The sequence below is a fragment of the Myxine glutinosa genome, chromosome 8 (assembly GCF_964187855.1).
Source record: "Myxine glutinosa chromosome 8, kmMyxGlut1.1, whole genome shotgun sequence".
Taxonomy (NCBI): Eukaryota; Metazoa; Chordata; class Myxini; order Myxiniformes; family Myxinidae; genus Myxine; species Myxine glutinosa.
The window spans coordinates 76,870,996-77,015,174 of NC_136268.1; the positions used below are offsets into that span (position 1 = coordinate 76,870,996).

The 144,179-nt window shown below is 42.0% G+C and overlaps 3 protein-coding genes across 4 annotated transcripts in view; 2 read left to right on the top strand and 1 right to left on the bottom strand.

Annotated features, from left to right (window-relative positions):
* Positions 1-11,901: 11,901 nt before the first annotated feature.
* Positions 11,902-12,935, bottom strand: LOC144893383 (uncharacterized). Its single transcript, XM_078783969.1, has 3 exons — positions 12,618-12,935; positions 12,392-12,550; positions 11,902-12,197 (listed from the first exon to the last, which is right to left on the bottom strand). The coding sequence occupies exons 1-3, from the start codon at positions 12,664-12,666 to the stop codon at positions 11,902-11,904; spliced, it is 504 nt and encodes a 167-aa protein (XP_078640095.1). The 5' UTR covers positions 12,667-12,935.
* A 1,620-nt stretch (positions 12,936-14,555) lies between these two features.
* LOC137432603 (uncharacterized) lies at positions 14,556-55,974 on the top strand. Of its 2 annotated transcripts, XM_078783400.1 has the most exons (11): positions 14,567-14,791; positions 23,231-23,501; positions 31,843-32,022; positions 35,808-36,064; positions 36,803-36,927; positions 37,039-39,279; positions 39,421-39,615; positions 43,480-43,773; positions 52,801-52,947; positions 54,375-54,554; positions 54,747-55,974. In XM_078783400.1, exons 1-11 carry the CDS (start codon positions 14,623-14,625, stop codon positions 54,924-54,926), a joined length of 4,239 nt encoding a protein of 1,412 aa, XP_078639526.1. In that variant the 5' UTR covers positions 14,567-14,622; the 3' UTR covers positions 54,927-55,974. The 2 variants fall into 2 exon arrangements, with proteins under 2 accessions (XP_078639527.1, XP_078639526.1); XM_078783401.1 differs by lacking the exon at positions 52,801-52,947 and having other exon boundaries at positions 14,556-14,791.
* Positions 55,975-117,801: 61,827 nt separating this feature from the next.
* The window catches only part of LOC137432612 (sulfhydryl oxidase 1-like), a 160,413-nt gene continuing 134,035 nt past the window's right edge, over positions 117,802-144,179 (top strand). Inside the window, exons 1-2 of the mRNA XM_078782791.1 lie at positions 117,802-118,128; positions 139,259-139,362. Coding sequence (XP_078638917.1) covers positions 117,885-118,128; positions 139,259-139,362 — 348 coding nt within the window. The 5' untranslated portion in view covers positions 117,802-117,884. The remainder of the gene's footprint in view (positions 118,129-139,258; positions 139,363-144,179) is intronic.

A 144,179-nucleotide genomic window follows, 5' to 3' on the forward strand; every position in this document is an offset into this window, starting at 1 on the left:
CCATGCCCGAAAAAGATGTCTTTTTAGGGGGCATTCGAGTTCAAGCTACATCTTCTCCGATGGATTTGTGGAATCTGACAGGGGTTTCGATATTTAGTTAGGCCAATGTCATGTGTCTAGCCCCTGGACCTCGATAAAAAAAATTAAAAAAAAATCCTTTTTTTTTTTTTTTTTTGTTCATTTCATTTTTCACCGAATTTTCGGTATTGTGTAGCTAACTAACCTCATAACTGATTATACATTATTTTCTATCTCATTTCAAGGTCAGTAACCTTCGTTTTGACATTTCCGGGCCTGTTTCGGTTGCAGTCCGTCCTTTGTCATTGAATACCGCTCGCTCGTGAACCATCATCGTCTCCTGACTTGTTATATAGCCTTACCTTACAATTTTGCACCAATAATAATGGGAAGTGCTACTATTTGCATTCTATTTGTATCTTTTTCTCCCAAGCTTTGTTTTGCAAGTTTATTTTCATCACTTATCGATTTCAAAATAATTTCTGAAACCTTTTGACTTTAGGCAGTTCTCTGCAAAAATACGGAAATTAAATGAAATGGCGTGTCACAAACAGAAGTTGTGGAAGCAAGGTGTGTGGCAAGTTAAACATTTTGCATACATATGCAATGTTGACACGCAGATCATTGGCCATCTTAGGAATGTTGTTTGCTACCAAAGAAAATTGTTTTAATTCTTCAAATCTTTTTGCAGTTGCCTCAGTTGTGGCACCTCATTCAGAGACATTTTTACATGAAGGGTGAGCACACCTTAGGTCAACATTCCTTCAGAGTTTGTCGTTGGTGGCCTGCTGTATTTATTTATTTGTTTGAGTCGAGCATTATTACCTCCACCACCGAAGGTGAACAAAGGTTGTGTTTTCACCTCTGTTTGTGTGTCTGTCATTGTTTGTTAGCATGGATATCTCCAAAAAGGTATGGATGGATTTAGACGAAACTTGGTGGACAGGTTGGGTGTGTGACAAGGACAAACTGATTAGATGTTGGTGTGGATCCGAATATGAGAATTTTCAAAGTGATTCTTCACGATTGAGAGATAGGGCTGAGGACAATATTTAGCATGATATCAAAAAGTTGTGGATGGGTTGGGTGTGTGACAACAATGCATTGATTCAATTTTGTTGAAGATCCGGATCGGGCCGATCATTGGGATGCAAAATTTAAACTGTTCGGACTGGTGGGTGTATCTGTTGAGTGCCTTTCTCAAAATTCATTGTTGTAGTTTTGTGAAGCATGTAGTCAATCACCAGTATTCCCTTGGCATTCTAAAAACATTGGGGCAATACTCCTGGTGCTCACCTGGTAGAACAAACAGTATAATGCACCGAATAAAGGTATTTTTAACCAATTTAAATGGTTGCTAGAAGACAGGGCTGCATTTAGAATCATACTAACATTATAATCATAAGACTTCAAACAACCAAACATACAGTGCATTCAGAAAGTATTCAGACCCCTTCACTTTTTTCACATTTTGTTATGTTGCAGCCTTATGCTGAAATCGTTTAAATTCATTTTTTCCCTCTTCAATCTACACTCAATACCCCATAATGACAGAGAAAACAGGATTTTAGAAAGTTTTGCAAATTTATTGAAAAGAAAAACTGAAATATCACATTGACATAAGTATTCAGACCCTTTGCCATGACACTTGAAATTTAGCTCAGGTGCCTCCCATTTCTCTTGATCATCTTTGAGATGTTTCTACAGCTTGATTGGAGTCCACCTGTGGTAAATTCAATTGATTGGACATGATTTGGAAAGGCACACACCTGTCTATATAAGGTCTCACAGCTGACGATGCATATCAGAGCAAAAACCAAGCCATGAGGTCGAAGGAACTGCCTGCAGAGCTCAGAGACAGGATTGTGTCGAGGCACAGATCTGGGGAAGCCTACAAAAAAATCTTTGCTGCATTGAAGGTTCCCAAGGGCCCAGTGGCCTCCATAATTCTTAAATGGAAGAAGTTTGGAACAACGAGGACTCTTCCTAGAGCTGGCCGCCCGGCCAAACTGAGCAATCGGGGGAGAAGGGCCTTGGCAAGAGTGGTGACCAAGTGGCTGAGCTCCAAATATCCTGTGTGGAGATGGGAGAAACTTCCAGAAGGACAACCATCACTGCAACACTCCACCAATCTGGACTTTATGGCAGAGTGGCCAGACGGAAGCCTCTCCTCAGTGAAAGACACATGAAAGCCCATATAATCTTGTTTCTCACAGTCTGAGAGTCCTTTAGGAGCTTTTTTTGCAAACTCCAAGCGGGCTTTCAAGTTTGGTCACAATCCCTTCAGCGGTTTCAGAGAAGAAGTTGCAAGTGCTGACGGACGGACTGACGACGCACCATCGCATAAGCTCACCTGAACTTCGTTCCAGGTGAGCTAAAAATCAGCCCATGGCCTTGCTGGCTGAAGGTTGGATGTGAAGTTTATTGGGTGGTTGCCTTTCTTGTGCTTTCATTACATAGATCTCCAGTTTGCTTTCGGAATCCCACTGGTGGAGCCTCATTTTGACACCAGTTACAAGATTGGTGATAGTCTTCTGGATCTATGTTGATCAGTTTGAGAAACCTGAAGCACGATGTTATAGGCATTGCTGTTGATCATGAAGGCGAAAGTTTTGTGGGACCCATCTTTCTGAGACCTTGGGCATTTGCAAATGTTGATGGATAATTATCCATTGTAATATGTATAATATTATAATATGTATAATGCTTCCTTTAGAAATTACAACTTAATTTGGATATTATGGCCACCTTAGCTGTCCAACTCGATTGGAGCAACATTTTGTGGGTTGGTTGGGTCTGCCAGCCGTCCTGACCTGGGGCCATCTTCAAGGGCCATGTGTTCATGCTTGGTCAGCTGTCCCATTGGCTAATGTGGATTTTAGTGGCGCAACTTTACTATACTGCTCCACTGTGTTCTTCGATTTATTTTGAGCTTGCACCTTATTTGTATAAAAATGTGATTTATATACAGTTGCTCAATTACAAGTTTGCAAACATCTGGATTATACTCAAACAACAAGCAATAGCAGAGAAATGAAACTAGTGCCATATTTTAAAATCTTTAATGTAGGTTTCTCATGAGCTAATACTCCACAGACCTCATGTTTTATACATGTAATGTATGAAGTATGTAATAACCTCCACACAGACCAACCCTTAATACTAATACGTCAATTTATCTTGACGCAGCAAATGTTGCACCATTATATCAAGCAAAAATTTTTTAATTTTTTTTCAGGAAAACAACCACTTCATTCATTCTGCTTGTACATATAGCTATTGCTTGCATCGAGTTTGGCCTGCAAGTCAAGTTGAAACCCAATAGAGGGCACATTTAAACTGCCATTTTGTATTCACTTTGAAGAAACATTAATTATCTGTGACCATATCATGCAAAGATGTTTCTGCCGTCTCTTGAAGGATTTATTTGTATCCATTTTGTTGGCAACATGTAAAAAGGCTCTTTTGTTGGAACTGAAAGAATCCATGTCTCGTTTAATCGGATTTCCTGATGCTAGCTGATGTGAAGAATCAAATCCAAGGAACAATTTGGAAGCTTAGTTTGCATTCCTGGCCCTTTTGAGCACTCCATTTTTATTTTTAAATGAAGCAGAACCCAAATTCAAAAAAAAATTCAAATTCAATTCAAAATTCAACATTCAAAATTCAATTTTGGAAGTTCATCCACAATGTGCAATTGTCTCGATGAAAATTTGTGCATATTGTTTGCTTTACGAAAGTTTACAAACAAAACATTTTGCCTTTCCATACAATTGTTCCTCATTAGAAGCAGCTTGTGTATTGGTCACATTAAAGCGCGGCGTTACGCGCGCTGCTTGCGAGCAAGGTAGGTAGCGGACAAGCGGTAACTTATAAGCGTCTTTATTTCAGGAGCTCACTGTAACACTGGCGCGCTCCGGGCTGCGCGCCCGGTGTATCATGAGGCCACGCCTACCCCTCGGGCGTGGCCACCGCCCACTTGGTGCGCGGAATGATGTCACCACGCCAGTGGGCTTTTGTGTCCGCCACAACATCACTGTCTTGGGTGAATGTCTGCTTTTGGTTTTTAGCGATTCTTTATTCGAATATATTTATCCAAATACTTTATAGAGATTATATAATGTCTGTTTGACATCTTACAATGGACAGGTACATGTACACACACCACACCTACCTGTTGGGATATTTGTAATGAGTGGAGGACAGTTGTTAAATTAGCATCTTCGACGAAATGTCCTTTTGATATAAAGAAGTGTGTGAAAGCAGATTCATCATCATAATCAGTGTACCATACTTTTATGGAGTATCAGTGCTGCTGTTCAAAGCAGTCTCTTGGCAAGGGATGTGCTACATAGTTTGCCATTGTCTTCCCAGGAATGCAGATTAGTGTTGCTTCAAAACACTTCCTGAAAATACAGGTTGTTGTTCATAAAGATGGTGGATTGATATCTATTACAGTGGTGAGAAAAAGTTTGTGAAGCCTTTAGAGTTTTCTGTATTTCTGCATAAATTTGACCTAAAGTATGATTAGATCTTCATCTAACTCATAATAATAGATAAGGAAAAATGAAATGAATGAATGATCGTTTTGAGGCCATTTTCCCCGCTAGAGCGGGGGTTAGCCTCACGGGCCCCATGACAATCATGGTTCCCTGTTTGAGGCAATGTTTTTATGGCCGGATGCCCTTCATGACGCCAACCCTTAGTCGCCTCTTACGATGCGCAGGGATACGGTGTACCTATTCTAAACCGGGGTACACACCGGGATCATTCATCCCAGCAAGCTGGTACTCAATTTGCCGACCTCGGAAGGATGACAGGCTGAGTCAACCCCCCTGGCGTTAATTCAGCGATCGACCGGGATTCGAACCCAGGATCCTAGGATCCCAAGCAGGCACCCTAACCGCTGAGCCAACACCAGGCTAATAATAATAATAATAGTAATAATAATACGAATTATCTTATCTAATAATAATACTTATCTAATAATAATAGATAAGGAGAACCTGATTAAACAAATAGCACACAAAAAATTTACTTCATCTGTTATTTATCAAGCAAGATGATCCAACATTCAATTTATTTGTCAGAAAAAGGGTTTTCTTGCATGAACTGCTCGCTTTCAGGTTCTGCCACAATATCTCAATTGGGTTAAGGTCTGGACTTTGACTTGGCCATTCCAGAAATACAAAATCTCTTCTTCTTCAGCCATTCTGTTGTAGATTTACTTGCGTGTTAAGGATTGTTGTCTTTCTGCATGAACCACCTTCTGTTACGCTTCAGCTTACTGACAGATACCCTGACATTCTCTTGTGGAATTTGTTGATATAATCCAGAATTCATGGTTCCGTCAATGATGGCAAGTCGTTGGAATGTCTTGATGCAGCAAAGCAGCCCCAAACCATGATACTCCCACCACCATGCTTCACGGTTGGGATGAGGTTCCTATGTTGGAATGCAGGGTTTGGATTTTGCCAAACATAACGTTTCTCATTTAAGCCAAAAGGTTCCATTTTAGAGTCATCTGTCCACAGAACATTCTTCCAAAAGCCTTCTGAATCATCCAGGTGGTTTTTGGTAAACTTGAGGTGGGCGGCAATATTCTTCTTGAATCTCTTTTGATCGGGGCATGACACGCTCCCACATTATGTGATTGTCATCCCAGTGATCGAAACACCTGACTCTAATTACCCACTTAATTGAGCTGATTAACCTAGATGTTCACATACTTTTTCTGATAAATAAATTGAATGTTGGATCTTTTTGCTCAATAAATAAATGAAAAGGTATATTTTTGTGTGCTGTTTGTTTAATCAGGTTATTTTTTATCTATTGTTAGGACTTAAATGAAGATCTGATCACATTGATCTGATCTGCAGAAATACAGAAAGTGCTACAGGGTTCACAAACTTTTTCTCACCAATGTATACATTGTGAACTGTGGTGTCTGTCCATTGGTTCATCTTCTTCTTCTCCTCCTCCAACATTGTTATGTGACCTTTATTTTATGTGACGTTGACCGTTAGCCTTTTGACCTTTTTACCAAAGTATTAATTTGTCTTCATATTATCATAACTAGCAACGGTACCCGCCCCATGGGCGGGGCTTCAATTGGGAAGCCCAAATGAAAAGGCAAAATATCAGAAATTGAAGGCTTTTTTTTATTTTAAACGATTCATATAAACATCCGTTGAATCATATCACATGCAAATCATCAAAATCTAAACGGTAAATGGCGCCCATTTTGAAAAAAGATTGAATTCTGCAAAACGGAAGCGGCCGCTGCACGTCTTTCTCAGTCGCACGTTTATGTGTGAAGTGTGCGCGCCGAATCTGTAACACGGAAGCGGCCGCTACACCTGTTTCTCAGTCGCTTTGCACACGCTGCCATGTTAATTCGGAGCCACACGTTTATATAGGAAGAGTTCGTCAGGAGTCGATCTACTCTCTCCTGGTACGTAGAATAAACAGTATTTGTAGAATTTAAACAAAAGCCACATCACTGTTCATATCGGTAAATATTATTCCATTGTGTTTGGAAAAACTGGAAAATTGGAAAACTTTGAAAAATTGGAAAAACAATATAGCCTATTTTACTCCCAGGGGTCCCAGGAATACCCACCCAAAATATCGTTGCGATGGGTTGAGCCGTTTTTGCAGTACCTTCGAACAGACGGACGGACATTTGGTGAATTATAGTAGGATAAAGCTTTGTTGAAAATTTGATGACAAAACTCAATTGGTTAATTGAAAGTTCAGGTCAATTGGATGAAAATTTATGATTTTAGTGATGCTGACTTTTGACCTTTCAACAAAATTAGTAATGTGCCTTCTCCGTATTTTCATAATAAAGGTTTGGGGAAAATTTGATGACAAAAGCTCAAATGGTAAAAAAAAAAGTCTCCTGTTGTGCATGGGACGGGCTAATAAACCATTTCATCAAACTAACTAGAAATGATGTGAACTGATTAGATTTCGGCATCAAAAGTCAGAGATCATGTGAGGTAAAAAGATTATTCTTGTGATCAGCTGAAGGGATTTGAATCAAAGTTGGTACAAGTATGTATAATGACAATAATATGGGCATGTCATCAATATGCGTCACAACGTCGAAGAGTGCTGTTCTAGTTGTTTTTTTTGTTTTTTGAGAAAGTGACTCAAAAAGAACATACTCTACTTGCAAAAATTGTTGCTTGTATCAACATTTGAATAATCGTGGCCAGAAAATCATTTATCTGCTGGGCTAGGAGGAAACATTGAAACCTTCAAGTAAGTGGGTCAATGGGGGCTACAAATAGTTTGTGGGTAAAAATAGGCGACGATATGAGACAGAGTTGCTCTGCCAGCTTTGAAGTTTTGGAGGAAAGAGCGGGATAGAACAACGTCGGGAAGGTTGTTCCACAAATGGGAGAAGCAAAGAATAAGAGTTGAGGTATGCAGTCAACCTGGATTTTGAAAGTGTGACCTGGAGGAGGTTACTGAAAAACCCTGTGCATGCTGGACTCACTTTCGTTTGAGGGTGTTGAGAAGACGGGAGGAGCTAGACTGGAAAAGAGGTCATATAAAACGGACACCCATCCCTAAAATTGGCTTTTCGGCTAAAACATGAAAACTGTGCTAAATCTAACAGTTTAAGAGGGACTATAACATCGCACAGAGATGAGCATGTGACCCCAAAATGTATATTCAGTGCGTGTAGCGAGTTAGTATAGAAAACTAACATGAACTTCAAGTTAGTATAGAAAGAAAAAATACGTGGAATTATTTTTTTCTTCCAGTGCTGCATTGATTTTTGATTTTTTTTTTTTTTTTTTTTTTTGTTCTCATCCAAAATGTTCTGGAAGCCAGTACCGACCAACTATAACCTGAAATTCCTGCCAAAGCCAGAAACCTGTATTGATTCGAAAGTTGTGTTTCTGGTGCTGAATTTGCATTGTCATCGTGAGGTTTTTGGCTCTCAAGGTTAACTGTGTATATCCAAATAATGCGCAAATAAATCGCAAGGCCAAAGGAGCATCCCAGTCATACCAATAAATGACTTGGCACTCCACTGCGGCCAACCTTCATAGACGAGTATGCGTATTTAGGTTGTGGAGAACGATTTGTAAAATGAATACAGGACAGGGCAGATCGTATGCAGAACAATATTTTTTTACGAGAAAAGTCGAATCGACACTTTTTATAGTGGTTTTAATCTTGGGATTCTTACACCAGTCCCACTTATTTGATGGGAATGCCAACCGGGCTGTTCCAGACTATGTAATCGAATGCCAATTTGAAATTGTCATTTCATCATTACCTGATGTATGTAGTTTGTCTGAAGTTGTGAAACCTTTCTCACGCATGATGTACTAATACCCTTCATGGATACACGTCTATACCACCATGTTCCATGCACTCACTGCAGGTGTTATCGCTGTGTATGTTTGTAATCCCCTTCGTGATTTCATTCTTCTTCCCACTTTTCTCTCCCCTACAAGAGTGAGGTCCGTGGATGAGCAAGGGTAGATTGACAGTTTGGGAGCTGGGCAACAATTGGGTACAACCGGCAAGGGAATAACGAACAGTAATGAAAGAGATAAAGGGGAGGAAAGATTTAAATGAGCAAGTAAAAGGGTTCCATTAGGAACGATCATGGATCAGGATGGGGGGATGTCGATGATGCGAGGTGAAGGTGCACTGCCTGCTTGAAGCCCTCAATGGAAGAGTGGTATAAAAATGGCACTGATCCTCAGCTTGTTTCTCTTTTATGGTGATTTTAACTCTCATCATAATGAATGGCTGGGTATGTGTCCTGTGATATCCAAGTATGGCATAGCAGCATAACCTACGAGGCTGCTGTTCTCACCCAGTCAGCCAGATTTCTAACTTGGATCTCACCAACAGGTTCACTATCCTTGATTGATAAAGCAATGTCAAACTTTATTGCCATACATCTTGTACCTAATCTGCTCCTTTCAGCTCATCAGATTATATAATGCGAAACTCTACATTTCATTGGCCATCCTCCATGAGTTGCTTAATTGGCCGAGCCATATTTACCTTAGCTACAAAAACAAACGATTCAAGAAGCTGCATTTTCTCCAAAACAAAACGACGATATGAGATACTCGTTTCATTTTCTCACCCCCCCAAAAAAAACTTCCACTTGTTTCATTTTGTTCAAAACAAAACTTCACAAGTTTCATTTTGTTCAAAACAAAACTTCTCACTGGTTTCATTTTCTCCAAAACAAAACTTGTCACTTGTTAAATTTTCTCCGAAACAAAACTTCTCACTTGTTTCATTTTCTCCAAAACAAAACTTCTCACTTGCTTCATTTTCTCCAAAACAAAACTTCTCACTTGCTTCATTTTCTCCAAAACAAAACTTCTCACTTGTTTCATTTTCTCCAAAACAAAACTTCTCACTTGCTTCATTTTCTCCAAAACAAAACTTCTCACTTGCTTCATTTTCTCCAAAACAAAACTTCTCACTTGCTTCATTTTCTCCAAAACAAAACTTCTCACTTGCTTCATTTTCTCCAAAACAAAACTTCTCACTTGTTTCCTTTTCTCCAAAACAAAACCTCTCACTTGTTTCATTCTGGTTCATAACAAAACTTCTCACTTGTTTCATTTTCTCCAAAACAAAACGTCTCACTTGTTTATTTTGTTCAAAACAAAACTTCTCACTTGCTTCATTTTCTTCAAAAGACTTCTCACTTTATTTCATTTCCTCCAAAACAAAACTTCTCACTTGCCTCATTTTGTTCAAAACAAAACTTCTCACTTTTTCATTTTGTTCAAAACAAAACTTCTCACTTGTTTCATTTCCTCCAAAACAAAACTTCGCACTTGTTTTATTTTGTTCAAAAGAAAACTTCTCACTTGTTTCATTTTCTCCAAAACAAAACGTCTCACTTGCTTCATTTTCTTCAAAACAAAACCTCTCACTTGTTTCATTTTGGTTCAAAATGAAACTTCTCACTTGCTTCATTTTCTCCAAAACAAAACTTCTCACTTGTTTCATTTTCTCCAAAACAAAACTTCTCACTTGCTTCATTTTCTCCAAAACAAAACTTCTCACTTGTTTCATTTTCTCCAAAACAAAACTTCTCACTTGCTTCATTTTCTCCAAAACAAAACTTCTCACTTGTTTCATTTTCTCCAAAACAAAACTTCTCACTTGCTTCATTTCCTCCAAAACAAAACTTCTCACTTGCTTCATTTTCTCCAAAACAAAACGTCTCACTTGCTTCATTTTCTTCAAAACAAAACCTCTCACTTGTTTCATTTTGGTTCAAAATGAAACTTCTCACTTGCTTCATTTTCTCCAAAACAAAACTTCTCACTTGTTTCATTTTCTCCAAAACAAAACTTCTCACTTGCTTCATTTTCTCCAAAACAAAACCTCTCACTTGTTTCATTTTGGTTCAAAATGAAACTTCTCACTTGCTTCATTTTCTCCAAAACAAAACTTCTCACTTGTTTCATTTCCTCCAAAACAAAACTTCTCACTTGCTTCATTTTCTCCAAAACAAAACTTCTCACTTGCTTCATTTTCTCCAAAACAAAACGTCTCACTTGCTTCATTTTCTTCAAAACAAAACCTCTCACTTTTTCATTTTGGTTCAAAATGAAACTTCTCACTTGCTTCATTTTCTCCAAAACAAAACTTCTCACTTGTTTCATTTTCTCCAAAACAAAACTTCTCACTTGTTTCATTTTCTCCAAAACAAAACTTCTCACTTGCTTCATTTTCTCCAAAACAAAACTTCTCACTTGCTTCATTTTCTCCAAAACAAAACTTCTCACTTGCTTCATTTTCTCCAAAACAAAACTTCTCACTTGTTTCATTCTGGTTCAAAACAAAACTTCTCACTTGTTTCATTTTGTTCAAAACAAAACCTCTCACTTGTTTCATTTTCTCCAAAACAAAACGTCTCACTTGCTTCATTTTCTTCAAAACAAAACCTCTCACTTTTTCATTTTCTCCAAAACAAAACCTCTCACTTGTTTCATTCTGGTTCAAAACAAAACTTCTCACTTGTTTCATTTTGGTTCAAAATGAAACTTCTCACTTGTTTCCTTTTCTCCAAAACAAAACTTCTCACTTGTTTCATTTTCTCCAAAACAAAACTTCTCATTTGTTTCGTTTTCTCCAAAACAAAACCTCTCACTTTTTCATTTTCTCCAAAACAAAACCTCTCACTTGTCTCATTTTGGTTCAAAATGAAACTTCTCACTTGTTTCCTTTTCTCCAAAACAAAACTTCTCACTTGTTTCGTTTTCTCCAAAACAAAACCTCTCACTTTTTCATTTTCTCCAAAACAAAACCTCTCACTTGTTTCATTCTGGTTCAAAACAAAACTTCTCACTTGTTTCATTTTGTTCAAAATGAAACTTCTCACTTGTTTCATTTTCTCCAAAACAAAACTTCTCACTTGTTTCATTTTCTCAAAACAAAACCTCTCACTTTTTCATTTTGTTCAAAACAAAACTTCTCACATGTTTCATTTTCTCCAAAACAAAACGTCTCACTTTCTTCATTTTCTTCAAAAAACTTCACTTGTTTCATTTTCTCCAAAACAAAACTTCTCACTTGGTTCATTTTCTCCAAAACAAAACTTCTCACTTGTTTCGTTTTCTCCAAAACAAAACCTCTCACTTTTTCATTTTGTTCAAAACAAAACTTATCACATGTTTCATTTTCTCCAAAACAAATTCACGAGCCTCGATGTTGTATACAAAAAAAAACAAAAAAAAACTTCTCACTTGCTTCATTTTCTTCAAAAAACTTCTCACTTTATTTCATTTTCTCCAAAACAAAACGTCTCACTTGTTTATTTTGTTCAAAACAAAACTTCTCACTTGCTTCATTTTCTTCAAAAAACTTCTCACTTTATTTCATTTCCTCCAAAACAAAACTTCTCACTTGCCTCATTTTGTTCAAAACAAAACTTCTCACTTTTTCATTTTGTTCAAAACAAAACTTCTCACTTGTTTCATTTCCTCCAAAACAAAACTTTGCACTTGTTTTATTTTGTTCAAAAGAAAACTTCTCACTTGTTTCATTTTCTCCAAAACAAAACGTCTCACTTGCTTCATTTTCTTCAAAACAAAACCTCTCACTTGTTTCATTTTGGTTCAAAATGAAACTTCTCACTTGTTTCCTTTTCTCCAAAACAAAACCTCTTACTTTTTTATTTTGTTCAAAACAAAACTTCTCTCATGTTTCATTTTCTCCAAAACAAAATGTCGCACTTGCTTCATTTTCTTCAAAAAACTTCTCACTTGTTTCATTTTCTCCAAAACAAAACTTCTCATTTGTTTCGTTTTCTCCAAAACAAAACCTCTCACTTTTTCATTTTGTTCAAAACAAAACTTCTCACATGTTTCATTTTCTCCAAAACAAAACCTCTCACTTGTTTCATTCTGGTTCAAAACAAAACTTCTCACTTGTTTCATTTTGTTCAAAATGAAACTTCTCACTTGTTTCATTTTCTCCAAAACAAAACTTCTCACTTGTTTCATTTTCTCCAAAACAAAACCTCTCACTTGTTTCATTTTGGTTCAAAACAAAACTTCTCACTTGTTTCATTTTGTTCAAAATGAAACTTCTCACTTGTTTCATTTTCTCCAAAACAAAACTTCTCACTTGTTTCATTTTCTCAAAACAAAACCTCTCACTTTTTCATTTTGTTCAAAACAAAACTTCTCACATGTTTCATTTTCTCCAAAACAAAATGTCTCGCTTTCTTCATTTTCTTCAAAAAACTTCACTTGTTTCATTTTCTCGAAAACAAAACTTCTCACTTGGTTCATTCTCTCCAAAACAAAACTTCTCACTTGTTTCTTTTTCTCCAAAACAAAACCTCACTTTTTCATTTTGTTCAAAACAAAACTTCTCACATGTTTCATTTTCTCCAAAACAAAACTTCTCACTTGCTTCATTTTCTCCAAAACAAAACTTCTTACTTGTTTCATTTCATCCAAAACAAAACTTCTCACTTGCTTCATTTTCTCCAAAACAAAACTTCTCACTTGCTTCGTTTTCTCCAAAACAAAACTTCTCACTTGCTTCATTTTCTCCAAAACAAAACTTCTCACTTGTTTCATTCTGTTAAAAACAAAACTTCTCACTTGTTTCATTTTCTCCAAAACAAAACTTCTCACTTGCTTCATTTTCTCCAAAACAAAACTTCTCATTTGCTTCATTTTCTCCAAAACAAAACTTCTCACTTGTTTCATTCTGTTAAAAACAAAACTTCTCACTTGCTTCATTTTGTTAAAAACAAAACTCACAAAACTTCCCATTGTGTTGAATTACAATATGTTCTAAAGGGTTTCGTTAGTTTCTAGGCTCTGCCTATTTCATATTTAATATCTCATGCCAAAAGGAATGGACATGGGTGCGATTTTATATAATTATGTATTCTTATTATTTTTATAATGGTTTGCCTGCCTGGCAGTCGAGCAAAATTTAAAATCATTCCAAACAGGACCCTTTTTTTTCTTTTTTTTTTCTTTTTTGTATACAGAATTGAAGCTTGTGAAAGAGCTAACATTTATCACACAAAAAATACCAATCGAACAGACACATAAAGTATATAATAAGGGGAGCGGTAGACAAGATGGGGAGAGAAGGGGAAGCACACAATCACAACATTTGAGAGCAGGGACATCGGGAGATCTGTGGGGGGAGGGGAGGCGTGGGAAGGGGAGGGGGGGTTGGGAGAAGTATAAAACACAAGGACACTGCAAGGACTTCCAGGAAAGAAGTTGGTATTTCAAAAAAGTGCATCTGGGGTGAAATTAGCGGAGGTAGAAAAGATCAAGGTTTTGGATGGGGGAAGATAAGAGATGGTGGTGAACAGCTGTTTTAAAGACCTGGAGGGAGGAGTGGGATTGAAGAGAGTGTGGGAGTTTGTTCCAGAGCCGGGAGAAAAGAGGAATGAAAGAGTGAAGGTGAGCAGAGAGTCTTGATTTTGGCAGTTTAACCATAAGAGGTTAGGCAGATCTTGTGCGACCTGTAGGAATATTTGGGGGACAGAGCCCAGAGAGAGCTGGGGGAGCAAGGCCGGAGAGGAGTCGGTAGAAGACAGAAAGACCACCAACCTGCCTGCGGTGAGCAAATGAAAGGCCCTCGGAGTTAGCTTCATCGTGGGAGATTCCAATGATTCTGAAAGCTTTGGTTTCAACAGCGTGAAGACGAGCTAGGTGAGAGGCAGGAGCACCAACCCAGAGGGGAGAGCAGTATTCCATTGAGCTGCAGATGAAAGCCTTGTATGTGGTGAAGGTGAAACTTGCTGTTTTTAAGGACGTTATAAAGGGCACAAACAGGCATGAAAAACGAAAGCAATGTGATAGGTAGGGTAGAGTAAAAGACGGTGCATCTTTGACCGTAAACTTCTGAAAAAAAAACAAAGAAAAAGTTTCTTTTCTGAAGTCTTTAAAACCTTTATTTTATTTCAATTGAATTGTATACTTAAACACTGTAGAACACAAATCGCATTACTTAACCAAAATTATGGTGCACGTTTTTTGCAAAGTCAATGCTGTTCGTTTCCAAGTATAAAGTGCATGAAGTTTTGAGATTCTCTTTTTGTCTTTGTATGGCAGTATGGACTCGTATCTGGCACAGTCTTGCTCTTTCAAGCCTCAGCATAGAGTTTTTCAAGAGCAAGTCTTCAAGGCTTCTTCAGATTGCGCTTCATCTTCTCCCACAACCTCATCCCTGTCTTCTATTTCGCCGCCGCTGCTGTTGCAAGGACAACCTGACCACTTTGGAGGTAAAGTTGAGTGACCCATTGTATACTGTTGCATAGATGAGCAGATAAGATTATGGGGTGAAGAGGTCAAAAAGGTCAGAGGTCCCGTTAGTTTAAAAATGTTACCGTGCTAACCTGTGAACCAGTGCTGGTATTTTGACTAATCTTTGTGTGAGTATAGGATGCAAAGATAACTGATTAGATGTTGGCATCAAAGGTCAGAGGTCATGTCATGGAAAAATGTGATACTTGAGAACAGCTGAATGGATTTAAATCAAGCTTGGTACAAGTCTTATTACCCTGAGCTCGCGAAGCGAAAAGCGGGGTTAAGCATTCATGTGTGCCGTGTGCCGTACGTGTCTGCATTGAAAAAAAACATTTTCTCGGCAACCGGTGGTCCGATTGACACGAAATTTTACCAGAGGAGCGCCTCCCTCTGTAGAATTTTTTTATTCTTAATTATGACGTCATCGGTCACGTGATACGGACGCCATCTTGGAAAAACGTTACACCTCTATATCTCCCAAACCACTCAATGGAAAAAATTGAAACATGGCTCATTGTAAAGAACTCCATATGGGTAATAGGTATTGTTAACAATGACGTCATTGGTGCCATAATTATGACGTCATAATTCGACATGGACAACGCTTAGTCTGATCAGTTTGAAATTTATTGAGCATTATCTGTGCAACAATTATATTAAACAATATAAACTTATGATGTCATCGCTCACGTGGTCTGGCAACCATATTGGATCAAAAAAAATGTAACGTTCAAAAACAGAAGACTTGGCTCACACCAAGTTGACTGTGCAGGGTAAGTATTGTATGGATACCATCTAGTTATAATGGAGCAAACACATGTGGGTATGTATGAGTGGCCACAAAGTCCCAATGCACGTAGTTGTAATTTTGTTAGAATTTATCTGTATGCTCCCCTCCATTCTTCGCACAAATTTGAATTTTTCTCCATGTTCTTCTGGACGTCTTTCAAGCTTGGGGTTGTGGGATTCATAAAAGCAGCCCCTGACAGCTGTTTTGAGGTCTTCAACTGTTGTTAGGCGGAGAAGAGAAATCTCCTCTTTCACAATGCCCCAAAGCGAGTTGTCACATGTTAAGTCCAGACTTTGAGGAGGCCACACTATCTCAGATCTACGTCCAATCCATCGTCCACTGAATTTGTCGTCGAGACATTCTCTAACTGCGAGAGCATAATGTGCTGGTGCACCGTCTTGCAGGATAGCTGTTGCCTTGAGACCTCTCACACAGTTGTGGAACAAACCACGTCTGAAGCATGTTCAAATAAGCAGTGTGATTGACACTTGTATCGAAAAAATATGGCCCCATCAAGTGATCTTCTGAAATTGTTGCCCACATCATGACATGAGGAGGATGCTGTTCAATTTCCTCATAAATTAATGAGGATTTTCTTTGTACCAAAAATATACATTCCTGGATCGATTGCTGAGGTAAATAACACTCATCCTAAGAAAAATACGCTTCGTCTTGATTTAATGGTGGGAAATCGCTGCAGAAGAGCCTTGCTCTAAATAGAGTCAAATCAAGGACACTCCCTGTTGAAAAAGTGTTCTTCTCCCATGCCCGCATCATGTCGCGCGTAGGAGCTGGCTTATCGAAGAGTCTGCGAAAATCTCGTCCATATATCTTTAAAACTTGCTCCTTCTCACACATGGTCGTGAACCAAAACACAAGTAATCTCTCTTCTATCGTGTACTTACTGGTGTCCATCATGCTGAAGCCGTACTTGGAAAACAAATATGTAACAGAGGACACACTATTATGCATAGGAACTTAGTGGCCACTCTATGTATATTTGTGACCAAAACATCTTCTTCAAATTTTTTTTAACCATGTTTTATATATATATATATATATATATATATATATATATTGTTGTGGATATGAGGATTGTGTTTTTTTATTGTTTTTTTTTTATTATTATTGCTTTATTCTGGACCCTCCTGCCTCCAGTCTGTTGTATAAAGGTCAAAGGGCGTTCCCGTAGTTAATTCCATAAAGCATACACGAAGGACACCATATATCCCTGTTCAGTAGTTATATCCTTATTATGTGTATTAGGCTAAGGATTTGTCTTCCATTAATTTAAATACTCCATTGCACCAAGTGAAATAAGAGTAGATCCCCTTTCATTCACATTCCCCTTCCAACAATTGCCAACTGTTCCCTCCGCGACTCCATTCGCCACGAGGTCGGCTTGGAGAAGAAGGGGGAGGAGCTGCCGACTCCTGGGCGTGCCCGCCCATCGTCATCAAGGGCGGAGCCAGACGGCCGTGCCGACCAATCAGGGCCGAGGCGAGCTGACCGATGGGCGTGTCCTGGACACCAGCGGCTTGATCGCTTGAGGCGCTATATAGAGCGCGCGCGAAAGCCTGGAAGTTGTTGTTGGACTAAGAGTTGGACTGAGTGGGATTAAGAGTTGGACCAAGCAAGAGAGGAAGTTGTTGGACTGGGTTGGACTAAGAAAGAGAGAGGAGAGAAGGGGCGAAGCGAAGCAAAGAGAGAAAGAGTACTGGAGTTTGTGAGAGGGAGAGAGAACCCGTCACGCCAGACCCCCCACCAGCAGCGTTGGCTCCACCAAGCAGCTCCGACCCGTTACCCCGCGCACACGACAGGATCGGTGGCATCGGCGGCCGTCGAGGTCTAGCCCGACGTCCCGTGCGGGATGAAGCTCCAGCCAGCTCCGTGCCTTCCTCCCCCTCCAGCCACCCACCTCCTGTCATTCCTGCCTGCAATTTCCCCATTCGTGTACGTGAGTTTGTTCTGTGTGTCTTGTCCCAGGGTATTAATTAAGCCTGTTTAGATAAGCTAGCGATTTTCACTTTCTCTGATTTCTTCTGTAAATTTTTTTGTTATCCTTCCTTCTCCTTGGTTTCTTTGATTGTGTAAATAGTAGGAATAAATTTAGTAGCATTTCAAACCTTTTTGTCTCTTTCTTCTTCTTCTTCTTCTTCTTCACAGCCGTGTCGCCTTTGTCTTTTCCCTATTGAATATCTGTGGCGCGATTTTGGCCAACGTTCAGGAATCGGGTTAGTCGGGGTAACTGTTCGGGCACGGCAGCCATCCGCACGGCAAACAACATCCTAGCCGCGTCCGTAACTAACTATATATATATATATATATATATATATATATATATATATATATATATATATATATATATATATATATACTAGCGGGGTCACCCGTGGGAATCCCACGGGCATGGATGTGTGTGACATTTCGACATATTGAGTTATATGCTGCACATTCATTTTTACAAAATGGTTACTGGCAAGTCATCAGATCCAGAAATGGTGTGAATTTAGTTATTTCACATAATATGTGACCCCTCACTCCTCTCCACCTGACACTCTCCTGTCTCCACCTGACACTCTCCTGTCTCCACCTGACACTCTCCTCTCTCCACCTAGCACTCCTCTCCTCTCCAAACCCTCACATCCCTCTCCTTTCCAATCCCTCACCTCTCCAATCCCTCACACTCCTCTCCTCTCCAATCCTTCACACGCCTCTCCAATCGCGCCTCACACTCCTCTCCAATCGCGCCTCACACTCCTCTCCAATCGCGCCTCACACACCTCTCCAATCATGCCTCACACTCCTCTCCAATCGTGCCTCACACTCCCCTCCAATCACTCCTCTCCAATCGTGCCTCACACTCCTCTCCAATCACGCCTCACACTCCTCTCCAATCGTGCCTCACACTCCTCTCCAATCGCACCTCACACTCCTCTCCAATCGCGCCTCACTCGCCTCTCCAATCGGCTTTCCCCGTCTCGTTTCTCTCCTTTTTCTCCCGTCTCGTTCTTTTTCTTGCTCCAAATCGGCCCGTCGGAATCGGAAATCGGCCCGTCTCGCCCGTCGGCCCGTCGGAATCGGAAATCGGCCCGTCTTGCTTTTGTGCTTGTGCGTAAATAAATTGTGTTCATGACACCATTTCTGGTGTTGGGCTAGCGGCTAGGGTGCCGGCTTAGGATCCTGGGTTCGAATCTCGGTCGATCGCCGAATTAATGCCAGGGGGGTTGACTCAGCCTGTCATCCTTCCGAGGTCGGCTAATTGAGTACCAGTTCACTGGTAATTCCCTGTTTGTCGTTGAAGGCGGCAAAAAGGGTTGGCGTCAGGAAGGGCATCCGGCCGTAAAACATTGCTTCAAAAAGGGGACAAAAAAACAACAACTACCACGGTCCCCGAAAAGGCCAACCCCCGCTTTGCGGGGAAAAATGGCCTCTAAACGGTGGTTTTTACACCATTTCTGGATCTGATGACTTGCCAGTAACCATTTTGTAAAAATGAATGTGCAGCATCTAACTCAATATGTCGAAATGTCACACACATCCATGCCCGTGGGATTCCCACGGGTGACCCCGCAAGTTTGCATTGACGTTCGTCGATGGACTCGTTCGCCCGTCTCATTCGTTTTCTTGCTGCATCCTGTTCAAGTCTGCGTTCTTCATCGATCGTCTCATTCATTTTGGAAATAGAAGTTTCCACGCAGCGCATGAATTGTCACGATCCTCAAGAGGAATTTGTCTCGTAATCATCAAATGATAAATGGCAAGTAAATTATATTGTGGAAAATTAAAGATTTCAAATAAACCTATTTAAAGTGTATTCGCACATAACTAATTTTAAAAAACGAAGAAATATCTCTCGGTAATTTCCTGAAACATATTTTACTTCCGGCTAATAATGTTGAATTAAATAAAAACGAAGAAATATATGTCGGCATCATTGTTGACGTTTTTGTGACGACTGTCATCAAACGAAAAAGTAATATATCTTAACGGAAAAGCAAAAGCGAATTTTTAATATATATCGACACGTTGCTGTCGGTGTCATGTTGGGCGGTGTATGATACACCATGACGCGATTTTTAAAAATATATCTCTGCATTTTCCCGCGTGTGTGGAATGTTCTCAATTATTGCTGACACCGAGTCCAAAACCATCGATAAAAATGAAATCATATGGTGAGTTAGATTGGAGATAAAGGCGTGAGAGAGACTCAATGGCCTTGAAGTTGAAGTTACAGGCGTTTGAGAATTCATTTCGTTCTATAAACGGCAACTTTCATTGGATTTCCTTCCCGTTTTTTTTCAACCGAGTCGAAAACTATGTTAGCGACTGTGAAAAATGAAATGATATATCGAATTTTTAATATGTATCGACACGTTGCCGTCGGTGTCATGTTAGGCGGTGTATGATACACCATGACGCGATTTTAAAAAATATATCTGCATTTTCCCGCGTGTGTGGAATGTTCTCAATTATTGCTGACACCGACTCTAAAACCATCGATAAAAATGAAATCATATGGTGAGTTAGATTGGAGATAAAGGCGTGAGAGAGACTCAATGGCCTTGAAGTTACAGGCATTTGAGAATTCATTTCGTTCTATAAACGGCAACTTTCATCGGATTTTCTTCTCGTTTTTTTTCAACCGAGTCTAAAACTATGTTAGCGACTGTGAAAAATGAAATGATATATCGAATTTAAAATAGATATCGACACATTGCCATCGGTGTCATGTTGGGCGGTGTATGATACACCATGACGCGATTTTAAAAAATATATCTCTGCATTTTCCCGCGTGTGTGGAATGTTTGTGGAAAATTAAAGATTTCAAATAAACCTATTTAAAGTGTATGCGCACATAACTAATAAAAAAAACGAAGAAATATCTCTCGGTAATTTCCTGAAACATATTTTACTTCCGGCTAATATGTTGAATGAAATAAAAACGAAGAAATATATGTCGGCATCATTGTTGACGTTTTTGTGACGACTATCATCAAACGAAATAGTAATATATCATAACGGAAAAGCAAAAGCGAATTTTTAATATATATCGACACATTGCCGGCGGTGTCATGTTGGGCGGTGTATGATACACCATGACGCGATTTTAAAAAATATATCTCTGCATTTTCCCGCGTGTGTGGATTGTTCTCAATTATTGCTGACACCGAGTCTAAAAGTAAAACCATCGATAAAAATGAAATCATATGGTGAGTTAGATTGGAGATAAAGGCGTGAGAGAGACTCAATGGCCTTGAAGTTACAGGCCTTTGAGAATTCATTTCGTTCTATAAACGGCAACTTTCATCGGATTTTCTTCCCGTTTTTTTTCAACCGAGTCTAAAACTGTGTTAGCGACTGTGAAAAATGAAATGATTTATCGAATTTGATTTGAAATAAAACTGGGGGAGAGCAAGACACCACGGGCCTACAAAACAGGACTCAAAGCTATGCGAGTTAATAAAATGGTGGATATTTGTTTATAGCCACTCCCAGAATGGGTGGAGCTATGGGTGGAGCTACTCTGCAAACCGAGTAAGCCACACCCCGGACAGACACCCAACAGATAGACAGACAGACAGACAGAATCATCTACGGCTATTATAATATAGATATATATATTCGGGCCCAAGGAATTATATATATATTATATTATATATGTATTCATAATTATATATGTATTCGGGAATATATATATATATATTCGGGTTAGATATTCATATATATATATATATATATATATATATATATATATATATATATATATATATATATATATATATATATATATACATACATACATACATACATACATACATACATACATACATACATACATACATACATACATACACACACACATACAGGGTGAATCAAAAGTAGCGCCAGCGCCCGATTTCTGTTTTTTCGGCTGTCAGATTCCCTCTGGGATGTCATGTTGTTAATAATTGTCTTGCAGATTATTAATTTTCTTAATTTATTTGTTTTTGTTTTTATTTTGCAGGTTATTGCTGAGAGTTTGGAAAGTTACTGAATTTGCACCAAATTGAACCATGAATTACCTTTCAATGAATCAACGCATTGCGGCCGTGAAACATTACTGCAAATGTAATGAACAACCAACGATGGCGGCACGCCGTTTGGCACAGGAATTCGATATTAACCCACCCCAAGGAAGAAACATACGATTGATTGTCGAGAAATTTGAAGCAACAGGGTCGGTAGCCACTGCAAAGAAGTCCGGTCGTCCGAAAATGGCAACGAATGTAGCTAAGGCTGAAGAAGCCATCAGTAGACTGGAACAAAGTCCGCAAAAGTCAACTTGCCGTTTATCTGCAGAGTTGGAAGTGAGCCAATCAAGTGTTATCCGTATCCTTCACCAGAAAAACTGGAAACCTTACATTCCACGCTTACTGTATGCCCTTCATGGTGGAGATGACGACCGCCGTCTTCAATTTTGCGAAGAGTTCTTAGCTAAACTTGACGAAGAGGACACAATGCTAGACAACATCTGGTGGTCAGATGAGGCATGTTTTAAGCTTAACGGCACAATTAACAGACACAATTGTGTGTACTGGGCTGCGGAGAACCCAAGAGTGACAGTTGAGAAGGAGGTAAATTTACCTGGCGTGACAGTTTGGGCAGCCATATCTCCATTAGGGATAATTGGACCCTTTTTCTTTGAGGGATCTGTCACTGCAGAAATTTAACTGGATATGCTGCAAACCTTCTTTTGGCCCAGGGTACAAGATCAGGACTGTTATTTCCAGCAAGATGGAGCTCCACCTCATTATGGACGTCATGTTCGTCAGTGGCTTGATGAAAACTTTCCCGGAAAGTGGATCGGCCGCCGCGGTCCGATCGAGTGGCCGGCACGCTCCCCAGACCTTACACCTCCAGATTTCTTTCTTTGGGGGCTCATGAAAGACCTTGTTTATCGTGAAAAGCCTCGTACCATTCAGAATTGAAGGCTCAAATCACTGCAAAGTTTGAGGAAATTGATATCGAACTCTACAAGCATGTGTGCCACTCTGTGCCTGCTCGGCTGCAATTGTGCATCGATCACGAGGGAGGGCACTTTGAAAATTGCAAGTAAAACAGCTTGGTACACTTCCGTAATAATTTCCCCCCGAATAAATGGTTAGATAAACATGTCATTCATTTATTTCTACCTTCTTGTACACTGTAATACAAATGGCAAACAAACAATCAACTGACAGAAATATATATATATATATATATATATATATATATATATATATATATATATATATATATATATACACACACATAGCTGGCGCTACTTTTGACTCGCCCTGTAGATGTTGAAACCTAAGTGGACAGGAATTGCCCCTTTGAAGTTCCTGTCCACTTGGTCTTCGATTAGTTTATCATTTTTGGAACACTGATATTCGTTTTTTTTTTCTTTGCTCATTCATCATGTACAAGTAAAAGGTAAGAAGTTGTTATAATAGCTTTGAACGCCTCTCGTATCTGTATGTAACCTTGGGCTCTTGCACTTTATGCACAACAGGCAATGACTTCATTTTGATATAAAAATAGTGTTTGTTAAATAATGAACATTTATTTTGCCAAGCAACAATATCTTTTTGACTTGCAGGTGGTGAGAATCCATGTTTGCAAGAGCATAAAGTGGTGGGCGATGGTGGAAAAGCTGAGCCACCAGAGTCACAAGCACGTAGTCGCCGGCATAGATCGGGGAAGCATATCTCACGCAAGAGCAAGCGATGTTCTACCTGCATGGCAACAGGTTGTGTCTTGGGTGCTGTGAGTGTAAACCCAGCCTGCGTTTCTCTCGATCAAGATTCCAGGCAGTCACATTATGCTGAGTGTGTACATCATCGTGGGAGAGAGTGCTTACGGGAAGACAGGTGAGAACTTGTGAAATAAGGTGGGAGCAGGGAGGACAAGGGAAACATGTTTGTCTTTTCTAGAACAACAATAACTTGTGATTATGCAGTCATCTGATTTGTGATTGGTGTATTCTGTTTGTGCCTCCACAGTTGAAGGTTAGTCATTATGTTTTTGGATTGTCTGTCCTCCATAGTTTTTTTTTTTTTTTTTTTTTTTAAAGCTCATCTGGACTTCAGTCCAGTAAGCTTATGCGACCGAGCAGTGTCCGTAGGTCAGTCAGTGGATGAGTGAATGAGTCCATAAACACTTGTCATTATCGCTTGAACCAAACACTATTTTGATGAAATTTGGCCACAAGCCTCATATCTGATGCCTAACGAAGGTGTATTGACCAGATCAAAATCTGCGCTTATTAACAGGTTCAAATAAGGTCTACAACACTAAAAAGAAATCATGCCCTAACCTACAGTGGCCGCTAAAACGATTACCTGCAAACATGTATTGCTGTGTTCAGTATCGAGAGAGCTTTCATTCAACCAATCATGTGACCAGATTCTGCACATTAACAAAATTTCGATATTTTATGACGTCATGACTGTTGCTCCTGATCCAGGTGAGCTTCTTGCAGGTCCTTATATTCTCTCCAATCTCCAATCCAGGTGAGATCCAGAATTTTTAACCGTCCTATTTTATGTTACCATGATACCATGTGAACCACTGAAGGGATTTCAACCAAACGTAGCACAAGCCAAGTGTGAACTGTAATACAAAGACTAACTGAATCCATTTTTTGGTTCAAAAGGGCAAAGTTCACGTGCTCCTCAATTGAAAATTATTTTTGTTACCCCAATAACTTGTGAACCACTTAAGTGATTTCAACCACACTTGGCACAAGTGTGGATTGTAATACAAAGATGAACTGATTCAATTTTGGACTATCAGGTGAAAGGTGAAAGGTCACAAAGACTTTGAAAATAATTTTGTGGACTATCATTTGAGTTAGAAGCATCTGATATTGTTTCTCCTACTTATCTCATTATATCTCTCACGCTGCCTCTCTCTCTCATATGACCTTCGATTTTTCATGATTTTTTTGTATTAATCGTCGAGGCTCATGGAAGAGCTATTGCAGTATGGCATGGAACAAAATGGAAAGGGGAGAGAACACCAACAGCAGAGTAGAAGTCAGAGTGAGATCAAGAGAAGAGGGAGAAGGACACATGGGGGTGAACAGGCTTCAACACAGCAAGAAGAGGCAGGGAAAATCAGGGATGAAAAGGAACAATCCAACCGGCAATTAACAAATGAAGGGAGTTTAGGGACAGTGGGGAAAATCAAAATAACCTTGAAAAGGGGAGTGCTTGGGAATGGGGTAATTTGGGGTATGAGTGAGGAACTAACTAACCCCAACAACCCTGGGCCTGGGTGGACCCCTCGCAATTTTTGACAATTTTTTTGCAACCACTGGGGAGTTCAAATTTTCCTCTCATGACCGACTTTTCTCTAGGGTCTTGCACACATTTTGATACCAAAATTGGACTTACCGTTCAGGCGTCACATGGCAATTTGTCCTAAAAAAGCATGTCCACAAAACTGCAATTTTTGCACATGTTAATGTACAACAAACACATGTGAATAAGGGTTACATGCATTAGAACACCGATGGTGTAAATTTATTTGCCTGTAATTTCTTCAAAAGTGCTTTAACATGTTGTCTAAGACCAACTAAATAATTATAGAACTATATAATTGAGCAATCATTCAACAAATTAACATCTCGTCGTTCATTAATTTTACCATCCATGCATGTGCAAATTTTCAAGTTCATCAGACCATTGACTGCCGACATCAGTCAGGGAAAGCTCAAAATCACCTAGTTCAGTTAAGGTTAAAGCAAGGGTCGTGAATATGCGACAAAGGGAATGAATACATGGAGAACGGGTATGGGAAACAGTTGGGAAAAAAATTAATCCGACGCTGTGACGCAGGGTCGCAATTAATAGAATGAACATGAAAACATACCCAGGCGTTACCACTCATGACGAAAAACAATGCACACAAACAGAGAACACAAAATCGACGGCAGCACAGATGAAGCCAGAATGATTACCTAACTTTTTGGAAGGACCAAGAGGACCATCCTTGATCCCACGCGAGTTGCTCTTTCACTTGTAGAATCAAGAGAAGCAACCTGGAAAATGGAAGCATGTGACCTTAAATTTTTCATGTGACATTTAATTGAGATCAAATATAAGTGGGATGACGTCCAACATGGGTGGAAGCATATCCATCGATTCTAGTTTCTGCTCTGATGAGCCTTGCAAGCCAATTCAGCTGGAAACCTATTGTTCTTGCTGAGGTCATTATTAGGGATCCAATCCTTACAGGATGGACACCCATTGATTTTCTTCTGTTTATTATTATTACGAGGGCGTGCCCGTACTATATATATATCTAAAATTATATCCCCCCCCTCTATTTACATGAAATGGTTTGGTCCAAAGCGAACGGCTTGCGAGTACGGTGACAATCCCCCCCCCCCCCTCTATTTACATGAAATGGTTTGGTCCAAAGCGAACGGCTTGCGAGTACGGTGACAATCCCCCCCCCCTCTATTTACATGAAATGGTTTGGTCCAAAGCGAACGGCTTGCGGAGTTTGGTAAAGAAATCGCCATAGCGTGCACAAACGCGCAGGAAAGCGAAGGAATCGCAAATTAGTTTTAATTAGTTTTAAAACATAGTTTAACGCCAACATAGCGGCAACACAGATTGCAACGTGAAATAAATGAATACGCTCTCAAATGTGCCGTCCGAGGCAGAGTCTGTTCGGCACGTTCGGCACACGTGATAGCTCGCTGCTCTCTGATTGGTTGAATCGTTTTTTGGACATAGCTCGGTAACTACTTGTCCGATTAATATGAAACCTTGAAAAGGCACATCCTCGGGTCCCCAGCAATATACCTGGCAAGTTTCAAGTATATCGGACCCGTGGTTGTCGAGAAACAGCGGTCACAGATATACAGACATACATACATACATACATACATACACACAGAGATTACTGGAATTATAGATAGATTCTACTGCAAGTTTTGGGGTTTTTTTTCCGCCTTCCAAATTCATTTTCTCGGCAACTGTTGGTCTGATGGACACAAAATATTCGCCATAGTATCCACCTTCTCATGTAGATTTTTTTTTTAGTGATAACTGTGACATCATAGGTCACGTGGTATGGCACCATCTTGGGGGGGGGGGGGGGGGGGAACGAAAAACTGTGCACCTCTATATCTCCGAGTCTGCTCCATGGAAAAAATTGAAACGTGGCTCATTGTTCAGTACTACCCATAGGAAATAACATATATTAATGATGTCATCATTGCCCTCATGATGTCATAATTCGACAAATATAAGACTTGATCTGATCAAAATGAAAACTCTTTCGCGCATGATATATGCAAAAAATGGATGGGAGAATTAAATTGATGTCATTGGTCACGTGATTTGGCAGCCATGTTGGATTGAACATAAACAACTTTAAAAATCTTCTCCTCCAGAACGGCTGACCAGATCGATGCGAAACTTCATGCACATGATCTACTAGCCTTGGGGAATATAGGGTGTTGTATGAATAAATCACAGGTCACATGGTCTGGCAGCCATGTTGGATCAAACAAAAAAAAAAAATTCTTAAACAGCTGCACCTATCGAAGTGAATCTTTTCAAATATCACCTAACACCAACAAAACAACAACAGGCATTTTAAGGCCATTTTTCCTGCGAGTGCGGCGGTAGCCTTGCTTGGGGTATGTTAGCCAAGGGGGTTAGCCATGACAATCTTCTCCATTTTGCCCTATTTTCTACATCCCCCCCTTGTTAACCTCCTTGCCCACATTTCTTCTTCCGCCACCTTTAGCCAAGTTGTTATCGGTCTTCCCCGTCCTCTACTTCCTTCTACATTCATTTCCATCACTTCTCACCCAGTCACTTTCATCCTTCCTCAACACGTGACCAAATCATCTTAACCTGTTTCTCTTCACAGCATCCATCCCAGGCTCTATTCCCATCATCTTCCACAATTCATCATTTGTCTTCCTCTCTCTCAACGATACTCCGCACATCGACCGACCCATTTGCATTTCCACCCTTTGTTGCTGCTCTATGTTCATTACCCATGTCTCGCTCCCATAAATCATAACACTTCTCACACATGCAGCATACACCTTTCCCTTCAGCTTCAACGACACTCCCCTCCTCGTCAGCACGCCACTCAGTTCCCGAAACTTCTTCCATGCATATCTCGCTCTCGCAACCGTCGCAGAGTCTGATCCACCTTCCCCATTCAGCATGTCTCCTCGGTAGCAAAATGTTTTCACACCTTCCAGCTTCACACAGTCTCCGAGATCCAACTCAACATTTCCTCCATCTGCAGCTCCCTCTGTGCACACCCTACATTTGAATGTAGCTGCCACACTGGTTAATGACCCTCTCAGACCACTACATTTTTGATGAACCCACTCAGCGCACATTGTACATTGAATGGAGTTCACTCCGCCACCCTTCCTACACACAGCACAGGGCCACTTCCCAGTTCTTTCCACCTCACCACATGCTTTACCACTTGCCATCACCTTCGTCTTTCCGATATTCACCTTCAGACCTTTTGTCTCCATACATTCCTTCCACTTGTTCATCTTTTCCTTCAGTCCATCCATACTCTCCGCAATCAACACCAGATCATGTGCATACAACAACTGCCACGGTGGACCGTCCTTTACGTTCCGAGCCAGCACCTCCATCACAGCTACAAATAGTCGTGGAATTGGTACCGACCCTTGATGCACTCCCACCTTCACCTCAAACTCATCACTGTTCCCGTCCTTCGTCCTTACAGCTGTTCGTACTCTCTTGAACATTGCCATCACTACTCTGATCAAGCATTCCTCCACTCCTAACTTCCTCAATGCCCATGTCAAATTCCCTCAATTCCTCAAATATCACCTAACACCATTGCTGCATTTTGCAAAAATTATGTCATCGGTCACATGTTTTGGCAGCCATCTTGTATCGAAAAACTAACCTTATCCAATCAACACTAAACTTCACACATCTCATCCGGAATCTTGGCGTCATCTTTGACCAAACCCTCTCCTTCGACAAATACACTAAACAGATCACAAAGGCAGCCTTCTTTCACCTGAAAAACATCGCCCGTCTCCGCTCATCCCTCTCCTCCACGGCTGCAGAAACCCTCATCCACGCCTTCATCACCTCCCGTCTGGACTACTGCAATAGCCTTCTCTATGGTTCACCCTCAACAATCACCAATAAACTCCAATACATTCAGAACTCCGCTGCCCGTCTACTCACCCATTCCCGGACCCGTGACCACATCGCCCCCGTCCTTTACAAGCTTCACTGGCTCCCCATCTCCCAGAGAATCCAGTACAAAATCCTCCTCTTGACCTACATAGCCCTCCATAACCTGGCCCCATCCTACCTGGCTGACCTCCTCTCCAGACACACTCCCACCCGCAACCTCCGCTCTGCTGGTACCAACCTCCTGACCCCCCCCCCCCCCCCCCCATCCGGACCAAATTCAGATCCTGGCCTTCTCCATCGCTGCTCCCACCCTCTGGAACTCACTACCTCACACCATCAGAGACTCCTCCTCACTCACCACATTCAAAACATCACTAAAGACCCACCTGTTCAGCACTGCATTCAACATTCAACCCACAGCATTTATCCCCTGACTATCACTTCTCCTTCTCCCTCCTTTTGCTTTAAATATTTCCCTATTGATTCTTGTCTTTTTGCAATTGTTGTTTTCATGTTTTGTTATGCATTATGTTTTGCACTCTGTCAAAGCGCCTTTGGGCTTCATGAAAAGCGCTATACAAAATAAATGAATTATTATTATTATTATTATCTTATATCCTACCAAAATAGAGCCAGTGTAAATTTATGATGTCATAGGTAATGTGGTTGGGTAGCCATATTGGATCAAAGTAAAATAAATAACTATTTCTCTGAAACAGCTGAAGCTATTGAAGTCAAACTTTACAAGTACGATCGAGTCATCAAGGGGAATGCATGTTTAAAATTTCAACGTGATCGGTCACACAATTTGGCAGCTAGAATGTTTTAATTATTTGAAGATAAAACCTTACAATTTAATCTTCTCCAAGATCGATATGAAACTTCACGCACATGATCAACAAGTGTTTTGGCATATATATTTGACTAGCAGAAGTGCCCGGCATTGCCGGGCGGGGGAGGGGGAGGGGAGGGGAACGGGGGGGGGGGGGAAGAGAGGGGGGGGGGAGGGGAGAAGAGGGGAGGGGGAAGGGGAGAGGGTAGGGTGGAGGGGGGAGGGTAGGGGGAGGGGGAGGCGTTGGGGGGAAATGGAGGGGTAGTGGGGAAAGGGAGGGGGAGGGGGAAGGTGAGAGGGTAGACGGGAGGGGGGAAGGGTATGGGGAGGGGGAGAAGGGGAGGGGAGGTATATAGATGGTTACTGGCAATTGATCACATCCACAAATGATGTAATCCACACAATTTATGTACTTTACATAACGTTAATAGGAATACATGGCCGTGTAGATGGGAAATAGTTTGTTTGAAATAAATCACAAATATCAGATGAAAGTTTTTAAAATTTAGAACTATTCTCACTCAGAGTTCAACATCACCGCAATATTACGCGGTTGCTTCAACGTTTTCTGTGAATTATATGTCATCATTGAGATTTTTTTGGATTTTTTTTTTTGAAATGAGATTTTTATATTAAAAAAAAAGCATCAGAACAGCTGTGAAAAAGCATCAAAACAGCAGTGAAAAAGCATCAAAACAGCAATGTAAAAGCATCAAAACAGCAGTAAAAAGCATCAAAACAGCATTCAATATATTTTCACTTTTACGTTTTGGCTAACTCGCTCGCGAACCTGACGAAGATCCTGAGCGAGGATCGCTACGCTACGCTACGTTATGCTAACGCTACGTTAGCTATGCTATGTTCGCTACGTTATGGCTAAAAATATGGATCTAAAGATGAAAGAAAAAAAAAACCTATGTGGTGTGAATGGCAATGTTCCTCGCTGAAATGTGAAAAAACGCAATCGCTTTTCGCTCTGAATTACGTGCGAACGCATAACTGTGAGATTATGGCGGCGAGGATGGAACATCACGTGATCGCTCTGAGCGAATCAGCGCGCTGCTCTGCCACGGGCTCAGATTCCGTGTATAATATTCCTCGCTCCGTTACGCTATGTTCGCTACGTTATGGCTAAAAATATGGATTTAAAAGAAAAAAAAAAAAAAACCTTTAGAGGCCATTTTTCCCCGCAAAGCGGGGGTTGGCCTTTTTCGGGCACCGTGGTTGTTGTTGTTTTTGTTGGTCCCCTTTTTGAAGCGATGTTTTACGGCCGGATGCCCTTCCTGCCGCCAACCCTTTTTGTCGCCTTTTACGACAAACAGGGAATTACCAGTGAACTGGTACTCAAATAGCCGACCTCGGAAGGATGGCTGGCTGAGTCAACCCCCCTGGCATTAATTCAGCGATCGACCGGGATTCGAACCCAGGATCCTAGGATCCTAAGCTGGCACCCTAGCCGCTAGCCCAACACCAGGCTAAAAATATGGATCTAAAGATGAAAGAAAAAAAAACCTATGTGGTGTGAATGGCAATGTTCCTCGCTGAAATGTGAAAAAACGCAATCGCTTTTCGCTCTGAATTGCGTGCGAACGCGTAACTGTGAGATTATGGCGGCAAGGATGGAACATCACGTGATCGATCTGAGCGAATCAGCACGCTGCTCTGCCACCGGCTCAGATTCCGTGTATAATATTCCTCGCTGAAATGCGCTGAGGTAAATATGAATAAAAAAATGGATCTCGTCAAATATTTTTAGGTAGGCCATGTCCTTCCCAGGCTCAATGGCCATGTCTATGCCAAATATCAAGCACGTGAGCCTCTCCGTTTAGGAGTCTATCGGTAACATTACACACACACAAACTGTGTTTTATATATATAGATAATTGAAACTTCATGAGTCGTCTGGTCTGGGGGCCATTTTAAAATTTATTTTGAATCTGACGATTAAAAAAAAAAATTATATTAATTGAATTTTTAAAATCCAATTCTTTATTCGGTTTTTAAAAGAGGACTTCATGAGTCACATGTCTAATCAAAGTGGGACTATATCAAAGCAGGATGTCTTTGTACCCGGACATCTCTGCCAGCAGTTATAAAGTGGCAGTTCTTGTTATTATTATTACTGTTATTATTATTCTTGTTTTGAAATCTGTTTTTTGCCCAGTTATGTATTCCAATTACAGAGATCATTTGCTACTTGCTCAGTTCCTCCAGGCTATTGCACAAGAGCCCTCTGTCTACGGATGGTGATGGTGGGGAACGCCTGTTGGAAGTACCTTTGGAAGAAAGAACGGCATCTTCTGATACATCTGTCGGAAGTGATGTGGATGGAGTTGCCTTACTTCTGGAGAGAATCCGGGCTCTACAGTACAATCTTGAAGAAAGGTGATTTTAATTTTCAAATTTTGTGTATTATTATTTGTATTATTATTAATTCCTTACCCGGAAGGTGGGAAGCGTGGAGATTTGCGATGGCACGCCATCGACTTCGTTATTATTACCCTCTGCCATCAAAGGTGGATGAGGGTTGTTTTCACCCCCGTCTGTCCGTTTGTTTGTTTGTCTGTCTGTGAACAAGATATCTCAAAAAGTTGTGGATGGATTCAGATGAAATTTGGCAGAGATGTAGCGTATGTGACACGGACGAAATGATTAGATTTTGATGAAGATCCGGCTAGTAGAATTTTTAAAGTGATTCTTCACCTTTGAGTAATGGGGCCAAAAACAATATATAGCATGATATTTCAAAAGTTGTGGAACTATGTGGATAAAAAAAACTTGTTGGATGAGTTGGTTCGGCCACAAGCCGATTAGATTTTGGTTCAGGTCCAAATCCAGATCCGGCCCATCAGTGGGATACAAAATGATACAAAACTGTTCAGTTGGCGGAGGTATACACTCTACCGAGTGCCGTTCTAGTTAATTCTATATTATCCTTCCACCGTTTTTGGACGTTTATTTTCTTTTAAATCTATTTTTTCTGAAACCAATTGTCCAATTGACACAAATTTTTCACCAAGGAGTAACTACTGATGTCGATTTTTTATATTTTTTTAACACAATTATGATGTTATATGTTACTAGCAGAAGTACCCGGCATTGCCAGGCGGGGGAAGGGAGGGGAGGGGGAAGGGAGGGGAGGGGGAAGGGGGGGGGAGGGGAATGGGGGGGGAGGGGAGAAGAGGGGGGGAGGGGAGAAGAGGGGGGGGAGGGGGGAGAAGAGGGGAGGGATGGGAGGGGGGAGGGGCAAGGGGGGAGGGCAAGGGGAGGGGCAAGGGGCAAGGGGGGAGGGGAAGGGGAGGGGGAGGGGGAGGGGAAGGGGAGGGGGAGGGGGGAGTGGAGGGGGAGGTGGGAGGGGAGGGGGGAGGTGGGAGGGGTGGGGGAGGAGGGGGGAGGGGGGAGTCAAGTCGGGAGTCATTGTCATCAATTGAATGTTGCATTTATTTTTTATTCCCTGTCAAGTGGCATTGGTCCCGCATTCCGAACCCGGAAGTCGGAAGTCATTGTCGTCAAAGTCGAAAAATTAACGTTACGAAATACGCTGATGACGTCATAATTTTAAAACCCGAAGGTTTTTTAAACATTTAAGGTGTGCTGTAGTTTCTCTGGGACGTAGTGATTCCGAATATGAAGTTGAAAAATTAACGTTCCGAAATACGCTGATGACGTCATAATTTTAAAACGCGGTTTTTTTAATTTTAAGGTGTGCTGTAGTTGCTCTGAGACGTACTGATTCCCGCATTCCGAACCTGGAAGTCGGAAGTCATTGTCGTCAAAGTTGAAAAATTAACGTTACGAAATACGCTGATGACGTCATCATTTTAAAACGCGACGTTTTTTTTAATTTTAAGGTGTGCTGTAGTTGCTCTGAGACGGACTGATTCCGAATATGCCTTTGGTTTTATTCTGCGATGAGTAGTTCTCGAGTTATAAGAGGACAAACAAACAAACAAACATACTTTACTGCTTTATATATATAGATGTGGCATACCAGCCATGCGAGAAACAAGGAAAAGCCTTAAACCTTATTATTTTCCAAAACTGCTCCATGGAAAATAATTGAAACTTGGCACATGTCCGCGATGAAGCTAACTCCGAGGGCCTTTCACTCGCTCACCGCAGGCAGGTTGGTGGTCTTTCTGTCTTCTACCGACTCCTCTCCGGCCTGGCTCCCCCAGCTCTGTCTGTGCTCTGTCCTCCAAATATTTCTGCAGGTCGCACAAGATCTGCCAGCAACCCTCTTATGGTGAAACTGCCAAAATCAAGACTCTGCTCACCTTCACTCTTTCATTCCTCTTTTCTCCCACCTCTGGAACAAACTCCCTCACTCTCCTCAATCCCACACCTCCCTCCAGGTCTTTAAAACAGCTGTTCACCACCATCTCTTATCTTCCCCCATCCAAAACCTTGATCTTTTCTACCCCCGTTAATTCACCCTAGATCCACTTTTTTGAAATGCCGACTTCTTTCCTGGACGTCCGAGCAGTGTCCATGTGTTTTATACCTCTCCCATCCCCTCCTCCCTTCCCATGCCCCCCCATCCCTCCCACAGATCTGATACTGCTGTTCTCTGCTGTTGTACTTGTGTGCTTTCCTCTCTCTCCCCATCTTGTCTCTCGCTCCCTTTAGCATATATTTTATGTGTCGGTTTGTTTTTTGTGTGATTAATGTTAGCTCTTACACGAGCCTCGATCTTGTTAAAAAAAAAAGAAAAAAAAAAAGTTCTCCCTGTGGGAGACGCTGACGATGTCATGGGTGACTTCGTTTTGATGCCATAATTGGATACATTGAACACTTTATCCGATCAGTATGAAGATTATTGAGGGTTATCTACAGATAAATTGTATCGGAGCATTAAATTGATGACGTCATCGGTCACGTGGTTTGGTCACTAAATTGAATTGAAAATTAAAACCTTTAAAATTCTCTTCTCCAGAACGGCTTACTATATCATGTCAAACTTCACACACATGATCAGCGTGTGTGTATTCTTTTTATAATTTCAACGTTGTGGATCACATCGTCTGGCAGCCATTTTTTAAATGATTTGAATCTGGGGTTTATTTTTTCTTATTTGAAAAATTTTAGTACAATTCTGAATTCAGTTTGATAAAGATGACCTCATGGGTCACACATCTGATCAAAGTGGGGCTGTATCAAAGCGGGACGGCTTGGAATCCGGCCATAACTGCCCGCAGTTATAAAGTGGAATGTGTAGTTATTATTAGCTCACCTGGAACGAAGTTCAGGGGAGCTTATGCGATGGCGTGTCGTCCGTCAGTTCATCCGTCCGTCCATCCGTAAACACTTGCAACTTCTTCTCCGAAACCGCTGATGGGATTGTGACCAAATTTGGCATATTTTCTTTCTTCACTGAAATTACACACACAATTTCGATGAAACTTGACCACAGTCTTCACCACCTGTGATGTACCAAAGTTTGTTCACGGCATTAAAAAAAAATCAGGCCCTGAAGGGGTCTACGAGGGGAGGAGGGTGTTGCCCCCCAAAATAGGTATTTGCTTTCTTGTAAGGAACTGCACATACAATTCCGATGAAACTTGACCACAACGTTCTGTTCATCAGCAGTGATGCCCCAACGTTTGTTGGCGCCATTTAAAAAAATTGGGGTCAAAGGGGGTCTACGGGGGTAGGGAATGTTTTCCCTCCTCCTCCCCCCGCCCCCCCCCCCCCCACCCCTCACCAAAGTAGGTATTTGCCCTTTTCTCTGAAACTACATACACTATTTCAGTGAAACTTCACCACAACCTCAATCACCTGTGATGTACCAATGTTTGTTCAAGAAATTAGAAAAAGTGGGGTCTGAGGATGAAATGGGGCGAGGGGGGGGGGTGGGAGGGTTGCAGGTTGCCCCACCCCCCCCACTCCCCCAAAATAGATTTGTTTTTGTTTTTTGGGTTTGTTTGTTTAAAGTCTTATGATTTTTTGTTACTATGATTCTACATGCTGCCCTGTCTTCTAGCAACCATTGAAATTGGTTTAAAATACCTTTAGTCGGTGCAGTATACTGTTTATTCTGCCAGGTGAGTGCCGGGGGTATTGCCCCTATGTTTATTATTATTTTTCATTTTCTGTACTTCTTTGTTAAACCTAAGTCTATTTTTCATTTGAGGTAATTTAACCTTCATATTACTGACTTTACTTTGCAGTTACTTGCAACAGCGAGAGCAGCAGCTGAAACGCCGACGGCACCGCGTCGAACAATTACTTGTGTGGCGGGAGTGCCTTGACAAAGAGGAAGAGCAGATATTAAAGCTGGAGGATCGGGCTTTGGCAGCATGGAGGGTTGAGTGTCCCTCTTCATCTTCTCGGAAGATTCACCTTCCTGACCAATATTCGATACCACAACCTGGTGTTGCTTTGCCATCAACAGGTGGTGCTTCATCTATATTACAGGACTCTAATGGTAAATGGCAATTCCCTCCCCCATATACTCTCCACCCCTCTCCTCCCTTCCTTGCCACTTCACATTCGGGCCTCATGATTTTGATGGTTGATGCTTCAACTAAACCTGAGCAAGCAACTGCTATTTAATTTTGGTTGTTTGGTACAGGTCTAATGTGACATACTGTGTTAAGTATAGCTCAAATTCTAGTTACTACACTTTATAAAACGTTAAATGCTGTGTCCTTTGACAACCGAGCCCCGCACATGTTTTGTGGTTTCTGTTCTTGCCATCCTGCTTTAGGTACCATTTTAGTCTGAATAATTGCATACAGTGCAGCTAAGCTACAAGTGTGGATTATAAAGCAAGCAGAAGTTTCAAACTGTTATTTTAAATAATGTTTATACTCATTTGAACACTCGTTGCTATCGCTGTTATAATAGTCATGCTCCATTGTCAGATTTTTTTTTTTGTAACATTTCCTGTGGCATGACATGTGCTAGTTCCACAAGTTGGTGTTTTGGATATATTGACACCACATTTGTTATCAAGTTAATTTGAGGTATAGGTCTTTTTCGTGCAGTTGTTTTTTAATTGAAGTTTTAAAATCAGACTTCTGGCTTTTAACCTCTTGCGTTGTTTTTCATAATTTTGAAGTTTCCATACACTTCTGTACTAAAGCTTTGATCTTTCAGGAATAATACGAAATCATCAGGGTTTTCTAAAAGTGCTCGATACTTCAATAATGTGTCTATGCAGGACCGGCTGGTGTGGCTGATCGGATAGTGGCGCTGAGGTCGGAGCTTAAACATAGGCTTCATACTGTGGAACAACTGTGTGATGACCAACAGCGCAGAAGCCATGAGCGACAGGGTGTTCTAGAGGTGTGATTGTAATTTGCCTGTTACCATTGCACCTTTATATAACTGACTTTAAGCACAGTGCTCTTTTTAAGAGGGAAACACTCTTTGTAAAACTCTATTGTCTTTTTCCAGGAACATGATACCTTGGACTTCAAGCCAAAAGCAGATGTTGCTGGTACCAATGCATTCCACAGTGAGGTTTTGCCATTGGAGGAAAGGGCAGCACCAAGCAAAAGTGAAGAGTCTGCACTGAAGGTTCCACCTCAATATACAGCAAATGGACCTCATTTTAAAGAGCAACAGCAGAATCCAGAACAGCATACAGTTTCTGTTACACAAATGACCAAACAAAGAAAAGCTTCCACAGACCCTTCATCTACAAGTATTGAAAGTGATGAAGCAGAGAAAGAGCCAAGAGGAATTCTCCCTCCGTTGCCAGGCAATGGACCTTTGGAGGCATTGCTGTCTGATAAACCAATGGGAGTTGTGGACACTACAAAAATTGGGTCAGATGCTAATCACACTGTAGTCTCTTCATTATCAGAAATTTTTGATATTGCACATTTGGCACAAGACACAGAAAATGATCCTAACGACACAAATACCAAGCTCTGTGGAAATAGGGAAGTTGAGATTTCGGGACAAGTCATTGAACCTTTCTCAGATTGTGATACGGTTGTGAAAAGCATCACTGTAGAAAATAGACTTGACGATGCAAATGGTGATGCATCTTCTTTCATGAGCAATGGTGTGTCCTCTTTTGTCACAGCGACTCATAGTAGTGAGTTGATTGTCACTGGTCATCAGGATATTGATATACCTGTTAACCTTTTGAACGGGAATTCTGTCTTGCCATCATGTGATTTTGAGTTAGATACATCTACTCCAAAGGAACATCATGGTTTTACAAGGAACTTGCAGGACAATTCTGCCTTTGCTTCAGCCCTTTCCTTCCTGCCTGAAAATGCTGGTAAGGACGCATCTATTATGACCTTTGATAAGACTGTCTGTTCGGAGAAGCCCTTGGATGAAGTATCATATCCATGTTCAATTACACCTCCAAACCAAAATTGCAGCTTACTGTTAAATGTGGACACTCAAACCAGGAAACAATCAAATGAAGTCCTGTTGGATAATAATGAGTTGTGCAAAACCAATGCATCTCAAGATGTTCTGCAAAACTATTCATCCAGAAGTGTACAACCTGAAGAAAAGGTGTCCAATGATGCTTCTGAGCAGGGTTTTACTGCTCTGAAAGCACCAGCATCATTGCCGATTGTTGGGGGAGACCATTTTTCACAAGAGCTTGCCATTGACCCATCATCATTGCCACATGATTGTGGTTTGAGGAAATCTGAAGTTGCAAACAGGTCATCCAATGACATTCAGCCTCTAACATCTGGGAATGTTGATTGTCAAATAGAAAGTGAAAACTATAACAATTCCTCTGCAAACCACATAATGCAAATTAACAATCAAATTAAACCAGACCCAACAGCTGAAGTTGGTATAGAAGAGAATGTTGCAGTTGCCATTGGTTCGCCTTCATTGTGTATCAAGGACACTTCCAAGTTGGCTTTTGAGGAGCACATTGAAAAGCTTGTCAGTTCTCTAATTAATGAAGCTGCAAAGGAGGTTTCAGGAATTTGCAATGGGCATGCGGTTCTTCATAGTTGCTCTTCTACTGTGTGCAATTTGGACAAAAAATCTGAACTAGTTAATGTACCCGCAGAAATTACAATTCCTCAAGCGATGTCCACAGATGTGAAAAAGGAAGGTGTTCCATCAGCATTGGTGACTGAAGAAAGTTCTGAACAAGCAAATACTAATGATGGAGAGTCTGAGGGTGCCTTTGCAAATGCTGCAACTTGCCTTGAGACCTCTTCCTCAAAAGACATCCCTCATTGTTTGAATATATATGATCAAAATGCACAGTACACCACCCTCAATGGAACATTTGTAGCTCTGGCTGACCAATCGAAGCCTTACACCCCACTTTTAGATATGCTAACCCGCCAGAAGGGCCAGTTGAAAGAGCAGATGGACCGTAGTGATGCTTTGACAAAGGCCGAAACTGCTGAGAAGACAGAGAAAAAGGATTATCTTGCTTGCACTATTACTAATGGCCTCGTGTCCAATTTTCTGTCCGAGGCTTTGGAGCAATTCTGTGAATTGCAGAAATGTGCTGAAAAGAAATGTGAAAGCGTGGTGCTTCCTGGTGAAGTTGTAGAATCTGAGCATGTGCTTGTTAACTGTACAACAACTGATGAAGAGCATTTCATAAAGAGTCCAACTCAAGAAGATGATATGCACACACCTGAGAATGAGGTTGACCCAGATATGTGTACTTCACCTCTTGCTTCCCCAAGGCCGGTAAGTCATTGTTGATCTTCAACTACTTTCATATATCCATCCTTTTCTATAATGTATTCATTGTTCAGGTCAGTTTGTGTCAAATGCTCCTTTATCTTATCGTTTCCATCTCTGTTACTGTTCTTTCATTCTGGCATATAGGAAAGTCCTGCTTCTCACCAACCAGAGCAGGTATCGAATGGTTCATGTAATCAGGAGGAGCCAACAAGCCCGTTGGGTTATTTGAGCCTACGTCATACCCCATTCGATGCTGGACACCTGCTGGACGATCAGGACTGGTTTGATGAGGATTTCGGCTTGAGTAGCAAGCTCCGTGCACGCCAGCAACAACAGCAGGTATAAAGGCGTTGTAAACTTGCCAATCAAATAATTTATTTTATTTGATGGTAATGCCCATTTCAAAACCCACAATAATAATAATAATAATATAATCTTCTTCTATCTTCTATATATATATATAAATTATAAAAGAAAGTTTTTGTTTGTCTGCATGCGCTAATGTCCTGAACGGTGAAAGATAAGAGGAAACCTCTGAAACAAAAAATGTCGGGACGGGCCCCGGGAAGGTTATAGGCTAGGTCGCCTCGGCCGGTTGAGGCCGCCTCGGCCTTGCTGGGCTGGGCCCATTTCGCAATTAAAAGCTGAGCTGAATTATGGTAGTCGATCTTCTACGGCCGCGAGTAAAAGCTGAATTATAGTAGTAAATGAACGAAATGCGGCCGCGGCCGGATAGTCAAACTCCGCTGCTTCGCAATGCTGCGTTTTATTCCTTTTTTAGTACAGAAGGTTAAATTCATTCAAAAAGAACCCGGGCAACGCCGGGGTGCATTCAGCTAGTACAATATATTTTCCTTACAAGGAACTTCAATACACTAGGAGGCCATTAGGCCCATCAATGCCTGTGCAGTGATTGTCAACATAAGGTTTTGCCCATGCTCTTTCCTCATTTAAAATTTTGAGCGTCAAGCAAGGAAGCACCACATACCATTTCAAAAAGTATTTGGTATGACTCTGCCGGGGTTCGAATCGCTGACCTCTCAGACTCGGTGTGGATGCTCTAACAATCACCACCGAGACTTTCATGTGTCTGCCTTCTTAAATGTTCTACTTTATTAAATAATTTTTGATCATATCAAATGATTAAACCCTAAACCAATCAGGATCTGTACTCCCAAAAACTGTAACATGAACAGCATGTGTGTTTTAAAATGTTCCATGTGCATTTTCATGTGCAATTGGAATTTCATTCCATCACCAACCTTGTGATATAGCATTTGTGGCCTGTTTGTGTCAAACTCAGCTATAGAAAGGAGAATGGTTATTTAATTGTACCAGAATTTTGTTTCATAAATGAGTATAGATTGTACTTTATGGAAATAAGCTTGTACCAAAGCACTTGAAAAGGGTTCGGCATTGTAACATGCCATTTTGAACTCGCATGTCTAAACATGTGTGATTACCCAAACAATGGAGTGCCTTAATTTATTTCCCTCCTGGAGTTCTCAATAAATCAAACTGGTTGATGTGGGAAAGATGGGTGGAACAGACACGCACACAACAGGCTTAAGAAATACACTACATGACCAAAAGTATGTGGACACCCGAGCATCGAACATCTCATTCCAAAATCATGGGCATTAATATGGAGTTGGTCCCCCCCCCCCTTTGCTGCTATAACAGCCTCCACTGTTCTGGGAAGGCCTTCCACTAGATGCTGGAACATTGCTGTGGGGATTTGCTTCCATTCAGCTACAAGAGCATTAGTGAGGTCGGGCACTGATGTTGGGCAATTAGGCCTGGCTCGCAGTCGGCGTTCCAATTCATCCCAAAGGTGTTCGATGGGGTTGAGGTCAGGCTCTGTGCAAACCAGTCAAGTTCTTCCACACAGATCTCGAAAAACCATTTCTGTATGGACTTCGCTCTGTGCACGGGGGCATTGTCATGCTGAAACAGGAAAGGGCCTTCCCCAAACTGTTGCCACGAAGTTGGAAGCACACAATCTTCTATAATGTCATTGTATGCTGTAGCGTTAAGATTTCCCTTCACTGGAACTAAGGGGCCTAGCCCGAACCATGAAAAACAGCACCAGACCATTATTCCTCCTCCACCAAACTTTACAGTTGGCACTATGCATTCAGGCAGGAAGCGTTTTTCTGGCAACAGCCAAACCCAGATTCGTCCGTTGGACTGCCAAATGGTGAAGTGTGATTCATCACTCCAGAGAACGTGTTTCCACTGCTCCAGAGTCCAATGGCGGCGAGTTTTACACCACTCCAGCCAACGCCTCGCATTGCGCATGGTGATCTTAGGCGTGTTTGCGGCTGCTTGGCCATGGAAACCCATTTCATGAAGGTCCCAACGAACAGTTGTGCTGATGTTGCTTCCAGCGGCAGTTTGGAACTCGGTAGTGAGTGTTGCAACCAAGGACAGGCGATTTTTACACACTACGCACTACGTGCTTCAGCACTCAGCGGTCTTCAACACTTATGTGAGCTTGTGTGGCCTACCACTTCGCGGCTGAGCTGTTGTTGCTCTTAGACGTTTCCACTTCACAATAACAGCACTTACAGTTGACCTGTGCAGCTCCAGCAGGGCAGAAATTTAACGAACTGACTTATTGGAAAGGTGGCATCCTATGGCTGTGCCAAGTTGAAAGTCACTGAGCTCTTCAGTACGGCTCATTCTACTGACAATGTTTGTCTATGGAGATTGCATGGCTGTGTGCTTGATTTATTTATATATATATATATATATATATATATATATATGTATGTCAGCAATGGGTGTGGCTGAAATAGCCGAAGCCACTAATTTGAAGGGGTGGCCACATACTTTTGGTCATGTCGTTCATATAGTTTATTCAACATGGAATCCCAGACAAAGACTGACACAATTAATGAGCACAATTACTTGATAATGAAACTCATCCCCCTCCAAGGGCCTACAATCACCCAACTGTCAAGCACGACAAAGGGAATACGGCAAGTGGGATGCACCGACTGATCGATACCCCATGAGGCCTGCAAACAATGAACAAGAGTGGAGCAGGGCATGTGGCAGGGTGGACAGCTCAAGGACCTAGCAAAGGCAGAGATTATCCTGACAGGGCTCCAGAGAGGAGAGAGAGTTCTGAGGCAAGCCTCCAACCTGCAGGTTCATGCTGCTCACCGTATTGATATCCTCACCCTCCACTGCCCTCCACCTTTCTTCCAAAGGTGGATAGTCTGTTGACCTATGCCCCACCAGCTAATGTGTGCCCACAACACATGACAGCAGCACCAAGCTTGCAATCGATGCATGGGACTCACAGCCAATTATGCTCCTGCACAGCAAAAGTCCCCACCCTTCTTCTCTGACCACATGGCAAAGTCTCCATCCTTCCCCAGAAGCACCAAAATTGCATCCAACGCCATCCTCACTTACCTGGCCTCACCTGGTTCTAAACATGGGGGAGGGGCATAAAAATACAATGCCTCAGCCTCTCTCACCATAATTTTGGACCACACTGTCACCCCGATCAATGCAGCAATTGACATCTTATTTCTCTCCACTTGTACTTACTACATAAAAAAATCCTAAAATTGATGCTTTTACACAGGATGGTTAGGGCCTTAAACCAGCAACTGTCCCATACCCCTATAAACATTGCAGTATTTGACATACTAAATTATGTTCAGTGTGCCTTATGTTAAAATGCAGATATTTATTGTGACATTTGCACTTCGACACTGCATCCAAAAATGACAGACCTTGACCCAAGATATGGCCAAACCATCAAGAAAAACAAGTGGTTGCCTCTTATCAAACAAAATATACCGTTTGGAGCAAAGGCTCGTGAATATAGGTGAATAGTGCAACTGAGACGCCATTAAAGATTATCGGAATAGTTTTTAACAGTGAGTGTATTTGAGTGAATGAGAGGAGGAGTAACTACACTGATCCCAAAGATCTACAAAGGAACTACAGAGTTGAGTGAAGCCTAGCTAAACTCAAGCCGAGTAGGTAGGGCCTAACGCCGTTTGCGCGAGTGTTAATATTATTGAGACTTTACTGCTCAAATTTACAAACAAATTTACAAATTTCAAATCACTAATAATGATTATTTTGAGGAAGCATTTAAAAACATTTTCTAAATTAAAGGTTGATTCATAGTGATAATGTTGCTAATGTCATTGCATATCTTATCCCCATTCCATACAGTCTATGAAGATACAGTCAATGCCAGATGAGATGTTGAAGGAAACTGGCTCAGGTTCTATTGACCTTTCAATATATTCGGAGTCCAACGCTGATTTCGAGTCTGAGGAGCAGCAGTTCTTTGTTCCACACTCAGCAGTTGAAGTGCAGGCACTTGTCCACGCAGCTCTTCGGGAACTGCACAAGTTAGAGGAGCTTGGAGAGAGTGCAGGTGGAGTGGTGGCACCACGCAGCTTCCTTGGGCTGGACTGCCGGGGTCATGATGTCGAAAGTGTCAGCCGTAGAGTCTATAAGCAGGTGGGGAATTTGCTTGCACTTGTATTACATCTTCTTTCTCCAAGAGATTACGTGTATACCATAAGTGTCCATTGTGCCTTCATACTGTGTTGAGGTTGGTGCTGTATTATATTGTTACGGATGCGGCTAGGATGTTGTTTGCCGAGCGGATGGCCGCCGCGCCCGAACAGTTACCCCGACTAACCCGATTCCTGAACGTTGGCCAAAATCGCGCCACAGATATTCAATAGGGAAAAGACAAAGGCGACACCGAAGTGAAGAAGAAGAAGGAGACAAACAGGTTTGAAATACGATTATTATTTATTACTATTTACAGGATTGAAAGAAACCAAGGAAGAAGGAAAGATAAGAAAATAAAGCAGAAAGAGGGACGGACCAGAAAGACACAGTGAAAATACTAGCTTAACTAAACAGGCTTAACTTATTACCCAGGACAGAACAAACAAAACAAACTCACGTACGCAAAAGGATCGAAGGGCAGGAATCGTTTGGAGGGATGAGCAGGTGGAATCACAGGGCACAGCGAGCAGGTCCACTCCGGGCGGGAAGCGAGGAGCCGGCAGCTCCTTGTATTCGGCTTTACACCGCACACCGGCAGGGTCACTCGCTGCCCCGTCAGGGCTTCACGCGGCTGGTTGAAACGGGGCTGGTTGAAGCGGCTCTTTGTCAAAGGCTTTTCGTATCTCTCACGCAACAACCACCCAAAGGCTTTCCGTATCTCTCACGCAACTCCGGTGCAACTCTCAACTCTCTCCCGGTGGACTGCCAACCCTCTTACGCACCTGGACTCATCTGCCGTATCTCTGGTGTATCTTCCTTTTGCGATCGTCGCACCCTTCTCTCATACCTTCAGCGCGGGTGTGACACGCCCTCGTCGGTTTCAGTACCGCCCTCCACCCCGTGCTCTGTTTCGTGACCTTGTATGGCAATCCCACGGGCTTGTCTCCTTATTTGGGCATGGCGCCGACGGCACGCCCCTCGTGGCGAGCCACGGGCTTGTTTCCTTATTTGGGCATGGGGCTGAACAGCCCCGCCCTTCGTGGCGCGCCCTGGGCTTGCCTCTCCCTGGCGACCCCGCCCCTCCTGTTCAAACAGAGCACGGAGCACATATTCACTATAGCAGCGAAATGAGAGGGCGCGCACTCCACACTTGTGAACTGCTTTACCCAGAGATGGAGAGTTTGGCTGGGAAATGGAATTATTGAAGGGGAGCTATTCTTAATTGATTCGGTGCAATGGAGTATTAATTAATGGAAGACAAAGCCTTAGCCTAATACACAGAATAAGGAAATAAACTACCAACAAGGAGGAAATCTATGATTGGCTAACGTGATTGTTGATGACCTAATTACGGGACGCCCTTTTGACCTTTATACACAACGGGAGGAAGGAGGGCGATATTTTACAATGTACTATACAATAAAAAAACACAATAAAAAAAACACCATTCTCATATCCACAACAATATACTTATGACACAGTTATGGTACCCTCCCACTTGCTTACATTAGTCCTTGAGCCAGACCAAAAGTAATGCTCCGGCGGGGGGAGTAATTCTCATTATGATTTTCCATTAGACCAATGTCTCAAGTGTCAGAAAAGGTGTGATGGACGCCATCTTTGAAACCACCCAGCTCGAAAATGCCCATTTGGTGGGGTACATTGTTGCACGTGTATCTGGACTTCTATACTAGCTATCGATGTGCGGTTGACGACTAAATATACGTCCGATGTGTACCGTCTAAATAAAAAATAATATGAAGCATTTTGTTTTAGATTAATTATTATAAAAATCAATTATCGAAAAAAAATCATATATTTTTCAATATTTTATTATTAGACTTGTACTTTTTTTAGTGAAACAACACTGGTATGATTTTCCAAATTATGCATTGTGCTACACCGTTTATCTGTCTATAAAAATAACTCAAAAACTAAAACATATCATCCACCACGAGTTTACAACAAATAAATGTAAAGAGGCATAAAATGACTTAGGCCGCCGCTGGCATTATCTATTCTGACGATAACGCAAGTTAGGAATGTCGTACGGAGAGGATTTTAACACCATACGATATCTAATAAGCAGGCGGAAATTGTTACATAGGAAATCTGCACTTTGGTGGCCATCTTGGATTTCAAAATGGCCGCCAATTATATTAATTATTCATTACTAGAGTTTGGAAAGACGTATGGAGCTGATTTTAACACCATACGATGTATATTCCTAATAAGCAAGCGGAGGTATCATTGAACATGTCATGTTTTAGTCAAATAACACCGGTATGATCTTCCAAATTATACATTTTGCTAAACCGTTTATCTGTCTATAAAGATTTTCAGGCAATTTGGCCTGCATTATAATAGAGAACAACATATGCTATACAATATACAGTGCACACAAAGTTAATCATCAGAGTCGCCATCAGAGTCATTGGCATCCTGAGCCACGATAGCATCATCCTGCACCATGTTGGAGCATCCCTGCAGCTTACACACAACAGTGCACTTCAACCCATTCAGTATGCAGGAGCAATCTGACGGTCGACACGTCCTTCTGCATGTGCATGAGATGAGATTCAAGACGACATCTGGAGCTGGTAGACCCGCCATCCATCGGATTGTGAGCGAACCGCCATCATCGAGTTCCCAACCATGTCCTGCTGATGGTGTTGGGACGTCTGGTAGGTTTTCAAGGCTGCGTCGCCAGATAGCCGCCTGATAGTTGGCCCTAAGCGTATGCTGCATCAAGGAGTCTTCACAAGGCGGCAATTGTCCAGATTCGATCTGGCCCTTCTTTGCACAGAACATGTGATAACGGAGCGAATTAACACCGACGATCTTCGTGTTCTTGGCGTACAGCTGACACGTGAAGGCCTGAATGCTATTGAAGACGTCTGTTGGTACATTCCACGAAGATCCCAGATCTGTGAATGCTTGAAGATACAGCTCATTCGCTTGCACAAGCTTCAAAGCCTTTATCTTTCCTTGGCTAGCCAGAGCACTCACAGTGTCACACCCGCTCCATGCATGAAGCCCTGGCAATGCACTGCAAACTCCAGACCCCAATACCGCAGCCAACTTTCCAACGTCGATCATTCTGACTCGAACCTTTGTTCCTCGTCTGATGAAGAGCTGACTATCGATGGTTCTGCTGAGATGAAGACTGATGATCAGAACGTCGGTGTCATCTGCCACTAAGATGATCGTCTTGTAGTGGGTAGCGGCGTGCTTTGCGTGGAGAAACATATGCGTGTCTGCTTCCTCGTGGCTACATTCGAGTGCTTGCACCAACTTCCACCTATCGCGGGTCAGTACCAGACATTTTTCACCACAGGTGACATACAGTGTTCTGTTGCCTAGCTTTTCGCGATTTGTTTCATGTTTCCACGACTCCGCCAGAAACACAACCAGTTTCTCCTTTGTCTGGCTGCAAGCAAGGAGACGCCGCCAGTTCATGATTTTGTGTGCGGGTCTGATCTCGCTGAAACTGATGCCTTCATTTGAACCGCGGTTCACACGCTCAGCTGCTTTGATGGATTCTTCTGTGTATGTGTCAAAGACAACATCGATGCGCTCACTGCCTTGACCAGCGTGAAGCGCTGCAGCAAGGATGCGGTCAGATAGTTCTTCGAACGTGTCGTTCTCGCCATGCATCTTTTGTATGAGAGCCATCGCATCAATTATTGTTGCACTTCGCTTGTCAACGTTCTCGGCTGGTTCCACAAGACCTTCCATGTGTTTCGCAAGTGCAGCTTTGTTCGTTTTTTTCATTTACCCATCAACGTTTGCCAAAGACCATGGTAACGGCCCTAGTGGGTGACAAAGGACAAGTTGCATGTCGAGGTTCCTTGTCTTGGCGATGAGTATCATGGTGGCAAACAGTTGTCTGTCAGCTCTCAGGACGATCTCCTTGTTTGTGCCCTTCACAACTTTCTGCTTGATCTTACCAAAGGTCTTCAAGTTTAGCTTGTTCAATGTGTCATGAAAGCCTGTTCCCTCTTCAAGACGTTTCTGGAAGCTTTGATACGCCGCTTCCCCTTTTTGCAGGGTGTTGAGTAGGTCATTAGAAACGTCCTCCCTCGCAGCCGCTCCGGTAGATATACTGAGAAGACATGACGGATCATCGGCGAATGGATTGGTCCAGTCATTTTCCAGTAGATCACAGATAGCTGTGACGCCAGACTCATCACGTTTGATGCGAGAAGTAGACAAGTCAGGGTGCTTGGCGTGAGATGTGTCGCTGCCATTCACAAGGATAGTTTCTCGTAGTTGCCTCAGTGCAGTAGCCCGATTTTCTGCAGTTAGATAGTATCGTGACACAGCCCCTTGTCGAAGACTAAAACCTCGTGTTCCTCCAGCTGTTTGCGTATCTTTGTTTACTGTTTCTTCTGTTGTCTGATCAACAGCGATTCTGGCAAATGGATTCCCTGGTCTAAGCTGTACGGAGAAGTAGCCTTGATTGAAATGCCTGTACAACTCGGGGCATGTTTCGTGGAGTTGCGTCATCTGTGCATAGTACACTGGTAGATATCTAGCATAGTTCACCTTGTTCATTGCGAAACACCAAGGGATCACTCTTCTGACACAAGCCAAGTGAAGCATCCAGTCGCCTTCTCTATCCGCACGAATCAACCCCAGCAGGGTCTCTACCATATCAATATACATCATCCAGAAGCGAGCCAGGTCTCCATGTTTGGTTCGCAGAAAATGTAGGTATTTCGCGAACATGTCAAAGCTCTGTACACATGAATCATCATCGAGAGCAGCAGCGAGAGTCTCGTGGCAAACATCCTCCTTGATGCTGCGAATTTTGAGGTCAGTGCTTCGAATCTGGGGTTCCTTGTCAGGATGATTGCTTTCTATCCACACCTGGAAGCCCTTCCAAATGATGCGCATTAGTGCCTCGTACATCAACTTGTGGAGTCGCACAGCACGGTTGTATTGCTTGCCTTCCAGAACCCTGTTGATGGAACCTTCAGCGATTACTCCTGACTCAACAGCTACATCCCGAAGGCCTGCATCTCCAAACATTTTCCCAATGCTCGACATGAAGTTACAGATGGTATGGAAGTTCCCCATCATGAGCACGATTCTTCCATATCGATCGACATCTTTCCATGCTATTTCGGTCGCCTTAGCAAATAGTGCCTGGTCTAGCACCACCGGTATACGCTCAAGCTGAAGTGATGACACGATGTTCAGAGCTTCTCTGAGGATTTCTTGCACTGTTGCCATATCTGTGGCAGGCGCGTTTATAGTCGGCAGGTAGCCAACTACATCTTCCGTCACCTGAACACGATCTCTAGTCATGATGTTGAAACCAGTCCACGAACTGATTGTCTGGTCGCATGGTTCCAGCGAACCCATGGTTCCCCCCCCCCCCACCCCCCCCCCCCCCCCCCCAGAAATTAATCAGGTCACCGCAACAAATCTCAGACTGAGATATAGAATATAGAATATAGATATAGAATAGACTGACGTCACTTTCGGCACTGGGTTCTGTGGGTTGATTATCGGCGGGAAATTCCAACTGACATAGTTTCGGTTTGTGGAAAGTGCATGCCTTTTCATATATTTTTTGTGTACACTCGTGGTGGATGATATGTTTTAGTTTTTGAGTTATTTTTATAGACATAAACGGTGTAGCACAATGCATAATTTGGAAAATCATACCAGTGTTGTTTCACTAAAAAAAGTACGTCTAATAATAAAATATTGAAAAATATATGATTTTTTTTCGATAATTGATTTTTATAATAATTAATCTAAAACAAAATGCTTCATATTATTTTTTATTTAGACGGTACACATCGGACGTATATTTAGTCGTCAACCGCACATCGATAGCTAGTATAGAAGTCTAGATACACGTGCAACAATGTACCCCACCAAATGGGCATTTTCGAGCTGGGTGGTTTCAAAGATGGCGTCCATCCGGGCACTAAGCTACCGTTCTCAGATGTCCATCACACCTTTTCTGACACTTGAGACATTGGTCTAATGGAAAATCATAATGAGAATTACTCCCCCCCCCCCCCCCCCCACCTCCTCCCCCGGAGCATTCACTTCAAAAAATGGCCGGTTGGCTCAAGGACTACATGTTATATATTGGGCACATACGATGATGGTATAAAAAACATTGTTTTTCTTATTGTTTCATTCCTTGTGTGATCACTGATCAGTAACAGGACTGTTGTGTGTGTATAATATGCAGTATAACTGATGTTTTATCTGTCATTTCATGTTGTGTATCGTGTGTGGGGAAAATAAATAGTTTTGAGTTTATTGGAAAATTTGGAGATGATAGATTTATTTTCTTCTTTTTTCTACATAAAGTCTAGGCTCGTGGAAGAGCAATGAATTAAATCACCAGGACATTAATTGAGGTATGCTATTTTTCATGTCGAGTCTCGGGCTATGATGGCGGTATAACCACCTTTTAGAGGTGGTTATACCGCCATCATAGCCCGAGGAGACTCGACATGAAAAATAGCATACCTCAATTCATGTCCTGGTGATTTAATTCATTGCTTTTCCACGAGCCTAGACTTTATGTAGAAAAAAAACAAACAAAAAAAACGGGGGGTATAGGTATAGACGGGTGGTATTGACGGGGGGTCGCCACTCCTCTCCGTCTCTCTGCTGGCGGTTGGGGAATTCACCCTCTTCCGCCCGTGCTGTTGGAGTCGACTGGACTCTCATCCACCAGATGTGCAGAGCCATCTGCCATTTAAACCACATGGCTGCGGACCGTTACCCTGGTAAGGGGGGCTGACAGGTACTACACCTTGCCCACAGGTGACCTGAGATTATGCAATGCAGGTGCATCCATCTCCCTGAGGTATCAGAACACACCCGCATACCCAATACCCTTTTCCTCGCTTCCATCATCGGACATGAAAAACAAAAGAAACTTTCACCCCCGGTAGATCCCCTTCGGCCCCGATATTTTTAATGCCGTGAACAAACTTGAGTCACAACATATCAAGTATCATTTGTGCCAAGTTTGGTCACAATCCCATCAGCGGTTTCGGATAGGAAGTTGCAAGTGTTAACGGACTGACGGACTGACAACGCGCCATCACATAAGCTCCTGGGAACTACGTTCCAGGTGAACTAAAAACGTATCAAAGTTAGTTTCATTCGTTGATTACTTTGCGGGCGTTTGGTTTTCAGGCAGGACATAATTTACATGAGAGAAGTTGGAAAAGAGTACATGAGCAATACCTATAAATGACGAGCGTTTTTCTCACCCAACATTGACAATTTACCCATTTGGGGATAACATTCCAGGGTAATTACAAACGATCCCACATTCTATCGAGACCGAGTTTCATCGCACCAGGGGCTTTCCGGGATGAAGATCACGTACCTGGGTACAGCAATGCCGGGAACGCGAGCAGCAGGCAAGGCCTGAGCCGCTCCATGTTTGATGGACGACGTAACAATCCGGAGACCCTGGAAGTTGTAATGCTAACCACTGATGGAAGCGAGGAAAAGCTGACATTTCAGACATTAACACCCAACAAATCGGCCTCCTCTTTTTTCTTTTTCTTTTTTTTCTTTTTTTTTTGTATACAAGATCGAGGCTCGTGAAAGAGCTAACATTAATCACACAAAAAGTCAAACCGACACAAAATAAGGGGAGCGGTAGACAAGATGGGGAGAGAGGGGGAAGGACACAAACACAACATTTGAGAGCAGGGACATCGAGAGAAATGTGGGAAGGGGAGGGCTTGGGGGGAGGTGGGAGAGGTATAAAACATATGGACACTGCAAGGACTTCCAGGAAAGAAGTTTGAATTTTGAAAAAGTGTATCTGGGGTGAATTAGCAGGGGTAGAAAAGATCATGCTTTTGGATGGGGGAAGATAAGAGATGGTGGTGAACAGCTGTTTTAAAGACCTGGAGGGAGGAGTGGGATTGATGTGAGTGGGGGAGTTTGGTCCAGAGGCGGGGGAAAAAGGGGAATGAAAGAGTGAAGGTGAGCAGAGGGCCTAGATTTTGGCAGTTTAACCATAAGAGGGTTGCTGGCAGATCTTGTGCGACCTGTAGGAATATTTGGGGGACAGAGCACAGAGAGAGCTGGGGGAGCAAGGCCGGAGATGAGTCGGTAGAAGACAGAAAGACCACAACCTGCCTGCGGTGAGTGAGTGAAAGGTCCTCGGAGTTAGCTTCATCGCAGGAGATTCCAATGATTCTGAAAGCTTTGGCTTCAACAGCTTGAAGCCGAGCTCGGTGTGAGGCAGGAGCACCGGTCCAGAGGGGGGAACAGTCAGTATTCCATTGAGCTGCGGATGAAAGCCTTGTATGTGGTGAGGAGCTCAGGTGTGCCAAGGAAGGACTTCGCACGACGGAGGATGCCCACTTGAGGCAGGGTCAAAAGGACAAATACCAAAAATTGCAATTATGGATTCGTTTTTAATGAAACTTTGCACATGCAATCAACATTGGGGGACGCATGAAATATGTAGCCCGACAATCTTTTTCGACCTACAATTTAGTCGGAAGAAAATGGGTTCAAATCCAAAAGAATCGTAGGACTACAAAATTGTAGAGCTACAAAAATAGGGCTACAAGGTCATGGTGGATAGCAATAAGCTTATTCCACTGAGATTTGCATTAAAGGCAACAAAATTGTAGAGCTTCAAAAATAGGGCTACAAGGTCATGGTGGATAGCAATAAGCTTATTCTACTGAGATTTGCATTAAAGGCCTTGTAGGCTGTGATAATTTAAGCAAGTCTCTTCTTGACATTTACACTTTATTGACACGTGTACATTTATTTACTTTGTGGTGATTACTAAAATAAAGGCTTCATGATGTTCTTCTTCTTCTTCTTATTCTTATTATTATTTGGTCATTTTGGATGTTGGTAATTTTGCCGAAAAAATACCCATGTCCTAAATATTTTTAACTCATAAATTTAAATTGTTATTTAAATCCTGACCCTGACAAATTTTTCATGCATTATTTATTTACCTCATCACTTATCTTTTATCATCTTTTCTTCTTCCTTTGTCAGGCTGTATTTGATCTCACAAAGGAGGTCTACATGGAGGTGTTTGTTGAAGACCCTAATATTGATAATCCTCCATGGATAAAACCTCAGTGCGGATCTTCAATATATCTGAAACGCCTTGAATGCTCAGCAACGAGCCAAGCTGTGGATGTGAGACTGCGTGTTTGTGGGGGAGGGGGGCATCACATTGTTGTTTTGAGTTTCATTTAAGGGATTTTATACTGAACACACAAGTACACAAAAAGGAACACATACAAAGTTTGGAGAAGCCATAGTCAGATGAAAAGGAAAAGAAGTAATTATTTTTTGCATGAATAAGACCAGTTACAAAGACCAGCAAAGAAACCATTCTTCCCAAGGGGTTAATTCCCCCAGAATTATTGACTGGAAGATTCCCTCCCGAGTTACGGACAGAACGGTTCTTCCGGGGACCCAGCATGTTCCCTCCTGAGTTGCGGTCAAAACAATTCCTTCTCTAATTACGGATGGGACGATCCCCCCTAGAGTTATGGATAGGGCAATTTCCTCTCCCCCACCCCCCTTCTGAGTTATGGATGGGAAGATTCCCCCCCCCCCCCTCCCCTCTTCACCCAGTTAGACGGGACGATTCCTCCCCCCCCCCCCCTTCCATGGCTAGCGTAACATACTTTTGTTAATATACTTTTTACATACGTAACATATTTTTAACATACATCCCACCGGGACTGCCACTGTACCATACACATTTACATTGAGTGAACTGAATCCCCTTCACCCCCATCCTTCACCCTTGGAATTATGATTTTTTCCTTATAACCTGTGCATTTTCCACCCTTTCTACCCCCCAGCCACTCACCCCCTTCGAATACAACCAGCAGTTTTCCTCCCAACAGTTCAGGAGTCGTAGGAGTGAAGGAAACAAAAACAGACATTTTCTCAAATTAGATATACAGCCTATGTATGTATGTAATATGTATGTATGTATGTATGTATGTATATATGTATGTATATATATATATATATATATGTATGTATATATATATATGTATATGTATATATATATATATATATATATATATATATATATATATATATATATATATATATATATATATATATATATATACATACATACACATATCTGTGAGCAGCAGTATACCTTACTTTCTGTGAGCACCAATATCCCAATCGGTATTTTCATAACCAGCATTCCGCAACGCAAACTATACCGATTTTTTTTTTTTTGTTTTTTTAAATGTTTGAAACATTTTAAATGCACAAAGTATTTCCATTGGATGAAAGAACAAAAAAATTGAAATACATCGGTTAAGTAGAAATACACCATTTTTTGTTTTTTTCACGTCACGGAAAAGTTTTGCAGATAAGTTAAAGGTATATATGAAGGTCACATGCATACAAGAAAAAGGAGATCGCACCATTAGGGCGGGCAGATCCTTCACAAAGTTTAATGCCTTGCAAGGCGGGCAATGTTCGTTCAAAAAATCCAATCATTACCTTCCGTTATTTGTTATTCTTTACCATTCTGGCATAGCGACAGTACAGAAACTGATCCCTTTCTAATCCCCACCTGCTGGCAGATGTTGATCCTGGATGAAGTCCTGCAAGCTTTGGGTTTGCAAGGTGGGAATGCTGATGTCGATTGTAAAGGGGCAGATGGAGAATGTGATGAGGGTGCAAACTGTATCTCAGGAGCTTCAAACTTGCCTCGAGCAGTCAAATGGGGCAAGAAATTGCGCGATCAAGTCGATATAATATTGGTAAGCTCTCAGTAGGTGATGAATACAACTCTTGTACACTGACGTTGTAATTTTTGGAGATTATTTCAAAAAAAAAAGAATCTCAATTGGATGAATTTATTATGCCTCGTCTTTCATGCTTAATATTGACAATGTTGGGAAATCCACAGTAAAACAACTTGGTAAATATATCTCTCTGTGCTGCTTGCACAGGCACGTGACCTGCATTCAGAGGAGCCGGAATGGGTGACTTATGACATTGATGAAGTTGAAGTGAAGATGCAAACAGCAGATGCCATCTTTGAAGCCCTTTTGGATGACACAGCTGTGCTGCTGAACAGTCTTCCGTGCAGGAGTGCTCAGCCTGGCCGCCTGCCCACCAGCTGCATCTGATGGCCTTCTTTCACTCCCCTCTCCTCTTCTTCTACTTCGAGACAGTGTCCTAACATTTGGCACGCTGTCTTGAACTGTTCTTGTATTTCCAAGTGAAGAATCTTGCTCTGCTTGGACATACGTCCTTCCTGGGCATGTATCGTAGGTGTGGACTTGGATTATATTTCCTTCGTTTTTGGAGGATGAACTTTGAGGGTAAAAAAAAAAAAAGTAGCAGGGATATTTTAACATGCCTGTTAATGCATTTATCCTTTCAAAACGAAGCAACTAACTTATATGCATTGGTTCGTTTTGGCATTTTGTCATGAAGGCGTTTGTTTTACACATTTTAATCTAATAATGCCACTATTTTTGCATGACTGTTAATTTTCTGCTGCTGATGTTGCACCATACCTCATTTGCACTGTAATAGGACAGGATGACAACATGTCACAACTCTTCTATCATGTTTCCTTGAATAGATTATCAGGAATCAGCACGTTTCATTTTGCAATCATGATGAGATGCTAATGTATGCGATGAATAGTGCAGAATTGGGGCATTTTGTGACTTGCTGTGTATTTGCACATTTTGTTCATTATCGTTTTTTTTTTTTGTTTTTTTTTTTGGAACTTCGTGGTCAGGAGTGTCCATGGGTAAAGCGACGACGAGCAGACGGTGTTGCATCCTGCTGCTAATGCACCAATCACAAGTCAAATTTGAAAAGCCTGTTGGAAGCTCTAATAAGAGGAAAACAAAAAGACTATCTATTCTGCTTTTCTACCCACTCAGCACGCAGACTGCAGTCACAGCTCTTTTAACTCGTTACTTTGGCATCGTGATTGGCAGAAGAAGTAGGTTGGGATCTTAAAACGGGTTCGTAAATGTTGCACATTGTCTCATGCTTGATTGTCATCCGAAGATATTGCCTTAAAGAGAAAGAAAGAATGGGATCTCAACTGCTTTTGTCAACTATTTTGTGGCATCAAGTGTGTATGTACTTCACATACTAGTTTGCCTGTCGAAAAGCTGGTGGCTTGGACGATACATAAATTGACTGTGAAATATATTGATACTGTACAGATGTTTATTGATTTGTGTCGAGAATTGTATGTATGTATATGTACGTGTGTGTGTGTGTGTGTGTGTGTGTGTGTGTGTGTGTGTGTGTGTGTGTGTGTGTGTGTGTGTGTGTGTGTGTGTGTGTGTGTGTGTGTGTGTGTGTGTGTGTGTGTGTGTGTGTGTGTGTGTGTGTGTATATGTGTGTATGTATGTATGTATGTATGTATGTATGTATGTATGTATATATATATATATATATATATATATATATATATGTATATATATATATGTATACTGCATATGTATACTGCATATATGTATACTGTATATGTATACTGTATATGTATACTGTATATGTATACTGTATGTATGTATGTATATATATATATATATATATATATATATATATATATATATATATATATATATATACATACATACATATACATATATATACATATATATACATATATATACATATATATACATATATATATATATATATATATATATATATATATATATGCAGGATTGAAGCACAATGTAAATTTAGGATCAGTTATGCTCCAGATATTTTTTCAAACAAACCTTAATCATATGTAAACGAAAGATTATTGTAAATATAATAATTTATCAACAATCAAGTTTAGTCGTTTGGCGATGTCTCTGCCCCCTTATGCCTTGTTAGCAAACATGCGGTGCAAGATTCCGTTGTTCGCTTCCAAAATTATTATTATTATTTTGTAATCGTGTACAATCCAAGTTCAGCTAACATATTATGGTTCGTATTAATGCTTATTTAAGAGTAATTGAGTTTGTTTTTTTTATTATTGTAATAGTGACCTTACCTACCTATGCAATGGGTTGGTTCTGCATATGCAGTTAATCGGAACCAAAATATGGGATGAAAATTTGAATAGTGTTCAGAATAAAAAAAAAATTTATTTAACTGTGTTTGTTCATTGGTATTGCAAATGGGGGTTTTCTTGTTCATCTATAGATTGCCTATAGAAAGTCTATAGTCTATACCCCCTTTCAAAATTTTCACCTTTTGTTGCCTCATAGCCTGGAATTAAATTACATTAAATCAGGCTTTTTCCACCTTTATTTGCACATCGTAAACCGCAACTTCCAAGTGAAAAATAAATTCTACAAATTTCAGAAAATTAATTAACAATCAATGATTGTTAAGTCTCTCCGTTCTCCCATTAATTCCAGCTCCTTGAGTTTAAGTTCCTCTGATACTCCATGTCACGTTCCTTTAACTCCCTTTCGGCTCTCCTTTCCTCTGCTCTTTCCTCTGCTCTCTTTAGTGGTTTAAACCGCGCAGAACAGCACAAGATGGCGCGCAGTCACGCCTTTAGCCAGCCGGTCCGTGCGAGGCAGCCAAATCCCTTCTCCTTCGAGCGTCCCGTGCTCCCAATATTCCGATGTCTCTTTCAGGCACAAACAGCACCAAGTGCAGCCGAAATGCTGTTGAATGCAGTCACGAAGCCAGCACCAAAGAGAGTATATAAAATGTGACCGCTCGTGATGAAGGCCAGACCAAGAGAGTGTGACTGTGTGTCCGCTCGCAATAAAACCCAGCGCAAGAGAGAGAATGCACGACTGTTCACGACGAACCCCAGGACAGAGAGAGGAAAATGTAACCACCTGCCACGAACACTTGAACAGAGAGAGCAAATATGCGACTGCCTGCCACAAACCCAGCATAAGAGAGAGAATGGCGGCGCTTCGCCTTTTTGTTCCTGGTGCTGGAATGTTCGACGATGACATCACACTATCACCAATCGTGCCGTGCCATCGCATCGCTCCTCCGTTCTTTAACCAATCGGTCTTCGGGGCGTGGCCTCACGGTTACTATTGGTGCCCATCGAGAAGATTTGAGCTGGGTGGTGTCGGTGGTAGTGTCCGGATCCAGTCAGCGATCGTGTTATTTAATTTCGGCGCTGATCGCATGGTTGGTGGTGTAAGTGTTATAAGAACAAAAGGAAAAAACTACAGAGGTGACTACACACAGTAACTCTACCCTAATACCCTAACTAATTAGCAAAGCTCCACCCCTCGCCATGGAGACACATAATGCTTACGCAGACATCGAGTCCTGACTTGATTCCAGGAAGGTTTCCCTTCGCGACATTCGGAGCACACTACCCTATACAATCCTATCTGGACTAAGGTATTTCATTATGTACCCCCACGAATGTAATAGTTTATACACACACACACACACACATATATATATATATATATCTGAGAAATAGTAGAAACACCACAGTATGAGCAGGACGTCTCATTTGCATTAAATAAATAATCGGGAGATTAAATCGGACGTGGACGTAGCTGCAGGACGGTCGATCTTTAATTTTCGACCAACAAAGGTCTGCTTCTTAGTCTACATAAACAACAGGCATGTACATCAGTCAAGCATGCATAGTATATGTGTGTAAGATGTGTGATATGTGTAGAAAATGCATACAAAAGGAAGAGCCACGCTAACGCTCACTCACCGTCCCCAAGTTCAGCGGAAGTGAAGCGCAGCTTAGTTACCGTTCGCGTTGCAGTTGGTGCACGTGCATATACAAATATAGAGATACATACATACATAAACACACAAGCATATATTCATATACCATTTATATTCATATAATATATTTATTTATTTATATATATATATAAATGACATATAAAGGTAGAATGAGTGAATGAATGGAATGAATGAATGGGTTACGGTTAATGATTTGATTGCGTTGATGTAGGAACATTCTTTAATCATCAAAATTTATGCCATGAGGGGTTTTTGTGCGAAGTTTATGTATCCAAAAGGACTCACGTTTCAGAATCGTGGTGTGTGATCGATTTGTAATTTATTCAATGGCTGAGATTTGAATGTCATTTATTGAGTGATCGGGTTGATTAAAGTGTATCGTGTAAGGTAGAGATTTGCCCTGACTGGTGTGGAAGTTATTGATTTCTGACCGGGTGTTATTAACTCGTGTGTAGAGTGTATTCTCAGTTTTTCCAACATATTGTTTGGTGTACTTTTGGCAAGTGATTAGATATATGACCCATGTAGATTTGCAGTTCATATAGGAGGTGATGGGGAATTTTTGTCCAGTGCTAGAACTACAAAATTTGTTTCCTTCTAGTAAATGCTTGTGAATAATACATTTGTTTGCTGTGCATTTATAGAAGCCAGGGATCCTAGTTTCGTTGTTGTGGGGCTGTGGGTGCTTTGCTTTTACCAAGAGGTCCCTGAGTGTCCGACCACGTCGAAATGATGTTAGTGGAGGTTGAGGAAATGTGGTGCCGAGTGTTTCTGATTGATGGAGGAGAGGAAGAGCCTTATTCAGAATACTTGGCAATTGGGATGAGGTAGGAGAGTAGGTGGTTACCAGTGGGACACGGTTAGTTGCAGGTTTGGGTTTGAAAATCAGAAGGTCTGCTCTCGGTATGTGTTTTGCTCTGTTTATTGCTTCTTTCACAGAGTGAGGGTCATGGTTTCTTGCAATGAAGTGTTTCTAATTGGCAGAGAGAAGTTTCTTCTGCCATTTTTGTTAAGCAAATGCGTCTTACTCTGAGTGCTTGACCGTATGGTATGCTATACAGTATGACCCTCACTCTGTGAAAGAAGCAATAAACCGAGCAAAACGCATACCGAGAGCAGACCTTCTGACTTACAAACCCAAACCTACAACTAAGCGTGTCCCACTGGTAACCACCTACTTTCCTACCTCATCCCAATTGCCAAGTATTCTGAATAAGGCCCTTCCTCTCCTCCATCAATCAGAAACACTCGGCACCACATTTCCTCAACCTCCACTAACATCATTTCGACGTGGTCGGACACTCAGGGACTTCTTGTAAAAGCAAAGCATCTGCAGCCCCACAACAAGAAACTAGATCCCTGGCTTCTATAAATGCACAGCAAACAAATGTATTATTCACAAGCATTTACTAGAACGAAACAAATTTTGTAGTTCTAGCACTGGACAAAATTCCCCATCACCTCCAATATGAACTGCAAATCTACATGGGTCATATATCTAATCACTTGCCAAAAGTGCACCAAACAATATGTTGGAAAAACTGAGAATCCACTATACACACGATTTAATAACACCCGGTCAGAAATCAATAGCTTCCACACCAGTCAGGGCAAATCTCTACCTTACACGATACACTTTAATCAACCGGATCACTCTATAAATGACATTCAAAACTCTACCATTGAATCAATTACAAATCGATCACACACCACGATTCTGAAACGTGAGTCCTTTTGGATACATACACTTCGGACAAAAATCCCTGATGGCATAAATTTTGATGATTAAAGAATGTTCCTACATCAACCCAATCAAATCATTAACCGTAACCCATTCATTCATTCATTCATTCCATTCATTCATTCATTCTACCTTTATATGTCATTTATATATATATATATATATAAATATATAAATATATTATATGAATATAAATGGTATATGAATATATGCTTGTGTGTTTATGTATGTATGTATCTCTATATTTGTATATGCACGTGCACCAACTGCAACGCGAACGGTAACTGTAAGCTGCGCTTCAGTTCCGCTGAACTTGGGGGCGGTGAGTGAGCTTTTGCGTGGCTCTTCCTTTTGTATGCATTTTCTACACATATCACACATCTTACACACATATCACAACATACTTGTCTGATATACATGCCTGTTGTTTCTGTAGACTAAGAAGAATCCTTTGTTGGTCGAAAGTTTGTCGAGAATTAAAGATCGACCGTCCTGCAGCTACGTCCGCGGCTGATTTAATCTCCCGATTTTATTTATATATATATATATATATATATATATATATATATATATATATATATATATATATATATATATATATATACTGTATATATATATATATATATATATATATCTCTATATATATATTGTTACGGATCTCGGTTTCGGCACTCCCCTTACCGAGGGGGGTTTAATCCCCTCGTCTTTTAAGCTGGCCGTCCGAGTCCTGGAACTATCTCGATCCTTTGCGGGATGAGATTTGCCAGCGTGATTGGTCAAGGATTTCCCAAATACCTTCACCAATCTCTCCGCAAAGCAGGGAAATGAGTCCCTGCTCGAACCGCGGATGTGATGATAATTGCCGAGCGGTTTAGCAATCCACGTTCCGAGCCGTTAGGAAATAGACTAACCCGATTATAGCGGTTGGCCAAATCGCGCCACAGGTACTCAATCGGAGACGAGACAAAAGCAATCGGGGGAAGAAGAAACCAAGGTAAAGGAATAACAGGTATTTATTAATTACACGAAACGAAGAGGAAACGAAAGGCAAAGAATATACAGAAGAAGAAGAAGAAGCAGGACCCAGGGCAGCCTGAACACAGTCTTATATTATCAACGCCCCAAACAAAACAAACAGACACACAAATAGGGAATGGCTGGAAGGAGGAGAAGGTCCAGGCAGACGGCAGGGCAGGAAGGTCCGGGCAAATGCACAGCGCCGAGGTTGGCTCCGGTCCACGCTCCGGGCTTGAGGCGAAACCCGGCGGCAGCTGCACGTATATTTTCACGCGGGCTGACAATGTGAATATATCGCGTAATGTCAGCGGACCCACTCTTCTGCCTCACGATCCTTCGCACTCATCTCTCGAAGCAGTCCCTCGCAGCCGCTTTTATTGCGTGTTGTATCAAGCCGCCGGCTCCAATGACACGCCTACCGGTCGGCTCACCTCCGCCCTGGTTGGCCGGCAAGGGCTCGCTGGCTCCACCTCTGATGGTGAGTTGACGTGCCACACCTTGGTCTTGCGTCCCGCCCCCCCTTTTTCCTCTGCTTGAGACCGCATGTTCAATGGCGGCTTGGGGCCAACAACCGAATCAAGACAAGGGGGGGGGGGGGGCGAACGCTGCCCTACTGCTCTCTCTGCACTTTGAAGAGCGGGAGAGATGATTGGGGAAATTGAAGGGGCCGATCTTATTTGATTAATGCAATGCAGATTCAACTATTGGGAACAGATCCTTAACTGAAACACATAATAATGAAATAACTACAGAGAGGTCCTATGGTGCTCTACGTGTTGTACATGGACTAACTAGGGTGCGATCTTTAATAAAGCCAAATAATGGGGATATTTACAGGGGATCATTTATAAGGGAAATTTACTAAAATTTACACAGTGAAGGTTCTAAAAACCGTAACACAGCACCCGTCTCTCCTCCAGGGCCGTCCCGGCCCGAAATAACTTTACTTAATGTGACACTCAGGTGTAGTACCCCTCTACTATTAACATTACCCTTGAGTGCGACAGTTTTAAAACAACTAAGTATGTCCCCCTGCTACGTTGCATCCTACCTTACAGACTCACGCCCACCCACAGGATAACCGAATTGTGGAATGGTCTTCAAACTATACATTTAGCCGGTGGGGAGCATCATTTACAAGACACTATTTGGTATTTACAATGCGAACCCAGGACCTGTCATTTTGGGAGACAAAAAGATCCTTTGAAAGAGGAAGGAGCATGCACTGCACTGCACTGCACCGACACACCATACTCACATGCCCGGGGATGCACAATTGATATTGCAGTGCACCCCCGAGCACGAGAGCATTACAATTCACCAAAGCACCAAAGCACCAATAAATACACAAAGCACCATCCAGTGCTCATTTTCATGTCATCACCAAAAAAAAAAAACTGATGACCTTTGTCTTGTCAGCTCTTGCTCTGCTGGCCCGATTTTTCTTGATGTTGTCTCTTCTTTGCTTGCTGCCTATTTGTAAAATTTAAAAAAGGCACACAACGTGTCCATTTTTTTAATTTATGGATAACAGGGGCCAACTAAGGGTGGTCCACCTGTATGGCATAGGGGCCACCTCACCGTGGTCCGCAAGCAAGCTTTCTCTGGCCATCCTCGCCGGTCCCAGCAGAGGGGTCGTCAGGCCCCAACACGTGGGGTCCATCAGTGTGGTGCTTGGCCACAGAACCGTGGTCCATATGGTGGTGCTAGGCCGCAAGTCATGCGTTCCATAAGGTGGTGTACCGGTCCAGGCAGGCTGTGCAGCGGCGGTTCGGGCACACAACTGCGGCTACCTGCGCACTCCCCCCGGACCCAAAACAACAAGCCGTGAGTGCGGAAGGAAGGACACAGCAAGCATCGGGGCAAGGTCCCAAGGGTACACATCAAAACAAGGTAATGCAAGGTGAGGTGCGCATGGGAGCGAGCGGAGAAAGTTCGTCCCTACTGCATGTCATCCCCTCTGTCACCTACCCTACCCTTTCCCTTACCCCGTTTTTACAAAATTCTACACATTTACAAATTCGTCACTACGTCTTGTCTTCCCCATATCTCCCCTAATTCCAAATTCATGAACAATCCCAATTTCTCATTAATCCCTCTATTCCGAATTTACCATCAATCCCTCATAAGGAGGAAGAGATGGAACAATGAGCACAATGTCACCCCCACGTCATGATGCGTAACAATATATGCGTAACCTCTCACTCTGATGAGAGTGATGATGAGTGATGAGTGAGAGGGATGCGTAACAAAACCGTAACTATATATATATATATATACATATATATATATACAGTGGGACCTCTAAATCCGAATTTAATTCGTTCCAGCGGAAGTTCGGATTGGGAAAAGTTCGGAATTAGAAACTATTTTCCTCATAAGAAATAATGGAAAGTGAATTAATCCGTTCCTGGACCCCAAAAACCCATTATCAAGACACTGTTAACTGCAAATACACATGATTCAAGGTAAAATAAGATGAGTAAATGCCCTAAATATCAAATAATAATAATAATAAAAACAAGAAATAAATGTACTAACATGAAAATAACTGCATTTACCTTAGTGGAGAGTTCTGATGGTGCATGTGGAAGCTGGAGAGGAGGAAGGAGGGAGAGGGTTTTATTGCTTGGAAGGTGAGGCACCTTCCAAGCTAACATCAGATGACTGTGCTTCTGGTGTTTGCTCTCTTTGTCTCTTAACACCACGTGTAGAGGGTTGGGGCTCACTAGGCTTGCTTTCTTTAGAGAACCACCTCTCCAAAGTTGCCTGGTGTTGGCGACTTTTCTTAATTTTTCTGAAGTGGTCAATCACATTGTCACTGAACAAGTTAATGCTCCTGTTAACCACTGCTTTATTAGGGTGCCACTTTTCAACAATGGCCTGTGTTTTAGACCAATGGAAGCACAGTTCTTTAATTTCAGCACTGGAAATGTTACCACGAGCTCCCTCTTCCTCCTCTGAAGAAATTTCCACTGCCACTTCTTCTTGCTGCATCTTGTGGAGGTGCTGAAGTTATTCTGTGGTGAGTTCCTTGTTGTGATCCTCCACTAACTCCTCCACATCCTCTTCACTCACCTCCAAGCCCATGGACTGACCCAATGCTACAATAGCAGGCACAATAGGTTCTTCAAAGCCTTCAAAATCTCTCCCTGCAACACAATCAGGCCAGAGTTTCTTCCAGGCAGAGTTCATTGTCCTCAGAGACACTTCCCTCCATGCTTTGTCAATGATTCTTAGGCAATGGAGGATATTATAATGATCCTTCCAAAAGTCTCTGAGGGTCAGTTCAGTCTCGTTTGTCACCTCAAAGCATCTCTGGAACATAGCCTTGGTGTACAACTTCTTGAAATTTGAGATGACTTGCTGGTCCATGGGCTGGATGAGTGGAGTGGTATTGGGGGGCAAGAACTTCACCTTGATGAAGCTGTATTCTTCCTCCAAATCTTCTTCCAAGCCTGGAGGATGAGCAGGAGCATTGTCCATCACAAGAAGAGCCTTCAGGGGTAGATTCTTCTCCTCAAGATAAGCCTTCACAGAAGGGGCAAACTCCTCATGAATCCACTCAGTGAAGAACTACCTGGTAGCCCATGCTTTCACGTTTGCCCTCCACATAACATTAAGCTTGCTCTTAATCACATTGTTCTTTTTGAACACACGTGGATTCTCTGAGTGGTACACAAGCAAAGGCTTTATCTTGCAGTCTCCACTAGCATTAGCACACAACAAGAGAGTAAGCCTATCTTTCATTGGCTTATGGCCTGGTACAGACTTCTCTTCCTACGTTATGTAGGTCCTCCTTGGCATCTTTTTCCAGAAGAGGCCTGTCTCATCACAATTGAACACCTGTTGTGCCACATACCCCTCAGTGTTCACAAACGCACTAAATTTATTCACAAAGTCTGCTGCTCCATCCTTATTCGAACTAGCAGCCTCTCCATGCATAACAACACTGTGGATCCCACTTCTTCTCTTAAACTTTTCAAACCACCCCCTACTAGCCTTAAACTCATCACCATCAGCACTACTTCCAGGCAAGTCTTTTATAAGGTCACCGTGCAGGAGCTTCGCTTTCTCACAGATAATGCCCTCAGAGATGGCAGCACCAACCAACTGTTTCTCATTTATCCAAACTGAGAGGAGTTTTTCCATCTCCTCCATAAACTTCGATCTCCTAGGGGTCAGAGTCGTAACACCTTTTGCCACATCAGCTGCTTTAATCACTTCCTTATTTTTCAAAATCGTACACACGGTCGATTTCGGCATCTCGAACATAGCAGCGAGATCCATCACACGCATACCGCCCTCATGCTTAGCGATAAGTTGTTTCTTCACCTCAATTGTCGCTCTCACCGCCTTCCTCTTATTCTTATTGCCTTCACTGCTCTTCTTAGGTGCCATGGTGAATGGGTAAGGGTTATCTTCAAAGAAAAAAAAGCACAAATCAAGGTGAAAACACGAGGTAAACTAGCGACGAACACACGAGAGATGCTGCCAGAACTAGTACAACCGACGAACTGAAGGAACAAAGCGACTTCCGGGTTGTGCATGCGGGAGCAGGCGTGGGTAATGCTGCGCGAAGATGCGCGGGAAATATGAACGACGCTAACGCTATGTTGGCGGTTCGGTTATAGAAATACATTCGGAATTAGGGACAAAATTTTCTCGAATTTACGGTTCGGAATTAGAGTAGTTCGAGATGAGGGGCGTTCGGAATTAGGGGTCACTACTGTATATACATATATACATATTGTTACAGACGCGGCTTAGATGTTATTTACCGAGCGGTTTGGTATGACCACGTCTGCACAAGTTACCCGATTATACCCGAACGTTGACTAATCGCGCTGCGCTAGATCAATGAAGGAAAAGACACACGGCTGGGATTAAAATGACACGACACCAGGGATACGGTTCTCAAGACCTCCGGAGGAGATTATATTCGTTCGGAAGGTTAGATTACAACTACAAGAGGGACATCATAGAAAGACAGGCACTTAGACACACTTATATTAACCCCAACAGACGACAGATAAACGGGACAAAAGGCTGACTCACACGGGGATTGATGGCAAGGAAAGCGGGTATTCGATGGCCAGCACAAGGTGCACCTTGTGCTCAGGGACAGGATAGCGCGGCCCAAAAGATGCAGGAGGTCTCTCAGCGCTCGGAGGTGGCTCTCTTGTCTTCTCAAGGCTCAAGCTCGGGGCGCATCTGACCTCACATCCGGTAAGTCGCTGCGTATATCCGGCGGGGAGTGACACGCCCTCGGCTCGTTAGCCCCGCCCCAGATGGAATCGGCTCGTTGCTTCTCATTGGGTGCATGCGGGGGGGTTACCGGCTCCGCCCTTGACGAGGGGCTGACAGGGAGCCCCTTCGTGGTAACCCCGTGGAGCGCATGGTCATGGCGGCTAACCAAGCTGGTGGGAGGACGCACACTCCCCCCGCGCGCCGTGGTTGTAGTTGTTGTTGTAGCTGTAGTTGTTGTTGTTGTTGTTTGGGGAAGAAGATGGAAGGAGGTATGGGAAGGTCCTAAACTCACTACTGGTGCCATATAATCACATTCTGGTGCAACGAAGAGTCAGAATTAATGGAAAGGAGTCCTTAACTGACATAGACTAAGAATAACTAGCAAGATGTCCAAAAGTTGTCTACGTGAGATGCGGTGGACCTGGGCACGACATTTAATGGGGGAAAAAGGGGAAGGTCGGTTCTACAGAGTGTTGTTTACAGACAATGGGACTAGGGAATGGGGGATTGGGGATAGTTGGGGAGTATTGGGGAAATAGGGGAATATTTACAAGCGGATATGGAGGCCAAATTCCATATTCGCAACATTGCACCCTTCTCTACCCTCGGGGCGTCCCGACCCGATAAATTTTTACCTACTTTAGTGTGGCACGCAATGTAGTTCCCTCTACTATTAACTCTACCCTGAGTGCGACAGTTTTACAGATATTCACAAATGAGTAAATATGTCCCCCTGCGACGTTGCACCCTTCTCCTCACAGAAACACACCCACAGGATAACCGAATCCGGAAAGAATCCTCAAACTAAACATACAGCCGGTAGGGAGCATTATTTACACAAGACTACGCTGATATTTACACTACGATCCAGGACCTGTTTTTGGAGGAACACATGCAGATGTTATGCATAGAGAGAGCACGCATGCCAGCATCGATACACCAACCCACGAGTGCTCTGTGGCCTACGGCCTTTAATAATGTGCAGAGCACCCCTTCCAAGCATCAAGCACCACCCCATCACACAGTGAGCACCATCCGGTGCACCAATAAAGTGTTTATGAATCACCGGTGGTGTCACAGCCGGCCGATGTTCTGCCGCTGGTCTTGCCTTCGTGTGGTGCACTTGGCCTTCTTACTTCTTTCAAAAAAATAAAGAAAGGCGCCAACCGCGTCCATTTCTCTATTGTGGCCGTCAGGGGGCCAACTGTTAGTGGTTCACCTTGTATGGCATCGGTGCCACGTTGACCCATAGGTCCATCCACGGGTGGTGCTTGGCCGCAAAAGAACTGCGGTCCATTGTGGGTGGCCACAAACATTGCGGTCCATATGGTGTATCGATCCAAGCAGCAAGCAGCGAAAGTGCAGGCCCACAACTGCGGAGCCAGCACCCCTCTCTCCTCTCTCTCTCTGCCCCAAAGCCAGATCCTCGGAGGTGGGAGACAAAAGAAGCAGACAAGTGAGTAAGGTGGTAAGGGCGCAAAAGTGCACGCAATACAAGATGATGCACACTGGGGGCACATGTGAACCAGGTGAGACAGGTACGTTCCTATCGTACGCCCCCCCCCCCCCCCACCAGGTAACCTACATGGCCCCTCCCTTACCCCTTACTGTATCCACAAAACACAACACTACCCATAAACATCTACTTTACAAATCAACAAACATCCCTACTGTCTTCCCCGTTCCTCCCATAAACCAAATTCGTCTTCTCTCCCTCCTAACCAATCAAATTTGCCATTTTCAACTCTCATCAAAATTTGCCATCTCCAACTCAACATCATAATTTGCTATCACCAATTCATCATCAGTCCCTCCTAGGGAGGGAGAGATGGAATCACCCCAATGTCTCATCCACGTCGTGATGCGTCTCACAAATCCACAGCAATCTCATTTCCTGCAACAAAACAAAGAAAACACAGGTGTGGAGTCATCATCATCACCACAGGCAAGTGGCTGCGCATGGTGCGACAGGTTCATCAATCCTAACTATTTCCTAAGTGACTTTACAACTTTACACTACCCGGGGTCTTTCTCCGGCCAAACCATTGGCCCTCTTACACTATGGGTTCTACAAACCAATTCCCATTGGCCAAACTGTGGTGCTTTTCAATTTGGGGTCTCACTCCCCCGATTCATCTCCCGGTGCCCTCGCACAATTTCTGGGCCGCGACGTGTACCTCTCCCAGCGGGTCTACCCACCTGCACACCTCCACCACTGCAGTTGCCTCCGAGCTTACCTGCTCCTTACCCTAACCTAACTACCTGGGGAAGGCCCTCTGGCGCTCTCCCCACTCGGTGCCCTCTCTGGCACTGGGCTACCCGGGTCCGTCCTCCGGATCCTCGGGCCCCATCCACAACTCTACCGGCTCCCAGAGCCCACCCGCGGCCTCACCTGGCCGACATCCTCACAGTGGTGGAGTGCCCAACCAACTACACACACTAACAGGCTACACGCCCAGCCATTTCCACAACACTAATGCACCCATCCACAACACCATTCTGCAACCGCACCACAAATGCCAATATCCAACCACAATTTACCTATACCCTCTACCTAACACTTACACTACCCGCCCCGGGTACTCGTGAAAGGGGTCCACTCTTCCCCCATCCACACCTTCGCACCATGCACACCACTCCGTACCACTTACTCCAACTCTCTCCACACACCTGTACCTGCACACCTGTGTTTTCACACCTGGTGCCACCTGCACCCTTCTCTCCCCAAGCGCATTCGCGCTGATCCACAACACTCACTACTCACACACTGCTCCACACACCTGTCCAGTTGCACACCTGTGCAATCACACCTGTTCAATTCTCACACACACGGCATCATCTCAGCTAACTACTCCCTTCTGAAACTTGCGCTTCCCAGTCGTCCCTTTAAACTATTGCGCTCCCACGTCATTATCATCCACTAATCTACCTGCGTCCCCACTACAGGTATCAGTCACTAACTAAACTTAACGTTACCTAATGTCATCTTCTAGGGCCCTATCAATATAACCTAACCCACCCGGGCTAGTTTTCACTGCCATACACCCCATAAACTATTGCTCCTTTGCCCCACATGGGAAGGGTGGCAGGGATGCCCCCCTTACCCACCGGGCCCATCGCTCACTACCAATTTTGCACATCAAATTTCAATAAATCAAAAATTTTGCCAATCACTGCCCATCATCTGCCAATCACTACTGCCAATCCCTTGCCAATCATCACATTTTGTTTTTCTCTAATTTTGGGGCCAAAACACTATCCTCATAACCCGTCTACTTACTAATGCCTCTCGGTGCGCCAATTCCTGTCCAAAGCCCGGCTTCGTAAAGCCGAGCAATGAATGCTGGTTGTTTTGTGCCGGCGGCTGGATGCGTCCGGCATTCGGGGCAGGGACGGGGGCTTACCCGGGCCGAGATCCCACGCACCACCTCGGCGTGGAGCCATCCAATGTCCCGATCTCGACCTGCCGGCACGTCTCCACAAAACGTGGTCGCCATGACGACCCTTCCTATCCAGCTGCCCGCTCCACCTAGTGGAGCACGGACGTGGCCGTTCAAAGCGAGGCCCAGCATGCACCGAGGGCCCGCTTCGGCTAAAAGTCGCTCTAACCTCTAACCCGTGTAACGTCGATGCTTCACCTGCATGCTTACACCCCGCAGCCCGTTCCTTGCTCACACATCCACCCGTCTCCATGCTCCTCGTACCTTTCCTTACACACCTCGGTACTCTCATTCCACTCACAGCCTTGGTCACACACCTGACCACCGAACACCTTGGCACACATTCGTCACCCGCACACCTCACCAACACACCTCTTCGCGCCCCCTCCTCGGTCACCTCCTCTGTGACAATCACAGGTGTGCTCTCATTCGCACACCCAACCACTTGCCTCACCACCAACTCCAGCGTGCATTCCCACTCACGCTCTACCATTCCAGGTGTGCATCCTTCCATCCCAGGTGTACATCCTCGCTCACCTGTCACAACCAACTCACGCTCCTTGTCACTCGTACTACTCTCACCTCCACTCTTGACAGCGCACTCACCCTTACTCTTGACAGCGCACTCTTTCCTCAGGCACCTGTCCGTTACACACCTTTCTCGTGCACACTCTTGCGCACACTCTCCCGTCACACCCTCTGTAACACTCACCACAGGCATGCATTCTTCCTTGCCTTTGACAGCGCACTCTCTCCCCATGCACCTGTCCGTCACACACCTTTCTCGCGCACACTCTTGCGCACACTCTCCCGTCACACCCTCTGTAACACTTACCACACCGCGCTTCCATGTGCTCCCTCGCACACGCGCTACGACCGACTCACTTTCGCCAGCACCCTCGCTACTCCTTGGCACGCACTTTTTCCTCACACACCCCAGAGTCGGACTTTCTCGCACACCTCCTTTTTCGCACACCAGACCTGTCGCACACTTCACCAATGGCCTCTCACGAACACCCGGGTCCATCTCGACCCCCAAGCTTATTAAATCCCCTGGCGCATCATACGCACGACCATATTGGTCACCACTTACACCGGGTCCTCTTCCTCTTCGCTTCTCCTCCATCACCTGCGAATCCCTCATCCGGTTAATGAGCACATCATCACGATCCAAACACAGACTTTGGACCAATTCTTTTACTTCCTCCTTTATCTCTTTCTTATCCTCTCTCCGTCGCTTCTTAATTTCGCTCACCCCTTCTTCCACTTCTTCTAATTTCTGCTTCACCTCCTTCATCTCTTCGTGCGCCCCTTTAAGTTCTTCCTCTAACTCCACTTTATTTTTTTCTATGTGCTCCCGCACCTCCCGCTCTTTAACCTCCATCGCCTCTACCACCTTGTCCATTTTCCTCGTCAGGTCCTCATGTACCGTCTGACACTCTTTTTTAATTACCCCTACGTCCTTTTTCATCTCCTTCTGTGTCGATTTTAAACCCTCTATTACCGCTGTGTTCTTCTTTACCTGGTCGCCCAACTCCTTTTGTCCCACTGTCAGTTGTTCTACTCCCAGCGTCAACTCCTCTATACCACCTTGCAATTTTACAGTCCCCTTTCTCACCTCCTTCTCCATGCGCTCCTTACAGTGCCTCACCTCCTCGCGCACTCCTCCGACCTCCTCACTCACTCCTCTTCTGATCTCCTCTCCCATCACTTGCATCTCCTGCCCAGATGCCACCCTCATCTGCTCCATTTCCTCCCTGTGAGCATCCAGTTTGGTTTCTACCCCCATTCTAACCCCCTCTATCTGCTGCCCCATTTGGTTAACTTCCCTTTCCGCTTGGTCCCTCATGTCCCTCAATTTGCCTTCCATACTGTTTTCTAACCCCTCTAACCCATTTTTCACTCCCTCTATCTGATTCTCCTGGGCAGCCATTCTATTTTCTACCCCCTCTAACCCCTTTTGCATCCCTTCCATTTGATTCTCTTGAGCGGCCATTCTGTTTTCTACCCCCATTAACCCCTCCTGTATTTCCCCTAATCTATTGTCTAATTTCCCAAATTTCTCGTCTAATCCCTTAAAATTATTGTCTAATCCCCTAAAATTATTGTCTAATCCCTTAAAATTATTGTCTAATCCCTCACCAGTACCCCTCGCTTCGTCCCTCATTACCCCCATTTCGTTTCCCATTACCCCCATTTGGTTATTCATTACCCCCATTTTTGCTTCTAGCCTCTCCATAAGGGCCCCCATTTGCAACATAAAAAGGTTCGGATCCACCAGGGGCGCTGCCACGGTCGCGGGCGCGGTGACCAGCGAGGCGCCATTTTGCGCTCCCGCAATGTCGGGCACAACGACGCTATTTTGTGCGTCTGCTACCCTCGCTGCTTCGCTCTCCTCGCGTCCCTCAATTTGGTCCTGGACCGACCCTGCCTCACTCTCCCCTACCGGACCCCAACTGTCTTGGTCTGCCATAGCGCGACTTTCAAAATTCGGGTTTTTATTTTTGTAAAACAAATTCAAATTTCGCCGTTATAATTTCGCGCGGGAAACGCGCTCCGAATTGATTCTACTACAAATTTGGGCCTAATAAATTTAGTCCCGGGTTCGAATTCCACTCCTCGACACCAATTGTTACAGACGCGGCTTAGATGTTATTTACCGAGCGGTTTGGTATGACCACGTCTGCACAAGTTACCCGATTATACCCGAACGTTGACTAATCGCGCTGCGCTAGATCAATGAAGGAAAAGACACACGGCTGGGATTAAAATGACACGACACCAGGGATACGGTTCTCAAGACCTCCGGAGGAGATTATATTCGTTCGGAAGGTTAGATTACAACTACAAGAGGGACATCATAGAAAGACAGGCACTTAGACACACTTATATTAACCCCAACAGACGACAGATAAACGGGACAAAAGGCTGACTCACACGGGGATTGATGGCAAGGAAAGCGGGTATTCGATGGCCAGCACAAGGTGCACCTTGTGCTCAGGGACAGGATAGCGCGGCCCAAAAGATGCAGGAGGTCTCTCAGCGCTCGGAGGTGGCTCTCTTGTCTTCTCAAGGCTCAAGCTCGGGGCGCATCTGACCTCACATCCGGTAAGTCGCTGCGTATATCCGGTGGGGAGTGACACGCCCTCGGCTCGTTAGCTCCGCCCCAGATGGAATCGGCTCGTTGCTTCTCATTGGGTGCATGCGGGGGGGTTACCGGCTCCGCCCTTGATGAGGGGCTGACAGGGAGCCCCTTCGTGGTAACCCCGTGGAGCGCATGGTCATGGCGGCTAACCGAGCTGGTGGGAGGACGCACACTCCCCCCGCGCGCCGTGGTTGTAGTTGTTGTTGTAGCTGTAGTTGTTGTTGTTGTTGTTGTTTGGGGAAGAAGATGGAAGGAGGTATGGGAAGGTCCTAAACTCACTACTGGTGCCATATAATCACATTCTGGTGCAACGAAGAGTCAGAATTAATGGAAAGGAGTCCTTAACTGACATAGACTAAGAATAACTAGCAAGATGTCCGAAAGTTGTCTACGTGAGATGCGGTGGACCTGGGCACGACATTTAATGGGGGAAAAAGGGGAAGGTCGGTTCTACAGAGTGTTGTTTACAGACAATGGGACTAGGGAATGGGGGATTGGGGATAGTTGGGGAGTATTGGGGAAATAGGGGAATATTTACAAGCGGATATGGAGGCCAAATTCCATATTCGCAACAATATATATATATATATATATATATATATACATATATATATATATATATACATATATATATATATATATACATACACAGACTTGGCATTTAATACGGAATATTTTTTTTGTGGGGGTGAACTTACTTTTCAAGATGTCTTAGAACCAAAAGTTCATTGGAATTATGTTGAAATTATTCTAGATTTTGTTAATGTGACCTTGAAAAGAAACAAAAACCACATTTGACATTTCGAAACAAATAAATTGATCCTTGAAAGTGATGTAAACTGATATCGAACTCAATTCATGGACAGTACTGTGTTAAACTTCTGTACGTTTTCCAGAAGTAACTCTTTATTTTGCACATTAGCCAATTTTTTTTTTAACAAAAACAAAAGTGAAATTACGACTGGGATTACGGACAGTAAAATTACAGTTCAATACTTCGTGTAACCCCCATGAGCATTCAGGGGAGCACGTACACATTGAGGCATGCTGTTCACGAGATTTGCCAAGGTTTGGACAGGAATCGCTTGCCATGCAGTGATAATAGCCTGCTGCAATTCACGCACAGAGGTCGGCTGCTGGTCCAAGTGGTCGATTTGACGCGTTAATTCTGCCCACAAGTTCTCTATCGGATTCATATCTGGGGACATGGCAGGCCACTCCATATGCTCTACACCACGGTCAGCAAGAAAGTGTTGGATCATGCGAGCACGATGAGGCCGTGCATTGTCATCTTGGAAGACAAAGTTTCCTCGAAAGGCTGCACGAGAAAATGGAAGCAATGTTTCTTCCAGAATGGCCCTGTACTTGAACTGGTTCAGGTTTCCATTCAGAACAACCAGGTCAGTTTTGCCCCCTGCATGAAAAGCAGCCCAAACGGTCACCCCACCAACTCCAGCTTGGACTCTTGGCACTATACAATCATTGTTGTAGGCTTCATGCACTTGTCTGCACACTCGGACGCGGCCATCTTGACGATAGACCAGAAATCTAGACTCGTCACTGAAGATCACGTAATTCCAGTGTCCTGGCTGCCATTGACGGTGCTCTCTGGCCCACTGCAATCGGCGCGGGCGGTGTTGTCTGGTCAGGCGTGGTTTTCTCAGGGGACGCCTGGCACGATAGCCTGCTTGAAACAGTCGTTGGTTGACTAGCCTTCTGGATACAGGCACATTTGTCAGTTGCTGCCACTCAGCCCTAAGCCGATTAGCTGACTTGGTACGGCCATTGCGGACTAACCGGTGCAGCTGGCGATCATCCCTCCTTGTGGTTCTGCGGGGACGTCCTGTCCTCGATATTGGAGTAGGGACACCCCTCTGAGCATTTCATTTCAGGATATTTGACACCTGACCTTGAGTGATGCCATACTGCCGAGCAATAGCACGCTGTTTCATGCCGTAATTTCGTAAAGCCACCACTCCATTACAAACAGCATTGTCGAGTTGACGGAACATCTGCAGAGGAAGCGGCAATAACTTTTGGAGACGTGCAGCAGTTGTTTTCCACTAATACAGAACGCAACAACCCTTGTATACCCGACTGTGAAGCCAATCATCAAATGCACCTGTCCGTACACTTTGCCACGCCACCTGTGATATAATCCTGTTGTTGACTTCTTGCTGCGACAATCAGTGACATGGTTCTTTTAACAAATAAATCACCAAAGTGTAAAAGAAACTCACCAGATTGATATACTGAGTTAAGAAAGTAAACCCAAGTCAAGAAAAAAAAAATTCCATATTAAATGCCAAGTCTGTGTGTGTGTGTGTATATATATATATATATGTATATATATATATATATATATATATATATATATATATATATATATGTATATATATATATATATATATATATATATATGTATATATATATATATATATATATATATATATGTATATATATATATATATATATATATATATATGTATATATATATATATATATATATATATATATATATATATATATGTGTATATATATATATATATATATATATATATATATATATATATCTATCTATCTATCTATATGTATACAGTGAACCCTCGTTTATCGCGGGGGTTACGTTCCAGAACCCCCCGCGATAAACGAAAATCCGCGAAGTAGCGACCATATTTTTTTATTTTTTTTAATATATATTTTAAAGCATTATGAACTCCCCACACTCTTATTAACCTTTCCCATACTCTTATAAACACTTCCTATACTCTTAAACACTTTTTACGCTCTTAAACATACGTAATTTTAACAACATATAAAATTCTAATGGGTACTCACCATTGAAGATACTGTAGCTACCCATGGGTTCCCCAAGCAAGACCAGCATCAGAATCTCCTTGCTCCAGCCGGTGACGTCACCGGCGGGGATCCCCGGCGCGAGAGTGGCTGGTCACGTGACCACCGAAGCCGCCACGCTTGAGAGGCGTGGCTTTCGGTTTCTGGTTGTGCTTTATAATGCAGCCCGATAAATGGGCTTTTCAGTGTTCCCGAGTTGGTTTGCCAGAAGCGTGCCGTGTACGATCTCACGTGGGTAACTCGCACAAGTGGAAGCTGCCGCATCTGCGTTTTCCATACGCACGACTCTTTGTCTCTTTGTCTACTCTTCTACTGTACACTATGTACAGTATTTTATTTCTTGTAATATGTTTTAATCACTGTATTTTTCTTATTTTTTTACGTTTTTTAATTTTTTAGGCTAGAAAATGCTTATTTTACCACAAAAATATTTAAAATAATAGTATATAAAAATACATTTATACCGCAAAATCCCGCGATATAGCGAAAAATCCGCGATATAATTTTACATATACTAGCGAGAAAAAACCGCAATGTACCGAATCCGCGAAAAGTGAACCGCGATATAGCGAGGGACGACTGTGTATATATATATATATATATATATATATATATATATATATATATATATATATATATATATATATATATATATATATACATATATATATATATATATATATATATATATATATATATATATATGTACATATATATATATATATATATATATATATATATATACATATATATATATATATATATATATATATATATATATATATGTACATATATATATATATATATATATATATATATATATATATATATATATATATATATATATATATATATATATATATATATATATATATATATATATATATATATATATATATATATATATATATATATATAACTGTAAGAAATAGTAGAAACTCCAAAGTACGAGCAGGGCGTCTCATTTGTTTTGAATATATAATCGTTAGATTAAATAAGACGCGGACGTAGCTTCAGGACGTCGATCTTTAATTGTCGACCAAGCTTTCGACCAACAAAGGTCTTCTTCTGAGTCAGCCCCAAGTTCAACGGAAGTGCTTCCGTTGAACTTGGGGCTGACTCAGAAGAAGACCTTTGTTGGTCGAAAGCTTGGTCGACAATTAAAGATCGACGTCCTGAAGCTACGTCCGCGTCTTATTTAATCTAACGATTATATATATATATATATATATATATATATATATATATATATATATATATATATATATATATATATATATAATAAACAGGAAAGTAAATTCCTGTGTGGGGCTAGTGTGAAAAAATTCTGACTCGAACCCACGAACCTCATCACTTACGCGGTGACAGCCCACTGAGCTATTGAGTCTCCGGGATATCCTCAGAGATTTCTCACACAAACACTGCGAGCTTTATAATGGCCGATGTTTTACGTGCCTGCTAGGCAGACCCTGGATGTGAGTGTATGCAAGTGTGTGAAAGTGCATCGAAGATGAACTCATCTAACAATCTCATCTATATAGGGGTAATTTGTTGGTGAAACACCAGTGCAGTCATCTTTGGAGCTTTCCAATCACCCCTTTTAGGATTAGCACTCCTGAAATAATGAAGATGACTTGAGGAAAAAATCTTCACCTTGTTGCAGAATCTCTCCGTCTGGGACAATAATCTGAAACTATACTCTGAGGTTTCTGGACTTAAGACCAGACTTTAGTGGTTTAAACCAGTTTTATGAGTGCTCAGCCATCCCTCTTCCCTCAGAGCATATTTCTGGTGTGGGCAGTAATTCCATTTGTGTGAAGGCCTTTGAGCTTCTGCATAGCCAAATGACATAGCTCACTATAAGGGCCGTTTTGAATGCTGTGCCCATTGTTACGGATTCGTAACTTCCGTTGTTGTGGTTTTCACCCACTTGAGATATTTCTGATATTATGTATTATTATTATTCTCCAAAGGTTTATTATTCATGAACAGTTATCTAAAGTTAAAAAGGCTAACTTGGAATGATACCGGAAGACGACGGGGAGAAGAGGAAGAGGCGTGGCGAGCAAAATCGGAGAAGACGCGTGACGTCGAGGCTCCGTAACGAGCGTGGTCTACCAAAAGTCGCGAGGGAATTTTGAGTTCCTTGAAAGGACATCCGGCAATAGGAATTATCGCTGGAATTGAGAAATCCGTAGTCAGGTATGGGCGCTGAGATTTCGACGAATCCTCGCCTAGTCGCATCGACTCAAGTAAGAGCCGTCGGCCATTTTTAGCCTCGCGCTTCGGACACCTACAAACGTTTTCCTTCGCGTCAGCTTTACCCCAACATCCTACCATCTGTCGGGGATGTGTGTGTGCGACCGCTTCGTCTCCAATTACGTTGCGGTTTGCTGATTGAGCGGTGAAGGTGCTCCTCTGGAGGGCGCCTTTTACAGTTTCGGCGGGGCGATTGCCATTGCCATCTGTACGCGATTCGGGTCTCGACTGGAGAGCGAGATTCGGGCTTCGACTGGATATCGTTCTAGCGACCGCTGGAGCGAATCACCTTCGCCTTGGAAAAGGTTATTGAGACATTGAGGAGTGTCCTGTTCACTCGCTGGTAGCGCAGAGAGTTATCTGACTTTAGTGATGGTACCATCCTAAGCGATAAGGTATATAGAGTGCACTCTTAATTGCCATTTGTTGTACCGTTATTCTTGTGTGTGATTTTTAATACAATATCTGTTCATTTATAATCATTGGTGCGGTTTCACTATTGATTTCTAACACAGAATAACATATTTTTCTGCCGGGGCTCCTCTCGGGGTTTGGAGGTTTAGCGAGACCAGGAGATCGTAGAGGAACCCGTAACAGAAATTGGGGGCTCGTCCAATTGACTCATGGGCTCGAAATTGGGTCTTCGTCCGGGATTTAATTCCCTAAAAACATCCATTTGGGATTGACCCAGATTGAAATTGGGGGTTTGTACTGTGGAAAAATTGGGGACTCGGCCTTGCTGATTAAATTCCCTTTAAAGATTAAAATTAATTAAAGATTAAATCTCGGACGGTGGATTAAATTCCTTAAATTTCGTCTGGGAAAGAATTCCCTAGCATTCCTAATTTTTCAAATTTTGGGAATATTTTCCAACATTCTCAAATTTTTAAAAAAACAAACCAATTTTTTTTTTTTTTTCTTGTGTGAAGGTTAACAGGTGCTAACGGATAGTCACCATGGAGTTTGACGCAGAGACGTTTGCAGCGACCCCCAGTGAGGCACAGTTCCGAGCGTTACTAAAATCGGAACTCTTGATATTGGCCAGACATTTTAGCTTGGAGGTCCGAGCGAATATGAGGAAAGCGGAGATGCAGAGATTGGTGATAGAATCTGGTGGGACGAGGAACATGGGAAGAGGGAGCCTTGGATTGGTTACCCGAGGAACAAGAAAATGTGGAGCTCGGAAACTGGGGATGCAATTACAGAGCCAGGAAAGGTTGGAAGAAAGAAAAGCAGAGGAAAGGAGAGTTGAACGAGAACTCCAGGAAAGGTTAGAAGAGAAAAAGCAGAGGAAAGGAGAGTTGCAAGAGAACTTGAATAAAGAAGAGCAGCACAGGAACGAGAACTCCAGGAAAGGTTAGAAGAGAAAAAATCAGAGGAAAGGAGAGCTGCAAGAGAACTCGAGGAAAGAAAAGCAGAGGAAAGGAGAGTTGCAAGAGAACTCGAAGAAAGAAGAGCAGCACAGGAACGAGAACTCCAGGAAAGGTTAGAAGAGAAAAAAGCAGAGGAGAGAAAAGCCAAAAGGGAGTTGAGGGAATGTGAAATGGCGCTTCAGCAGGAAATTAAACTCAAGGAGCTGGATTTAATGAAAGAACGGGGAGAGGTACCATCCATGCCGACTGGTTCCCCACCTAGTCAGAACACCTGGGATGTTGGTAGACATGTTAGGCTGGTTCCACTCTTCAATGAAAAGGAGGTAGCCAATTTTTTTCCACAATTTGAGAAAGTGGCTAAAATGGCCTGAGGAGTCCTGGACCATGTTAGTGCAAAGTGTTCTGGTGGGTAAAGCTCAAGATATTTATTCGGCTTTACCGATTGACCAATGTGTAGATTATGAGATAGTGAAGAAAACCATTCTCAAAGCCTATGAATTGTTCCCTGAAGGTTACCGGCAAAAATTCCGGAATGCTAGGCAGAGGGAGAGTGAGACCCATGTGGAGTTTGCCAAAATGAAAGAAACCATGTTTGATCGGTGGTGTGATTCAAAAGGAGTTGGGAAAGACTTCGAACTATTCCGACAATTGATCCTGGTGGAGGAATTCCAACAGTGTGTCCACGAGGACATTAAAGTACATTTGGAGGAAAGGAAAGTACCAAAGTTGTATGAGGCAGCAACCATGGCAGATGACTATGCCTTAACACACAGGGTGGGGTTCCACAAACCTAACTTCTCGCCGAGACTTAAACAGGGGAGCTATGGTACATCCGGCGCGGAGAACGAAAATTCATGGGGGCGGCCTCGAGATGACTATGAGGACCACTCTGATACTACGACTTCTAGAAATCAGAAGACAGCAGTTCCAAGGCAGACTTATCCTCCGGGGGGCTCGAGACAAACCCCGAGTTTCTCCTCCGGGCCTACTTGCACTTTTTGCAATAAACCTGGACACTTGATGTCCCGATGTTATGCTATGGGAAGGCAAAATCAGGAGCGGAGTCAGACTAGTACAACTCCGAATGCAATGGCAAATGTGAGAAATCGCCCTCAACAGGGTTACCAACCATTTATTTGAGAGGGGTTTTTGTCATTGGATGGAGACTCGGCTAAGCAGAAACCGGTTAGGGTATTGAGGGACACAGGAGCACATCAGTCTTTGATGCTTGAAGGCATTTTGCCATTGTCAGAGAAGACGGCAACTGGGGCTAGTGTTCGCTTACAGGGGGTTGGTGGCTGTGTTAAAGCTCCACTTCATGTCATCCATTTAGAATCTGATTTGTTGTCAGGACCGGTCACCGTAGGTTTACAAGCCACTCTTCCTGTAGAGGGAGTATCTTTTGTTATCGGGAATGATTTGGCCGGTGGTCAAGTTTCTGGTAACCCGATGGTTGTTAAAAAGCCCAGTAGGGAAAATAACCCCACACCAGTTAGGGATGGAGGCAATATTGGCAAGCTCTTTGTAGGTGCACTGAACTTCAAAACAAAGGAAGATGTGCTGGAGTCTGCCTTCAGCAAATATGGACCGCTTTTGGAAGTGCTGCTGATAAAAGACAGGGAGACACAAAAGTCAAGAGGGTTTGGCTTTGTCACGTTTGAAAACTCAAAGGATGCCAGAGATGCAGAAAAGGATCTGAATAGCAAGGAGTTGGAGGCTCGGACCATAACAGTAGGGAAGGCATTTCATAGGTGTCGAGGGGGCTACAGAGGAGGACAATGGAGTAGTAGTTTTGGTGGTGGCCACAATCGATATTATTATGGAGGCTCCCAGAGTTACGGCAGCTCCCGAAGAAAGGATTATCAGAGTAGTGGCCGAGAAGGAGACCGCTAATCATGTGATTACAGTGACAAGCGGTACCACCGTGATTATTATGAAAGTTCGGAAGAGTTGAAGCACTGAATACTGCGGAGCAGCCGATCCAAGATTCCTACACGGATTAACCGTGAACGCCACGTTCCTAAAGGCGTCCATGTAGTGAACTTTCCTACACGGATTAACAGTGAACTCCACGTTCCTAAAGGCGTCCATGTCGTGAACTTTCCTACATGGATTAACCGTGAACTCCACGTTCCTAAAGGCATCCATGTAGTGAATACTTCCAGGCCTCACCACCCAACCACCATGGAACCTGGCTCTCAGCTCGGCCTCCCGGAAAAAGTGCTGTAGATTTGCTTGACTTTGGATTTTGATCACCACCCCTTAACCTTCATTAAAAAAAAAAGAAAAACAAGTTCACATACATTCAAAGTACACCACCCCCATGCCAAATAATTAAATATCCTACAGCGCGGCATTGCCGGGGCGCCTCAGGCGCCCGGCAATACCGCAGTGCAGCTCATAGAGGCTACATTGGGAGGGAGAGGTGTACACTAATTGATTGATTAATTGTATAATTAAAATCAATAAAAGATTATCACAAAATATTTTCTTAATCAATTGGCTAATACCATAACAAAACCACTAGTGCTTCATCCGAAGATGTATCTTTTAGAAATTTAATCAAATAAGTCATTAATAAAAAATTAAATAATTAATTGATTAATCAATAAGTAATTCATCGATTAATCGATAAATAATGAATCGATTAAATGATTAATCAATAAATCAAAAATATCCTTGATAGCCACATCACTTGGTCACTGTCATGTCCAAATATTAGCTTCCCAGCTCAAAAGGTGCCTGAGATATTGGCCAAATGAGAAAGAAAAGAAATAAATGATTAATAATGAAAATAAATAAATAATAATAATTAAAAAATTAAATTATCAATCAATTCGGTCACAAAACACATAAACCACCACCATTTCATCAGAATCTGTAACTGGGAAAAAAAAATTTTTTTTAGTAATTAATGAAATAATTAAATGATTAATTGATTAATTGATTAATCAATAAATCAAAAATATCCTTGATAGCCACATCACTTGGTCACTCATGTCCAAAGATTAGCTTCTGAGCTCAAAAGGTGCCTGAGATATTGGCCAAATGAGAAAGAAGATAAATAAATGATTAATAATGAAAATAAATAAATAATCATAAAAAAATTAAATTATTAATCAATTCGGTCAGAGAACACATAAACCACCACCATTTCATCAGAATCTGTAACTTTAAAAAAAAAAAAAAATTGTCATTAATTAAATAATTAATTGATTAATTGATTAATTAAATCAAAAATAGCCTTTGCAGCCAAATCACCTGGTCATTGGCATGTCCAAATATCAGCTTCCTAACTCAAAAGGTGCCTGAGTTAATGGTCAGAAGAGAAAGGAAATATGATTAATTAAATAAGTACTTAATTAATCGCTAATAATTAAATAACTCCTCAATTAATTGATTAATCAATAAACAAAAAATACCGTTTTTGACAAAGGACTTGCTCACTATTGTGCCAAAATTTCAGCTTCCTAGCTCAAAGGATGGCTGAGATATCGCCCGGACAAACAAACAAGAAAGCAAGAAAACGAACAAACAACGAGAGTGAAAACTGAGTACTCCCTTTCAGCGTGCGTCACTGCCGAGCTCCGTTCGGTGCCCGGCAATGACGTTTCGCAATGCCTGGAGATGGCATAGGAAAGGTGTGGTGTACAATAAAAATCAGAGGTTGATGAGATGGAGTTTGGCTTTGCAGGGGTTCAACTTGGAAATTGAACATGTAAAGGGCAGGGACAATGTCGTTGCTGATGCTTTGTCCAGAGTGAATTAACTTTGGAAATCTCTGTGGGTTGTGTAAAATTTTGTTGCTTTATTTTTGAGATATTGATAATTGTTGCTCATGGGAATTGGTGATTTGGGTTGTGAGTTTATTTTCATTTGTTTAAAGAGTTTGCATGCAAAGAAAGTTTTCGCTGTGTTCAAACTTTTTCTTGAGGGGGGGAAGTGTTACGGATTGGTAACTTCCGTTGTTGTGGTTTTCACCCACTTGACATATTTCTGATATTATGTACTAGTATTATTCTCAAAAGGTTTATTATTCATGAACAGTTATCTAAAGTTAAAATGGCTAACTTGGAATGATACCGGAAACCGAACCGGAAGACGACAGGGAGAAGAGGAAGAGGCGTGGCGAGCAAAGTCGGAGAAGATGCGTGATGTCGAGGCTCCGTAGCGAGCGTGGTCTACCGAAAGTCGCGAGGGAATTTTGAGTTCCTTGAAAGGATATCCGGCGATAGGAATTATCGCTGGAATTGAGAAATCTGCGGTCAGGTTTGGGCGCTGAGATTTCGATGAATCCTCGCCTAGTCGCATCGACTCAAGTAAGAGCCGTCGGCCATTTTGAACCTCGTGCTTCGGACACCTACAAAGGTTTTGCTTCGCGTCAGCTTTACCCCAACATCCTACCTTCTGTCGGGGATGTGTGTGTGCGACCGCTTCATCTCCAATTACGTTGCGGTTTGCTGATTGAGCGGTGAAAGTGCTCCTCTGGAGGGTACCTTTGTACAGTTTCGGCGGGGCGATTGCCATTGCCATCTGTACGCGATTCGGGTCTCGACTGGAGAGCGAGATTCGGGCTTTGACTGGATATCGTTCTAGCGACTGCTGGAGCGAATCACCTTCGCCTTGGAAAAGGTTATTAGTATGGCGGCCATTTGGGGAAAAGGCCTCTAGATTTTGAGCTGGCTGCACCCACCTTGTGTAAACTGACAACCCCAATAATTTCATTAAGTGGACCCATTTGGACCATATTAGGAGGGTTGTCAAGTTCTCGCTGTGTGCGGGGGTTTACGAGAATGCGATTAATGTCTGCTGGTGTCAGGGTCCAAACGCGTTTTCTTGAATTCTTAAAATCACACATAACTCTGCCAATAATGGACATAGAGGGTCGTGTGAGGTGTCAAAATGATCAGAGTACTTCCATACAATATGTAAGCTACAACCCAGCTGTCAGTGACATCTGCGGTTACCTCTGGGTCAAGAAATCTGTAAAAATGGTGAAATTTATATTTTGTTTTAGATTTTGATACATCATAAATGTCTTCATAACTCAGAGAATAAGGAAGGTATTGGTTTAATGTGTACTTTAAAAGTTTCCCAGTACACTGTGCAAAATAATGATACCACACAAATATATCTGATATTAATATTTCTGAGTTGTTGTCTGATATTAACAGCCACACGTTGTGATTACATTTGATGAGGCTTTGTATTGCAAAGCCAAGGAACTCATTTGGCATAATCCTGACGATTTCCGGAACGTCATTGTCAGACTGGGTGGTTTTCACATTGGCTTGAACTTCTTGAAGACCCTTGGACATCACTTCAAAGACTCGGGTCTGGCGGAAGTGATGTACGAGTCAAGAGTGTACACTGACGCAACTGCCTACAAAATCATGGATGGCAAGAGCTGGAACAGGGCTGTGAGGGCTCACAAGTTGATGACAGAAGCAATCTGGAGACTCTTGTGGACGCAGTATGAAGTATGGCGTACTGACACTGGCAAGGGTGATGACCATGTACAACACGAAGCATTAATAGAGCTGAAATACGTGCTCGAAAGTGACAAGGAATCAGAGCTGACATCTTGTCTGGAGAAATCCACAAAAGTAATGCAACAATCACTACACGAATTTGACCAATTCATTGAAGAAAACTCAAGCAATCCAACGTTCATGCTATGGAAGCAATATCTTGATTTCGTAAGCACACTGTTATGCTTTATTAGAGCTGAGATGGATGGGAACTGGGAGCTCCACCTGGAAATGTTCAAAGAAATGCTCCCACTGATGGCTGTGTACGACCATGTAAACTACACCAGGTGGTGAGTCGTCTATCTTGCAGACATGCAACAACTGAATGAGACTGCTCCAGAAGTACAGGCTGAGTTCACATCAGCAAACTTTGTTGTCAAACACAGGTCAGAGAATTTCAACCAGGTTTCGACAGATCAGGCACTGGAGTTTGTAAACAAAATGTGCAAAGTATCAGGAGGTCTCATTGGCATAACTCGCTCAGTCAGCAATGAATCGCTGGTTGCTTACCTGCAGTGAGAGAGCACGACTGGCTGATGATGCACGTACACTGGCTCGGATGAAATCTGCTGTTTCCACTGCACACAAAGGTGGTTCATCCTCCAGGCTCAAACGAGATGAGAATGATGTCCAAAAACTTGTCACCCAGCTTGAAAGTTTCAACCCTTTTGGACGTCAAGAGAACGAGTTGATTTGTATAGCAACAAATGATGTTGCTCCAAACAACGTGAAGGAAGACCTGATTACAGCAAAAGATCGTGGTAAAAGGTTGTTGGAAGAGTTCATCACTTCACGGCTAGGGCCATCACCAATAAAGGGTTTCTTTGATCCAATAAGGAAGAATAATTCCAAGACATTTCATGATATGTCTACGGAGTCATCCAAACTGAAGGCAGACAGAAAAATATACCATAGACTTCTATCAGCAGCAAGCTCTGGTCGGGGCATAAAATTTGCCAACATACTACGGCATGAGCTCTACCCTGTCCCGCCCTCGTTGGCAACCCTTGATGGTCAACTCCATCGAACAGATAAATCCAGTCTTGCACACATCTTAGCATGCGGTGCGGTGACATAAGCATGCGGTGACTGAATGTCCAATCTCAGAAGAAGTAAGCTGTACTCTGATTGACGCAATGGCCGTGGTGCAAGCCATACAGAAAACTAAAGAATGCCAGACATTTGGAGATTACGCTGACCATTTCACATCCACAATTTTTGCTAACTTTGTGAATGGGTGCAACAGAGTTGACGTCATATTTGACACCTACAAGGGAAACTCCATCAAGACATCAACGCGGGAGAAACGTATCGGTAAAACTCGTCAAGTGAGGCGTATTGTCGACAGTCGAAGTGTGCCACTGCCTACCTCATGGAAATCGTTTCTTGCCCTTGAGAGCAACAAGACCAACCTTATTAGCTTCCTTGCTAAAGAGATGTTGCTGAAAGCTGCGACACTTGCAGATGGTCAATAACTTATTGTTGCTGGAGGAACAGCATCTGGTGAAGGTGCTGTCACCTCTTCTAAAGGAAACCTTAGGCATCTTTACTCAAGCCCAGAAGAAGCTGACACCAGACTCATTCTGCATGCCTTGGACGCCGTGCAGCAAAGTTATGCAAAGATTGTGATCTGTAGTCGAGACACGGATGTCTTGGTCCTCGCTCTGCATCATGACCTTGGCCCTAATGTTTGGATCAACTGTGGCACAGGAAAGAAACCAAGATTCCTTCCAGTTAACCTCATTCGGCAAGGTCTTAGCTCTGAAGTAATAGATGGGTTGCCTCTATACCATGCCTTAACGGGATGTGACACTACCAGTCAATTTGCTGGACTGGGGAAGAAGTCAACATGGCGAGTAATGCCACAGCATGCATCCCTCTTGTCATATGCTCTCTCTGGACATGTAGGAGCTACGCTCACACCAACGAACATGGCCCGAGTGGAAATGTTTGTAATGAGGCTGTATTCGCCATCATGTGACAAACATCAGTCAATTGACAGTCTACGATGTAAACTCTTTCACCATAAGGATGACCCGAGTAAACTACCACCAACAAAAGATGCCCTGACATTTAACATCATGCGAGCTACCTATCAAGCCCTGATCTGGACACATGCAGGACAGGCATATGCTGACCTTCCTCCACCAGAGGAATGTGGATGGCACATCGATGGCGCGAAGTTAGTACCAAAGCTAATGAGCCTCGTACCTGTACCAGATGCCTGCCGCGAGTTAATAAGCTGTGGATGCCAGAGAAGTTGTGCATCATCAAGATGCTCGTGTAAAAGCATGTCCGTCCTATGCATTGGTGCATGTAAATGCGGACCAAGATGCACAAACCCGGCAAACTCTCTGGCTGGTGATGAGACATCTGATTCAGAAGCAGATGATTAGACTAACTGATGGACTTTCAGATGCATTGTAATTATGGTGGACATTTAAGTGAATTGTGAACATGATAGACATTAAAATGGATAGTTACCAAGATGGACATTCAAGTGAACTTTTATTTTGCTGGACATCTTAGTTAAATCATGAACATGATGGGCATTCAACTGAATAGAAAATATGATGGACATTCAAGTGAATTCTGATTTTGTTGGACAAACATTTAGTATTATGAAACACGTGTATCTCCAAATTAAACATTTATGGTGTATTTTTGTGTTTGTGTGTATTATTCCACAGTTGCCCAAAATAATCTAAGGCATCTAAAATTAAGGTCTCTTTAGTCTTGATAATGTGCAATGCAGTCGCAAAAATCATGATATTTATCTCTATGTTATACCTGAAGTAATTGCCAATATCACATCGACTTTATCAAAAAGTATGCATACCATGAAGAAAATAAGGGTGTACACTTAGGTTTTGCAGTATTAAACTCAGAAATATTAATATCAGATATATTTGTGTGGTATCATTATTTTGCACAGTGTACTGGGAAACTTTTAAAGTACACATTAAACCAATACCTTCCTTATTCTCTGAGTTATGAAGACATTTATGATGTATCAAAATCTAAAACAAAATATAAATTTCACCATTTTTACAGATTTCTTGACCCAGAGGTAACCGCAGATGTCAGTGACAGCTGGGTTGTAGCTTACATATTGTATGGAAGTACTCTGATCGTTTTGACACCTCACACGACCCTCTATGTCCATTATTGGCAGAGTTATGTGTGATTTTAAGAATTCAAGAAAACGCGTTTGGACCCTGACACCAGCAGACATTAATCGCATTCTCGTAAACCCCCGCACACCGCGATAACTTGCAAACCCTCCTTATATGGTCAAAATGGGTCTACTTAATGAAATTATTGGGGATGTCGGTTTACACAAGGTGTGTGCAACGAAGTTTTAAAATATGGCCTATGGCCGCCATACTATATAGAGACATTGAGGAGTGTCCTGTTCACTCGCTGGGAGCGCAGTGAGTTATCTGCCTTTGGTGATGGTACCATCCTAAGCGATAAGGTATATAGAGTGCACTCTTAATTGCCATTTGTTGTACCGTTATTCTTGTGTGTGATTTTTAATACAATATCTGTTCATTTATAATCATTGGTGTGGTTTCACTATTTATTTTTAACACAGAATAACATATTTTTCTGCCGGGGCTCCTCTCGGGGTTCGGAGGTTTACCGAGACCAAGAGATCGTAGAGGAACCCGTAACACCATAATAATCTTCCTCTTTCCTTTTGGGATGCCTAAAAGGGCAAGCATTTGCTGAAAGATGTATTGTAAAATCCTCTACTACCTATTTATATTGGAAAGTAGTTCACAGATCACAATCAGCTACAAGGTCTTCGTATTTGCCTTTCTTTCTGACATATGCATTGGAAAGTTTATCTTCCATCGGAACTGTCAATTCAATAATGATGACATTCTTGGTTACTGCCGAATAGATGGTGATATCAGGCCGTTTGGCAGTTTCCATAATTTGTGGAGGGAACACTATTGGTTTATGTTCTTCATCCATCAGAAATATCCAATCATTAGCGTTCTGTAGGATGTCCTGTGTTTCTACATGTGGAAGTTGCTCGGCTGGGTTCCTGTGGGATGTACCATCAGCTGTACGGAATGCAATGGTGGGAATGGAGTTTGGCTTTGATACAACACTGATCTTATTTGCTTCTATGGTATAAGGAGCCAGGCCTGATGCAATCGCTCTGAGGGTTTGGTCACGGCGCCAGTTGTATCTTCCATTTTGAATGCGACACTCGAGGGCCACCTATTTTGAATGAGCATTTGGCATATATATAGAGCTCAGAGGGTGAAGTACCAACCGAGAATGAAGGTGTGGAGGTTGAAAGAGGTGACAGTGAGGGAGGCATTAAAAGAGAGGCTGAGTATGGTAGAGGATGATGTGGTTGAGCTTTAAAGTGCTTGGACGTCAATGAAAGATAGTCTGTTGGGAGCCGTTGGTGAGGTATGTGGATGGACTCACGGACCACCGAGGCACTCAGAAACATGGTGGTGGGATGATGAAGTTGGAAACAGGATTGAAGAGAAGAGGAAGAAGTTCAAGGAGCGGCAGAAGGCGAAGGGTACGGGGGCAGAAGATGCAAAGCATGAAAGTTATCAGGCAGCCAAGAAGGCTGCAAAGAAAGAGGTAGCAAAGGCGCAGGTGGCATATAGGAAAATGTTCGGAGAACGCTTGGATTCGGAAGAGGGTCAGAGCGATATTCAGGATTGCAAAGCAGATGGCGAAAGAGAGGTGTGATGTGATGGGGGTGAGTTGCTTGAAGGATGGAGTGGGACAAATCGTTGTGGACCCAGATGGAATTAAAGGAAGATGGAAGAGATATATGGAAATACTGTTGAATGCAGAGAATGAATGGGATGGCAACGTAGAGAGTAACCCAGTTTTAGGACCGGCAGAGAAGATAACTGAGAAGGAAGTTGAGGAAGGTAGAAAAGCGGGAGGGCCGACGGGAGTTGTGGGAGATATGTTGAAGGCAGCAGGAAGTTGGGGTGTGAAGACAATGACAGAGATCTGTAATCTGGTGATGAAAGAAGGCCGCATTCCAGTGGATTGGGAACTGAGTACCCTCATCCCTCTATACAAGGGGAAAGGTGACACTCTGGACTGTGGCTCGTATAGAGCGATAAAGTTATTAGAGCATGGAATGAAGTTTTGGAAAAGGGTGTTGGAGAAGAAGATAAAGAAGAAAGTGAAGATCGATGAAATTCAGTTTGGATTTATGCCAGGAATAGGAACGACAGACCTGCTTTTTACTGTGAGGCAGTTGCAGGAGAAGTACATTCACGTGAAAAAGTAAGTACACCCCATGTAAAGGTTTGACTTTTTCAACATATTTCAACATACAGCTATTTGATCTTCATTTCAACAATATTGATAGATAAAGGTGATATAATATAACAAATATCATGAAACATTTACATTTTGTAGTCCATTGTATAATTTAAATAAACATAAATGCAAATTTCACGTGTGGAAAAAGTAAGAACCAGTGACAAGTGTTATCGAGCAACTGACTCCGCTTACCTGGAAACGGAAACAGGTTTACATAATACGTGATGTGTAATACCAAAGGGTTTTGCAGTGTCCAACAGGAGAGATTGCATTTCTTGATCGGCTTGGAATGTGTGGGACAGAAAGAAGGAGGATGTGTGACAGAGTGGCCCAGGTTGCCTTGAAACGCTCCAAGCTTATGGAGGCAAGTCGTACGGTGTAGGTTGAGGTTGTGGGTGGTGGTTCATTGCCCCCCCCCACCCCCCTAGTCGCACCGCAGAGCGAAAGGGGGACTGGTTTTCCCCTCCGTCCGTGTGTGCGTACGTGCGTGCATATGTACGTGCGTGCGTGCATAAGCAAAGGACCGAATTCTAATTTGGTGTGTGGGTGCAACCCACGTCAAAATCCAAGATGGCCACCGCCATGTATGTCTAACGCCATGTATGTCTTAACCTTTTGAGCGGAATATCTTGAAAAATAAGCGAAGTACCAACTTCTAATCTGGTGTGTGGGTGTATCTCGGCATAAGGAAGAACGCTATTGAAAATTGGGTCGCCACATCAAAATCCAAGATGGCCACCGCCATGTATGTCTGAACCTTGTGAGCGGAATATCTTGAAAAATAAGCGAAGTACCAACTTCTAATCTGGTGTGTGGGTGTATCTCGGCATAAGGAAGAACGCTATTAAATTGGGTCGCCACGTCAAAATCCAAGATGGCCGCCTTGCGTCTTCCACTTTGTCAACTCGCATCACTTCACCGACGGGGGACCTAGGTGTAACGCTTGTTTTTTTTCCCTTGGCCTTGATTGGACAGAATTACCATTTGTCAGCTTCTCCATACACACCATCATCAACGCCTGGTGCACTTCCTTTCTTCATCCTCTTTAACGCCATCTGCATTTCCTCTTCCGTGATCTCCAACAACTCCACTTTCCCCTCCCCATAACTCGATAGCGCGAACTCGCCGTTACTTCCTCCTTTGTTCAACAGCTCTTTGAAATATCCTTCCCAGTCCTTCAATACTGTGCCCCCCCCCACCCCCTCTCTGCCACTGGCCTCCTGCCTCCATCATTAATCACTGCCCCCTCCCCTCTCCCCCCTTCCATGTCCTTGCAATCCTCATCCCTGTCATGTGCCAACTTATAGATCTTCCTCTCAACATCCTCTTCCAACTTGCTGTACACCTCCTCTTCTTACCCCCCCCCCCCCTCTCACGCCCCCCATTGATACCACATTCAAACTACTGAGCCGAACCACGCTTCTGAACTGCTGCCCGCCTGGCAAAGCTTGTACCATTTTGATTTAATTTGAGACGCTCAAGTTATCAATCAGCAGTGCTGCCCAGGCTAACGTGCTGGACCTACTATCCCAGCCTCTCATCATAATGCTGTATGTGCATGCACACACACGGCACTTTTTCCACTTGCTCCCCTCTCCCCCTGTTAGAGGGGTCAATATATGGTTGAACCCCCCAAAAATTGATACAAAACGTTTTTCAATGGATTCTGGTACCATTGGGCATGCTAAATAACATACTAAACATCTAGTAACATCTGACTTCCGGAAAGGGGTCATTTTCAAGATGGCGTCCAAGATGGCCACCGGGAGCTTAAAATGGCCATATCTCAATTATTATTCAACCTAGAAAGGTGGTTTTGGTGTCTAACCCTGGGTTGTAGGGCCCAAGGAATCCAATTGAATCAATAAAATTACCATCAGTTAATTATTTATTGACAAGTCCAAGATGGCATCCCAAGGTGACATCCTGATCCACTAAAATGGCTCTGTCGAATAGTAGTCAACCTAGAGAGATATTTTCAGTGTGTATACCTAGGTTTAAGGCACCCAGGAAATCATCAAAATTACTTAAATAAGCACAAAGTAATCAGGTAATCCAGTAAGCCAGGTTTACCAGCCCATTAGGCATTTGTTGTCTTATACAGTTAGTCGCTATTCATCGTCATCCTCCGACTCACCAGCTAATGAACCAAGTGTGTGTTTCAGATTGGAGATAAGAGTGTAATGTGTCTACACCACTGCCACCTGTGACTCCAGTCCACAGTATTCAGTGATCATTACAGACAAAGGTTTGTACAAAGCTTGAGAGGTTATGGCAAGGGACAGACTATTTTATATTGGGGAGGGGGGGGGGGGGGGGACTGAAAATCTGACAAACAATTTATTTTCATCTCAAAAGGAATAAGTATATTATTTGGTACATGTATGCATAAACAAAATCCATATTTTTTAGACATTTCCAAAAGAAATGTACACTTGTAATGCTCCAGACAGTCTCTTGAAGGTCATTCATTGTAACTGCTCCACTGCCTGCAAGACACTCCGCTGCTCTTGTAGACGATATGGACTACCATGTACTACTGCCTGTGGACCGTGCCAACTTGAAGAATGTGACAATCCACATAACAAGTTTCTTCCAGAGGAGTCGGAGGATGATGATGAATAGCGACTAACTGTATAAGACAACAAATGCCTAATGGGCTGGTAAACCTGGCTTACTGGATTACCTGATTACTTTGTGCTTATTTAAGTAATTTTGATGATTTCCTGGGTGCCTTAAACCTAGGTATACACACTGAAAATATCTCTCTAGGTTGACTACTATTCGACAGAGCCATTTTAGTGGATCAGGATGTCACTTTGGGATGCCATCTTGGACTTGTCAATAAATAATTAACTGATGGTAATTTTATTGATTCAATTGTATTCCTTTGGCCCTAAAACCTAGGGTTAGACACCAAAACCACCTTTCTAGGTTGAATAATAATTGAGACATGGCCATTTTAAGCTCCCGGCGGCCATCTTGGACGCCATCTTGAAAATGACCCCTTTCCGGAAGGTCAGATGTTACTAGATTTTTAGTATGTTATTTAGCATGCCCAATGGTACCGGAATCCATTGAAAAACCTTTTGTATCAATTTTTTGGGGGTTACGTGTTTTTTTTTTGTATATTGACCCTACTATGTCCACCTCCTACCTCCACACTCAACTCCTTTCCCCCAGCCTCGAGGCAGTCATCCCTCCTTCCACCTCACTCACTCCGTCTTATCTTCCTCCTGCCACACATACCATGATTTCTTTTAATTGGATGTTTAAAATAATGCACCAGAAAGGAACACCGGAGCGTGATGTCACGTTGACATGACACCACGGCCTGGTTTTACACTCTCGTATAATATGGCTGGGCCGGCATCGCTTTGTGAAGATGGTATTGCTTCGTACCAGACCGTAACTTTTCTGCCATGGATTGTAAGGAATGACAAAATGCGTTCAAATTGAAAAAAGGGCCCAGAACAGTTTGCTGATGCTTTCATTGAAGTTCACAGGGGGTCATACCAGTTATTCAAAAGAGCATTCTAAATTCACCTTTCTATATACCATATGTATGCATTACTGTTCAAGCAAATCGTGCAGTTCCTCCATATGTAAATCGATGTGATCATGTGACCCCTTTATATGTCATCTATTTATTATGCGTGCACATGGTATGGAGGAGTGGGAAGGGAGTAAATGGGAATGCCAACATTGAGCAAAGGGACAGAAGGGAAAAGGAAAGGCATGTTGGTATCTCTTTATTGTGTTCATTATAGGTAGGAAATACATTGCAGAAAAGGGCACCTTAGTAGTGTATATATGTTGCTTCTGGGACACTCTCATTTTCCCATTGACTTACATGTTAATTTTTCCCCTCCCTCATTGCCCCTAAACACCTCTATTTCTCTCACCCTGTTCTTTACGAACCTTCTAACCTTTTGACATGTTATCCTTATTCATTAGACCACTTAAACAATGGTCCTTCTGTGTGAACCTGTGATCCTTCTGACCTTATGGACCTTTTAACCTTTTACTCTTAATATCATCTGGTGAATCATCTTTGACCCACTCAAACAACGACCCTACAAATATTTGTTTATGTGTGGGAAATAATTTAATTCTCCTACAACTCTCCTCACCGTCTAATACATTAACAAAAAATATGTTTGAGTTTGGATCTTCATCAAGATATTTTAACTGAGCTAAGATAAAATGGTAAACCTCCCTCAATGTTCTTGTTTGAGCGCCTCCAGTGCCACATACCATTTTTAAATTAAAGTATATATTTTCCTGACAACCATCAAAGTTTTCCGTCCACTCAAAAATATTTCCATCTTTTTTACCCAATTCACCGGTATTTAAATTAATTCTCTTATTTGTTTTGTAAATTGTTTTACCAGTTGTCTTTTCAATTATACCTATTTGATATTTTTCACATTCGTTATGTTTACCATTTATATACCAAGGTTGATTACACCTCCACTCTTTAGTCTGGTTGGTACTTGGTTCTATCATTTATATAATAGTAAAAAAGGCGGCGGTAGCCCGTTAAAATCCCCAACCCCCCCTTTTTAACTTATCACTTATATATATCTTATCACTTATATATATCTTATCACTTATGTATATCTTATCACTCATATATATCTTATCGCTTATATATATCTTATCACTTATATACTTATATAACCATAAGGGAGACTATCAATTCCATTTTCTAAAATAAACCTCATCATCAAAAGCCCCCAATGCTTTCTTATTTATCTCTTCTGAATATAATTGATGTTTATAACTTCTTATTCCATTAATCTTTCGAAACTCTTCTTTCTTTGTTGTTAAACAGTTATAATAATCATTAAAGTTTATTGTTTCTTTAATGACATTTTTCTTTATGCCTTTTAACTTCTTATCAGTCTTTTCAACGTTATTCACAATGTATTTATAAGCATAAGCCTTAGACCTCAATCCCACAAATTCACTCATTACATTTCCTCCTAATTCATCCTTAAACTTTCCAATCACCTTTTTATTTTTAGAAGAGAACAACTCACTCTCTGGACTGTAATTACTAGTGTCATAGATATTAATGTCCTTTTTCATGTCTGAATAAACATCATCAGTATTAATTTGCAAAATAAAACTATCTGTATCCATATAAAGTAGATTAACATCATTTTGATATTTCTTCCTCAAGTTATTATAAAAGTAATCATACATTAATGACTTTGATAAATCAAGAATTGATGTTCCAATATAAATAGGTTTGTTCATTTCAATACTCTCTTTAATCAAATGGATCGCACAAAAGTTCTCAGTAAAGACCTCAGCTCTAGTAAAACTCGGTCTATTAATTAATTTTGATGCTTGTTTCCAAGATGTTGATAGTCTGATATTTTGTCTTTTTCTCACATTTTCCATGGTCTTACCAAAGACCGCATTATTCATCAATTTATAAAAGTCTTTCTCAAAATCTGTTTTTGACTCTGTTCTTCTTTGTGTATTAAAATCAATGTACCCCTTCAACCAATGACTTTGATTGAACTTTAGAACCCTATGGATCTTCTCTACTCTTAGACCTTTTGATAAATATTGTCGCAAATTTCTTTGGTGTAGAACATAATTTTTCTTGTTATATAATGTAGTAAGTAATTTTTCTGTTGATTCACCTATATTAAATGATTGTTGATAATCACTTAACCACTCCTTCTTTGGACTTTCCTTTTCACAAGCAAATGGGAGATCTTTGTGTAGGTTATGAAGTTCCTCTGGATATTTCAAATCGACCTCAAAATAATAACCAACCTTTGAATCATCCAATTCTTTTTGTGTAGAGATACATACATCTTGTAAAACCTTTTTGTAATCTTTTTCCTTTACCCATCTAAGTTTTCCATAAGGAAGAGCCTGAGACATTGCCCAGCCATACAGGTTGTTCGCATCATAATACATCAAGTAGGAGCTCTCTACCGATGGATCATAATTTGGAATGTACTTGTTATTTGCTTTAGCATATCTCTTTGAACAGACTTGTGAAATTCCTCCTCTCTTTGCCTTTTCAATCATCAAAAGCATATCAACATCGGTTATCAAATCCAAAGCTTGTTTTGTCATTTTTAACATCGCGCTCCAAGCCAATCCAGGAGCAGTGTAATAGTGAGCAGGATCCAATCCATATCCAGAATGACAGATTGTTCTGAAAGCCTCAAACACATCAGCCAACAAAAGCACATCAGTTTTGAGGTACAAATCGTGATACTCACCAAGATTCTTAATGTTATATTTTTTCCAAACATTTTGTGCGTGTACATAATCTTTATCAGATATATGACTATTATTTAATTTGTTATAGAAATTTTCTATTAAAGGAAGTTGTGTTTCATTGAATCTCTCAAATGAGTCCATATAGTCATAGGGGTAAATTCCCTTTTGTGTTAGAAAATCTTTATCTAAAAAATACTCTGAAAGACATGGAAACTCTTTTAGATTTTGAACCAAGTTAGCCAATGGACTTGCCATGAATTTAAATGTATCAAGAAATCTGATATGAGTAATAGGAGATGTGTGAATTGTTTTTGTGAATGAAATGTATTTCTGATCCGTGTTTTGAATTGCTGAGATACTTCCAGAAGTCTTTGAGAGTTCCTTGATAAATAGATGTGTATCATAATGAGCGTTGTTATGAAGAAAGACAGGAATGAAAGAGGGGAGTTGATAATTAATATTACAACTTTGATGAGCCGGACCTCTATATTTACCAGTGAGATGACAATGGTCTCTAACCTTTAGACCTTTACCAATTTTCTCCTCACAAATATGACAGACATTGTTTTTTATAAATTCCCTTTTTTCTTTACTTGTTAAGGACATTGGTTTATCGGTTTCTCTCATTATCTTGGTTAATCGAACACAGTCTTTTTCTAGTCGTTTCACAAACTCCTCTGGGGTATTTGAGCCTCTATACATCTCTAACTTGTTATATTTATCACCAACGGATGATTTGATATAATAACAAAAACCACAAGGAGTATGTTTTTGATATTTATTTGTGTATGATTCTTTTGGATCTGGAGAAGCAGTATCAATTTTTTCTAAAATACTTTCAAAATCAGCATATATAACAAATGGATGTTTTATTGTTTTGTTTATTGTTTATTGTTATTGAAGAAAAGGAAACATTCTTTTCATCTTTGAATGTGATCTTTGAGCCTTTTTTAGGCATGTTGATTACCGTTGATTTATGTTCACCACAATAATTTGAATGTTTATCTAATCTTTCTTGTGTATGGAAGAAGTTAAGACAATGCATACAAATATATATTTTATTTGTTCTTTTACATACTTGTGGTTTTATTAATTTTGTAATATCTTTGATGTATGTATAATGTGAATTTTCATCTGAATTAAAATATAGAAGATTAATATGAGTTTGTTTACAATTGTCAGAAAGCTTTAAAACCTGAATGTTGTTTGTTTCTGTTAGACCATAAACATTAACTGATAAATTATTCATCTTTTCAAATTTAGGAATATCATTTAAAGTCATCGGAAACTTTAGATCTTTCGTATTTAATGTATTCTCATATTTTTTATAATGAGATACTCTTTCATCATGAAAATGTGGAGGATGTAAGTGTGCTAAAATAGACCAGAGAAAACATTTATTGTCTTTATTTTTGATATTGATAACTGCTTTTCTATGTTTGATAACACTGGGTAAATCAATGTAAGAAGAAGCTTTTAGAGGATCTGATTTAAGAATATGAATGTCTATGTAAATAATTTTTCCTATATTGAATCCACTTCCTACGATTGAATTATCCACATCTTGCTCTTGTTTAATAAGTTCATCATAGACTCCTGATGTTTTAAAATCTTGATATGAAGATATAAAGTGTGGCTCAGGTCTCATGTATGGTGTATCTATAACTCCTTTATCCTTTGTCATTTCTAATTTTACCCCCATATAAAATTTAAGTGGTTTCATTTCTTTTAGTGTTTTTTCAATCAATGTTTGAACAGCAGGTTTGACTATTTCTACAGCATCAACTATAGACTTTGGTTCGGGAGGTTTGAAGTTAAAGATTCGAATCCTGATACGTCTTTTGAAAGCACCATCAGTATTATTAATAGTAAACAATTTTGACAAGTGTTTGTTAGTTTTAAGATGGGCTTTAAACCCCTTCTTGAGGATGGTTGTTTTACAGACCTTACAATGTTTTGTTTTAGGTGGAAGAGGGGAAAGTTTGTTAAGAATGTTGTATGTATGTTTTGCGGTGAGAATATGTTGTTTATAATATTTTACTTCCTTCTCGCAAGTATCACAATAAACCATATTTATAGCGTGAGAAAACGTGGTGTTTTATATATACACAAAGAATTAAGTTAAGCACCCCTACACAACGAATTAAGGTAAGCACCCCCTAATATATATTCTTTGTGTATATGTATACATTGGCATATATTCTAAGGTATGTGAGATCAAATAATGATTGGTATGACATTAGCAATTATCCATTGATGAAATTGAGTGATCAAAGCGAAAAAAAGTGATTGGTGGAGTCAGTGATCCGATCACGTGGGTCCTACACACGTTATTGACGCAAAGATCGCTAGAGGTCTTCTCAGAACAATGACTGTACGTTAGAAAACATAAACGTCATCCACACTGTCCATGATGGACCTATAGCTCCATACTTAAATTGAGGTGAGAATATGCCTAAAATTCCCAAAAAATTGCACCTTAAATTATTCAGAATAAAATATTGAAAACGGCATGATTGTTATGTTTTTATGTGACCATAATATCACTTCTCCAGAAAATATAGCAATATCATGGGTATATTACACCGTTTTGACGACAACAAACTTGTAATGTGCGAGGTTGTAAAAAAACGGGGGGGGGTGCTTAACTTAATTCTTTGTGTATATATCACTGTGCTTAAAATAAAACACTTTTGAGCTTTACAGCTCCATTTTATATATATCGCTGTGCTTAAACTAAAACACTTTTTCACTCAGAATCATCTAAGTCATAACTATCACATGAATACTCAGAATCATACTCAGAGTCATCAATAAAGCTACTCTCATAACTATCATTTGAGCACAAACTATTAGTATCATAACTATCATCTGTGTTCAATGAAATACTATCATCACTATCGTCCGAGTTCAATGAAATAGTAAAATCTTCACTGCTGTAATGACTCATATTTAATTAGCAGAAAAAACCTTTCCATCTATACCAATATACTTTCTTTCATTAACGGATTCAATCTCTACATTTTTAATATCAAAGGTTATCTTTAAATAATCTCTAACTATCATAGAACGAAATGACATTTCACCAGAAATATTAACATCATTCATTTTACTTAGATCTACACCCTTTGGATTATTAAAGTAAATACAAATTTCTCCACGAGTATTGTTGATGGTCTTATCATTCTTTTTCAAAGTATCGTGGTCAATCACTTTTTCAAGCTTTGAATAAATTGCCAGGAGTAGAGGAGAAACTTTTGTTAGATTTACTTTAATGGATGTCTTTCCAGGTATAGTTAGAGCTCTTCCTTTAAATGAAATAGAGGGGCTCATGTTATTTTCCATAACTGGTTTCACCCAAAAATTTCCATATTTATCTTTGTTCAATTTAACATCTTTGACATATTTTTCTATATCTTCCACCGAAGTAGAGATTGATTGAAATTTGTCTTTTGTGCTTTGAAACATTGTATTTATTAATGAATAAACTTGCGTTTAGTTTAAGTAAAAATTTACTATATAAATATGATACGTTCTGAAGGATATTTAGAATTTCCAGACTCTCCATATGATAAATTAGAGAATTGTCTGGCTTGTGATAGAATAGGGCTTAATAATGAGGGTTCATATAAACAATGTATTTTCTGTGATTTAATTTTAATTAATGATAATAAAAAATATAAAAAAACATATAACTCTTTTAAATTAGAACCAAAAATGAATTACTTTACAAGATTAATAAGAGAGATGAATGTTAAGTATTATGGTGATAATACACCATTTCTTACAAGGAAAGAGACTCTTTGTATTGAGGAAATGTATAAGGGTTTAATGATATTTATTATTCAAAATAATTTTAATGGAAATGTTAATACAAGATACTACATAAATAAAATAATGAATTATTTTGAAATTAAACCCGAACTCAGGATAAAATATAGAGTTTCTAAAATATCTCAAAAAAAGTTGGATGACTTGTTTTCCAAATATATAAATGAATGATTTTTTACCCGTTTGGGAAAATAAGATAAAATTTAATAACCATAAAAACATTCCAAATTCATTGAGATGTCTAATAGTTGGTTCAAGCGGATGTGGAAAAACCTGTTTGCTTTTAAAGATGCTCCTTACCCCCAACTTTTTAGATTATGATAATTTAATAATTTTTACGAAGTCAAGTTTTCAACCCGAGTATCAACTACTCTCACAGGGTTTTAATGCAGGTCTTAAAAAGGAAGACATTATCGGTTTATTTAAACTTCAAAACAAACTAAATGATTATAACATTGAGGATATAATACAACTATTTTGTGATACACAGAAACCTAAACCAAAACCCATAACTTGTATTCTCAGTGATAATACGGATGATATACCTTCACCTCAAGATTTAGATAAATCAAAAAAGAACCTCGTCATCTTTGATGATTGTGTTAATGAGAGAAACCAAACAGTAATGGATAGCTACTATACAAGAGGGAGACATTCTTCTTGTAATTGTATTTATCTTAGTCAGTCATATTTTCAACTCCCTCGACACTCAATAAGAAACAATGCTAATACTTTTATTTTATTTAAGTTAAATTCAATAGATGTAAATAATTTTTGGAGAGATAATTGCTCTACGTTATGTAGTAAAAAAGAATTTGAAAATTATATGAAACACACGATTGGAAAATATAAATATATTGTTGTGAAACAAGATGAGATATTAAAGGATGTATTTTTATTTTAAACATAATTACATATATAAATGACAACAATTATTATTAACCTTGTGGGTAAATCTGCTTCTGGAAAGAACTTTCATAAATCTAAACTCTTGAATAGTAAAAATGAAAAGATTGTAAGTTTTTTTTTAAAACACCCTATGATTCGTTTTGTGAGTACTACAACCAGAGCAAAGCGACCAGGAGAAGTAGAAGGGAAAGATTATTACTACATTTCAATGGAGGAACATATGCGATTGAGGAACGAAGGTCAAATATTTGAGGAGGTCTCTCTTGGTTCTACAAAATATTCACATTGTAAGAGTGAGTTAAATAAAGTAAAATCTAATGGTCTTGGGATTTTAGAAACTAATCCTGAAGGAATGAGACAAATTATTAAACAATTGTGTGGTGATGGAGTTAAGATTTTATCATTCGGTTTTGATATCGATGAGGAGACTCAACGCAAACGTATGAAAAGCAGAGATACAAGTATTAGTGAAGAAGAAATAACAACTCGTATTAATACCAATAAAGAATTTGATGAAATATTTAAAGAAAAAGATTTATTTCAACACATTTACTATAATGATGAAGAAAAGGAAAATTTTCCCATTGACCTTTACAATTCATTAAATGATATTTTTCAATAAATAAATACAGAAAATGAATACCGAAGAAAGAGAAAGAAAGTTTAAGGAACATCAACAATTAGTTTCAAAAGTTGTTAAACAACAGGAAGAGATAAAGAAGAAACGGAGACAGAAACTAACTGGTGAAGAAGCCTTTGAAAGAAAACAAGAGAAATTCTTTAAACCACTTTTGAAAACTCAACACTCACCTACAGTTCCCACGGTAGAATTTACTCCGAAAAAACTTCAAATGCTCAAAGATTTTAGTCAGATAACAAAACAAGAACTTGGTGAATTAGAATATGATGACGAGGGATTATTTCGGAAACTTGAGGAGGTAAATCAACCCCCTAATTATGTTGTGGAAGCTCTTCAAAACAATGAATATTCGGCGGGTTCAAAAACCAGAGCAGGTCTCATTCCAACAGAAGAACCAGCAGTGTTTCATCTTGTGGAAGAAAAGGTATTGATATTTAATGATGAATTGATGTTCTTGAGTTCTACTCAACCAAATGTTAAATTAACTCCAAGATTAATGTTTCTTCTAACAAACCCCGGATTCAGCGGTTCAAAATATTTTGAGGAACCACTTGATATGGAAAGAGAGGAAGATAGGGTATATATTGAGTTGTTAAATGCACTTGATTATGGAGTTTCTGTTGCTGGTAAAAGTAAGAAGAATGAGAAGGAGAAACATATGATTGATGCTTTAAGTAAACTTGGTTCAGGTGTTAGTTTTCTTCCAAATGACCCATCACAATTAGTTAATAGGCTATTATTGTTGTTAGGTAGTAAGAAGGCTGGAAACAACAATTGTTTTAATGAATCCTCAGCCATTTTAGATCAGTTGATGAACATGAAAATAATTAATAAATGTCAATACAAAGATATTTTATTAGATATTAAATAAGATGAGAAGCACAATTCTTAGTTTTAATTTCACAACGAGCGATTACACAGCTTCATTCCCTTACCCACTACAACTTGACCCCCTTACCTCATATGAGGCATCTTTGTTGTCAATGGAAACTTACAATACCCTTTTTAATATCACAGAGAAAAACAACAAGTTTAGTTATAATCCAGGAAGTGGATATAAAACTATAACCGTTTCACCTGGAGCTTACGAGATTTCTCAAATATCTTCAGAAGTCTCTCGCCTTATGAAAGAAAAAGGTGATGAACCAAAAAATATTGTAATAGATATTCAAAAACACACTTCAAAATCAACTATTAAACTTAAAAATAACTAGAACTGCCACTTTAAAACTGCTGGCAGTGATGACCGGTTTACTCGCACCCACTTTTGATGCAACCCCACTGTTGATACAACCCCACTTTTGATACAACCCCACTTGTGATACAACCCCACTTTCATTGGACATGCTTTGACACAACCCCCTTGGATACAACCCCGACACACACACACACACACACACACACACACACACACACACACACATCCCCCCTACCCCCTCCCACACACACACCCACACCCCTCCCCCCACATGCACACCCTTCCAAACACACACACACACCCACACACACACCCACACACACACATCCCTCCCCCCCCCCCACACACACACACACATCCCTCCCCCCCCCCCACACACACACACACACATCCCTCCCCCCACACACACACACACACATCCCCCCTACACACACACACACACACACACACACACACACACACACACGCACACACACATACACACATCCCCCCTAACCCCACCCACACCCCAACCCCCAAACACACACACACACACACAACCAACCCCCCCCCCCACCTACACACAAACACACACATACATCCCTCCACCCCCCCACACACACACATCCCCCCTACACACACACACGCTTATTTTTCAAGATAAGCAGGTTGCAAGCTCAGACATATATATGGTGGCGGCCATCTTGGATTTTGACGTGGCGACCTAATTTTCGATAGCGTTCTTCCTTGTGCCTAGATACACCCACACACCAAATTAGAAGTTGCTACTTCGCTTATTTTTCAAGATATGCAGGTTGCAAGGTTCAGACATACATGGTGGTGGCCATCTTGGATTTTGCCGTGGCGACCCAATTTTCAATAGCTGGCGCATGCGCAGATGGGTTGCACTGCGATGCCACTGAAAAGCGACTGAGAAAACCGCGCATGCGCAGATCGCGGACATGATTCATTTCGATTTATATCTTTATTTAATTTCCGAAAAGACGTCTGAATTCGAAAATCGCGTGATGACGTCACGACGTAAATGCATTTCTTCATATAACTTCAGATCGGCTGGATGGATTGTGACGAAATAAACGGCATCGTGTAGGGCATTTATTTGCGCAAATATCAAGACCAATTACGACCATGACAGCCATTTCCTTCTCGCACAGCACCTTACGTAATATGTGGATGGATGTTTGTTCTTCTTCATGTTCATAATATCTCTTCTTCTTCACGCAAGAACAACTTCTAGCTTCCAGACCGTACATCCAATCATCTTGAAATTTTGCACACTTGTTACTCTTCATGACTTCTACTACAGTATGAAGTTTCACGTCGATCAATAAAGCGATTCAAGAGATATCCATTTTGTTTAAAAAAATCGTTTAATTAACGATATCTGCCAAACCACGTGACCTATCGCAAATTCTAAAATGATATTTTAGTAGACTGACATGCTGAACAGACCTGTGAAGTTTCTCCTCGATTGGATCAAAAATGAGGGAGGAGCTACGTTTTAAAGGTTCATGCTTTAAACCGTCATAACTCTGCAACCATGTGTCGGATGACGTCGCCCTCGCTGACTTTTTTGTTCGTCATGGGCATGCGATTCTGCGTGCAAAGATTGGCCTCGATCTGTTCAGCCGTTGCAGAGAAAAAGGGGTTTTCGTGTTTTCACGAAAAACAAGATGGCGGCCGAACCACGTGACCTGCGACGTCATAATTACCATTAAAATATTCTACAGACCGAGTCCCTCCTATGGTGAAAATTTTATCTCAATCGGCCCTATTATTGCAGAGAAAATGTTTTTTAAAGGAAATTAAAACTGAAAATGGCAATTGCACTGATGTCGGATGATGTCGTGGCCTGGGAGGACAAAATGGTGTGTTTCTTCTTCTTTCAACAATAAAGACTTTAGCTTGCGACCGTACATCCAATCATCTTGAAATTTTGTACACTTGTTCCACCTGATGAGAGCTACATTGCATTAAAAATTCAAGTCGATCCATGCAGCGGTTCAAGAGTTACAAGCTTTTTAAAATTTAACTTCCATTATTTATTGCGGCCAAACCATGTGACTTAAAAAAACGTCTCAAGTAACGATTAAACATCCCCCCATGAGGAACATTTGTGTAAAGTTTCCACTCGATACATCCACAAATTATGGAGGTGATTCCATTTCTAGTTTGAGATTTGAAAACGTCATAACTCTGAAACCACGTGTCGGATGACGTCGTGCTCGCTGACTTTTTTGTTTGTCAAGGGTATCCGAATACGCATGCCAAGTTTGGGCTCGATCCGTTCAGCCGTTGCGGAGAAAAATGGTTTTATGTGTTTTTTCATGGAAAACAAGATGGCGGCCGAACCATGTGACGTATGACTTCGAAAATTTTCGCATTCTGAGTTTTTTTACACTAAGCATCTTGGGGAAAAATCTCTTTTTCGGGGGAGAAAAACTGTGTTTGACGAATTCTAACCTCTTAACGTTAGCATTTTTGATATACTCAATACACATGTTTTTTGTTCCCATTGCAGAGTTCTTTAGAATGAGCCATTCCTCAAATTTTTCCATTGAGCCGTTTCGGAGATACAGAGGGGCAAAGTTGAAGGTGTTTTACAAGATGGCGCCCATACCACGTGTCCTATGACGTCATCATTAGCATTCAAAAATTCTACGAGCCTAGCCGATCATTTGATGGAAATTTTCTGTCAATCCGACCAGCGGTTGCTGAGAAACTTAATTATGAAGTTTTCGGAGGTGCAAAATAGGGTGGAAGAATAATAAGAAAAACTCTAGCAGTAATATAATAGGTTACTCTCCATTTCATGGAGAGTAAACCTAATTATAAAGTTGATTTCACGATTGAAAATTCGTTTAGAGAGCTATTGGGTTTCTCTTCAAAAAAGATTGAAAATAACGGGACGTTTTACAGTGATAATGTTATCCAAATATCCTCCGGTATAAATTCAGTATTAATTCATTGTGATTTGATTGATGGTGCTTATAACGATGGAATAGGAACAAATACAATATTTTCATTCAGTGCATACTCAACCCCGATTGGTTATAAATTTAATATGGAACCAAAAAATCTTGTCTATTTACCTGTGTCAGGAAAAACCATATACAGAGTAAATTTTAGGATAACCGACCAAGATAATCGTATGATATCCTTTAATGATGAAATTATATCCATCAGAATTCACCTACGTGAAGTTTTTCAATAAATAAATAATGGTTATTGTGAGAAAACATGAGTTGGGAAAATATAAAATAATTACAGGGGAGGGCATGTACCTTTCACCATACTATACAAGGTATGTGGGTAAAGGATACTATAAACCTAAGAGACAACGAGGTGTAGGTCATCAATTTCGAAATAAAGGAGATGGGATAATTGATACTCTAATGGGTATTGGTTCAACCATCCTTAAACATAAAGACCGAATTGGTTCAACTGCTTCTGCCGTGGGCAGTGCGGGTTTCTGCATGGGCTTCTGCGGGTGCTATAAAGAGTATAAAAGATGCTCAAAAGGAGTCTCATAAATTACAAGCAATCAAAGAAATAAAAAAAGGTAAAACTCAACTATCTTCACAAGAACGACAAAAAATCATTAAAATACTTGGGTCAGGGTTTCAACGATTTTAATACTATATAAATACAAGTTTGGAAGCGATTGATAGTATCTATGATTTGGATGATACAATTATCATTTCAAACTCCACTAAAAAGGAAGACTATTTTAAGGTCAATGCTATAACAGGAACAGACTGGAATTCAAACGGAACAAAAAGTTTTGAAATAAATAATCAACAAACTTACTTGAATATAGCTGATAGTTTCTTGCTGTGTAAATTTAAATTCACTAAGGCTGCGAATAATACTAATGCTACACTCGTAAATGATTTCTTCTGGAAAATGTTTGACAGTGTCCGCCTGTATATTGGAACACAAGAGGTTGAAGCGGTTGATTATGTCTCTGCTACATCTGAAATGATGAAATTTACACTATATTCGTTTAGTGATAGAATGGGTAAGGGAGCTGTTGAAGGTTTTATTCCTGATATGTCAACGGGTACAAACGCAGACCCTGGTTATAGTCAAAGGAAGTCAATGTATAATGATGACGCAAAAGCTGAGAATAGTTTTACCGTAGCAGTACCTCTGAAAGGTATATTTGGATTTTGTGATTATGATAAAGTTTTGTATGGGCTTAAAATTAGATTTCAACTACAAAGGAATGATAATGTAAATAGATTGCTTTTTGGGGTTGAAAATGCTTTTGGAGAAAATAATAAATTTGTTATTAATGATTTGTGTTGGTATATCAGTGAATATACTCCTAATCTTAAAACGGAAGAGATGTTAAATAGAAGACTTACCTCAAAGAAACCGCTAAATGTATCATACCTTAAAAGAAGATGTCAACACGTTAAACTGGAACACACTACCTACACTTGGAATTTGGGTGTTCTTCAAGGAAAGCCACGATACCTCTGGCTCATTTTTTAAAAACCAGATGGAGAGGACGGTACTAATAAGAATAATGCCCTGAGTGATAATGCTAAGGTGAAACAACTTCGGGTTTCTCTTGATGGCACATTTTATCCGCGAGATAGATTGGAAATTGATTGGGAAAAAAATGATTATGCGGAAGCCTACAAGTCCTACCAAAAGGTGTGTGAAAGTAATGGTAATAATGATCCTATTTTGGATATGGTTGCGTTTCAAAAACTTTATACAATCTACGCAATTGACCTGAGTTCTCAAAAGGAAACTATAAAGTCTAATCGAGTGGATACTTCTCTATACATTGAAAGAGGGGAGAGTGAAGAGGTTAATGCATATTGTTTGCTTTTGGAGGAAACAGAATTACAGATTAATACAGATAATGGTGTTATGATTAATATCACATAGGTTTTTTCTCATAAATAAATGGTTGGGGTATATGTTAATCAAATCAATCTTAATAAATTAACATCTTGTATTCAAAATCAAAAGCCTTGTATTATTAATGTTAATACAATTCAAAGAAAAGGAGCTGTAAGAATTGATGTTTTACTCACACACACACAAGTAAAAACACTAAATGATGTTGGATCACTTAAAATTAAAATGACGAAACCTATGTTAAAGAAATATTCAATAGACGAGTCAAGAGGAGGATTTCTCCTGTTTCTAATTCCTTTATTTGCTGGTTTAAGTGCGGCGGGAGCATTGACTGGTGGTATTTCAGCAGCGGTAAAAACTGCTAACGAAAGGAAGGCACAACTAAAAGCTCAAAAAGAATTGGAAAGACATAACAAGGAGTTGGAGAAACAAATTAGTGGAAGTGGTGTAATTGTAGATTTTGCTCAAAAACTTGAAAGTCTACCTGATAAAGCTAGATTGTTGGTTGGAGATATGCTTTCCTCTATCGCTCAAGCGGGTGTTAAACTAACTAAACGGGGTAATGGATTGTATCTTTCTCATAAATAAATGGATAAATGGTTTAAACAATTTGGAAAGAATACAACGTCAAATATAGAACTAGCTAAGTATTGTAAAACACTAAAAATTGATAATGTGGTTATTTGTATGAGAGATGAATTAATACATATAAATAAGAATACAAAGAATATTATTATGAATTTAGACACACAGAATGGTTCTCATTGGGTTTGTATTCATAATAGTCAGGATAAATATTATTTTGATAGTTATGGTATGCCACCACCTGTTGAAGTAATACAATTCTTACAGAATGGTGTTTATCAAACATTTCAAGTTCAAGAAATTAATTCTAAATGTTGTGGTCAATTATGTTTATATGTATTATTTCAACTCAACAATAATGAAAATTTTTATGATATCATTTTTAATCTAATATAAATGACTTATGTTGGAAAAGATGGTTCTATCTTTGGAAAATCCTCTCAGGATATTGATTTATCAAATTATTATACAAAGGCACAGGCTGAACGACAAAAATATAGTGTAAGTAAAAATATTAATATGAAGAATACTTATAAATTAATCAATTATCCAAACCCTACAGATGCGAATGACTTAATTAGATTAAGTGATTTATCACAATATATATTTTTAAAGAAAACAGCACGTTTTGTTAAACAAGTAAAATTTACAACCACAACACCTGGTTATACTGACCATACACCTTTCCTCATTGAATTTAACTACCTGCTTACAATTGAATTTTATAAAGAAGGACATATAGTTAATATGCGAATTAATAAATGGGGGTATGATATGCCTGATTTAGGGTATAATTGGTCTTTTTCAATAAACATAGAAGACCTACATGATTTTAATCAGTCTCGTAAAGAAGAATATTATCCACTTGGTGAGGATAAGGATTTATGTGGAAGTACAATTAATAAACAACAAATACATGGTTTTAAGAAAAGAAAAATATATGATAGTATAGCGATGGTTAGCATGACAAAGAAGGAAGGTCATGAGATAAGGATAGAAAGCCAAGGAATACAAACCAATTTGGTAGTGGGAAGATGGGGTGGTATTACCTGTCATAATATTAATCTCACATATATTTCTGATACATAAATGGCAGGAAGAAGACTACAAGAGAATTATAATTTTTGTATTCAAGGATACCTACAAGAAAAGGGTGCTCGGTATTACATACCTTATGATTTGGAGCATATACATGGGAATTTTGTCATTAAAAACTGGCCTTATACTGATATTGTTAAACCCACAAATAGAGACTTGTTTAAAATATTAAATAAAAATGAACTTCTCAAAGTTATGAAATATAAAACTCTTTTAGAAATTGTCAACAAATCTTATTGGTATCCTATTATGAAAAAAATAATTATAGATACAAGAATATCTCAAAATCCAGATGAGTATATGTATAATATTCTTTGGGGTTCAAACTCAAGGGTAGCAAGGGATGAGGAAGGAGTTGAAGAAGAGAAGGAGAAAAGAGAGAGAAGGAGGAGAGGGAACAAAGAGAGAGGGAGGAGAGGGAGATGGAAATCAGAGCGATTCAAAAAAGAGTGGATGTATTACAGCAAGAAGATCAATCTCAACTCACCGAAGAGGAAAATAAAGAAAGAATGAATGCTGTGAAAATATTGATATCAAAAATTGCTAAGATAAATGAGGAAGGAGTTAAAGAAGAGAAGGAGGAAAGAGAGAAAAAGGAGAAGGAGGAAAGGGAGAAAAAGGAGGAGGAGAGGGAGAAAAAGGAGAAGGAGGAGAGGGAGGAAAGGGAGCAAAGAGAGAGGGAGGAAAAATATAAAAAGATGGAAATCAGTGAGATTCGTAAAAGATTGAGTGTATTACAGCAAATAAATCAATCTCAATGCACCGAAGAGGAAATTAAAAAATTAACAACTCTTATGAAGATAATGGTTTCAAAAATAACAACGTCAATGTCTTCAATTTCAGGGAGGAGATTTAAACGAGAAAGTGGTGAAGAAGAAGAAGAAGAAGGAAAAGATTATGTGATTGATGATGTTGGTGTCATTGACTTTAGTTAGTTTTTATTTGTAAATAAATGGAGGAGAGAGTGAAGGCATTCCTTAGGATTCTTTATGTTTTAAAAATAAAGATTGAAATGTATATGTTGAAAACCAAAAAGGTTTTGATACTCTGTCGGAATTTTCTGATAAATAAATATGAGTTATTGTCTCAAATGTAAAAAGAAAACTAAATCTAAAAATATCTCTTATGTTAAAGCTAAAAATAATAGAGTTTATCAAAAAGGAATATGTCAAGTATGTGGCTCTAAAAAGTGCCAATTCATCTCTCCTAAAAGAGGAGGAGACATACAAAAGTTTCTGTCAGGAAGTAAATTTACAACAACTGGAATTCCAGGGGAATTACTCCTTCCAGGGTATTCTTTCTGTGGTCCAGGAACAAACCTGGATAAAAGATTAGATGAGGCTGACAATCCTAAACCTTGGTCTAAACCTACAAATAGGGTTGACGAAGTGTGTATGAAGCATGATATTGCTTATGGGAAAACCACTATGTTGACTGAAAAACATAAAGCCGACAGCGAAATGTTGTATAATTTGTCTTTGATACAAAATCCAACGTTGAGAGAGAAAGTTGATAGGTTTATTGTGAGAAATTTGATAAATGCTAAATTGAAACTTGGGCTTGGTTATTCCTCAAAAAACTATTAGGCTCTAATGATGTCATCAAGACTGAGGAGCTTTTGGCTGAAGAATTACACAAACCTATAATCACAAAGTTTAAAAGAAGGAAGGTTTATTCTAAATACACCGACCACATATGGTCCGCTGATTTAATTGAATTGAATAATGACAGGGGATACAGGTATGCTTTAACCGTTATTGATTTGAGGAGTAGATTTGCCTGGGTTGTCCCTTTAAAAAATAAAAGGGGTGATACTTTAATGTTAGCCTTTAAGCTAATATTTGATCGGGATAAAAGGAAACCAAAGAAGTTATGGACTGATGAGGGAACAGGGTTCTACAACAAAATATTCATGAAATTTCTTAAGGGGAAGGGTATTAAATTATACAGCACCTTTAATGAAGGAAAGGCAGTTGTTATTGAGCGTTTTAATCGTACATTAAAAGAGAAATTATATAAAAAATTCACACAACTCGGTTCTCAAAAATGGGTGTATTTAATTCAGAATATTGTAGATAATTACAATAATACAGTTCATTCATCAACAAAATCAAAACCATTGGAAACATTTACAAAATTAGAATATGAAAAGGAGATTAATTTGAGAAAGCCCAAGTTTAAAGTTGGTGATATTGTAAGAATATACAAATGGAAAAGTCATTTTGAGAAAGGTTATACACAAAAATGGACTCGTGAATTATTTAAAATCATTGATGTAATGGATACAGTCCCTTGGACCTACAAATTATATGATTTAAATGGAGAAGAAATCTTGGGTTCATTTTACTCGCAAGAATTACAAAAAACACAAGTAAGCAGATAATACCCTTGAAAATAATAAATAAATAAATAAAATGTAATGGGGATACGTTTTTAAATCTGTGAACCCCAAACACAGAATCCCACAACTTTTTAGTTGGGGCTTAACTTTTGTGTGTGTATAATGGGGATACGTTTTTAAATCTGTGAACCCCAAACACAGAATCCCACAACTTTTTAGTTGGGGCTTAACTTTTGTGTGTGTATCATGGGGATACGTTTTTAAATCTGTGAACCCCAAACACAGAATCCCTCAACTTTTCAGTTGGGGCTTAACTTTTGTGTGTGTATAATGGGGATACGTTTTTAAATCTGTGAACCCCAAACAAAGAATCCCACAACTTTTCAGTTGGGGCTTAACTTTTGTGTGTGTATAATGGGGATACGTTTTTAAATCTGTGAACCCCAAACACAGAATCCCTCAACTTTCCAGTTGGGGCTTAACTTTTGTGTATGTGTGAGTGAGTCATAATAATATACAAACCCTAACCCAACCCCATCCCTAACCCAACCCCATCCCTAACCCAAACCCATCCCTAACCCAACCCCATCCCAAACCCAACCCCATCCCTAACCCAACCCCATCCCTAACCCAACCCATCCCTAACCCAACCCCATCCCTAACCCAACCCCATCCCTAACCCAACCCCATCCCTAACCCAACCCCATCCCTAACCCAACCCCATCCCTAACCCAACCCCAACCCATCCCTAACCCTCACATTCAAAATCCCAACCCTAACCCAATCCCATCCCTAACCCAACCCCAACCCTAACCCTCACATTCAAAATCCCAACCCTAACCCAATCCCATCCCTAACCCAACCCCAACCCTAACCCTCACATTCAAAATCCCAACCCTAACCCAACCCCATCCCTAACCCAACCCCATCCCTAACCCTCACATTCAAAATCCCACCCAAACCCTAACATAATCTTTCTTTTCTTCTTTTTTTAAATACGTATTTTTTTTTCCTCTTCCTCCAATTCTGTCTTTCAAGGCTTTCAAGTTTGAAGAAGTAGAAATGGGAAGAAAGAATTTTCCAGCATTTTCTTCCTCGAACTTTATTGATATTGCTTAAATCAAGCGTCATTAAATAAAGAACATTGTTCATTGCTTTAGAATCCAAAGAGTCTCCAAGAGGAACCCCACAGGTAGAGTCTCCAAAATAAAACCAACTTTCCAAGTTCCCAAGGTATAACCACATTCCTGTTGAGCCTCCAAGATAGGTATCACATTCCGAGTCATCAAAACAAAACCCCCATTCCGAGTCTCCAAAAATATAACCATCTTTCCAAGTCCCCAAGGTAGAACCACAATTTTCAGAAATATTGGGGGTTTCCGTGATAAGTCTCACATAGTATAACTGCGGACCATCAGGGAAAACTTCCCTTTCCCAATTTTTTAGGGTTTCTATGATGTGTCTCACATAGTATAACTGCGGACCATCAGGGAGAACTCTCCTTGCCCAATTTTTTAGGGTTTCTATGATGTGTCTCACAAAGTATAACTGCGGACCATCAGGGAGAACTCTCCTTGCCCAATTTTTTAGGGTTTCTATGATGTGTCTCACATAGTATAACTGCGGACCATCAGGGAGAACTCCCCTTTCCCAATTTTCAGAAATTTGTGGGTCTCCAATGTATGACTTGTATTCTGGCTCATCAAGGTAGAACTTGTTCAGTGGGTTTTGTTTTGATAACTCACAAGTATCATCATGGTAAAACTCTTTTTCAGGATTTTGTGGAGCTCCAAGGTATAACTCTTTGGCTGGGTCATCAAGGTAGAACTCGTTCTGGGGGTCTTGGTTGTTCAAAATGTCTTCAAACAAAAAAATAACTTCATCCCAAGTTGTGTTAAAAGCAGAATTTTCATTTCGTATCTCAGATACAATTTCCTGTGAAAGAAAATAACAATGTATTAATTTAATACAATATTTTTATTTGTATAAATCAAGCTCTATGAATATTAAAATAAACTTTGTTAACTCTTACACGAGTCTCATCTAAAAAAAAAAAAATTAAAATAAATAATTAAATTAATAATTAATTAAATAAATAAATAAATAAATAAATAAACAAACTTTTTTTTTTCTTTTTTTTTTTTTTATACAAGATCGAGGCTCGTGAAAGAGCGAACATTAATCACACAGAAAGACAAACCGACACATAAAACATATAACATCGGGAGCGGTAGACAAGATGGGGAGAGAGGGGGAAGGACACAAACACAACATTTGAGAGCAGGGACCGAGAGACATGGAGACATGGAGACATCGAGAGATCTGAGAGAGGGCGAGGGCTTTGGGGTGGGGGGCATGGGAAGGGGGCGGTGGGAGAGGTATAAAACATATGGACACTGCCAGGACTTCCAGGAAAGAAGTTGGAATTTCAAACAAGGTGGATCTGGGGTGAATTAGCGGGGGTAGAAAAGATCAAGGTTTTGGATGGGGGAAGATAAGAGATGGTGGTGAACAGCTGTTTTAAAGACCTGGAGGGAGGAGTGGGATTGAAGGGAGTGAGGGAGTTTGTTCCAGAGGCGGGAGAAAAGAGGAATGAAAGAGTGAAGGTGAGTAGAGAGCCGAGATTTCGGCAGTTTAACCATCAGAGGGTTGCTGGCAGATCTTGTGCGACCTGTAGGAATATTTGGGGGACAGAGCACAGAGAGAGCTGGGGGTGCAAGGCCGGAGAGGCCATTGATAAGAGGTTCGAGTCCAGTTCATCAATCTGAAGGTTGAGTTCTACACAGGTAGTAGGACTCCAAGGAATAGCAAAGTTATCCCATTCCATTTCGGCATAGTAGTCCATTCTCAAGTGAAGCAGAAAGCGTGTTTGAAAAAGCCTGTGTGGTCGGTGCCTTTTATAAGAAGGGCTGGGTGTGTGTCATTTCCTGTGGAAATTCCCTGGGCGTGTCTTAACTGGAAATGATGTGATGGAAATTCCCTGAAAATGATGTAATGTATTACCTGGAAATGATACAATGCTAAAGAGTTTATAAAGTGGGTGGGGCTTAGCAAAAGTGGGCGGGGCTTAGCAAAAAGTGGGTGGGGCTTAGCAAAAAGTGGGCGGGCTTATCAAAAAGTGGGCGGGGCTTAACAAAAGGGGCGGGGCTTACCAAAAAGTGGACGGAGCTTAACAAAAGGTGGACAGAGCCTACCAAAAAGTGTGTGGCACTGGAGGCGCTCAAACAGGAACATTGAGGGAGGTTTATCATTTTATTTTAGCTCAGTTAAAATATCTTAATAAAGAACCAAACTCAAACATATTTTTTGTTAATATATTAGATGGTGAGGAGAGTTGTAGGAGAATTAAATTATTTCCCACACATAAACAAATATTTGTAGGGTCGTTGTTTGAGTGGGTCAAAGATGATTCACCAGATGATATTAAGAGTAAAATGTTAAAAGGTCCATAAGGTCAGAAGGATCACAGGTTCACACAGAAGGACCATTGTTTAAGTGGTCTAATGAATAAGGATAACATGTCAAAAGGTTAGAAGGTTCGTAAAGAACAGGGTGAGAGAAATAGAGGTGTTTAGGGGCAATGAGGGAGGGGAAAAATTAACATGTAAGTCAATGGGAAAATGAGAGTGTCCCAGAAGCAACATATATACACTACTCACCTTACCACAAAACTTTCAACATAGGGGCACCTTACCCATGGAGAATGAAATGTAACAAAGTTTCCTGATGATTGAATGAAAAATGCGACGGCGTTCCGAAAAGTCTGTTTTCTGTAGGCATGGGTTGCATGGTGTTTAATGTATCGGGAATAAACGGCCTCGACCTCGCTTTGCTTGGCGTTGGCAAAACGAATGCATACAGTGCCTTCAAAAAGTATTCACACCCTTGACTTTTTCACATTTTGTTGTTACAGCCTGAATTTATAATGGTTTGCATTGAGATGTTTTTTTGTCACTGATCTACAAATAATACCCAATAATGTCAACGTGGAATTTTTTTTTATAGAATTTTTTTACAAATTACTTATTAATTAAAAATGAAATACAGAAATATCTAATTTAAATAAGTATTCAACCCCCTGAGTCAATACTTTAGAGAAGTGCCTTCAGCAGAGATTGCAGCTTCGAGTCTTCTTGGGTATGTTTATATCAGCTTTGCACATCTGGATTAGGGGAGTTTCTCCCATTTTCTCCTCAAGGATTTGCCTTTATTTGGCTTCATTCAATGTTCCCCTTTATTCTTGCAAGTCTCCCAGTCCCTGTTGCTGAAAAGCATCCCATTTGCATGATGCTGCCACCACCATGCTTCACGGTAAGGATGATGTTCGATGGGTGATCTGTGCTCGGTTTCTGCCAGACATAGCGCTTTGCGTTCAGGCCAAAGAGTTCAATTTTCGTCTCATCAGACCACATACTATTTTGCTTCATGCTCTCAGGGTCTTTCACGTGCTTTTTGCAAACTCCAAGCATGCTGTCATGTGCCTTTTTCTCAGGAGAGGCTTTCGTCTGGTCACTCTCTCATAAAGCCAAGATTTGTGAAGTGCAGCAGAGACTGTTGTCCTTCCGGCAGGTTCTTCCATGTTGGCCAAGGAACTCTGTAGTTTTGTCAGAGTGGTCATTGGGTTATTGGTCACCTCCATGACCTAGATCCTTCTTGCCCGGTTGCTCAGTTTGGTCGGATGGTTAGCCCTAGGAAGAGTCTGGGTAGTTCCATATTCTTTACATTTCCTAATGATTGAGGTCATTGGGCTCTTGGAAACTTTCAACACCCCAGAAATTGTTTTATACCCTTCCACAGATCTATGCCTCCTCACACTTCTATCTCGGAGTTCTACGGACAGTACCTTCAACTTCATGGTGGACCTCTGCTCTGACGAGCACTGTCAACAGTGGGACCTTTTTTTTCTTCTTTTTTTCTTTTCTTTTTTTTTTAGAAAAATGCACTTTGACATTGTGTGGTATTTTGTGTAGATCAATGACAAAAAAAATATCAATTGAATCCATTTTAATTCAGGCTGTAACACAACAAAATGTGAAAAAGTCAAGGCGTGTAAATACTTTCTTAAGGTACCTTATTTCGCTCCTCTCCAATCTTCCCGTTTTTATAACTTCGGTGAGCTATTTATGTTTCGTTGTGTACTTTATACAGGATGGGGTGAGTGTGGTGAGGAATCAGGCTGATGCATGCATGGTATGCACAGGAATGAGGGTGTATTGGGGGAGGTCAAAAGTTCTGCCATATTTTCATACTTGATAAATGGGTGGCACCTTTTACGATTTGTCTCTAGAAAATTGCAGAGCATTCTCGAACATTTACAATAGGTACAAGAAGCGAATGCACTGCAGAATATGTTCAAACGTGATATCTAACAAGTATAACATGCTATAATTTATATGGCATGAATGCAACTTCATAACTTTTTTTTTTAAAGTCGTGACTGTTGAAGTTTGTTATATTGTGTACACGTGCTGTGGTTTGTACAATAATACACTTGTGCGTTGGTTTCCTTTACAAGTGACGTGCAAAATGTCTCCATCCAGTGATTGTGTGTCACAAGCGGTCACGAAGGGGGCGCGATGGTCCAAGCGCCAAAGCCCGGGCAGCGTGCACTGTACACGGTGTTGCGTGCAACGCTCAGCACAGTGGGCTGCCAGCTCGTCCATTCTCCAACTTACCTCCGTCTTCTCGTGGTTGCTCCGCATGGCACCATTTCCCATATTCCCAAATGCATATGTACCTGCCTTGCTGACCTTGCTTGTAATGCCGACCGTGGGTTCCACAGCAGCACCAACTTGGGGCGAGGATCCAGGAGTAAGGACTGCTCGGGCTGCGCTACTGAATGCATCCAGTGCGTGGCTACTACTTCTGCGAGCTCCGGAGAATGAATGCCCGCAATGTGCAGCCGTCGCAGCAACTTGGCGGGCCCTCGCTCTCGACATTTCAGGTCTACAAACTTCTTTTTTTGCTTTGCTCTTTTTCACCAAGTTTTCTTCATTGCAAAATTAACTTTTTTTCTTTTCGTTTCTTTTTGTATACAAGATCGAGGCTCGTGTTAGAGCTAACATTAATGACAAAAAAAAAAAACTGACACATAAAACACAAGATAAAGGGAGCGGGAGACAAGATGGGGAGAGAGGGGGAAGCACACAAGTACAATATTTGAGAGCAGGGACATCAGGAGATCTGTGGGAGGGAGAGGGCTTGGGGGGGGGGGGGGGAGCGATTGTAAACAAAACCTAATCTGTTCTTTCTTTAAAGGCTTCAACCCCAGTTTGTGTGGCTTGGTGGCCACCACTTGATCTCTGTGCTTGCGTGGTTTTAATTCACCTTCTTGCTATGGACCCAGCACGTTCTATATTCCACACATTGCTAAAAAATCTGCACATCAATTTTCTCCCAGATGCGCATTATTGCCCAAATTTGTTCGTACATAAATCGAAGGGCTCCGTAAACTCTGGTTCATGTTCATATAACATCACACCTGGATTACTGAAACTAGCTGATATAGGATGGTGCACAGGTAATGCAAATTTACTTTTGAGCTGTCCAGTCTGTTTCCGGACCAGACTCTCAACTCAGATTGGTACGTTGCCGGCAGGGCGCTGCATCACATGGTATGCTACGCAGTGGATGGATTTTGAACCTGCTGTCCCATACGTTAGCACAGGTTTAGTGATGTTAAAGATCCCACGGTGTCTTTTGCGGAAAGTACGCAAGTTACCACTGGCACCCTCAACATATTGTTACGGTTTTCCGCCGCCCTTCCCAACCTTACCAAGGGGGGATAAAGCCCCATGTTCTTTCTGGGCCGGCGTAACCGAGACTTGAAACACCCCTTCCGGGCAAATGCAAGGCAGGGTTTCGGGACCAAGTCTCGCACGTACCTAAATACCTGCGCCGCCACGAAAGCGAGGAAACAAGCCTCGCACGAGCCTTGTGTAATTTGAGTACACCAAGTGGATTGCGTACCACGTGGTCCGTGCAGTTTTCTAGTGTTGGAACCCGATTCGAGCGGTTCTATTCGTACCACGCTTAGTCAATGATGGAAAACATGAGACGGTCGAATAAAGGAATAACAGGATTTAATTATTATTTACACAAGTATGTACAACTTGGTAGAAAGCAGACACAGAGCAGAACGTAATCAGTGTTATACTTAAGCCCAGATGCGGGCCCGATCACACACACAGGGGAATTGCAGGTAGGCTGGTGTCCACGCGCTGCCTTGGTCGTCCAGGAACGGCGGCCCGGCGTGCTCTCCACTGTCCCAGCACGTCCCGCGAAGATGGCAAGCAGGTGGTGGAAAGGATCCTCGCAGCGCGTCTCTTGAACAAAAGGCAGCAGATGAGGCAGGAGAGAAATGTACGCGTCTCTCGGCGGCTTTCCACAGCGCATCGAGTTACCAGCGCGCTATGACTCACGTAACCCAATGCAATAGAGGCTCAGCCTCAAGCTCAACCGAGCGTCACTTTATACGAGCGCTTATACTTGGTTCATGCGTGTCTTTCTCCGATCTGGTAACTCTCATCAATAGGTGCCTCTCCAATAGCTCATAACTCACTGAACCCACCGCACTCAACTCGCTGAACTGCCTCGCTGTCCGAACTCAACTAACTCGTGGGGGCTTTGCGCAACGGGTTATATGGACACGCCCTGAGCCCTCTCGAACGTTCCAACCACGCCTGTGACGCATTGCCGCAGCCACTCCCTTTGAGCCCTGATTGGCGGCTTGCGCTTACCGTCGGCTTCTTCGCCGTCCTCATTCGGTCCCAACCCGACCTGCTAGGCCTGCCTCGTGTTAATTCGCGCCAAAAAGCCAAAGGCAGCATAAAGAGGTGTAAGAGGCATAAGGCAATGGAGACAATGAAAGGACCTACTCTCCTTATTCTACTCAACGCAAGACTAACACAGGAAAAGGACTACGCTCACAAATACTAAGAAATAACTGCACTATCGCGAGGCTACATGTTGTTGTGTGACTAAACTATGAGGGGGAAATTTAACCTTTATTGTACAAAACTCAAAACCGCAACAATATTCTTCCTTCCTTTTCCTATGCAAATGAGCTCCATTGGAACATCGGGTGTAGCCAGTCAGTTCATGAAGGACTTGGGCCAAAAACTTTCACTGGCCGACCCCACAGGAAGACAGGATTCATTGTGGCCATTAAGGAAGTAGTTCACCGAGTCTGGCTATTCTATCAAGCCCTTTCAATTTACTCACAATGTGGATGCAGGGCTTGTAGTTCAAGCTCATAAATTTTATCAGTGAGATATTTGGGTAACAGGTAGATGCAACAAACAAAGGAATTGACATCTGTTCACCACCATCGCAGATCATCCCTCATCCTAAACCATGATCTTTTCTACACCCATTAAACCAACCAACCCCTCACCCAACAAATTTTACTTTTGTATCCATCTTTTCCTCTCCCTGTGTTCTCCCTTACACCTCCAACATCACCCGTGCATCCCTTGTTGTTTGTCTGCGTTTATTTTTCTTCCTCGGTTCTGCTGTTGGTATCTCCACCTTATCTTTGTGTAGTTCCTTTTGTTCTGTTGCATCCTGATCCGATCTGTGTTCCAGCTTTTTCACGAGCCTTGGCTCTGTATACAAAAAATAAAAATTGCGCACTTTACATTCCACAAATTCCAGGGGAGACATGATGCTGGTGCTCCACCACATAAGGGAGAGCAGTACTACATTCACTATTGACAGAGGTCTTTGTCAGCCCCCATAAAGTCAGAAGAGTTTATTCTTTTAAAAGGATATACTGTATTTGCTGGTTTTAAAGAAAAAATAATCTCGTGTTGAGTGGGAATATTTCATACATAAACCTACAGTATTCTTACATTGGAATCAACCGAGACTTTTGTCAAACGTTTGAGTCGCAAGGTTTCGCAAGGTTTCGAGACTTTTATCAAAGAGAAAATGACTGGTCTTTTTCAACACAATTGAAGACGAGTCGGACTCGATTTCGACATTGCTGCACTAGTCACTGAAGTTGCACAAACTTTGACATGTATTTATCCATGTACATTTAAGAAAGAGTATGGCATCATCTATCTATAATTCCATTAATCTCTGTGTGTATGTGTGTATGTGTGTTTGTATGTGTGTTTGTATGTGTGTATGTGTGTATGTTTGTCTGTGACCGCTGTTTCTCGACAACTACCGGTCCGATATACTTGAAACTTGCCAGGTATATTGCTGGGGACCCGAGGATGTGCCTTTTCAAGGTTTGAAATTAATCGGACAAGTAGTTACCGAGCTATGGCGATTTCTTTACCAAACACTGCAAGCCGTTCGCTTTGGACCAAACCATTGCATGTAAATAGAGGGGGGGGTTCTGTGGTCGTTGCGAATGGACCAAACCATTCATGTAAATAGAGGGGGGGGGGGGGGTTCTGTGGTCGTTACTGCCACGTGGTTTCAAAGTTTTTTTTTGTTGTTGTTGTTTGCACGCATGTTTTTTTGCACCCACGTACGGGCACGCCCTAGGATGTTTACACACACACACCCCTACACAAATTTTTTTTTTTTTTTTTTTTTGGCAAGGAACGGGCACCCACGTACGGGCACGTCCTAGCTTATATATAGTACGGGCATGCCCTAGTTATTACCAATGCCTGCTTCATGTACACATTTTATAATCACGATTATTTCCCGGCTATTTGGCTTTTATGACCGCCTCCAGAAACAAACTTGGTTAACAACTTCACAATGTTGTTGTATTTAGAAGTCATATCCTTCATACATTATTTTCATCACTTATGTGCACTATCTCATTTTGCGTAATTACCCTGCGCTCGCGAAGTGAAAATCAGGGTTAGGCATTCGGTTCAGTCCTTAGTGTGGCATGCGCATGTGCGTGTCTGCATTTTTATAATTAATTTTCTCGGTAACTGTTGGTCCGATTGACACGAAACTTTACCACAGGAGCGCCTCCACCTGTATAATTTTGTTTGTTTGTAATTATGACGTCGTAGGTCACGTGGTGCGGACGCCATCTTGGAAAAACGTTACACCTATATCTCTGAAACCACTCAATGGAAAAAACAGAAACATGGCTCATTGTCACGTACTCCCCATGGGGAATAAGATGTGTTCATGACGATTTCATCGGTGCCTTCATCATGATGTCGTAATTTGACAAGTACAACGCTTGATCCAATCAGCATGAAAAAAAATTCTCTGCAACTGTTAGTCCGATGGACAGAACATTTTCACCATAGGAAGCACGTCTTCCTGTAGAATTTTTACGGCATAACCCATAGGGCAAAGCTGTCTAGAACAGTGTTTGTCCATCTGTATGTATGTATATATGCATGTATGTCCCCTCAAACATGTACCAATCAGAGCTGAGGATCTGGTCACATGACAGGGTGAAGTGATTACGTCTGATGTCATTACGGCATACAATGGCTGACTCCACACTCCGCCATTTTGATTCCTATGCCATTCAGACCGGACATATTGTCGAACCTGTCATACATTACAATCGCCATTCTCGACCTTAACGTTTTTCATTCAGTGTGTAACACAAACAAACCGATTGTTAAAATGATCATCAAATATCAAAAGAATAGACGTCACGGATCTTCCAATGACACAGCACGTATGGGCCTTGGGCTTCATGCCTTCATGCCTCACCTTCAGACCGCTTCGGACAAATTAGCCCAGGTTTATTAATACAGTAGTATTGTTTTTGTAATAAAATTAGCGTTAATACTAATAATATAGTAAATATAATTGTAACACTGCAATCCCTTTGTCGTTATTGCAGAGTTTCTGGATTGAAGCGGTGTATGGTTCATGAATCAATGATGAGCGGTATACAGTACTAATTACCGCAGAAGTAAGGAATTAGCCTCGGATTTTTGATAGTAATATGATTTTCGTAATAATGATAACGTAATGTTAATATTATAGTAAATCTAATCATAACACCAATCCCTTCGTAGTGAGTGTAAAGTTAATAAGGGTTAAAATACATTATCTTCTATATATTAAAGTAGTGGCAGTTTTGTGTCCGTCCGTCACACTACGTCATTACGTCGATGATGTCATTACAGCTGACTCCACTGACCGACATTTTAATTTATATACCGTGAAGGCCGAACATGTCGTCGAAGCGGTCGAACCTGTCATGTGTTCACACACGGACAGCTGTACATAGCAGTGAGTAGAGTACTACAGCTACGCCGCTGTTAGACTTTCGGTCTTGTTTTAATGATAATTATGACATCATAGGGCATGTCGTACAGGTGCCATCTTGGAAAAATCGTAAAACGTTGCACCTTTATATCTCCAAAACTGCTCCATGGAAAAAATTGAAACATGGTGCACTGTCAAGTACTCCCCATGGGGAATAAGTGTTAATGATGACGTCATTGGTGCCTTAATTATTACGTCATAATTCGACAGTGAAAACGCTTAGTCTGATCAGTTTGCAATTTCTTCAGGGTGATCTACCCAGCAATTATATTAGAAAATATAAATGTATGATGTCATCACTCATGTGGTCTGGCAGCTATATTGGATGAAAGAAAGAAAAAAAACCTTCAAAAACAGAAGAGTTGGCTTGCACCAAGTTGACTGCGCAGGGTACGTATTCAATGAATACTATCTAGTTTAAGATTGGTATGTTCTATACAGCCTTCGTATACACACAAAAGTCTGGTGCTGACCCCATGGGCTTTGTAAAAGAAAGTTGGCCATATATTTATCTAAGATCTTGGTTGCATGTATAACTAAGCACAATCATATTTCACCTGCTATAGCTCATTTAACGTTATAATGATCTTTGTTAGGATCTTTATATATAGGCTGCTTTGTATTTGATGTCCTGATTTCCTTGAACTCACTCTTTAATTTCCTTATCTTACCAAGTCTTTTTCTACTCACTTTACCAAGAGACGGGCTGAAGACTGTGATCTGGGGAAAGTTCACCCCACAACTGAAGAATTAGTGTGCCTCTTACTGCTGTATTCACTACCTCTTTGTCTTTTTATTCTGAACACCATATTCTTTTTAATCTCAATTCATCAATTTGTATGTTCAACTTAGCTGCTTGTCGCATCATTTGTGGGAAGAAAACTATGCCACTAATGCGGTATCCCCTGTAGGATAGGTGAGGAATTTGGAATTTGGCCAGGATGCCGGAGGCAATCGCTAACTCTGTGCAAGACACCGTGAGATATTTCACGTCCAACCGCAACCATTGCTGGCAGAAGGGATCTCAGCTTAACGTCCCATCCAATGGATGGTGCACCATTGATATAGAACACTGCCTGCATGACCTCCGGTTATACTGCCAACTCAGTGCCTCGTGATACCTTGGTATAAAAAGCACTTTATAACAGTTAACTAGAACGACACTCGATAGAGCACATACCTCCACCATGCTGAACAATTTACATTTTGTATCCCACTGATAGGCCAGATCTGAATCCGGACCGATATAATTGGCTTGTTCTTCTCACCTACCCAATTCATTCACCAAGTTTTGTCATCACCCATCCACAACTGTTTGAGATATGTTATATATCCTTTTTGGCCCGATCTCTCAATGGTGAATAATCACTTTTAAAAAATGAAGAATTCTCGTATCCGGATCCAGATCCTCACCAAAACCTAATCAATTTGTTCTTGTTACACACCCAAACCTGTCCACCAAATTGCGTCCGAATCCATCCATGACCTTTTTAGATATCCTGCTCACAGAAAGACAGACCACCTTTGGTGGCGGAGGTAAAACGTCACTGCAGAGTTGTTGTTTTTTGTATACAGATATCGAGGCATGTGAAGGAATTAAATGACAGGACAGTGAGTTCAAAAGCTGACAGCGGATCAAAGTAAAACAGGGTGACCAAGATATTGCACAGAAGTAGATACGTGGGAGAAAGAACAAACTCCCCCACTCCCTTCAATCCCACTCCTCCCTCCTGGTCTTTAAAACAGCTGTTCACCACCATCTCTTATCTTCCCCCATCCAAAACCTTGATCTTTTCTACCCCCGCTAATTTCACCCCAAATCCACTTTTTGGAAATTCCGACTTCTTTCCTGGAAGTCCTTGCAGTGTCCATGTGTTTTATACCTCTCAACTTGTGTCTTATGTTTATACTCAACTCTCAAGCAGATTGGCAGGGACTGCAAGAAGCCATCTCTCTTAAGGACTGGTCTCCCATATCTACTGCCCCTGATCTTAACTCGGCCTGGAGATTCTTCCACAGAAATTTGCTCTCACTCGTGCACAGATTAATCCTGTCTCATCTTCAATTATCCGACCCATCTTCCCGCCCATGGTACACTGAATCCTGTGGTGAAGAAGTTGCTCTGGAACAAATTAAATTATCCATCCACCTGGCATGCTAATCCGACCAAAGGCAATTTCAGTGCATTTCACAATGTCTCAAGCAAGTGTTTGTCCACTCCCAGGAGATGTAGAGAACAACATCTGTCAAACCTCAGGAATGAGCTTTCAAACTTGTCTCCCTCCTCTTAAACCTGGTGGCACCTTGTTAAGTCCGTCTCTGGAGTATGTTCCATTCCATCCCTTCCCGCTCTTAAAATGCACCACAGCCGACTTCGTTCGTGAGAAGGCCGATTGATAAAATTCTGTATTTGCTTCCAAATCTTGTGTCCCCCAACCCCTTGCTGTCTGTACCCATCCTTCCCAGTCATACCCAACTGCTCTTCGACTATGTCTTTTGCAACTGAGAAGATAGTGAAGGTTCTTTCAACCCGAGACTCCGACTCTGCTACTCGACCAGACGGCATCAGCTCATGTGTCCTAAAAATCTGCTTTGCTGCTCTGGCACTTCCTCTTTCTCTGCAATTTTCACTCTGTCATTTGCGCTAGGTTATCTTCCATCTGCTTGGAAATCCGACAACATCTCTGCATTCCATAAAAGTGGTGTAAAAATTTATCCCCTCAACTGCAGACCTATCAGCCAACTTCCAATCATCAGCAAGATCATGGAATTCATTATCACAGTTGATATGAAATCCTTCCTTTCTCCATCAACCTCATCTCAGATCATCAATTTGGATTCAGATCAGGCTACTATCTTGGACATGCTACTTCTACTCACCCAACATTGGATGGCGGCCATCAATGTCAGACATGAGATCAGAGTTGTCTCTCTGGACGCAACTCGTCCTTTCGATAAAGTCTGGCAATCCTGCATTGCTCCCAAAACGGTCTGCTTATGGCATCTAAGGCCAACTCCACACATGGCTTACTGACTTCCTCGACTCTCATAACCAATGTGTGGCACTCAACTGAATCCTTTCAGCTTCTTTCCTTGTCAAGCTTCTGTCCTCAGTGTCGATGAGTCGGGCATTTCACTCAGGCCGACTGGCACGGGCTGCAAGCAACCATCAATCATCTGGACTGGTCTTCCATCTCTACTGCCTCTGACATCAGTTCTTCCTGGGAATTCTTCCAAAGCAAACTGCTCTCTCTCATGCACAGATTTCTCCCATCTCGTCTTCAGTTGTCTTACCCTTCCTCCCGTCCATGGTACACTGAATCTTGTGGTGAGGCAGTTGCCCTGAAACAACTTGCCTTTGCCTCTTGGAAGGCAAATCCAACTGAAGGTAATCTCAGTTCCTTCCACCAAGTTCGAAACAAGTGTGTGTCTACCCTCAGGAGTGCCAGGAAGCACTATCTCTCCACACTCAAGAATGAACTCTCAAACCTGTCTCCTTCCTCCAAATCCTGGTGGCGTCTGGTCAAACCCGTTTCTGGTGTTTGTTCCCCCTCTATCCCCTCCCTCACCTCAAATGACTACACAGTTGACACCGCACATGACAAAGCCGAATGCCTAAACTCTGTGTTTGCCTCAAAATCTTGTGTCCCAAACCCATCTCTCTCTGTTCCCACCTTACCCAGTCGAACCCAACTGCTCCTGGACCCTGTGTCCATCTCTCCTGATAAGGTGGAGAAGTTTTTGTCAAACCTCGACTCTGATTCTGCAACTGGGCCAGACGGCATCAGCCCACGGGTCCTAAAATCCTGCTCTGCCGCTCTATCTCACCCTCTCTCTGTTCTTTTCACCCTCTCTTTTGCTCAAGGTCATCTGCCAGCATCTTGGAAATCAGCAAACATCACCGCTTCACACAAAAAATGTGCAAAAACAGATCCTTGCAACTACAGACCAATCAGCCTCCTCCCAATTATCAGCAAAGCCATGGAATCCATCATTGCTTCGGATATCAAATCCTTCCTCTTCTCCAATGGCTTGATCTCCGATCATCAATTTGGTTGCACACCAGGTCACTCTACTCTGGACATGCCGCTTCTGCTGTCTCAACAATGGATGGAGGTCCTCAATGCCAAACAGGAAATCAGAGCTGTCTCCCTTGACATATCACGTGCCTTCGATACGGTCTGGCACCCAGCTCTGCTCACCAAACTCTCCTCCTATGGTATCCATGGAAATCTCCACGCTTGGCTTGCGGACTTCCTCTCTGGTCGTAGTCAACGTGTGGCCCTGAATGGATTTCTCTCATCGCCCCTACCTGTTCTGGCTGGAGTTCCCCAAGGTAGTGTTCTGGGCCCTGTGCTTTTTCTGGTCTTCATCAATGATCTCTCCGACCCTCTGGAAAATCCTCTCTATCTCTTTGCTGATGACTCCACTCTCTGCCGCTCCATTCCTCGTCCCTCAGATCGGCAGCCTGCAGCCTCCTCACTCTCTGCAGACCTGGAGAAAATCACAGACTGGTCAAGCAAGTGGAACATGTCTTTCAATCCTGACAAATCTCACACTCTTACTATGTCTCTCCGAAAAGACCGACTGGAAAACCCTCTCATCTACTTTGTCAACAATCCTCTCCCAGAAGTTCTGTCGCTCAAGCTTTTGGGTCTCACTATCTGCCATGATCTTTCTTGGGAAGACCACATTTCCAAGCTGGCCTCCAAAGACAGTCGCCGACTGGGCATCCTCCATCGTGCAAAGTCCTTCCTTCGCACACCTGAGTTCCTCACCACATACAGGGCTTTCATCCACAACTCAATGGAATACTGTTCCCCCCTCTGGGCCGGTGCTCCTGCCTCACACCTAGCTCGGCTTCACACTGTTGAAGCCAAAGCTTTCAGAATCATTGGAATCTCCTGCGATGAAGCTAACTCCGAGGGCCTTTCACTCACACACCGCAGGCAGGTTGGTGGTCTTTCTGTCTTCTACCGACTACTCTCCGGCCTTGCTCCCCCAGCTCTCTCTGTGCTCTGTTCCCCAAATATTCCTGCAGGTTGCACAAGAACTGCCAGCAACCCTCTAATGGTTAAAATGCCAAAATCTGGGCTCTCTGCTCACCTTCACTCTTTTATTCCCCTTTTTCCCGCCTCTGGAACAAACTCCCCCACTCCCTTCAATCCCACTCCTCCCTCCTGGTCTTTAAAACAGCTGTTCACCACCATCTCTTATCTTCCCCCATCCAAAACCTTGAATTTTTCTATCCCCGCTAATTCACCCCAGATACACTTTTTCGAAATTCCAACTTCTTTCCTGGAAGTCCTTGCAGTGTCCATATGTTTTGTACCTCTCCCACCTCCCCCCAAGCCCTATCCCTCCCACAGTTCTCTCGATGTCCCTGCTCTTAAATGTTGTGTTTGTGTCCTTCCACCTCTCTCTCCATCTGGTCAACCGCTCCCCTTATTTTGTGTTTTATGTGTCGGTTTGTGTCGGTTTGACTTTTTGTGTGATTAATATTAGCTCTTTCACGAGCCTCCATCTTGTATACAAAAAAAAAAAAAAAAGGCTGGAGGGCCTCAAAGCAGTGTTCTCGGCCTAATCCTATTCCTGATCTTCATCAATGATCTATCTGACTCTCTGGAAAATCCTCTTTATCTATTTGCTAATGACTCCACCCTCTGCCGTGACATCCCTCATCCTTCAGCCAGGCAGGGTGCAGCCTCTTCAGGCCTTGACAAAATACCAAACTGGTCAAACAATTGGAATATAACTTTCAATCCTGACAAATCTCACACTCTCACGATCTCTCTCACTGTCACTGTCACTGTCACTATCTCTCTCTCTCTCTCTCTCTCTCTCTCTCTCTCTCTCTCTCTCTCTCTCTCTCCCTCTCTCTCTCTCTCTCTCCCTCTCTCTCTCCCTCTCTCCCTCTCTCTCTCTCTCTCTCTCTCTCCCTCTCTCTCTCTCTCCCTCTCTCTCTCCCTCTCTCCCTCTCTCTCTCTCTCTCTCTCCCTCTCCCTCTCCCTCTCTCTCTCTCTCCCTCTCCCTCTCCCTCTCCCTCTCCCTCTCTCTCTCTCTCCCTCTCCCTCTCCCTCTCCCTCTCTCTCCCTCTCCCTCTCCCTCTCCCTCTCCTTCTCCCTCTCCCTCTCCCTCTCCCTCTCCCTTCTCCTTCTCCTTCTCCTTCTCCTTCTCCTTCTCCTTCTCCTTCTCCTTCTCCCTCTCTCCCCCAGCTCACACTGACATATCTTACGATCTTTTTCTGAAAGGACCATCTGGCAAACCCTCCCATCTGCTTTATTAATAATCCTCTTGAGGACGTTCAGTCATTCAAACTCCTGTGTCTCACTATCAGACATGATCTTTCTTGGGCAAACCACATTTCCAAGTTGGCCTCCAAAGCCAGTCGCCGACTGGGCATCCTCCGTCATACAAAGTCCTCCTTAGCACACCGGAACTCCTATCCACCTACAAGGCCTTCATCCGCAGCTTAATGGAGTATTGCTCTCCCTTCTGTGCTGGCTCCCTCCCCTCACATTTTGCTCAGCTTGACACTGTTGAAACCAAGGCCTTTATAATTATTGGAATCTTCTGAAATGAAGGCCTATCTATGGGTCTATCACTTTGTCATCGCAGACAGGGCAGTGGTCTTTGTCTTCTACTGCCTCCTTACTGGCCTTGCACCCTGTGCTCCTTCTGTGCTTTGTCCTCCCCAGGTTCAGCAAGGCTCGCACGGTCCACCATCAACCCCCTTCTGGTTAAACTACCGAAATCCAGGATCAATGCTCATTTCCTCTCATTTGTTCCACTTTTTCCCACCTGTGGAATCAACTTCAGCATCCTCTTCATACTCATTCTTCCTTCCAGGTCTTCAGGACAGCTGGTCTCCACCATTTCAGATCGTCCCTAATCCAAAACCATGATCTGCAATTGCTGGGGTGCCAAGTTTTGTGGTTTGCCAAGTTTGTGGGGGTGCCAAGTTCCATTGCCAAGTTTCTTGAAAAACGCTCACCAAGTGGCTGAATCACTCAAGCAAGCACTCAATCGAAAAGCACTCCAATGAAACGGTTGATGAGGAACTGCTGGCTTGGCAAGCAATAGCAAGCTGATTGGTAATGGAAGACCATAGCATGGCAATTTGTTTTCCAAGTGGAGAAAAAAGCAATAAAACATGGGAATTCCTCCGGAATTTTTGCAGTCGAGTCTAAAGCAACAACGGCTAATCAAATGCGAAAATAACACTGGAGTGAGTGCTCTTAGTCATGATACAATTTGGGGCTCTGAAACTTCACTCTTAATACCCCCTTCCACCACCACCGGGAGCGGTGCTACACGGTACCGTTTACGAAGATAATTTGCACGGGAGCGGAGCTACACATTGCCGAGGCGAACACACATGTATTTAGCGAGGACACTTCAGCTGGAGTGCATAAAAAGTTTTGCTAACACTCCAACCAAGCAAAACACCAGGCCGTGGACAACCCTCTCAAGAAGCACTGCCCATCCCCCCTCTTGCCCACCTATTGGTTAGAGGGAAACCACACCGATTACGTTCGAGAGCAAACGCGTGTTATTCGGTCTTTTAAAGGGAAAGGACCGCTACCTGTATGTTTGGCAAAGCTGCCTAGTTAATGTACTTAGTGCATATATCTATTGTTACGTTTGTGGGGGTAGATTAAGGAATTGTTACGTGCTCTTTCCCGACCCCCTGGTCACGGTGTACCTCCGAGCCCCGAGAGGAGTCACGGCAGAAAAATGTGTTATTCTGTGTCAAAAATCAATGGTGAAACCACACAAATTGTTACCAACAAACAAATATTGTATTAAAAATCACACAAGAATAACAGTACAACAATAATAGCAATCAAAAGTACAATCAATGTATATCTTATGATGGTACCTTCAGTTAGTATAAAGTCACTCACTGTGCTCCAAGTGAGTGAAAAAGAACATTCCCCAATTTCTCTATATTCCGGTCTTCGAGCTCAGAGTTGATCCCCTCCAGCGATCGTCAGAACGATGTTGAATCGAAACCCGAATCCCCTTCAGGTGACAGGCCCAGTCACGCCGCCAAAACTGCACAAAGGCGCACGCGGCCGAAGCGGCGAAAAAGGGTCACGCGGCCAGAAGCTGCGAAAAGGCGCACTCAAGGCGACTGGGAAATCACACCCTCTGGTATGATTGTTTTACAGCTCCAAATCGGCGAACCTCAGGTTTGCCTTCAAAATCCGTGTTACACACACACATCCCAGATAGACGTCTGAATGGTGATAACGGCTGACGCGAAGCAAGGAAAGTTTGCTCGACGCGCGAAGCGTGCGAGTCAAAATGGCCGACGGCCCGTACTCGGGTCGAAACGACACGACGATGATTCCTCGGAATCCAACGCCCAAACCTGACACGCAGGTTGATCAGTCACAGCGAGAACAACTCTGTCGCAGGAATTCCTTTCCCAGGAACCCCAAAAGTTCACGAGCGACTTTCGTTCGACAACGTTCGCCCCGGACCTTGAAGCGACTCGCTTCTTCTCCGACTTCATTCCGCTCCGCCCCTTTTCTCTCTCCTCTTCTTCGTCTTCCGGTGCCCGATCCGGTTTCCTGTTTCTTTTAACATTAACTTTTTTTTACCTTTTGAAAACAGTTCATGAACAATAAACCTTTTGAAAACAATAATAGTACATGGAATCAGAAATATTTACAGTGGATGCAAACCACCACAACGGAAGTGACGAATCCGTAACAGGAATCCCACAATAAAGGTAGGACTGTATAATTATAGCATGGACCGTTGATGCATCGGAGAAATCTCGATGTATGGGAGAAATCTCGATGTATCGGAGAAATCTCGATGTATCTAAGTAGGGAAACTGTAGCTTAAGATTGTTTTTGTGTCTTCACACGATGGTTGAAAGCAGTGATAGTTAGTTAGGGATTAAGGTTCGTTTTCCCCTGTATGTGATTTCCCAACGTGATTTTCCCTTTGCGTTTTACATTTGCAAGGCCGGCCATGCAAAACCTCTGTTTAATGACAACAACCGCCGACAGAACCCAAACAGAGCTGATCGGCGGCAAGTAAGCCTGCCCACATGAACACGTATGGCAAAAGGCCATGCCCCCAGAGTGGGACGATGGGCGTGGAAGAGCAGAACCAACAGGCCATGCCCCCGGAGTGACGAGGGCCGGGGGAGGTGACGTCAGAACGAGAAGCTTTTAGAGGGAGCGGGGAAAGAAGAGCGCGTCTCTCTGGGTCTCTCTTGGCTGGTTCTTGCTGTTTGCTTGGAGAAGAAGCTGGACAGTTTTTGGTTCGTTGTGTGTTGTTCTGGTGGAGCAGGAGGAGCAGGACGCCAGCGATTGTGTGCGCTGTGGAGGAGATGTGGCAATTGGAAAGAGGATTGGGACTGCAGGGCTCACTCGGGAGCTTGGAGAAACTGAGGCGAAAGAGGGACCGGCTTCGCCTCACGCCCTTGGCGCCTTCGTCACCGTCGCCATCTTGTGCACTTCCCGAGCGGGATGGTCTGAGCCTCCTCACTGCTGCCACCCTCAGAAAAAGGACCAATTTTGACCACCGATAAGTACCGGCCGGCAAAAAGGGGATTTATTTAATTGTATTACTTCTTCCCCTGTGTGTTTGTGTTTGCGACTGAGTGGAGACGTCTCACAGTAGAGAATTTATTTTACCTCAACATTTATTTCGTCTGTGATTTATTTTCATTAAATCGTTATTGGTTATCAATTTATTGTCGTGTTTGCATGTTTTGTGATTTCGGAATAAACCCGTGTGTTTTGTGAGATCCTCGCATTTCTTCCAACCCATGCGTGCCAAACATAACCGCTATATATTTGGCTGGTCGCCTCGGAGTTAAAACTGTCTCGGCTATCTGTCACCGGTGCCAACAATATATAAAACTGAAAAACATGGTCCGTGAAGCTGCCGTACGTTCGTTCGTCCATCCTGGAAGGTCCAGGAAGCCATCAAGCTGTGATTATGTGTCTATTAATACCACACTGTTTGAACAACGGTTGCTACCTGTCTATTAATTATGTTCGTCTATTAATTACAAATTGTTGGAATATACTTTTCGACCCTTTAGACTGTTGAGATCCCTTAGACCTTTGAAGACCCTTTATATCCCCAAGATCCTGAAGACCACAAAGACCCCGAAGACCCAAAATACCCTGAAAACCTCGAAGACCCAGACTCAAAAGACCCAAAGGACACAAAATAACCGGAAGACCCCAGTAAAGCCGTGAAGCTGTGATTGTGTGTATTAATTATGTTCTGTTTGAATGCTGGTTGCATCCTGACTATTCATTTTGTACGTCTATTAATTATGTATTGTTGGAATATACTTTTCGACCCTTTAGACTGCTGAGATCCCGTAGGCCTTTGAAAACCCTTTATGTCCCCAAGACCCTTAAGACCACCAAGACCCTGAAAAACCACAAAGACCACGAAGACCCCCCAAAGACTCAAAAGACCCAAAATACCCCAAAGACTCAAAATACCCAAAATACCTCAAAAACCCTTAAAGACCCAGAGGCCCCAAAATACCTCAAAGATCCCAAAGATCCAAAAGACCCCAAGCCTCAAAAGAGCCCGAAGACCCAAAGTACCTGAAAGACCCTTAAAGACAAAGATGACCCAAAAGAACATGAAGACTTTGAATACCTGCAAGACCCATAAGACCATTTAGATACATTAAACCCCAACATCCTGAAGACCCTCAAGATCCTTAAGACCACTTTTACATTTAAGACCCTTTCAATACTTTAGACACCTTGAAATCCCTTCACCCTTCCAACCTTTCATACCCTTTAAGCCTTTACACCCGTTAAGTCCCTTTCGACCCCTTAGACCTTAACACCATTTAGACCCCTTACACCCTTCAGACCGATTAGACAGCTTTGACCCTTGGCTATTTAGACGTTAGAGCTTTACACCACATGGACCTTTTTTGATTACAAATAAATAATATCACCAATTTTAGAAATAAATGGAAAACAAAATAAATGTTTGTGTTATGATTGGTGTAAACCATGACAACGCAACAACTCAAGTTCAGTCAGGTAATTATCCTCAGTTTGAACAAGCTGTGCTTCTGCAGCGACGTGTGGTGAGGCGAGCATAGCGAGCTGAGCCACGCTAGTACTTAAATGAACTCAATAGACTCCATTGAATGGAGTCTATTATTAATGAATTTTCATCCAGTCATGTTTACCTCCGCCGCCAAAAGTCGATGGAGGTTATGTTTTCACCTCTATCTGTCTGTCTGTCCATTTGTCTGTCTGTCTGTCCGTTTGTGAACAAAATATCTCAAAAGGTTGTGGACAGATTCAGACGAAATTTGGCAGAGATGTAGCATATGTGACACCGACGAAATGATTAGATTTTTGTAAAGATCTGGATTTGGATCCGGCTACTAGAATATTTAAAGTGATTCTTCACCATTGTGAGATAGGGCCAAAAACGATACATAACAGGATACCTCAAAACGTTGTGGATAAATTTGGACGAAATTTGTTGGACAAGTTGTGTGCGTGACAATGAAGAATCTTCAATTTTGGTGAAGATCCGGATCCGGATCCGGCTAGTAGAATTTTTGAAGTGATTCTTCACCATTGAGTGATATGGCAACCCAGGTGGAGGTATGGTCTCTACTGAGTGCCATACTAGTTTTGGGTAATGTTTTTGGCCTAAATATTTTTTTGTGCCCAGGGCTTTTGACACTGGCACCATTCTATTGACAAAACCAATCAGGCACAAGACCTTGAATACAAACCCTGTTTGTGCCCGTCAACGAGTGTTTTCGACATGATTAATGATAAAAAGAATTTCAACATGTTCTTGCTTATCCTTCGGAACATATTTCTTTACACTCTAAGAGCTTTTATTATGAAATTTGACTCATGTGTATGAACATACACTTAATATTTATTTACAGAAAACGTTTTTATAGTGAATCTGTTTTAACGAAAAATGAAACGTCGTCTCAGGCCAACGTTGTCGGCAAATTATGAAATGTTTCACCTGGACTCGAAAAACGTAGCTCGTCCCCCAAAGGTGGAAGCCATTATACGTGTGTGTGTGTGTGTGTGTGTGTGTGTGTGTGTGTGTGTGTGTGTGTGTGTGTGTGTGTGTGTGTGTGTGTGTGTGTGTGTGTGTAAAATATGTGCAACATGTCAAGCACAAGACACGTGCACACAATATACCACCACACAACAACATGTCACACACAACATCAAAAAATGTCATGTCACACACATGTCAAAAGCTAAAAGCCGATTTTTTTATTAATCAAATGTCAAGGTCGTATAAAATCGTCAATTTACATCTGATTCACTTGAAATTTGAACAAGGTTTACATATTGGGTCACTGAATTAGTTCACAAATAAAACGCAAAAGCCAATTGTCTGGAGGCCAAAATGTCAAAGGTCAAGATCAGAAAGTCTTCAATTTCCATCTGATTGACTTGAAATTTGAGCAGAGTTTACAACTTTGCATATTGGGTCAGTGAAGGTAATTGCTTTTGAAGTCAAAAGGTCAAGGTCACATAAAATCGTCAGTTATTTTTTGTATTTTTTTTTTTAGATGTTTTCATCATGTTTAGCATATGGAAGAAGAACTCTGAATACAAAGGGGATGTGGATGGGATTTGCATTTTCAGGTGCTTTTTAGTTTACTTTGTGTTGTGATCACAAGTTTTTGAAGATTCCGATCAAATGTTTTTAACTCAACTGGACTATGTCCAGCTGAGTTTTTGTCGACACCCAGTGTCCGTCGTCCGTCGTCCGTCTGTCGTCTGTCTGTCTCTGTCGTCTGTAAACAATTCGACGTCTACGCTCTAAAAGTCACAAATATTGATTAAATTTGATGAAACTTGTTGTGCAGCTTCTTTAAGACATAAACTAGTTTGGGGTTGCATTTGGGCGTTGCACGCCCAAAAATGGGCGCGGCAGGGCAGCCATATTGAAAAATCAATTTTTGTCAATCTGGTACTTCCTAATGTAGCTAGAAGGCAGAAACTTGGTGTGTAGACAGTATGTAACAAACCTCAACACATATATTACGAGTTTTGACGATGTCCGAAAAATGACCTCGTCGTGACCTATGACATGACTTGACCCATAAACATCAGTTTGGATGACGTCCAAGCTCTAAAAGTCACAAATACTGATCAAATTTGATCAAACCTTCAACGTTACTGTACCTCTTTAGCACACATAAACTATATAGTTTGTGGTTCTATTATATTATGCATATTCTAACCATATTGATATAGACCAGTTGAGTTTTGATATAGACCATTATGCATATTCTAGTTTTTTCTGGTCTTCATCAATGATCTCTCCGACTCTCTTGAAAATCCTCTCTATCTCTTTGCTGATGACTCCACTCTCTGCCGCTCCATTCCTCATCCCTCAGATCGGCAGTCCGCAGCCTCCTCACTCTCTGCAGACCTGGACAAAATCACAGACTGGTCAAACAAGTGGAACATGTCTTTCAATCCTGACGAATCTCACACTCTTACGATGTCTCTCCGAAAAGACCGACTGGACAACCCTCCCATCCACTTTCTGAATAATCCTCTCCAAGAAGTTCTGTCACTCAATCTCTTGGGTCTCACTATCTGCCATGATCTTTCGTGGGAAAACCACATTTCCAATGTGCCCTCCAAAGCCAGTCGCCGACTGGGCATCATCCGTCTGTGAAGTCCTTCCTTGGTACACCTGAGCTCCTCACCACATACAAGGCTTTCATCTGCAGCTCAATGGAATACTGCTCTCCCCTCGGCTGGTGCTGCTGCCTCACACCTAGCTCGGCTTCACGCTGTTGAAACCAAAGCGTTCAGAATCATTGGAATCTCCCGCGATGAAGCTAACTCCGAGGGCCTCTCACTCACTCACCGCAGGAAGGTTGGTGGTCTTTCTGTCTTCTACCGACTCCTCTCCGGCCGAGCTCCCACAGTTCTGTATGTGCTCTGTCCCCCAAATATACCTGCAGGACGCAGAAGATCTGCCAGCAACCCTCTTATGGTGAAACTGCCAAAATAAAGACTCTCTGCTCACCTTCACTCTTTCATTCCTCTTTTCTCCTGCCTCTGGTACAAACTCCCTCACTCTTCAATCCCACTCCTCCCTCCAGGTCATCGAAACAGCTGTTCACCACCATCTGTTACCTTCCCCCACCCAAAACCTTGATCTTTTCTACCCCCATTAATTCACCCCAGATTCACTTTTTTGAAATTCCAACTTCTTTTCTGGAAGTCCTAGCAGTGTCCATGTGTTTATTTACCTCTCCCAACCCCACCCCCCCTTCCAATGCCTTCCCCTCTCCCACAGGCACTCTCCCTCCCACAGATCTCCCAATGTCCCTGTTCTCTGCTGTTGTACTTGTGTGCTTCCCCCTCTCTCTCCCCATCTTGTCTCCCGCTCCCTTTATCATATGTTTTGTGTGTCAGTTTTTTTTTTGTGATTAATGTTAGCTCTTACACGAGCCTTGATCTTGTATCCAAAAAAAGGAAAAAAAAGCAAAGTGAATTAAAGTTTGGAAAGTGTACCTGAGTTGCTGTGTTGTCATGATTTACACCAATCATAATACAAACAATTATTTTGCACAAATTTATTTGTAGTGTTTGTGATATTTCATTTTTATAAGCAATTTAGGTTGAAGATTTAGGTTGAAAAAATATATAAAATTCAAAAAAGAACCCCTCAGCACATACATATGGGAGGGGTAGGTGCAGACTGGAAGTTTGGGACAAATACACCTCACCACCACTTAATTCAAAACACCTCACCACTAATGAATCCAAAACACCTCACCACCATGTAATTCAAAACACCTTACCACCATAAAACACCTCACCACCACGTAATTTTAAAAACCTCATCACCAACTAATTCAAAACACCTCATCATCAACTAATTCAAAACACCTCACCACCATGTAATTCAAAACACCTCATCACCAACTAATTCAAAACACCTCACCACCACATAATTAAAAAGACGCCACCATCACGTAATTCAAATCACCTCACCACCAAGTAATTAAAAACACCTCACCATCACGTAATTCAAAATACCTCATCACCAACTAATTCAAAACACCTCACCACCAACTAATTCAAAACACCTCACCACCACATCATTAAAAACACCTCACCACCAAGTAATTAAAAACACCTCACCATCACGTAATTCAAAACACCTCACCACCACGTGATTTAAAAACACCTCACCACATAATTCAAAATACCTCACCCCACGTGATTCAAAACCACCACCACGTTATTAAAAACACTTCACAACCACGGAAACAAAACTTTCAGGGAGTCGTTCAGTGACAACAGACACTGCCCAGATGTACACATAGATAGACAAATGACTGTACCTGAGTGCTTGTTTTGTCATGGTTTACACCAATCATAATTAAACAATCATAATGCACAAATGTATTTGTAATATACATGATATTACATTTTATAGACAATTGAAGTTGAAAAAAAAAAATTTCCCCAAAAAAATTCCCAAAAAATAAAAATAAAAAATTGCAAAATTTTCAAACACAAATACCCTTAGGACATACCGACGGGAGAGATAGGTGCATACCAAAGGTTTGGTACGATTTCACAAAAAGTTTGAGGGAGTAGTTCAGTGACGAGGCAACACAAGATAAGACAAGACAACCCAGACACTGCACAGATATATATATATATATATTAAATGCCTGGTTATATTCAAATTGGTGATATGACTGACTAGTCGATATTTAAATTGCCATGTCTTGTATATTTTTGTATGTACAATTACATAAACCTTTCATTCTTTTTCTTAGTTCCAGCAAACGTAATATTTGAGTGTGTTGCGAGCAGGATGGCGAGGCGCCATTCATCTCGCCACTTGCGATTGCTCACAGGGTACCCACGGACAGCTCTGCGCAGAATTTGGAGTCACCCAGCCATATCCAGCACTGAGGGTATTCTCACACTTTGATCATTCCAAGATGAACTTGCCATTTATATGTCTGCTGTGGACCTATGTTCAAATTCACAATTAAGCACGATGATTGCCAGAGTTGATGTCGTTAGAAGAGCTAGAGCAGAATGAAATGGAACAAAATGGAAAGGTGGAAACACCAACAGCAGAGTAGAAGTTGGGGTGTGAGTGATATCAATAGTAGACTTTATTAGCGACATAAATCAGTGATGCTGTTACATGCAGCACAAAACACCAAACTTTCAGAGTTTGTGCAGTACTTAAACATATTTACTTTGACTTTATCAACGGATCCAAAAAATAAAACCCTGATTTCCCGAGTTATGCAACATTTACAAAATGGCCGTCAGATTTAGATATACGTTATAAAATGGTAGAGTTAAATTGTTTCTCATAACACTGACGCAACACATGTGAAGCTAAATGCGCTGCCAGGTCGTGTACACTTCGGTGTTTGTTGTTCAGCTATATAATTTATTACTTTAATCATATTCATCAATAAACAAAGCATCTAAAGTGACATTGCCATCATATAAATCTCAATAATTAATTGGTGATTACCACAACGGTATGCAATGACACTAAGTATGGATTCATAACAGTCCAGTAAATTACTTAAATTTTCTTGAAACGATCTACAACTTCACACGGACAGTTGCACAACTATGCACACACACACACACACACACACACACACACACACACACACACACACACACACACACACACACACATTAAATATATATATTGTTGCGGATATGAGGACTGTATTTTTTTTTTTGATTGTGTGCTTTATTATTATTAGTGTTTATTCTGCGCCTCCTGCCTCCGGAGCTGTGTAAAGGTCAAAGGGCGTCCCATAATTAGTCCAAGAGCATGCACGTCAGCCCATCATAGAATACCCCTGTTCGATAGTTATATCTTATTATGTGTTTTAGGGTAAGGCTGTGTCTCCCATTAATTGAAATACTCCATTGCACCAGTGAAAGAGATAGATTCCCTTCATTCCCATTCCCAAAACTTTCATTTCCCCTTTCGTCATTGCCAGGCCTCGAGTGCCATTGCCAAGAACCTCCCCTCCAATTGCCGCCATTGACCACGAGGCAGGGTCGGAGAATAAAGGCATGTCTCCACCTTGTCATAGAGGGGAGGAGTGAGCCAGCCCCACTCGACCAACCATGAGCCAGGGGTTTGGCGAGAGAGGGCGGAGGAAGAGCGATCAGGGAGGTTCGCAAAGGTTGAGGGGCGGGGCCTATATAACCCACGGCAGGGCGTTTCCCGAAGAGATGGGCTTTTACAGAGAGACGAGAGGGAGTCCAAGCAGTTGGGTCCAAGAGAGGCGCTTTGAGTTGAGTCCGAGAGAAGTCCAGAGTTGAGCTGCAGCTCGAGCCACCGAAACTGCACTTACTGCAGCTCGAGCCACCGAAACTGCATTTACTGCAGCTCGAGCCACCGAAACTGCACTTACTGCAGCTGGAGCCACCGATACTGCAGCCACAGCAGCGTGAGGCCTGGACGGCAGTTTGGAGCAGGGCCGTGAAGGAGCGGCGGCTGCCCAATGAGTCGATCGTGCTGCAGGACCAGTTGGACCTCCCTATCCCGCCAGCCATCCACCAGCCATCCACCTGCCATCCCTATCATCATTCCCCGTGTGAGTCATCTTTGTTTGTTCTGTCCTGAATAGATAATTAAGCTTGTATAAGCTAAGGATTTCACTGTGTCTCCTGCGTCTCATGTGCCTGTAAATAAACGCGACTGCTTTCTTCCTGCTTATATGTGTAAATAATAAACCCAGTTACTCTTCTGTACGTCTTCTTCCTCTTTGCATTCGGTCGCTTTAGAGTTTTCCATATTGAGCAGCTGCGGTGCGATACGGCCAACGTTTGGGGTTGAATCGGGTTAGTCGGGGAATAACTGTTCGGCCTCGGTTACACCACCGCTCGGTCAAAATAACATCTTAACCGCGTCCGTAACAATTGGTGTCAGGGAGTGAGATACGAGGCCCGAAGCGCGCTTAACGCGCTCAAAATTACGAGCTGCTGAAAAATTGTGTTTTAAAGAAAAACCCGAATTTTGAAATCGCGCCATGGCTGGTCAAGGCGATCGGATGCCGGTGGGTGAGCTAGAGATAGACGGGGTGGAATCGACCCAGGACCTCAGGGAAATGTATATGGAGGAGGTGGTTGAGGGGGTATCAGATGCACAAAATGGCGCTCTCGCGCACGAGGTTACGGGCGCGCAAAATGGCGCCTCGCACATGGCCACGGCGACCGCGCCCGCGACCGTAGCAGCGCCACCGGTGGATTTGAACCTTTTTTTTATACAAATGAAGGCCCTTATGGAGAAGAATAGTGAGCAAATGAGGGACGAAATGAGGGCTAATAGTCAGCAATTAGGGAACCGGATGGAGGCTCAGAGTGAGCAAATGGGGACAATGAGGGGCGAAATGGGGGGCAAAATGGGCGAAATGGGGAGCAAAATGGGAGAAATGGGGGAACGGCTAGAAGCTAAAATTGAGGGGTTAGACAATAATCTTAAGGGATTAGACAAGAAATTTGAGGGGTTAGACAATGGGATAGAAGGGGTGAAAGATGGGTTAACGGGGGTGGAAAATAGAATGGCTGCCCAGGAGAATCAGTTAGAGGGGGTGAAAAATGGGTTAATGGGGTTAGAAAATAGGATGGAAGACAAATTGCGGGAGATAGGGGAGCAATCCGCCCGAGAAATCGAACAGATGGGGAACCAGATAGAGGAGGTGAGAATCGGGGTAGAAACCAAACTGGATACTCAGAGGGATGAATTGGGACAGATGAGGGTGGCATCTACAAAAGAGAGGGAGGAGATGAAGGAGGAGATACGACGAGGTGTAAGTGAGGAGGTCTCGGGGGTACGCGAGGAGGTAAAGCGAGGCGAAAAGCGTATCGAGAAAGAGGTGAGGAATAATACGGCTAGGTTACCAGGGGGAATAGAAGACCTGATGCAGGAGGTGGAACAGCTGACGGTGGGACAGACGGAGTTAGCGGAGCAGGTACAAAAGAACACTGCGGTACTAGGAGGGTTAAAGGCGACACAAAGAGACATCAAGGACGACTTAATAGCGACACAGAGGCAATGTCAGATGGTACGTGAGGGACTGACAATGAGGGTGGACGAGGTGACAGAAGTAATGGAGACGAAGGACCGAGAGGTGAGGACGCAAATAGAAACGGTCAAAATAGCCTTAGAGGACGAACTTGAGGAGACGCACCGGGAAATAAAAGAGGTGAAGCAAAAATTAGAGGAAGTGGAAGACGAGGTGAGTGAAATTAAGAAGAGATGGACAGAAACTAAGAGAGAAATACGGGAGGAGGTGATGGAATATGTACAAGGTCGGTGCTCAACTCATAATGGTGTGCTCACTAACCAAATAAAGAGTTTGCAGGTGGTGAAGGAGGTGAGGAGACGAGGTGCCAAGGTGAGTGGCGATATAATTGGAAATGTACATGATGTGAGGGGAGCTTCAGTCGGCTTTGGGGGTTGTTGTGGACCCGGGTGTTCGTGAGAGGCCGTTGGTGAAGTGTGCGACAGGTCTGGTGTGCGAAGCAGGAGGTGTGTGAGAATGTCCGACTCTTGGGTGTGTGAGGAAAAAGTGCGCGCCAAGGAGTGAGTGTGCTGTCAAGAGTGAGTCGGTCATAGCGCGTGTGTGAGGGGGCACATGGAAGCGCGGTGTGGTGAGTGTTACAGAGGATGTAACGAGAGAGTGTACACCTGTGGTGAGTGTTACGGCGGAAGTAACGGGAGAGTGTGCGCGAGAAAGGTGTGTAACGGACGGGTGCATGAGGAAAGAGTGCGCTGTCAAGAGTAAGGGAGAATGCACGCCTGTGGTGAGTGTTACAGAGGAAGTAACGGGAGAGTGTGCGCAAGAGTGTGCGTGAGAAAGGTGTGTAACGGACAGGTGCATGAGGAAAGAGTGCGCTGTCGAAAGTAGTGAGAGTGACACGGAGCGTGAGTTGGTTGTGAAAGGTGAGCGAGGATGTACACCTGGAATGGAAGGATGCACACCTGGAATGGTAGAGCGTGTGTGGGAATGCACACTTGAATTGGTCGTGAGGCACGTGGTTGGGTGTGCGAGTGAGAGCACACCTGTGATTGTCACAGAGGAGGTGACCGAGGAGGGAGCGCGAAGAGGTGTGTTGGTGAGATGTGCGAGCGACGAGTGTGTGCAAAGGTGTTCGGTGGTCAGGTGTGTGACCAAGACTGTGAGCGGAATGAGTGTACCTGGGTGTGTAAGAGGAGGTGCAATGATGAGGAGCATGGGAACAGCTGGATGTATGAGCAAGAAAGGGGTAGCGTATGCGTGTAAGCATGCTTGTGAGGCATCCACGGTAACCGGGTTAGCGGTTAGAATGACATTTAGCCGAATCGGGCCCTCGGTGCGTGCCGGGCTTCGCGTGCCGCGAGAACCAGCGGGGATCCGAACCACGGCGGGTTCGAAAGGACCGCCGCACACACTCCACGCTGGGCCACGCTTGGAACGGCCGAGTCCGTGCTCCGCTAGGCGGAACGGGCAGCCCGATAGGAAGGGTCGTCATGGCGACCCCTTTTTGTTAAGGCGTTCCGGCAGGTCGAGATCGGGCAATTGGATGGCTCCACGCCGAGGTGGTGCGTGGGATCTCGGCCCGGGTAAGCGTCCTTCCCTGCACCGAGTGCCGGACACATCCAGCCGCCGGCACCAAACAACCCGCATTCATTGCTCGGCTGTACGAAGCCGGGCTGTAGAAGTGAATTGGCGCACCGAGAGGATCTAATAAGTAGACG

What these genes read in the sequence shown, in the direction of transcription:
- LOC137432603 (XM_078783400.1), top strand. Translation starts at nt 14,623, where the DNA reads ATGGACTCGTATCTGGCACAGTCTTGCTCTTTCAAGCCTCAGCATAGA. An exon ending in CACGCCAGCAACAACAGCAG is followed by an intron (nt 39,616 to 43,479) that starts GTATAAAGGCGT and finishes CATTCCATACAG; the next exon opens with TCTATGAAGATACAGTCAAT. An exon ending in ATCAAGTCGATATAATATTG is followed by an intron (nt 54,555 to 54,746) that starts GTAAGCTCTCAG and finishes CTGCTTGCACAG; the next exon opens with GCACGTGACCTGCATTCAGA.
- LOC144893383 (XM_078783969.1), bottom strand. Translation starts at nt 12,666, where the DNA reads ATGAAACAAGTGAGAAGTTTTGTTTTGGAGAAAATGAAACAAGTGAGA. An exon ending in GAAAATGAAACAAGTGAGAA is followed by an intron (nt 12,551 to 12,617) that starts GTTTCATTTTGA and finishes AACAAGTGAGAG; the next exon opens with GTTTTGTTTTGGAGAAAATG. An exon ending in TTTTGGAGAAAATGAAACAT is followed by an intron (nt 12,198 to 12,391) that starts GTGAGAAGTTTT and finishes AAAATAAAAAAG; the next exon opens with TAAGAGGTTTTGTTTTGGAG.